Here is a 143,002-nt window from a genome sequence, read left to right as displayed (position 1 = left end):
ATACTCTGGAGATAAATTTTAAAAAATGGAACTACAAAACAGGCAGAGGAAGTAAATAATGTAAAAACAAAACAAAATAAGGCAAAACAAACAAACAAAAAGACTAAATTATCCAGATGTCTACAGATGGTAAACCAGAAATACTGATCAGAATTTCCAAAATAAAAATAGTAGAGGATTCACCTGCAAAGAAAGAAAACATCACTGTGTAATATTTAGCCAATGGCATTACTTCTGAAATTCTAATAGAGAGGTAAAATAATGGGCTATAATGCGAATGGGACTGCAAAATATTTCTCACAAGGCTTCGGAGGCATTTTCAAATAAATTTGAGCTGAATTAAGTCACTCAAGGCAGTAAGAACTCCAGTGATTTTACCAACCTTATTTTGGGTCACAGTTCAGTTTTTGTGTGTGTGTGTTTTATTTTTTTAACCAACACTAGGTTAGGTAAAAATTGTAGAAATTGTGGAAAAATTAACAATAGCAACATAAGTTGTTGTTTTTTCCTAATGAACAGGTAAGGATATGGGAAACTTTTTATTAGAGTTATGTAAGATTATAAAAAGTAGTAGATTTTGAACAATATGTGGTAGGCCATGCCCTGAATTGCAAAAAAAAAAAAAAAGGTTCAACAGTTATAAAAACTTCAGGTAGGTTTAACAGAATTTGGGAAAATACACCACCAAGAACTCAGGCTTTTGTTAATTATTATAATCTAGGTTGGTAATCCTAGGAAGAAAATTTCCTTTCCATCATTTTTTTTTTGCACATAACTGAGGACATCTTCTTAAGAGGGAGAAAATTCAAATATGTATGTTTTCCTTTGACTTTCTAATCCTATTCCTAATCAAAAATTTTACTTGAAGAAAAAGAGTCAAATCTCTTAGAAATGCATTGAACTGCTACTGTGATTTTTGTTCAAGGGCCTTCCCTGAAGTAGGATGAACAGAGTGTTCAAGTTTATAGTGTTTCTAAAAATAAAAGTTGAAAATCACAGCTCCATCTGGTTTTCATCTTTTCTTCAATAAGTTTTCCCCCAATTTAACTTTGTCATGTTGATAAAACAATGAACATGCACGTGAAATAAATCATTTGAAAACTACATTTAGCTCAGAGCAGGACATTTTTATATTATTAGACTACAGTTTAAATTGTTAGTGTTTAATTATTTTTCATGTTTTGTACTTGTCTAGAGAAAGATTCCATTTCTAACAACTACCCACACAAGGCACATGTGTAGTTACTCCTAAGGTGTTTATGGCAGACCTGGATGTCAAGATGCCATGCTCATGGAGGAAAGAAAATGGAGCCATTTTAGGATAAAAACTTCCAGGATAAACTATTTGTGACTTCTTGGGCACTTGTTAGTTTGCCTTTATGAGGCTTAGTTTTGTCCCCTGCAAAATATGTGTCGACTAGATTTTTCTTCCCTTGGTTTCCTTTCAATTAAAATAAGTGTGTAAATTTGTTGCTCAGTTTTAGGGAATTTAACTCAGAATTTTGAAATTGAGGAGCAGCATAATTTTTGGAAAATGGGATTGTGTTTCAGCTCGATGAGTCTCTTATAGTCCTGGCTATATCTTTCAGAGTGACCAAGACCAAGTTTCAGGATGAGTGAAAATATTTTATTAAAAGTCATTTTCTGGTCTTTTTCCATGACTATTGAATCAGAACATATGAAGTGGGGCCTGAAAATATGCTTTTAAATAAGATCTCTGGGTGATTATTATGCAGACAAACTTTTGAAAACCACAGATCCTTAGATTAGTATGGTAGATAAGTGGGAAAAATAAGGATGTTCTTCTTTGTGGTTAAGATAAGTATTTTATGGCATTGTTTATTTTACTGGTGGTGGGAGGAAATAACAGAGAACCAATAATAAATTGTTTTTCATTTATCAAATAAAAGTAGATGATGTAATACAGTTAGGCTAAGTATATGATAGAAATAATAAGTAATCTAGAATTGGCAATATACTACTGAATTTTTCAGAATGGAAAAAGACTCACCATTGCTGTGGTTGTAAATATTAAAAATTTAGAAGGAATCTAAACTCAAAATACACATAACAGAAAATAGGAATGATTAAGGAAACAATTTATATTTTTTCTTTTATTTTCACTGCATACACCAATTGGAACTAAGGAATGAAAGAACTAGCATCTATTATGAACCCCTGAAAGGCCCAATAAGTTAGCATCTACATATGTTAACTCATTTTATTTTATTCTTCCCAAAGTTAAACCAGGTGGCCATTATTGCTTCAGTATTATAGGCAAGTAAACTGAAGCCAAGAGATATTATATCCCACGGCTAGGATATAGCAAGATTGGATTTGAATTTTGGTCTTTTGTGCTCCAAAGTTCTTTATACATTATAAGTATTTTTCCTTCCCCTCCCCCCCTCCCCCCCACATTCCAAACAGATAACACTCCCTTAGAAACATACATCTCCTTCTGTAAGGGCATGTTGCTAAGGGCCACTGAATGGAGGTCATAACAGGTGAGAACCTCTCCACCAGCTTGGGCTGCAAATACCTTAAACTATTTTACTTTTCAAATTAATAGCTCAGTCTCCACTTACCTATGAAAAGTAAATCTGAATGATCACGTCTTGATATTGTGCTCTGGTTCCCCTTGCCCAAAGACTCCTTTCCGTGAGCTGAACTCCCTTTTGGGAATCCAGGTCCTATTTGTCTCAGCCAATCTTGATGGGACCCATACTGCTCAAGCAATTCTTCCCAATTTAACAAAATCTGCCTCAAGGTGACTTGTTTCTTAAACTATGAAGAAGGACTAAACATATATTTTTTGTTTTAAAATAAGTTGTCTCACCCAGCACTCCATCATGATAAAAGGGGATTTAGAGAGACTATGCATTTCAGATGGGATCCCAGCTGTCCTTCACCCCTTTCTCTGAGTGCTTTACACTTGGATGCTGCTTCCTTGAAAAGTCTCGAAAGCCCGGTGTAATTTATTCACCATCTCAGAACACATTGGTTAAATCGCTCTCAAAGTATATATAGAATGCTACCTCTAGCTTGAACATATACCTATTTGCTAAGAAAAATGCAATGTTCTCTCCAAGATTTCTGTGAATTCTCAAAACATGTTTCTCTTGACTTCCTCTAGAATAAATTCCCAGATCCTATGGGATATTCTCGTTCCACTTTTCATCTTGCTTCTGTCCTCAGTGTGGGTCACACCTGTTAACATGGTGATCCTAACCTCAGGGTCCCTCCAATGAGGTGTTGAATAGACATTTACTGGCGATTTGTGGATAAAGGTGAGGGATGGGGGAGACACAGAATTATAGTATGGTATCAAATTGGATTTTAGATTTTTCTGTTCTTAAAAGGGAATGAAGCATTTATGCCTAATTGGTGTCTTTAGTTTCTACCTACTGACTTTCAGCTTCTCCCATCTTCTGTCTCCTTTGCTCCATTCTATGCACATATTGGTTCTTAATTTTTATGCAACTCTTTTAATATCTCTTTCTCAGATCTTTTCCCTGACCTAGGTAGCAGTAACTAGATACAGAGCTTCTGTGAAAGGTTGCTCTTTGGTATCTTTCACTTACTCAAACCTTCCACCCTCTCAGCTCCTCTTGGTCACCAACATGTCCAGGCCCTTCCACATTGCTAGGATCTCTTCAGATTTGCAACTTGAGTTTGAACATCTTTAGCTCTGATCTGACACTTCCCTGCAGTGCTGATTCCTGACTCTATGAACCTATATTCTAGGAAATTCACCATATTCAAGATTGATGCAGTCATGGAGATCTCAGGCCCAGGGTCAACCTATACAGGAAAGGGACGAACCATTTAGGATTCTCAGTTGGTGGCTATGTGTTGAATAATAAGCTATGGTGAAGGTGACTTATGCTTTCCACTTTATCTTAGATATAGATAGTAGTCTTGGGAGAAACAGCAAAAAAGGCTGTTAATTAAAAATACACTTGACTTTCTGGAAAAATGCCCAGAAAATTTTCAGTTTCTATTGACTAGTTATGTCAGTGTTGTGCTTAGAGGATTTAAATGAAGCAGAATATATGAGTCTAAGGGTGCATATTAACTCTGAAGCCCAAAGTCATTTTTGTTTCATAAGATACCTTTTTAGGTTTATTAAAAATATTACATGTCAGATCATTTTCTTAGTAAGTGCTTTATCTCTGCAATTAATAAAAAAAAATCTAAATGGAATCTGACTCTGACTGAATGGTCCTTTTAGCTTGCATCCTATTTCTATTTATGCCTAGAGCCAGACATAACTCAGAAAGTATGCTTTGTACACTTGATAAGCTCCTGCTTTGCTGAATTGCCCTGGACAATAATGGGTTTTGGATGTTTCCTACAAAGAGAACTTCCCTTCTCTGGCAGGGCCAGCTCAGGCACAATCTCAGTGAAGGTTTTCCTGATAAACATTTCTCAGTCAGCTCTCAGGGTATGAAAGCTGATTAGGCAGTCATCTCAGGCCTTTGGCGTTGGCAGTGTCAGAACCTGTTAGCACCTTCGCCAGATTCATGGATGGGAGTTGGGTGGGCAAAGGAACAAAAGCAGATGGGTTGTCAAATCAATCTTTTATTTTTATTCCAGTCACATTCCTTACTTCCCAACTCCCTCCTCCCCGCTCTCTCTCTCACACACACATACATACACACTCATATAAGTAGGCATACTTTTGTACTTCATCACTAACAGCTTATGGCTCTAGAATATTCTAAACCTCCTTTTGAATATTTAAATACAGATCAATAAATAACGGTGAGATTATATATGTAAGCCTTTATACAGACCCAAGGTGGAGAGGTTTGAGACAACTCTGTCCAGTTAGAATGCAAATATCTGACATCAATCACTTATTCTGTACTAATAGCAGAATTGTTTTCTGATTATGATCTTGAGCTATGGAATCTAGGCTTGGCTTCAGAATCCTCCACACACAGTTCCAGGCAGCCATAATCAAAAGGTTGTAGTTTATGTTCAAGATGAAGCTTGTTATCATCCCTGCCCTAAAGTGTCACAACTTAGTCCTTTGACAACTCTTTCCTCTGTGCACTTCTTTCTACTTTCCAAGCCCATTCTCTCTGTTGTCTAAATCATTCAGCTCCCCAGTGTTCCCCTTTTCCATGAGCAAGTGGGGTCCGTTCCCTGAGCTCTGTACTTCAGGGAGCCCTGAGCTTTAGTGGAACTTCCTTCAAAATGTCTAAACTACTCTTTGGTTGCTGAATAAAATAAGTTGATAATACCATCCAAATGGGGCATTCCAAGTTTGGACAATGAACTTTATGTGCCCTGTTTATCCCATTTAAAGTACCTTGACCTTCTATCTTTTGCTTGAATCAAACGGGTACACTAAGATGCTCAGAGATTGTGCCTAGAAGGTTGTCCAATGGTCCTGTGGCTAGACTCCAGTTATAGGAGAGTGGTCTGGTGATTGGATTACTCAGGAATATAATGCATGCCCTATGTATTATTTTTTTCACAGAAACATGCAAGACTGGACCTCTACATTGTGCTGACATGCTGATTTTTTGCTGATTCAAATAGCTTATAAAGACAGAGGCTTCACAAAACATAGTCTGTCTGCAATATATTAACATGATTTGTGTTCTCTGCATTTTTTCTTCCTACCTGCTTCTTAAAAACCCTACTTTTTTAACTGCAGAAAAAATACTCTTCTTCTAATCTTTTGCTTCCAAAATGCAAATGTACTTGTCCTGGTTCCTAGTATCCTATTGCTTCAGATGGCTTAAAAAGGGGCATAGACCTATTCTGGTCAATGAGATTTAAAGAAGTCTACTTGGTATATTCTAGTAAGGATTCCTTAGCTCTTAAAAAGACACACAATAGGAGAGAGAAGTCAGCAAAATTGTGGAATAGAAAGCCTCATTCCCTCTTACTCCCATGGAGATTCAATTAAACAGCAATACATGGACCCGTATCCCTTTGAGAGAAATCAGAAGCTAGTTAAGATTCTCCTGTACTCTGGGTAAGCATGACAAAAGCTGCATCAAAACTGGTAGAAAATTCATGACACCTCTGAACATTGTCCCTCTTCCTGGTATAGTGGGCATACTCTGGAGGAAACACTCAGCTCCTGGGTTCTACCTGGGGAGGGAAAGAGAAGACTGGACCTTATATCCAACATTCTGAATTTTGGGGGGCTGCTCAAAGAATTGGTTTATTGTTTACTTGTCTCAGAACATGCGTGGGAACTCACATAATCTAAATGCCCGTGGGCTACTGAGAACAAAAAGGATCTGGGTGGTGTGCTGCTACTTCATGATACAATCCACAGACACCAGAGGGAGCAAGAGATTATGAGCTCCAGAAAAGAAGAAACCAGCAAATCCTTCAAATTAGGAATTTACAGACAAATCCAGGGAAGGCACACCCACAGAAAACGTTGGAGAGGTCTCTGAAATCTTTAGCTAGAGTAATTGTTCTGTATGAAGGCAGTTAATAAAGAATGGGAGAGGTGGTGTTTTTTAAAATATGGGGATACCAACACAAAGTCATAAGAAACATGAGGAACAGAAAAAAAAAGGACCAAATAAAGGAACAAAGTAAATCTCCAGAAACTAACCTTAAATAATTGGAGGTATTTGAACAATCTGAGAAAAAACTCACAATAACCATTAAAAATATGCCAATTAGCTCAGGAGTACAATGCATGAACAAAATGAGAATTTCAACAAAGAAAGAATACAAAAAAGAGACAAGCAGAAATTCTGGAGCTGAATAAAGCCATAACTGAAATGGAAAATTAAATAGAGGGGTTCAACCCAGATTTTATCAAGCAGAAAAAAGAATCAGTGAACTCAAAGACAACCATTTGAAATTACCTGATAAGAGGGGCAAAAACAAAAAGAATAAAAAAGAGTGAAGGGTCCAAGGGACTTATGGGATCTCATGTTATGTGCTTTTATCACAATTTTAATGAAAAGTTTCTGTTTATGACTTTTTACATTGATAGGAGAAGACACCCTGAGGCATTGCAGTCATTTTGCAATATTAAGGAGTAATGACATAGTAGAATGTAGAGAGAACTTTGATTATTGATAATGCCTTTGAGTAGCTCAATTAAACAACCCTAGAGACAGCATAACTTTTATTAGTAAAGCCATTTTATGTTGGGTTTATATTACTTACCACCAAACTCAGTTTTATAAATATACCATTTGTGAAGATTTGTCCTTAGCAAATGGGAGTGACCTTACAGGGAAATGCTTAAATGAATTGGAGAAAATAACCTAAAAATAAAAATAAGTGAAGACAAAATATTAAGCATAGAGCTAATATATGACTCACAATTCCACTCCTAGGTATAGATCCCCTCCCCCCCCAAAAAGACAAAACATATGTCAACAAAAAGCTTGTACATGAATGTTAATAGTAGCATTTTTCAGAATAGCCCCCAAATGAAAACAACCTAAATGTCATCAACTGATGAATATGTAAACAAAATATAGAAAGGAATAAAGTACTGATATGTGCTAAAGCACTAATGAACCATGAAAATATTGTTAAATGAAAAAGTCATAAAATGCTGATATTGTATGATTCCATTTATATAAAATGTACACAATAGATAAATCTATAGAGACATTAGTTATTGCCAGAGGCTGGGCAGAGTGGAGTGCTAATGGGTATGAAGTTTTTTGAGGGATGATGAAAATATCCAAAAATTAGGTAGTTATGATGGTTGTGCAACTTGGTGGATATACTAAAAACTCACAGAATCATTCACTTTAGGGGTAAATTTTACTTTATGTGAATTATATTTTACTAGAGCTATAATGAGAAAAAAAAAGAAATGAAGAAAGAAATAAAAATAATTCAAGGGAAAAAATGCTCACCAAAATTTTCTTTTGCTTTTTTAGGGAAGTACATGCCTTATAAGAAAAAGAAATTTATATTATTATCTGAGTTTTGGATACTAATGTTGAAAATTCCAGAATTAAAAAAAAAGTTGGAATATCTTAAATATGGCTATTTAAGATATTCATGAAAATGTGATCAATAATTTTATATTCAGTAAAATGTCCTTCAAGTCTTAATGACACTGGCCAACTGGCCAACATGAAAGAACTCAGGGGACATTGCTGCTCGGAGCCTCGTTAAAAAAGAAATGTACTAGTGAATGAGCTTTATACAACCAGAAATAACTAGAGAGACATGGGATTAAAGACATAGAAGTAAGGGGTAAGTAGTAGATACATAGCTACTTGAACAGTTAAGGCCAGCTAAAGCTAAAAGTGAAAGAATACAGTATATATATCTATATTTTTGATAGTGTAGCTATAGTAAGTAATTTTAAAAAATGACAGGAGAATGGGTAATGTATGCGTGATATTGTGATTTATAATAAGAAATATATATTTGGTCTTTATCCTGGCTAACACCTTCCAAAACTCTTGAAATTTCTGGTGTTGGGAGTGTTAAAAATGTTTTTTGTTCTGTTAATAAGGTGATTTTTGGAAAGAATCTAAAGATGGATATAGGTAAAAATGAAAATGTGACTTGAAAAAGTGAGAGTCAAAAGAAGGTAATGCATGAAGGGAAAGAGTGATGAGAGAGACTAATCTGAAATCCTTCTAGCCTTGCAGCCCCTGGTTCCATTGATTCCCAAGGGCCACCTGCCTCCCTGCCTACAAACGCTGTCCATGAATTCTCCCAATGAATGCATCTGTTTTTGCTTAATCTAGTTCTAGTTAAATTCTGTTATTTTTAACCAACAGAAGTTGAACTGACTGACACTGATATTAAAACTCATATCCTGCTAGTCTGGGTAGCCACTACAGCACTTTGAGACAAATGAAACTTTTCCAAAGATTTTATTGCACAGATATAGCCAGCAGCATTCTTTACTCCTAATAAGTATTTCAATGTTCAGATGATGTTCAGATACAGGTGTTCCAATGCACTTTTAGCTTAACTTAGACTTTTAAAGGATTGTGGGTCATTAGGTTTATTAGGTTCATTAGAGTGAGTTGGAATATTTTGTGGAAACTTCTGGTAAAGTGTACCTTAAGAAGAATCTGGGTTTAAAACAAAGTACTCTAAATAGGGTTTATGTACTATATCCTTAGGATCTATTTAAGCAACTTCAGTGTGTAAAAACCATAATGCTTTCATCATGTTAAAGAACTAGTTAGTATGTACACAGTTTCACAGTAATAACCAAAAAATCACAGATATGCAGAAGGAAACCAGTGTTGTTCCACAGTAAAGGCATGAATTCTAGACTAAGTTGTCATAAGTTGATTTACAATTTTGCCACTTAGCAACTGTGACTTTGGACAACTTACTTAAACTCACTCTAAATGGGAACATTTACATTAGTAATATTCTAAGATGCTGTGAAGTAGTATATGTAAACATTCTTAAGTAGTCTGGCTAAGAGTAATAGCTCAAAACATGCTAGCTATTATTTTTATTACAGCTATATAGCCTCAGCCATGTTTAGAAATTCTTATGTGCCTCAATCCCTAATTAGAATCACTACCTGGAAGTTATTTATAATTCAAAGTCTAATTGATTTACTTATATATTTCTGTATGCTATTAACATTGTTTTTAAAACTGTATCAGGTAATCTAAAAAAATTACCCTTTTAGACAGCATGGAGGGACCTGGAGAGTATCATGCTAAGTGAAATAAGCTAGTCAGAGAAAGACAAGTATCACATGATCTCACTCAAATGTGAAATCTAATGAACAAAATAAACTGCTGAACAAAATAGATCCAGAGACATGGAACAGGTTGTAGAATCTCAGAGGGAAGGCTGAGGAACGTGGGTGGGTGGGTTGAAAGAGATCAACCAAAGAACTTGTATGCATATATGCATAAGCCATGGACACAGACAATAGGGTAGTAAAGGCCTGGAACAGGGGATGGGGACAGACTAGAAGGGGTCAATGAGGGGCGGGGGGAAGAGGACATATGTAATACTTTAAATAATATTTAATTAAAATAAATAAAGAAAAATAAATAAATCATACTAATTTAAATTTTTATTTTTAGGAGTTTAAAGTCTGGTACAATAGTTGAAGATGAAAAAAATAATAAACATAAAAAATAAGAACATGGCATATATACCACAAGTGCAAGTTAATGCTAAAAATCACAGTATATTTTCTGTAGGTACAAGAGTCTAGCCTATTTTTCTGGCCCTACATACTAAAATATGTGAATTACTGGTGAAAATGAAGGATACTAGTATTCCAGAGAATGAATTTCAGCTGAAATTTAAAGAGAGTAGAGGCAAGAGTTTAAAGAGATAAGCAGATGGGGCCTGTCAGGATAGAAGCAGCATCATAGTACTGGTAGATCTCAAGTAGGAGGTAAAGATACCCTGTCTTCCAACAAAAAAAAAATGTTGGATCACCTGCCATGTGCTATGCACTATATTTGTCACTGAATTTGCAAAGACGAAAAGAAATTCTTACTACTGACAGGAAACTTACACTCTGAAGTGGCAGGTTCGTGAATAAATGTCATGGGGGACAATTCTTTGCAAATATGAAAGCCACACATTTTCATATCCTTCTTAAATGTGTTTCCTTGCAGCTCTCTCTCAACTCAAGCTGAGCCACCAGCTTCTGGCTCCAGGCAAGGAGAAGAAAGACATTGCTTAGAAAAGAGGCCACTTATTAGTCTTAAATGTTAAAGCTGACTTTCTGGACATTTCTAGGAGGTTAGTAGCTCTGAAGGAGGTGAGCGAGAAAATCATTTTCTTACTTGTTTTTTTCCTTCTTCAGCATATCAAAAGATAAGTGAAAGACTGAGGTGTAGACTATACCAGAAAGATCTCAGGATATTGGGGAAGGTGTAGAATGCCAGCTGTTGCCTTGAGGTTGGTGAGTAAAGAAGGACGGATGTAGCATGGTGGAAGCTGAAGATCCCTGGAAGAATCCTAGCCTTCAGCTTATTGCTACATCAAATGGTACGTAAGTGATTGGGTGGATGTGCAGAGGTTCCCAGATCAACAGGAGGTTCTATTAACTCCAGACATATAGTAAGGGCTATGTTCAGAATAATAAAACAAACAAAAACAACAACACTGTATTCTGGGTTTTGACCCAGGGTGAAATAATTGGGATCACACATTTTTGTTTGTTTTTTAAATATGTTTTTATTTATTTCAGAAAGAGGTATGGAAAAGGAGAGATAGAAATATCAATGATGTGAGAGAATCATCAATCAGCTGGCTGCCTCCTGCACGCCCCCTCCTGAGTATCCAGCCCACAATCCTGGCATGTGCCCTGATTGGGAATAGAACTATGACCTTTAGGTTTATGGGTCGACACTCAACCACTGAGCAACACTGGCTGGGTGAGACCACATGTTTTTATGATAGGTCCCTCTTGTCACCCCAAATATATTTTCATTGCAATTCCGAGAGTACTCATGCCGCACTTTGCAGGGGATTGTAATGCAGTTGGATAATAAGATTACATTGCTCTGAGTCTGGTAAATTTTGCAGGAGGGAGGATCTATTTGGAGTACCTGTTGCAGACTTGATGAGAGGGCTTCTTTATAGATTTGCTGTTCTTTGTTAACATGATGAGCTGTTCAAGTCCCTAAGGATAACTAAGAATTGCTCAGGCAAAATTAGGGAGGTGGAATTGCAATCCAGGCCGCAGACACCATCTGAGTAAAGGTCTAGATTGAAGAAAGGACATATTTGGAGTGCTGGGAGTGTTTCAAATCCCTGCAGCATGGAGTTTGAGGACTGTTACAGAATCCCCAGGAAACAGACTCTAGGATACAGGTGTCAGTGTAGGAGGTTATGGAGCTGTAACAACATCTGTCAGGGCATGACTGTGCTGCACATCCCAGGCTGACTGTGCTGGAACTGGGATGTTGTTTACATTGGTCACAAATTGAAACAAGGAGAGGGTTTTTGTGTTCCCTCCTGACCTTGGATAAATGTGGCCCCAGGGGTGAAAGACTAACCATGGCTGAGGCAGCTTCCTTTGGTTGGAGGTGATTCCTGGAAAAGGGTTTCAGCTGTGAGCTATCAGCTGTCAGCAGTTCGCTGGCCAGACAAACAAGTGCCTCAGATGTGAAGGAGGATCCGGGTGGCACAATACAGCTTCCACTACAAGGCGCATGTTGGAAAGATGAAGTTAGAGAAGTAAGCACATACCAGCTAATACAGGGTCTTATAAATCATATTTACAGGTTTGGGCATTTAAAACAAAACAGCCATGGGGAGCTACTGAAGGGTTTTAAACTGGAGGTTAAATCAATACAATCGTGTTTGTATTTTAGAAACATCACTATGGCTGCCGTGCAGAGCATTGATTTGAGAGGATCGTGGCAACAGGGAGACCTGTGAGAAAATCATTGCTGTCAGTGAAGACATCTGATGGAGTTTGCATTTAAGTGGAGGTGGGAATAAAAAGTGAATTGATTATACAGAAGAGAGAGAAAGCAGGATTAACGGTATCTCCTTATTAACTGATGATATGTGGGGTGTCAGAGAAAGATGGGTGAAGCCACAGTTTTGGCCTGAGAATCTGAAAAATAGGAAATTGGGACAAAGAGAAAGTTATGTAGTTTTCACTTCCTAGCTCTTCTTTCTGGCACTTGGACAGTCACTCTTGCCCAGGGGAGAGCATGTAACTATTTCACCCAGCTTTCCAAGCCCCTCCCACCAGGCAACTCTCAGTTTGTTCTCTGTATCTACGAGTCTGTTTCGGTTTCGTTTGTTCGATTTGTTCTTTGGATTCCACATATGAGTAAAGCGGTACGGTTTTCGTCTTTGTGTGACTGGCTTATTTCACTTAGGTGACGTCCTCTAGGTCCATCCATGTTGTTGCAAATGGTAGGATTTCATTCTTTTTTACAGCTGCATAGTATTTCATCGTATATGAATATACCACTGTTCCTTTAAACAACAACAACAACAAATGTAAATGAAAGTCACATGAGTTACTTCTGGGACAAAGCCATGGAAACCTCAGTGCCTTCTCTAGTCCAGTGGTTCTCAACCTTGGCTGCACATTAGAATCACCTGGGAATCTTTTTAAAATCCTGATTTCTGGGCCTCATCCTCCGGAAATTCTGTTTCTTTGTTATGGGGTGGGGCCACAACATTAGTAACAAAGAAACAGAATTTCCGGAGGATGAGGCCCAGAAATCAGGATTTTAAAAAGATTCCCAGGTGATTCTAATGTGCAGCCAAGGTTGAGAACCACTGCTCTACTAGTGGTCGGCAAACTCATTAGTCAACAGAGCCAAATATCAACAGTACTTCTTCAAAATAGACTCGCCCAGGCCAAAAACCGACTTCTGCGCATGGGCCACGAAGTTTCAATCGCACTGTACGTGCACCCACACGTGGTATTTTGTGGAAGAGCCACACTCAAGGGGCCAAAAAGCCACATGTGGCTCGCGAGCCGAAGTTTGCCGACCACGGCACTAGTCTTTTTTTTCCTCTTTGGCAAGTAGCAGGGTGGCCACACGTTGAGATGATAGAGCCGCAGAATGAAAACAGCTGAGCGCCACGTGTCACGCCAGAGCACAGGTGCTTTAGATCATTGCCCAGTCAAGAGGAGGACTGTGTGTGAGCTGATCCTAAACTTTATATTTTATGCTTTGAGATTTGGGGGCTGTTTGTTCTCACAGAATAAGGCTAGCCTATCCTGACAAATACTAGCACATAGAAAAAAATTGTGGTGTGTATGTGTGGCTGGAGGCAAAAAGAGAGGGGAGCGGAAAGGCAGAATGTGAACTTGGTTTTAGAAATGTTTAGTTCAAGATGACTGAGAGAGATGTAAGTGGAGATGTTCAGTACACAGTTAAAATGTGGGTGAGGAATTTGAAGCAGACTCCAGATTGAGGATATAGATTTTGAAAGGCATCGTAGCCAATAAATGAAGCCATGTGAGGGATGAGATTTCTAGACACACTGATCTAAAATGACCTGAGCATATTATTTTCCTGGTAATGGTCTTTTTGGGTACACTTTAGAAAGCAGTAGAATTCCAGAAAGCTTTGCTCTTTTCTTTTAAAATTGGCATTTACAAATAGGTTAATCTCAATATCACTGTAGATTAGAAACCTATTCTCCCCTTTCCCTACTTCACGAAACTGTGGGCACAGGGTGCTCTGCTTGAATGCAAGTAGAAGTGCCAACCTCAACCTCAGAGAAGAGCAGGTAAGTCAAACAATTATTACAAAAACTCTGCAACCAGTTTCTATATTCCTTGAAGTAAAGTCTCAGACTTAAACTAGGAGCTGTTTTGAAACCTTAAAGGGAACCTTTGGTTACAAAAATGTAAAATAAATACCAAAACATTATTGTTGACAGTTATAAAGTATTCTGGATGTTGGCACTTTGACACAGAAACTCTGACAGCTATTTGGTAATGTAAATTTTATATCATTGATGTAAATGCTGCAGATTGTGTTGCTTTGGGGGACAGGAATAGCACCAAACACGGGGGCTGATATGAATTCAGCCTGCACTGTGTTTGAACTGCACTGTTGCCTATTTCTCCTTCAGATGTGTGTTTGTGGTCATTAATGCCTAAACTGACCCTGAGTTTAGCAGCCAAAATATACAGGCATGAGATTTACCCCATGTCACAAGAGGGGCAGAAGCAAGGTCTAAGCTGTTGACATCCTTCACACAGAAACCCACATGTAAGAAAATAGGCCAAACTGGTTTATTTATTACCATTTCACTTATAAACTAAGTCACAGAAAGTTTGCGACCTCTACTAGTAAAAGGAATACACCAAAAACAAAAGGACCAAAGCCAGAGCCCGTTTGGTTCTCTCTGATCCCCACTCCCATACAGGCATACCTCGTGTTTTTGCCCTTTGCTTTATTAAACTTCACAGGTGTTGTGTTTTCTACAAATTGAAAGCAAGACCTTTCACCAGCAAAAAGATTATGGCTCGCTTTATTATAATAATGGTTTCATTAGGTGGTTTGGAACCGAGCCCATGATATCTCTGTGGTATGCCGTACTTTCTTTTATTGACATCACTGTTTTAAGTGACATAATTTCAGTTGTGTTTTATATCTCTCTATATTGTATAAGCAGGGATGTGTACCTCTCTTTTACTTCCTTCTTCCCTCCCTCCCTCCTTCCCTCCCTCCTTTCCTCCCTTCCTTCCTTCTTTCCTTCCTTCCTTCCTTCCTTCCTTCCTTCCTACCTTCCTTCCTTCTTTTCTTCACCTTAGAGCTTTGAAACATTTTAGAAAGAGTTGTTAGTCTTCATTTCCCTTTTCTTTGTTTGTGATAATGGGAACATTTCCACTGTCTGTCTTCTGGAAAATCACTCAGCTTTTCCAGTCAGCTGCAGTTCCTGCCTCATGGTGGGGAGGAAAGGACCCGCCACATACCACCTTGTAATAATGCATCAGAAAGTGCCTATTTGTGATGAGAAGCAAGGAAGCCTGTCCTTGTCTGTAACCACCATCCCTCCCTCAAAACACATGCATCCATCTCACCTGGTGTTTATCTCATTTCCTCATTTTATTCTGATTCAACAGCATCTTTTTTGAATGGGTTATTATCACCATCTCTGTTAGTAAATGGGATCTGACTACCCTGAGGATCCCCATGAATGAATACAAATTCTCTCCTATTCTACAAAGGGAAGAAATATGATTGCTGAATATTAATAGTCCACTAGAGATTAGAATTTAAGGTTAGACAAGATCTTAATAATGCATTTATTATCCAAAGGTGAGGTAGGAAAGGGAGGAACAACTCAAGGAAAGAAATTAGAGAGGAAACTAATATATATTTAGTGCTTATTATATCAGAGACAGAAGTTTTTCTACTTTTAAATTTTCAGTTTATGGGCTGTAACTATGTGAACAAGGTTATACTTTAATTAAAAGAGCCCACCACCAAAAGATGGAGTAAAATTAGGTCATTTTAGTCATTATGTTTCTTGAGTCATAGACAGGAAGACATCCATCCATGTGTTACTTTTGAGCTAATTTATGGTCATCATTAACTCCATCATAGTAGGTAAGTGCAAAAAATGTGCTAAAAAGGAAATACATAATGAGATGGAAAGTAGAGATAATTTTTATAATTTAAGAGTGATAAAGAAATGAATGAGTATTACATAAGTAGAAGGTATGACTCATTTTTTTGGTACGAATAATCCAAAGGACCTATCACAAATCATGAAATACTTGAAAGCCCTGTGTCTGTATCATTGAAATTAATGGGCAAGAGGTGAGAAAAAGTGATTATAAAAAATGAAATAGTTTTTGAGTGTGTGGTTCCAGCAGTTGTATTTAGCCCGACTCTCTCGCATACAGTACCAATGAAATAATTTTGACGGGTAAGACCTGCAAACTTGCTTGCTTTTATTTATTTTTTATAATTTTTAATTCCCAGGTTTTCTGATCTATAGCGAGTATATGAACCACTGGGTTAGGAGTTCTGAAGTGAGACTGTGGGTTTGTAACTGAAAGAACTTTTAAACATTGAGTGTGCTGGTGCTGTGGATTTAGGATGGTTGCCCCACTCTTGTGGAGATTCCACAGGCTCAAAACCCCTTGGAATTTTTGCACATTAAAAACAGTGATAAGATAGTAAATGCTATTGTCATGTGCTGAGTTCCCTTTCCCCTTTTGAAGAGATCATTAAGAAAGTGGCTGAATCATTCACACATTTTCATATAGATAAAACAATGATATTTTGGAAAAGACTACTACTTGAATATAAATCAGCAGAGAGGATAAGATTCTCTTTAGGTTTAAGTCATGTAAGGGAAAATGTATCTAGGACCACAAGCTAAGACCTTGGAGTCCCTTTGGATTTTAAACACATTGACATTGATAATCCTTTTGCAAACGAATCCTTTGCAAGTAAAGAAACTTCTTCGTGGTTCCAGTACTTTCTCATAGATTATTTTATTCAATCCTCAAAGCAACTCTATAAAGTTGGTGTTATATTTTCTATTTTGATATTTGAGTTAACTAAGCCTATAAGAAGATAAGCTGACCAATACCACAGTAAGGAATTTCAATCTGATTTTGATTTGAATCTAAAGCTAAGAATAATTATCATGTATCATGACATCTCTCATAAAACAAATACACGAGGGACACATGTACTTTATAGAAAAAAAATAATAAACTTTCAGTTAATAAACCTCAGCGTCTATGAGGATCTAAAATAACATTCTTTTTTAATTTTTTTATATTTGTATTAATTTCAGAGAGGAAGGAAGAGGGAGAGAGAGATCGAAACATCCATGATGAGAGAGAATCATGGATTGGCTGCCTCCCGAAAGTCCCCCACTGGAGTTTAAGCCCACAACCGGGCATGTGCCCTTGACCGGAATCGAACCTGGGACCTTTCAGTTCAAAGGCCGACGCTCTATCCACTGAGCCAAACCGGCTAGGGCTAAAATAACATTCTTTGCAAACACATTTAGACTATTCAAATATCTTAAAGAGTCATGCTTCAGCCCTGGATGGTGATGGGTAGTATCATTCACTCCCATGGTTTTTACTATTAACTATGTGTTGACATCCAGACCCACACTCTATCAAAGATGGAAACCAATTTCTCATTAGTCATTTCCAACTGGATTCCCACCAGAAAACCAAACAAGAGATTATAGATTGAGCTAAACTTTTTCCTAAACTGCTCCTCCTATGTAGCTAAGTCTACTATTTAGTCACTCATAAGTAATCTGGAACTCACCCTAGGCAACCCCTATTCCCAACATGATGGGAGAAGAGCAGATCCCCAAAGGAAAGTTTATGCTGTTACTTAAAAAAAATTGTTGGGTGAGCAACCAACAACTGACTCATATTTCTTTTAGAATTTATAGTCTGTATTTAAATGTCCTTGTCACTCAAGTTCCAAAAATAATATGGCCCCTATCTGTCCTCAGTCTAGAAATTCTGTTTACTTTACATGGCAAATACCTAAGTATTCTTTAAGATCCAATGGAAATGTCATTTCTTAACATTGCCTTCCCTAATTCCACCAGGAAAGATTGCCCACTACCTCCTTTATGCCCTCATTAAATCCCCTACCTGTCCCTGTAATAACACTCATGAAGGCTGGTTGCACTGATTTCCTTACAAGTTGGCTTCCCTGGTTAAACTGGGTTGTTTTTTAAGCACTAATATAGGTTTATTAACCTGTGCATCCACCGAATATGGTAGCAGTGCCTAGAATACGTTTGAAGTTCAACATATATTTACTTTGAGTAAAAAACTGTTAGAAACTCACAAAGAGAATGAGATGTCAGGCCTATTTCTTATTTTCAAGCACCTCTTGTGAAATAAAGTATTAATTAAAATTTTTATTACCTCTAGAGGTAGCTTTTTGCATTTCTCATTGTCTCCTGTTTAAATATATTGAAATCAGAAGTTTGATGTGAAGGAAACTATATTCTAACTCAGAAGCACAACTTTTTCTTATAAAAACTATTTCTGTTAGCTTTGTCTCCAATGTAATATTTTTTTTAGATACATTTTATTAATTTTTTACAGAGAGGAAGGGAGAAGAATAGAGAGTTAGAAACATCGATGAGAGAGAAACGTCGATCAGCTGCCTCCTGCACACCTCCTACAGGGGATGTTCCCACAACCAAGGTACATGCCCTTGACCGGAATCAAACCTGGGACCCTTCAGTCTGCAGGCGGATGCTCTATCCACTGAGCCAAAGCAGCCAGGGCTCCAATGTACTCTTTTACTCTGTGTACCCTTGGCCTTCACTTATGTTCCTTTATATTTTCTTTTCTTTTTTTCTGGGGATGGGAGAGTTTCTTTTTGGGTCTTATCATTATGAGGCTTGAAAGCCCTTCTCCTGTCTACAACAAGGCAAATAATTGGAAACATAGCTTCTGTAGGAGGCCTTTGAACCAAAATAGAGACCCAATGGGAAGGAAAATGAGACCTTTGTCAGGGTTTCTCTCTCTGTGTCTCTCATCCTTTCAGGTTTAAATGCATACACTCTCTTGGGCCATTAAATGTTTTCTTTGGTGTTTGGTGGTTTAAACCAAATATTCCCTCTGGGCATTTTAATCTGCAAATGCACAGTGCATAAATCACTGTACCACACAATTCTATACTGGAGAAAAAAATGGAAAAAGTTGTTAACACTGCCATTGCAAAAAAATGAAGAACAAGGGGAAAGTAAATCCAAAGTACTTGTTTAATTACCGTGCAAAGTTGCTAAAAGCCTGGACCTGAGCCCAGCATCCTGAGCTATTGTCAGTTGAGGAGCTATTGCAAGGTCCTCTTTATCATTTTATGGATTGGCTACATTTTTAATTTTTTTTCCAATTTTCTCAGCAATGACTAATTAGAGGCCAAATATGCATAAACTGGTAAGCGTCTACAGAAAAGTGGAGTTTCACTTGAATGTTTAAAAAATGCACAGACAGCCCTAACCAGTTTGGCTCAGTGGATAGAGCGTCAGCCTGCGGACTGAAGGGTCCCAGGTTCAATTCCGGTCAAGGACATGTACCTTGGTTGCAGGCATATCCCCAGTAGGGAGTGTGCAGGAGGCAGCTGATAGATGTTTCTCTCTCATCGATGTTTCTAACTCTCTATCCTTTTCCCTTCCTCTCTGTAAAAAATCAATAAAATATATATTTTTAAAAAGTAACCAAAAAAATGCACAGATAATCCATGTAAAACCCTGTGATCCTGACCTAAATCTCCACCTCCTTCTAATTTCTCCCCACCTTGGAATCACTGGGTTGGAAAGGGATCTGGAAAGATTATTCACATCTTGGCTAAATCCAGGCTTTAGTCAATAGAACCAGGCGAACATTTATACAGAAAGCAGGATGGGGCAGGGGAATGTGCACCACGCCTGGAATCGCACATTCAGTCACTGGCTGTGTGACCTTGCATAGTCATTTGAGTCTCAGCCCTTCATCTGTAAGAACTAAAACAGGGACAATAATAATTTTGTCATAAACTATTGCAAGGATCAAAAGAGATTACTACACATAGTAACACACAATATGTATTGTGTATTGTATTGAAATGTATATATGTATATATACATTAATTATAATGTGCAAAATCCTCCAGTCTCCCTCAGCAGCTTAATCCAAAGACAACTGCAACTTGTAGTCAGAAGTTTTCTTTATGTCTTATTGAAATCCTTTATTCTAAGATTTGAATTAATCCCGTCAAGTAGTAATAAGGTAGCTTTGTATAATTTCTTGATGCCCCAATGTGTGAAGAAAGAGCATTTCATTTTTGGCAAGTCTCCCTGTGCTTTGCTTACCATCCTTACCAGTCTTCACCAGTCCTCACCACTCATGGGGCATCCTAGACTTCCTGTCAAAGTAAAGATATCAAGCCCTGAACCCGGAAAGGCGAGATAATATTACTTCAGTTCACCAAATACCACTTACTACCATAACAAATTCCATAATTATGGAATAAACTCCATAATTCAGAGGAATAAATCTCTAAGGACAGAATTTAAGCCAATAAGATACAATGTTTATTAAGCCCACATTTTTGTTATGTCTCTCTATAGTCCCTCTTCCTTTTCAAGTTTATATTTTGCCTATTTAAACTTACAATTATAAACATGATTAAAATTTCTAGTGTGCAGTAATTTTTATAGCATCTAGCTAAATAGTGTAAGGAAATTATTTGATTGACTTCACTCTCCCCACCCCTGCAAAGCCCAGAAAGCTGCTGATTGCCTGCACTGTTTTGTTGTTGTTGTTGTGTATGTGTTGTTGTTTCTTTGTGAGATAGAGGTTGTAAAAATCCCAAGAAGAAGGAATGTGAAACTTTTCTTCTCATCTAAAATGCACCTCATCCAAAGAGAATCAAGTTGGAAGAGGGTGTGGCATGGTGGACTCTAACCTTTGAGTCATACATACACTGCACCCCAAATTTTTAAAAGATAACCCCTAGTTTATATGTACTATTGTCATTAGTTGACATCTCAAAGCAACCATTTAATGAAGTCCATGTGATCAAACTTTGTTTAAATCCAATTGCAAGTAAATGCGTTATTTTCATTTGTTTCTGATTTTTTTCTTCTTTAAAAATGTTTATAACAAGTGTAAATAAGAGTTTATTAACAGTGTCATTAACACTTTTGGTCAGATAATTCTTTTTTGTGGGTTATGAGTTGCACATACTGAGATGTTTAACAGCATCCCTAGCCTCTATGTACCAGAAGCTCATGGAACCTCTGTAGTTAGCACAGTAAAAACTATCTCCAGACATTGCTAAACTTCTCCTGGGATGCAAAAATCTCTGCTGTTGAAAAGCACTGGTCTAAAGGAATACGTTAGTAGAAATACTTGTGTCAATATGTCACTTTCAATGTGAAGTTCCTTTGCAGGAGTATTTTAAAGCTTTTGTCAATTTAGAGAAGAGATATTAGTTAAAGTGGGATATTATAATCAGTAGATAACACTTAGCAGACAATGATAAATTGCAGTATTTAACTGTGGGCTGTAAACAAATAAATTAGGGCACCACTAGCAATTCCTCTGCCTATGGAACTCCTACTCTTACCTCAGAATGAGGGCTACCTATGTGAGGATATCAGAGATAACTCATCTCAGGGTCTGAAGAGTGGGGGTACTTATACACCTCTTCCTCCAGGCATCTTATAAAGGCTGCTTCTGGCCTACAGGGAGGGTGTTAATGCTTTAGCACTTCCGGTTTGTTATGTAGTGGGGTGGGGCGAGAACTGGGCTCTGCTCAATCACTCATAAAGTTGGAATTTTAGCTAGCTTTGTTCTAAAATAGTAAGGATGGTGGGAATATGGGCAGGGTGACAATGGTGTCTGCTATCATCCTACTATCAGACTAAAGGACTTGCATGAGAGAGTTTGAAGATGAATAAGAACCAAGAGACAAGCAAAAGAATAGCATAAATGGTCACAGACTAAAAATCCTAAGTGGAAGAATTGCTTAAAAGCAGGATGACACCTCATCTTCTGAGCCTAGAAGGATGGCTGCAAATATAGATAGGTTTATGGCTTCTTTGTTTTCTTGGAAACCTCTGAGAGAAGGTCATCCCTAGAAAGTGATGATCTCTAGTTAGTTAGGAAAGCAAAGTCTGTAACAGTCATAAGGAAAATGGGAGACAAGTAGCATTTAAGAGCTTAACTGAGATAAAAATCCAAAAATGTGTGGTGGCACCAATGCTGTGGGCTGGTGGGTCATCAACAGTACTCAGTAGATGTAATACCGGGGCAGGAAGTGAAAACTGCAAATTCATCCATTGATTGGATTAATGTGTACTGAATGACAAATATGCCTCAGGCTCTGCGTGCTGCAGAAACAAAAGAGACAAACTTTAAATAGACATAATTCTATGATTTGTAGATCTTACATTCTGGAGGAAAAATATAAATAAGATCAATGAATAAAATCTATAATAATAAAAGGGTGATATGCTAATTAGACCAGACATCCTTCCTTCCGGACAAAGCCTCAGCAGGCAGGGGCCACAGCAGAGGCAGCAGAGGCTCTTGGCCTCAGTGGTGCTGGGTGGGGGTCGGGGCCAGGGCCCTTGCATGAATTTCATGCATTGAGCCTCTAGTTATAGTATATTAGTCATAAGCACAGAGAATGGGAATAGGGAGTGCTGGAGCTGGAGAGGGGTGTCATTGTAGATAGGGAATATAGGCACGACCTCTCTGAAAAGGTGTAGTTTAAAATAACACTTGAAAAAGTGAGATATTGAACCATGTGGATATCTGGGATGCATGTTCCAGGCATAGGGCACAGCAAGCACAAAGGTCTTAAGACAGGCGTGTGCCTGACGTGTTGAGGAATGGAAAGAAGACTAGTGGCAATATGGGTAAGGGCTAAAGTGGTTTAAATTAAGGTCAGGGAGATAACAAAGTTGGAGGTCCACTTTGTATAAGGTCTTGTGGCCCATAGCTTTTAGGTTGATTCAGTGCTAGGTAAATTTGAGGGAAGATGAGGTGTGAGTAGTAGGGAGGGAACGAACTGAGAATGTTGGTGAAAACATATTTTAAATGACCATTGAGATGGGAAGAAAAAGGCTCCAAGAATAAACAGATATTTGGGAGCCTTATCAAGAAAGGGAAGAGAATCAGGAATGAATGAAAGCATAGAAGGCAAAGGAGGAAAACGTTTCTAGGTGGAAAATGTACTTACTAATGATAACTAACAGTTATCTAGTATGCGGGATATGCTGTAAGTGCTGTGTAAATTATTTCATTTTAACTTCATTCACCTGATGTGGTAATAAATGTTATTCTCCAAATTTTATAAATGAGAAAATTGAGGCCTAGAGTGACTGAGCCACTTTCCAGTGGTAAAATGAGGATTTGAACTCCATTAGTCTAATTTAGGCTCCTGTTCTTAACCAGTTGTTATGCAGACTAAGTGCTGCACAAGATCCATGTGTGATAAAGATGGACACATGCTCATGGGAACTGGGTGTTGTGAGGTCATTGGCAAATGTAGGTGGGAATGTAAACAGCACTTTGTTGTAGTTTAGTGATTCCCAGTGCATGACAAGGAAGTGGAGGCAACAGCTTTTGGAGAGACAGGGTGACTATGGAAAGCGACACCAAGATGATGTAAAATTAAAACAAAAAAAGATAAAAAAGGAAAGTGCCAGAAGAAAGTACAGCAATTAAGATAAAAGTGTGAGTCCAATAATTTATGAAACAAAGTCAGGGAACAAGTTTGAAGGGTTGGAATTATGAATTAGCCTTGAAGGGGAAAACCCTGGTTTTATAGGAAAATAACTGAGGACAGGGAAGCAAATTGTGAATCCCAAGTCATAAAGCCAATTAAACAGTGGCTCGGGGACCAGAGTCCAAGTTTTCTGATTGTCAAGACAAGCCCTTTCCACTAGACCATCCAACCACTCTTGCTGAATCATCGTCTGCTGGTTACTTATCCCCAATCCAAAGGGAGTTATTGTAGTTAATGAATAAATTCAGAGTAGCAAAACCCACTGTACATGTGCAGCTCTACAGAAGCACTAAGGACATCTTGACCTTTGAGTTTTCTTCACAATTCCCTCCCCCTGCAGCTCCTTAGCACAGAGTACTGACTTTCCGTAACTATAACTGCCTTCCAGATACTGCAGGTTCCCATATTGATGCCAAGTAGGGACTCCGGTGGAGAGAACTGTCACCCTCAGGGAATTTCTAGCTGAATTAGGCTCCACTAAGCCTTGAAATCAAAATGTTTCTGGTAGGTAAATGGAGCACAGATGGGAAATCAAACCAGTGTGTGACTGGGCATGATTTAGAGCAACTATTATTGATATGACGGATCCTAGCGGGAAACCTCATGAGAGCCTGAATTTTCATTGCAATGTAAGTAGGTAAAATGAATAATTGTGTTTTTGACTTTTGAAATTCTCTACATCTTGACAGTTGTTATTGCAGCCATAATTTGGGCCATGCATATTCTAGAGAGGTCTTTAATTTAGGAATTTAGCTTTTTTGGAAAACAAGCAATAGTCAATATTTCATCTATGTATTTATTTTTTTTGGTGATGAACATTTTTTACATGATATGAAATATAAATTTTTAACTTTAGAGGAATTACAATGGTCTGTTTCTAACACATTATCTTGGGTAAACATTTAAATTCTTGATTAATGTTTAACTACAAGAAGTATACTCAGTTCAAGTGAAGGATCAGTATCAGGATTCAGGCTGAGTTGTCTTTATTAGAATTCAGGCTCCAAGGAGAAACCCCACGAAGTTATATACTGGATATAACAGAAAGTGGGAGCCATACCTGACCTGTGGAGAATGTGGACCGGGTATAGGATCTTAATCTTCTCTTCTCTTCTTACAGAAATTTGGATGGAGAAACAGTACGTATCTCAAAGACAAGTGGACCCAGGAGCAGATTTCACAAGGAATCACACCGTTTTGGAAGGTACTCGATTCAAAAGAGCCATTTTCAAAGGGCAGTACTGTAGAAGTTTTGGTTGTTGTGAAGACAGAGATGACGACTGTGTCACTCAGTTCTATGAGGCGAATGCACTGTGTTACTGTGATAAATTCTGTGAAAGGGACACTTCTGATTGCTGTCCTGATTACAAGTCATTTTGCCATGAAGAGAAAGAATGGCCTCCTCACACAAAGCCTTGGTATCCAGAAGGTAGGCTTTGGTAATATGTTTAAGTATTCTACTAGTTCATAACAAGATCTGTCAAACTGTCTCTTTCTCTTCTCCTCCCTCCTTCCTTCCCTCCCTTCTTTCCTTCTTTAAGATAAAATAGAAATAAATATTGTGATCACCAGAATAAATTTCTTTGGATTGTTAAAATGTTTTGGTTTATATGTGGGGTATATGAACCATACTAACACCTTCAAGAAAGTTCTGGTGTGCTGGTCATGAATGCTGGTCTGAATCCTGTTTGAACACACATTCAACTTATATAAGAGTTATTGCAAACTCTTTTTTCTTTCTTTGTAAAATGTATTTTCAACAGGACTCTCAAGATTTCTTGAAGGTAACCTCTTAGAGAATCTCATAAAAGTCACATAATCATCTGCAGATTCATGTACTATTTTACTTACTATTTCATGGGATTAATGGACCTCCTTCCATTAGAATCTGTGGTATTTCAATGCCATTAAAATCAGTACAAAAGCAAAATAAAGTTAGCCACCCACCCTGCTTAATACCAAGTAGATTTTTCATGTATGTTTTTGTTTTGTTTTGTCAATCTGTGACTTTTAAACTATTAAAAACAAATGAGGGCTTCATCTAGGGTAATTGTAAAAGTCTAAGATTGAATGGATATAAATAATTCATAATGAGAATGATGGTATTTACTCTATTGGTCTAATTATAAGAGAATGCCTATGGATTTTGAACAACCAATATATTCAAAGTTTGCAACAAAACACAAAATACTCTACTGTGAGACATATATTAGGTGCTCTTTCTCTGTCACTCATCTTGTCAGATCTCAGCAGGAATGCAGGTTTAATCAGAGTTCTGTCCTATTACTGTGAATGGTTATGGTGGCCAGAAATTAGTTAGAAGAAAATGTAGTAGAAACTAGAATTTGGTATCTTTTAAAATCAAGATGCTGTGGGCTTCACTCTCCATGTCATGTTGTTTCTAAAAATTGAGGAAATACTCCTTAAAAACATCTGCATTATGTTAAAATTTCCACAGAATTGTCATTTATCCCAAGCCTTTGCCTTTATCAGCAAACAGTTCAGCAAACATTTATTTAACCCTAAAAAGTGGCAGATACTCTACTAGGAATAGAAGACTTAGTTATACATCAACAATTATTCATTGAATGTCCCCACTGTGCCAGCAATGGTGCTTAGTTCTGGGGCAACAATGGGGAAGAAAAAAGGCAAGATCTTATTCTCGTTGAAGTATCAGTCAAGTTGGGGTGTGTGTGTATAAACTATTTAACAAAGTCACTGCCCAATTGCAAATGGTGATAATGTCTCTGAAGGAAACATTTAGAGTGCTGTGAGAAAGTATATCAGAATATAATATATAAAATTATATGTACATTTAGCCTGTGGGAGGGGGCAACAAAGGAAGACATTTAAGTTGAGACTCGAGGAGTGAGGAGAAGGGATCTGACCCGAAGATTTGAGGGCTGTTTCAGATCTGAGACTGAAGAGCTTTGTTAAGGAACTGAAAGGAGACCATAATTTCTGGGAAGTAATGATTATTGAAGGGTTGAGAGTGACATGAAATGGGGTTAGAGAGGTGAGTTGAGGTCAGATTATGACAGCATTTATAGGTCATATTAAGGATTTAAGAATGTATTCTGTTCTGAGAGAACTCAGGGAAAGATGTTAAGTAGGAATAGGGTTGGCTTCATGGGGGCTGTGCGTAAATATTATATATATTTGCTACAGTACTTTTGAGCTTTTCTTATTTGGGACATAGAGACTCTTTAGAAAAGTAATTGCAACTTCTTCGATGTTCATTTTTGCTTGAGAGCTAGAATTTTGCTAAGACTTTAATTTAAGATCATGTTTTAGGTAGAATTTATGTAGGTATAGTTTTTATTGCATTCATTATGGAGGGAAGCAATTAATCACTTTATTTAGTAGCAAAAAGTTCACATTAGACTATAATTGCTCTCATGAAGGTAATTTTTTTCTTTTGTTTTATCTTGCTTATGGAAGTAACTGGTTGAAAGAAAATACTCCTACACAATATTAAAAAAATGTGCAAAATTAACTAAAATGAAAAGACAATGGTACATTATTTATATTATTTTGCATGTATACAGTCACTTCCCTCTGAGATGTGCTGTTAATTCGCTGATCTATAAAATATTGTTTTTCAGTTGTCTAGTAAAATGGCATTGTCTAGTTCTTTGTACCATATCTATCCCAGGAGCTCTTTTTAAACCAGTGACTTAAAACTATGAACATTGTCTTGAGAATTTTTTTAAAAAATCACATCGCTTTTGTATAAACTGGAAGTAGGGCATATCCATAAATATGTGTTTTTTTCCTCATCTCTGATGGTAACTTCCAGTAATTGGAGGATTTCAAATGTCAACTACAGAAAAGAAGTGATAGAGTTTGGAATAGAACCAGAGTGGATTTTGCAGACAGAATCTTTTGGTGTAGCAGGTCTTCAGGAAAGAGTCTAGTATACCATCTGTTGTGAACAGACCGAAGCTAATTTGATTACGCCCAACTCATGTTCACGTTGGTAAAAAAACGTGTGTAAGTCACTGACACATTTGAATTGGATGAGGGTTATTTACTCCTTCACAACCTCCTTAACCACATTACAATGAAGAAAAGTCACAGATGAAATGCTGTCTGTAAATATCATACTGATATTTACAAAAATATATGTTTTTTTGTTGTTAATGCTCATTGGAGAATATTTTTTCTCCATGGATTTTTAGAGAGAGTGGAAGGAAGGGTGAGAGAGACACACACACACATTGATGTGAGAGATATGGATTGGTTGCCTCCTGCACTCACCCTGACCAACCACCAATGACACTCTAACACTGAGACTAACTGGTTAGGGCACAGAAATAGATGTTGGTAAGGAGACATAAATCAATTGATACAACCTCTGTAAGCTACATGAGTTGCTGTCCTTTAAGATGTTCTGACATCTACCTTGCGTGAAAATTGGCTGGACATGTGATAATATTACAGAGGTAGGACTCTGTTACCCTTACAATGGGTGTCAGGGAATGAGAAATCCTCCTACCAGTAGCTGGAAACAACCTTTTAGAGATCAATTCTAGGGAACCAGGTCCAAGAGTACAGGCTTTTGACCTTATGAGATACATATAAATTATGCGGTATAAGAGTAGAATGTAACTTTAATATATTTTATGTAATCTGCATACATTGAATGCTATTAATTTAACCAGTAAGAGCTGATTATTTATATCCATTATGCTGATTAACGAGCCACTAGTTTTACCAATGAAAGCCCATTTCTGACATTCATTATACTGACGCTCTAGTATTCATCAAAAGATGGTTAATGGAGGCACTTGTAGCAGCTGCCCTGGAATCGGGCTTTCAGAATGACCACTGCTGGGGTGTGGAATCCTGATTAGAGCAGTAACTGCCTTCCCTAATGTGAAGTTTAGACCTGCGCAGACATTATAACACATTATGATGAAGTATTTTAAAATAAATTATAGACATCTTATTATCATCTTTTCTCACATTAATACACCAACTGTCTCACTCTCTAAATGTTGTATATTAGTGGCTGTTAAAGTTGCAAAACTCCCTTAATTTCAGTAGTCATTATTTTTTTGTGTGTCAAGTTGCTATATGTGTAACCAATTCAATTAACTCACTATGTGGTGTTTCATACATATTTCACTGTGAAAATAATGCCACCAGGCATTGTCTTATCTTTCCATCATCATAATTTCCAACATACTTCCATCTGGGTTACTGCTCACCTTGAGTTGATTTCTCCTCTTGACCTCTAAATCCCATACTCTAGTGTTTTCAAGATCTTTACCCTTGCAATTGTCTCTCCCCCTTGCTCCCCCCCTTCTCTATATCTCTCCCTTCTGTCCCTCTCTCTCTAATAAAGCATTGTTTTCCCCTTCCATCCTGATCAACTATCAACTTAAAAAATATGTCTTGCCCTAAAATATGGCTCAGTGGATAGAGTGTTGGCCTGCAGACTGAAGGGTCCCAGGTTCGATTCCGGTCAAGGGCATGTACCTTGGTTGCAGGCACATCCCCAATAGGGAGTGTGCAGGAGGCAGCTGATCAATGTTTCTCTCTCATCGATGTTTCTAACTCTCTATCCCTCTCCATTCCTCTCTGTAAAAAATCAATAAAATATATTAAAAAAATATGTCTTTGTATCTCCCAACTTTGTAAAAAAACAAACAAAAAACCCTTTCATTCCATTTCCTTAATCAGCTACTCTCCCATTTCCTTTTTTCTTTAATGGCACAATAAATAAAAAGCAACAACAACAACAACAACAAACAAAACATTTTGCTTCCTGACTTCTAAGTCTCTTATCAAGCCTTTCCTACAAGATTTCATTTCCTGCTACTTCAATTAAATCTCTCTTGGCAAGGTTGTTGACCCCTTTCAAATTACTAAATGCAATATTCAGATGTCTAGTATCATTTTCTTGACCTCCTTACACTATGCTACACAGTTGACCACTTAGGCTTGTATGAAATACTTCCTTCTCTTGCTTTCCAAGTCTCAACTCCTTCCTGAATTTGCTACCTCCTCATAGGCCACTCCTTCCCAGTTTCCTTTTCTGAATATTTGTTGGCTGGAGTGTTTAATCGGTTCTGGACCTCTTTCTCTTACCTATATACAATCTTTCAAATGGGCTCTTATTTAATCTTAAGGCTTTAAAAATATGTATGTTGTTGTATCTCATGCTTCAGTCTTGACTGTACTCTGCATTTTCATGAACTACTCAACATTCTCCAATAGGATGTCTAACTTTGATTTAATTCAAACATAAAACCGGCAAAGCAGAACTCTTATTTCTTGCCACAAGCCTGTTCCTTACTTCAGTAACAGCTTCACTGTCCCTGTCTTGCTAAAGCCAAAATCCTAGTGGAATATCCTTGATTCCTCTTTTTCATCATTCCCCAGACGCAATCCATGTCCCATTTGCTTTACCTCCAAATTATGCCCCTTTACTTCTCTCCATTCTACTATCATGCAATCCTTCCATTTCTGGGAACCCAACCCCAGCCAGCGCAAGGGCAGAGCCATTTTGGGTAGGGTCTTAGAAGTCACTGTAAAAATGTGGCTTTATTCTAAATTGATGGAGTACAGGTCAGAGAAGGGGCAGTCTTTTCCCCTTAGGACCTTTATGAGTTCTGTTCCCTTTTTCTACGTAACTGGTATGAGAGACAAGCAAGATTCCTGGGGGATGGTTAAAAATCAGCTTTAATTTAACCACCCTCTAACCCTATAAAACTTATCAGAGAAGTACTTCCCTTGGCTTTGAATTAATGTGAATCACTGCATGAATTTTCTGTTGCTCCTAGATAATAGAAAGTTTTAGGATCCTTTTAAGTTACAAACATCGTGTATATTCATTTGTTAAAAGTGTGTGATCATGGGTAACAATTAAAACTTTGAATTTGATTTAAACTTGAATATTTCTCCTCTTCTTTGCTATATCAAGAAACCAGGACAGAAGTGATTTCCTCCCCTTTCCCTATATTATGAAATGTCAAAAATCCATGGGAAAGAAGTGAATAGATGTCTTTACATAGAGATTTTAGATTCATTCCTTAAGCAAAATATTGGGCTGTGAAAACACAATATATGCTGACAAGGAGCAGTTGTATAATTTTTCCTACAAAACAATTTTTTGAAAAAAAATTAGGGGATAGTTAATTCCACAAGTGGCTTTGGTGATATTGTGGTTGGTAGTTACACCAGACCTTAAAATGTTTTCTAAACATGTATTTTCCCCTAAGGTTGAATGACTAAAAAGTTAAAATTTATTTTGTTTAATTAGGGGCCATTGATGTGATCTATTAATTACATGTTTCTGTCAAAAAAGTTTTCATGTGACGAAGTAGTTGATTTTGCTGCTTTGCTAAGAAAGCATGAATTTTAAATTTGTATAAATTACTAGAGGCCCGGTGCACAAAATTCATGCACAGGTAAGGTCCCTAGGCCTGGCCAGCGATCAGGGCTGATCTGTGGGGCAACCAGTGGGGCTATTGGGGGGCCCCCACTGGCACCTGCCTTGGCCAGCCTGGTGCCACCCACTCGCCGGCCCCGCCCCCTGATCGTCTTGCTGCCGCCAGTTGCCTCCCTCTGCAGGGTGACTGGTGGGGCAACAGGGGGGCCCCTGCTGGCACCTGCCTTGGTTGGCCTGGGGCCTGTGGGCTGGGGGCAGCTCCTGTGTTAAGTGTCTGCCCCTGGTGGTCAGTGCACATCATAGCGACCAGTCGTTCCACTGGTCATTCCTCCGTTCAGTCGATTTGCATATTAGGCTTTTATTATATGGGATTTTCTCAAAAGGGATTTAATATATAACCAGGGTACTATTTTCGTAATATCTTACTGGTGGTTTTTATATGATTATATTTCACCATTGATCTCTTTTGAGTATTTTATATATTCTAGTAAACTAGCTAACAACTAGTGAATAGTTGAAAAAAATTGGATTTCAAACATAAATAGTAGCACTGTTATTGGTTTCATGAATTTTTCTCCTCATCTAAATCCTAAAGAAAAAGAAAAAAATTTTTTGGTCAGGTGAATTCAATGAGATAGTTTTACATTTTGTCCAAAACGTTGAGCTCCTTACTCTAGTCACATATAATTAGTCCTATTCAAATGAGACTTAGATCTTTAAAAATAAGAAATGACATAAGTTTATTTAAGCACTTTTATTGCTTACCTATTAAGACACAAGTTTTTTTTTTGTTGTTTTTTTTTTTTAGTGTGGTTAGTGATTAGTTCCTTGATAATCTAGTTTTCAAGCTTCACAAATCCCCTCTGTTGGAATATAATAGGCTGTGTAAAGATGAAAGCTCCTAGAGTAAGCCCAGAAGAATTTGATACAAAAAACTTGACACAAACCAGATGTGAATTTCCATCAAGTTGGCACCACATATTTTTGCATAATTGAAAAACTAAACACAATTGTAGATTACCTGTTGTGTGGAGACACCTTATTGCTCAATTTAGAATTTTCATTTGTTTACATTATATTGACAGGTTGCCTCAGAGATGGTCAACATTATGAAGAAGGATCAGTAATTAAAGAAAACTGCAACTCCTGGTAATGGATTTAAGTGGCACTGAACTGAATTCTACTGTGCATTTTCTTCAAATAAAAGGAACATCTGTGAAACAAAGCATACATTCTATCTAAAAAGAATCATAAGTAATAAGATACCACATATATACCATAGTTTGTATAAGCATATTTAATTTTAATGAATGTTAAAAAATTTAATCATGAATATATTTTATATTGCTTGAGTTTGATGTACATGACAGTGGGCCATCATAATACAGCAGGCCTGCATTACATATACCGCTTAATTATAAACATTCTTATATACTATGGATAAACTGTGCTTCTTTGAACACAGTAACTGTATATAAAAACAGGTTTCCTTGACAGGATTATCCTGTAGAAAGCTTCCAATTACAAATATATTGAATCTACTGTCTAATTGGATTTGTGTTTTTAAACTTCAGTGACTGTGTGGTCACTTTATTTACCAGTTGTTTGGAATAGAAGATGAGAACATATTGAGTGGTAGCTAATGCATATGATATATGTATACATATATATATGTATACATATATGATATGCATATACATACATATATATATATATATATTTGCAAAATTCAAATAGGCATATGACTAACTAATCAAAATATGTTTTATGCCATAAGAATGGACAACTCTGCTTACTAATTTTATAAATGGATTCCATTAAGGTCAGACCACCTTTGTAATTTTTATATCTTTGCAGCACATGTTCAGGACAGCAATGGAAATGTTCCCAGCATGTATGCCTCATTGAACCAGAATTAATTGAACATGTCAATCATGGAGACTATGGGTGAGTGAAATCTTGCTTTATAGGCTTTTGGCACTCCCAGTTACCTTTCAGGTTGCAGACAATGTATTTCCTATTATTTACTTCTAAAAATAGTCATTTCATGAGAAAGAAATGGGAAGAGAGGTAGAAAGGCATGTAAAATTGGGATGCACAGAGGTGAATATTAAGTAATTAAAAATAAAAATGCACAAAAAAAGAAGTATAGAGCATGGTTTTAAACTGTGTAGAAAGGAGCAGTGTCAGGGTATGAGCGAGAAGTATAGGGAGAGCTTTAGTTTGGATAAGTATTTAGGCAAAATCAGGAAGTAGGCATAATTTATTCATGATATCATCTTTCCCTAGGCTGCTGCCCTGTCCCATCTATCACATGCTCAGCTCTCCTGGGAAGTCTAGCCTTATGAAGGCAGCATTATATCTTTTTTGTTTTTAATCCTCACCCGAGTATATATTTTTTTCCCATTGCTTTTAGAGAGTGGAGGGAGAAGAGAGGAGGAGAGGGGGAAAGGGAGAGAGAAAAAAATCAATGTGTGAGAGACACATCTATTGGTTGCCTTCTGCACGATCCCTAACCGGGCCTGGGGATCAAACATGCAACCCAGGTACATGCCTTTGACCAGGAATTGAACCTGAGAACACTTTGTGTGGGGGTTTTTTCCACTAAACCACACAGGCCAGGGTTATATCTTGATGATCCCCAAATAATCAATCCAAATAGACAATTTCACTGACATGGCTGATATCTAGTTATTTCACTTACAGTAGAGTCAAAAGATAGATTGAGCCTTTTTACTAAAATGAAAGGTAGGGCTGACTGACACTTAAACATAGGAAATAACTGATGCTCTTTGAAAGATTAATAAATTAGGTGGCTTCTCCACTTACAAAGAGGAAATTAAGAAGTAGGTGCTAACATCGGCTTTCTCTACTGAACTGAAAGGAAGAGGGATAGGCTGGTCGGTGTCTGTCTCAGGATTTCTCCACTGCCACTGATCAAATCTTTCTATTCCCCTGATAACGTTTTAGATGTTTTGGAAAAGATTTCACATAAGATGATTTATTATCAAGCAACCTTGAAAGTGAAGTAACCCTGAAATGTATTTTTTAAAATTAGCAATATCATTTTCTTCCACGCACAAGACTTGTTTGTCAGCACAATAGGAATGTTGTTTCAATGTACCCAAAATATTTTCTTGGAAGACATGAACTATACAAAGCACATTTGTTGACATTAATAATCTTAAATCATTCTCAGTTCCTCTGTGTATGTGTGTGTGTGCCTGTGTTTAATCAATACTTTTGGTGGTAATATATTTTAAATATTTCTAGGGAAGACTCAGAATTTTCTGTGGCTGAATTACATTCAATCATTAAAAGAACATAAGAGTATTTGCCATCATGAAACATGATCTGAATTGGGTTTCTAAAAGGACTCATATGCTTAGCCTACAAGCACACACTTCCAAGAAGCATAATTAGCAGCCCATCTTTCAATAGACCCATGAGAAACTGCAGTCTCACGCACTGCAGAAAGTACACACAGCAGTACAGATGGTGTTGGGAACGCTGCCTTCTTTAGAAGGAACAATTTTCTTTTCATCATTTGTTTATTAACAGAGTACTCCAGGACTGTTTAAGTGACATGAATTTTGCCTTTTAGTAGTAAACATAGATGACTTTAAAAGAATAAAAAATGAAGTGATTAGAGCAAAAGGAAATATACACCGACCAAAGATGGGAAGGGAAATTAAGCAAAAGACAAAATACTCAGAAAACTACAGGACATTGAAAAAAGAGATAGAGGAAGACATAAACAAATGGAAGAATATACTGTGTTCATGGATTGGTAGACTCAACATCATTAAAATGTCCATAGGACCCAAAGCAATTTGTAGATTCAATGCAATCCCCATTAAAATACCAATGGCATATTTCACAGACCTAGAAAAAACTCTCCAAAAATTTACCTTATATAAAAAAAGACCTCGAATAGCCACAGCAATCCTGAGAAAGAAGAACAAAGTTGGAGGGATCACAATACCAGATATCAAGCTATATTACAAAGCCACTGTCCTCAAAACTGCCTGGTACTGGCACAAGAACAGACATATTCACAATGGAACAGAACAGAACCCAGAAATCAACCCAAAAGTATACAATGGAGTCAAGACAGTCTCTTCAATAAATGGTGCTGGAAAATTGGTCAGATGCATGCAAAAAAATGAAACTAGATCACCAACTTACACCATACTTAAAAATAAACTAAAAATGGTTAAAGGACTTAAATATAACATGTGAAACCATAAAAATCTTAGAAGACTCCATAGGCACCAAAATAGCAGGCATTTGTTATAGCAATATCTTTACCAATATAGCTCCTAGGGCTATGGAAACTAAGGAGAAAATAAACAAATGAGACTACATCAAAATAAAAAGCTTCTTCACAGCAAAAAAAACCATCAACAAAACAGCATGAAAGCCCACTGCATGGGAGAACATATTTGCCAATGCTATCTCAGATAAGGGTTTAATCTCCAAAATGTACAGGGAACTCATACAACTTAACAAAAGGAAGTAAACAATCCAATCAAAAAATGGGCAAAGGACCTAAATAGACACTTTTCAAAAGAAGACATACAGAAGGCCAAGAGACTTACGAAAACATGCTCAAAATCACTAATCATCTGAGAGATGCAAAACAAAACAACAATGAGGTACCATCTCACACCTGTCAGAATGGCTATCATCAACAAATCAATAAACAACAAGTGCTGGCGAGGATGTGGAGAAAAAGGAACCCTCGTGCACTGCTGGTGGGAATGCAGACTGGTGCAGCCACTGTGGAGAACAGTATGGAGATTCCTCAAAAATATTAAAAATGGAACTCCCATTTGACCCAGTGATCCCACTTCTAGGAATATATCCCAAGAAACCAGAAACACAAATCAGAAAGGATATATGCACCCCTATGTTCATAGCAGCACAATTTATAATAGCTATGATTTGGAAACAGCCTAAGTGCCTATCAGCTGATGAGTGGATTAAAAAACTGTGGTACATCTACACAATGGAATACTATGCTGCTAATAAAAAAAAGTAGGAACTTTTACCATTTGCAACAGCATGGATGGGCCTGGAGAGCATTATGCTAAGTGAAATAAACCAGTCAGAGAAAGATAAATAGCACATGAGCTCAGTCATATAATGGGAGATAATGAACAACATAAACTGATAAACAAAAATAGATCCAGAGACAAGGTAACACTGAACAGACCGTCCTACCTCAGAGAGAAGGTTGGGGAGGGGGAAGGGGGTAAGAGATCAACCAAAGGACTTGTATGCATGCATATAAGCATATCCAATGGACACGGACACTGGAGGGGTGGGGGCTTGCCCTGGGGGGCAGGAGTGGCAGGGGGTAGCGTCAATTGGGGGGAAAAGGAGACATATATAATATTTTAAACAATTTAAAAAACACAAGCTATGAAGAAAAGGAGTAAAACTAATTACTGGGGGGAATTGGGAGGCGGGGGGAAAGGAAGTCTCTGAATTTAAAGGAAAGTTCTAATTTTCTGTTCCTTATGTCCAAATTATTTCAAGTGTGAAAGTTACATTATATGTCATTAATAATTTATTAAATGCTTTACATACAAATATACACAACCTTTTCCTTAAAATACTTATTTCTTGCATCATAGTAGTATATTGGATCCAAGTCTTTATTCATTCTACATAACCTACTTCAGTGCTTATGTATTCCCTGTATTGTTTTTAATGCAATCAATTAATATTAACATAATATATTTCTTTTGTGGCACTGCTAAGGATACAAATAAATAATTTCTGTCTTAAAGGAATTTACAAGCCAGCTGAGGAGTCAACATGTCATATTTTGCAGAAGGATTTCTAGTGGTAGGGCAGTATATAAGTGCCAGTTTAGTGGCACAAGTAATAATTAGCATGTTAGAGGAACAAATGGATATTGATAACTGTTCCAGTTGCCTGATGCTACACACACACACACACACATGCATACACACACAAAACAAACAAACAAACAAACAAACAAAAACCCTCCAGAATTTAGCAGCTGAAAACCACAAGCTTTTCATTAGTCCACATCAGCAATTTGGGTGGACTTAGCTGAGGCTCTTTGCTGGTCTCTCCTGGGTTTACTCATATATCTACAGACATCTGGGGCCTCATCTGAGACTGAATTGGCTAAGATGGCCTCACTCCTCCATCTGGGAGTGGGTAGTGGTTGGTGGCGGACCCACATGTCTAAAGCCGGGTAGCTTTAGCTTTTTTGCTTAATGACAGTCTTCTACTAAGACATGAGTGGGAGAAGCCAAGGGTCTCTTTTGAGTCGTAAGCTTGAATTTTGAAGAGAATCAATTCTGCTTTCTAGTGGACAAAGCAAGCACTAAACCAGCCCACATTCAAAGGTTGGGAGAATAGACTCCACCTCTTAATGGAAAGAGCTGCAAAAACTTTGTGGCCATGTTAAATTTATCAGGTCTCTAAACTTGATCTTTTTATGAATTCAAAGTCTAGTCCAGTGATGACGAACCTATGACACACGTGTCAGAGGTGACACGCGAACTCATTTTTTTGGTTGATTTTTATTTGTTAAATGGAATTTAAATATATAAAATAAATATAAAAAATATAAGTCTTTGTTTTACTATGGTTGCAAATATCAAAAAATTTCTATATGTGACATGGCACCAGAGTTAAGTTAGGGTTTTTCAAAATGCTGACACGCCGAGCTCAAAAGGTTAGCCATCACTGGTCTAGTCTGTTGGATAAGTTGGCCTTGATTTTTCACCTTTTTTTTCAAAACCAGCTTACCCCAAATTTAAAAGATTAGCCTCTTTGGTCTCTCCTCGATTATTGGGATCCTCCTGTACCTTGTTAAACCAACCCAGAAAATTTGAAGTTAGTTTGATTCTTCTTTCCTCTTCACTCTCAGTCACCAGGCTCTTATAATTCCCACATATCTATTAATATTTATTTTCTCTATTCCTTTGCTATATTCTAGTGCATTTGTTTATGAAACCTAGTTTGAAATGACCCTAGTTTTAGGCTGACCAAACACCAACCAATCCCTGATACTTTCCTGGTTATCCTTCTAAAACAAATGTTTGCTGCTCACATTCTAAAAATCCTCAATGACACTCCATTGCTTATAAAATAGAATTATATTCCTTAGTACAAATAACTGTATGAGCCAAATGCTTCTTTACTGCATCACCTTTTATACTTTTTCCAGCCTCTGTCTCCCTAGTCTCTCTCATAATTTAAGCATTTAATTTATCTGCTGTTCCATAAATGTCCCACCCAATTTCAAACCCACATGCTGTGTTCCGGAGTTCTTCTATCAGAATAAATGCTCTCTTCTTTCACATCCGGCCACCAAACTTATTCGCAGGCTTGCAGACTGAGCACTAGATTCACTTCCTGTAAAAAAACTGTACCTACTCCTTCAGGCTGAGCTATGTCATGAATCCTCTACTCTGGTCACACTTTCACCTACTGCTATTAAAATGACAAATACTGAAGTCATTTCTGTCTTTGTTGTCTTTTTAGGTATGCACTCCTTAAGGGTACATGCATTTACTTATTTTAATATTGCCAGTGTTTACGGGGGAATCCGATAGATAAATTAAGAATGCTCAGTAAATGCTAAAGTGAATGAGAAGGAATGGAGGAGTCAAGGTCAAAAGAGGATCGTATAGGACAGTCGTGTTTCACATATTTTTTGAGCTTAAGTCACATCAAAACATACATTTAACTCAGTGACCTAGTACACACACACACACATACACACACACACACACATGCACACACACCTAGATGTTTATAAACAGTACTTAACCGGTAGACTCATTGTGTGCAGTAAATTCTAATGCTTCCTATTATTTCTCCTTTGTTCTATTTTATTTTTTAAAATACTGACCCCTGCTCACTAAACTTAGGGATTAAATAAATGGCCCACAATGTCTCTGAATGTATAGAAACTACTAGTGTAGGGCACCAAAAACACACTTTACTGATGTTGTGATTTTGCCTAAGGCTTGTTCTGTTAGTCTCTTAAATAATGCTGCAATACCTAATATAGTCAGAGGGTTTCTTATTGAAATTCCTTGGGTGATGGAGATTGCACTTCACTATTACGGTTTAAACTTGTTTAAGGTTTTATGAACTAGCAGATCTTATAAAAGAAAAGCATTAAGTTGCTAAGCATATTATTGAAAATTGAGTTTTATCTTCAATCATTCATAATAGCCTATCACATTATAAACAATTTGGTAATAAACACAACAGAAAAGGTTTAGATTTAAGTACTGAAAATATATTGCCCTCAATTTTCAGATTATTCAAACAAGCAATGATTAAATTACTTTAATATCTCTCATTTTTCATCTCCTAACATTCAGGAATTTTTGTTGTCTTCAAATATCAATATTAGAACTTAAAAACAAAGCTTCTTTTTCTATGTAAGGTCACCAAATATGTCTCTAGAAAGAGATTCACTTTTCTTGTTATTTAATTTCACACCAATTGAATTTATATTATAAATATTAATTACTAATAGTAACTAATATTGAGCACTTAACACAAATTAACTCAACATGATAGAGTGTCTTAATATTTAAATAAAATATTTCCATAAAACTAGCATTGATGTAATCTTTTAAAGAATACCTATTTTCTCAATTTTTATGGGTACTACTTTTTATGTGTTCAACTTCTTTTCAAGTCTAAATTATAAATAAAATAGATTGCTGCATTTAATCTATACTTTTTACACATTCAAACTTCTATTTAAAATACACTTAAAGACATTTTTTCAAAACTGCACATATTGGCCTTATTACCACTTAATCCCTATACAGTTTATAAATATTTTATATTCTTAAATTTAGTCTATATTATTATAGCCTTAGATTTCTCATATTGAAATAGGCCTAATTTAGCAAGAGTGTAGCAAATACTTCACTACTAGAGTAAGCAATATTGCATCACTTATATAAAAATAAATCTAGCTTGCAATCATAGTTGCAATTTTGTGAGCTTTGCATTTGTATAATTTCTGAAATATAAATGAACATGCACTTATAAAAGTGTTATTGTATAACCTATACATATTATTCTCTTTCATTCGTAAGGCAGATGGACAGCCCAGAACTATAGTCAATTCTGGGGAATGACTTTAGAAGAAGGTTTCAAATATCGTCTTGGCACCTTCCCACCCAGCCCCAAGCTCCTGAGCATGAATGAAGTGACAGTAAGTGTTTACTCTCTTGGAGTGTGTGTGTGTGTGTGTGTGTGTGTGTGTGCGCTCGTGCGCAGGTGCATTTGTATGTGCATTTAAAGCTATTTTAAATAATAAAAATAGTGAGTTCTGAGCTTTCAGTTATAATTTGGTCAAAAAAACCTTTCCCAAAATGGAATGGTTGTAATATTCCTCAAAATCTCATTTAAAGTTTACTAATATCAATTAGATATAGTCTCCTATCTTCAAGAGCAACTGTGCATTCATTTGCATTGCTAATGATTTCACAGAAAGTCATGTTTCTGATTATTGGCTGTTCAGTGATCCAGTGCTTAAGAAAGGCACTAGTTGTCCTTATTTCCTTTTTAAAAACAAACATAGTTATTTTGTGGATTTGTCTCTTGAACTATCCATTATCACATGCGGATAAATAAGTGCCAATAACAGCAGACATGTATGCTATGATGATTAATAAAGGTTTAGCCTCAAAAATCCTCAACATTTCCCTTGAAAACACATCTTCAAATTTTGCCTGATGCCTGGCAAACTTCTTGAGATTTCTGCTTTTCCTAACACTCTTATGTTTTGTACTATTGTATTGATCTTCCCTTACATCTTTAAGAGGTGTTATCATCTGATAATGGGTATCTTGCATAAATATGCTTCCACCTCTATAGTTGTCACAGGTTTCTAACTCCCAGAGCTATAGTTTTACCACCCCGAGATATGGGATGTCTTTCAGGCACATACACTTTGCAGCTGAGATGTTGATTGTATTAAAGGCCCCTGGACAACTGCCCAGGACAGCGCTGGGCTCCCAGGCTGCTGGACTGCAGCCTCCTCACTCAGCAGTAAAGGTACCAGGCCCTGGTTGCCTGGAAACTCTCAGCATCTCGGAGACTGCTGTTTGCTGTGGGATCAATTGTAAATCCACAGGTTTCTCATTAAACACTTAATGTGCTTTGCTTTTGAGAGATGTAATCCCCTGAGTTGTTATTTCGATTCAAATTCCACTAGCAGGGCCTTCTAAATTATAACTAGTATCAGAAAAGATAGTAATAGCTGCCATTTATTGAATAGTTGTGTGTTAAGCACTCTTATAAGCACTTTCACACACCATCTCATCTAATTCCCTCAGCAGCTTGATGTAGTGGGTACTATAATTACCCGCATTGTAAAGACAAGAAAACTGAGATCGAGAGCGGTTAAGTCGCACTGAGATTGAGAGAAGTGAAAAGCCACCGAAAAATTACTTAAATTACAGAACCAAGGCATCTTAAAAGGTCTGCCCTCAAAATTGTTCGTAGAGTTCCAGTAGAATCTGTAAGCTTTGGCCAATTGAAGTTCAAAATAGCAAAAAGCCTTTTAATCTTTGATCCAGCACTAACTTTATGAAATGATCAGCTTAGGTGTATTTTTGGATTTTTCCTGTAATTGGTAAGGTATCAAATCTTTAGAGATGTGTCTCAGATTCATTAATTTTAGTGACCTAACAGTGTCATGGATTGTAAGAGGTGTTCTTCCCCCACCTGGCCCCCACCCCCGGCTCTTTTATTTCTTTTCATTTTTATCCTCATCTGGAAAAAAAAAGCAGAATCATTTAGGAAAATAATAAATTTCTATGTTTATAAGGATTGCTCTTTCCCCTGCTTTTATTGAGGTCCCCAGGCAGCCACACACTGGGTATCTATATACATTTCTCTGTGTTATTTCTAATATTTCCTTTTTAAGTGTTAATTTTTGCAACTTGGAATATTTTATATTCTAGAGAAAATGAGGTACCTTTCTTTCCTAAGTTGCTTCTCACCATAGCATAGAAAAAGAAATTTAACTCTAAATCATTATTAGCTACAGAGATTTGTTTGCATAAAAGTCACTGTGGTGATACATACATTTTTTAATTTATCTTTATTGTTGACTCCCTCTACCCCACACCCTACGCCCCCACCAGGCCTTCACCACACTGTTGTCTGTGTCCCTGGGTTATGCATATAACTGTGGTGATATTTAAATGCAAAACCTTAATGATTAGTAGTTTGGGAGACTATAACTTACCTAATGCTATGAATTAATGTAATACAGTGGCCTAGTAATTCCAGGAAAGCAATAAGGAAAATTTGAATGGTCTGTAAGATTTCCATTACCCGCTTATGATGTAAGGTAAGGAAGTAGCTTTTCATTTCTAGGGCACAGTAGTTTGGAGACTGGGGGCCTTTCAAAAGTTTTAAGGGTTGGCAGTGTCCTAATATCTGGTCAGATATAAGATGATTAGAAATATAATAAGAACTCCTAGGAAGAACATGAGGTTAATATGAACTGAAGAACACTGGTAACTACAGGAAGAGCTAAAAAATTTGGTTAATTCTTAGCTTGGTGACTGAATGGAAAATATCCTCAATATATCAAATTGCCTCCAAGTAAATTGAATTATTTTTTGTATGGTTTTGGATAATTCCCCTCCACTCCCAACTTTTCTCCAAATTTTTATACCACTTTCAACATAAGATGGTCTATATGTATAGTTAGGGTAAGCGGTTGATAACAGTGGTAATGATTTTGCCAAGAAACTCCTTTGCATCCTCACCCCAAAACATCTCCCTTTCCTTGACCATATTATATAGATGCAAGTTGTGTTTCATATAATTCTCTTTTTATGCTGAGTGGGAAAGATAAGCCATGAGTCAGCCCTGGTTCCTGTGAAAGCTCTTCTGTTTCCTGCCTGGTTTCCTGGATTCATTCCTTGGCTTATGTCACTATTCCCAGAATGTGTTTGCTGAGGATGAGTAAGAGGAATACCAATAGGTATACAAAGAGTCCCACAATCATATACATATGGAAAGTCTGTTTAATCTATAGGAATTAGTTGAATTGAAATGAGTTTTTATAGAGTGTGATTAGTACTAATGAGGAATAGAAATATATTAATTGTAGTGGATTGGAAACAGGTAATTTAAGGATTTGGGGAAGCCTTTCCTGGGTGGTGTTCCTAAATGAGGGCAGATAAAAGGCAACATAGACTTCCTGTTTTCTCTGGATGGAAGCAGAGTGGATGAAAGAAAGTAGGAAAAGGGAAAGAAAGAAGCCCTAGAGCAGCGGTTCTCAACCTGTGGATCCTGATCCCTTTGGGGGTTGAATGACCCTTTCACAGGAGTCGCCTAAGACCATCGGAAAACACATATATAATTACATATTGTTTTTGTGATTAATCACTATGCTTTAATTATGTTCAATTTGTAACAATGAAAATACATCCTGCATATCAGATATTTACATTACGATTCATAACAGTAGCAAAATTACAGTTATGAAGTAGCAACGAAAATAATTTTATGGTTGGGGGTCACCACAACATGAAGAACTGTATTAAAGGGTCGTGGCATTAGGAAGGTTGAGAACCACTGCCTTAGAGGGACCCGACCTAGACCACATAGCTTCTTGCTGTGTACAGAGGATCCCTTCACCCACTTTAGGATTATGTCTTGTGTCAGGTCAACAAATCCTGGCTGATCAATTCCTACTTAAATTTTTCCTAAAAGCGTTATCTTGAGATTATTCAAAGTCATGGCTTGATTGTGCAGCTCTGTTTGACATTGTCTACACTATGAATGTTAAGAACAATGGAACAAACCAGCATTCTATGCCAGTCCATTGAAACTTTGATTGTTGAATGGATAGACTCACATAGGGATTGACTGGGAGCAGGCCTTCAGAAGAAGGATAGCTCCTCACAAGAACTTGAAATTCTGCTCACTGAGCCTTTTGTCTCCTTATGGTGCAAAGCAGGTTTACCACTATATCTTTCTTCTGAAGATTCACACTATTCATTAGTATGTTGAACGTACTGAGAACCCTTATTCCAACATTTTTTTTACCTAGTGTTTCCTAAATTCATGAAATCAGGGAACCTTTTTGTTTTTCTGTTTGTTTGGTTCATAATAATTGTTAATATTCCCCAAGGTTTAGGTTCCATAGCACACACTTTAGGAAACGCTCATTTAAACTAAAATATTGAAATCAGAATGCTCAAGGGAGCAGAAGTGTATTCATATAAAATAGGATTCCCTCTGTGTTTCAGAAAGAAAAGAATGGAGTCAACTAATTATTATAACTATATGCAAAACTGGCATTGATGGACATCTTCTTGAGCCAGCAGACATATCATAATTGAAGTAGGTTAATAGGCAGGCATAGGCCAGTGCGTATACCCATATGGAACCATTCCATATACTGTACAGCCAATGTGCTTGGGTCTCAGTCTGGCTCCTCCACTTAAGCCTCAGTTTCCTCCTCTGTGAAATGGTGATAGCAGTAGTTTCTAACTCTTATGATAGTAAGAATTCCATGAAACACTGAATGAGAAGTGCTCAACACAGTACTTAATAGAAAAGCACTAAGGAAATATTATTATATAATATATAAATAGTTCTTTCTCTCTTGGATTAACCTGAGAAGAATACAGGGTTCCGAAATAGGTCAATTCTCTAAGAACTAAATGATCCACAGTTTCATCATTTGGAACATTTTATATCATAAAGAAAGGTGTAGTTCTGGATTTATTGGCCCTGATGGAGTCTACATATTTCTGGTAAACCTGAAGTTCTATGCCTCCAAATCAAATCAAATCAAATCATATTAAAGAAAACCTAGTCATGCCAAAACCGGTTTGGCTCAGTGGATAGAGTGTCAGCCTGCGGACTGAAGGGTCCCGGGTTCGATTCCGGTCAAGGGCATGTACCTGGGTTGCGGGCACATCCCCGGTGGGAGATGTGCAGGAGGCAGCTGATCGATGTTTCTCTCTGATCAATGTTTCTGACTCTCTATCTCTCCCCCTTCCTATCTGTAAAAAATCAATAAAATATATTTAAAAAAAAAAAAAGAAAATCTAGTCAATCTGTGTTTAATTGTTTTTGCAGACAATATTCAAGTGCTTTTTTAATTATTAAATTTTAGAGACAGGAAGGGAGAGAGAGACGGGGGGGAGGGAGAGAGACAGAGGGGAAAGGAGAGAGAGAGAGAGAGAGAGAAGCATTGATATGAGAGTGAAACATCCATCAGCTGCCTCCTGTATGCCCCCTACTGGGAATTGAACTAGCAACCTTTTGGTGCATGGGATGATGCCCAACCAACTGAGCCACACCAGCCAGGGCTCAAGTGCTTTTGAATTTGGGAAATAACTTTAAAAAGCTTCACTGTGTTATATTCTATTATAAATATTATGAATATTTGAATGAAAAATACTATTTTCCAACAGAAATGGGAAAATTATGGGTTTATTTTTATACTTGGCTGTTAAAAAACTTTTAAAATAGTTTTATCATTGCTGATTCCCCAGGGAGAACAATAAAAATTAACAAACCTATTACAGATAAGTGATTTTGACACTATTAAAACATTAAGAAGCTATCTGGATACTATTAAAACCTGTAGCTGTATTATATTATATGGTATGAGGTTGATCTATGTAAAAATGTTCTACAATCATTTGTTAACCTTATAGCTTACTGGTATATCTTTTCTCCCTCACTCAATATAAAGGACTTTAGTGTGTGTTAGTTGACATAGTACTAACAAAGGAAAAATAATATATTTTTAAATAGTTTATTGTAAGTTAAAGTAAAATCATATTTTATGTATTATATAATAACTTTTGAAGCCATTGAGCATTGAAGTTAGAAATAAAAATTTATTCAATAAGCTGAATACATTATCATTGTCTAGATAGCATGTCGTATTTGATTGACTGTATTTATTTCTCTAGTCTTTAGTTTTAACAGGAAAATCTGTTTTTACCTCTCTCAAATACATTTCAATGACAGCAAAAACTGAGGGATAAGAAGCACCTTTGGAAAAAGTCAAAGTAAATTATTACCAAGTTTAGTTTTCACCCTTCATTGGATATTGAAATTTTAATTTGATTAGGAATAACCCTGCCTGAACAAACATCTTCCACTTGATACTAATAATGTTTGTCACCTATGTAAACAAAAGCCTGTGTAGAAACTAGAACACTGAAAGAAAAGTGAGAAAACACAGTTATATTGTTACATTTTTTATATAATATTGAACACAAATATTGAATAAAATTGATGTTTAGTTCCTACATACATAAGGCAAATGACATAATGCTTTTATAATAGTTTTATAAAGTACAGTAGGTGCCCATAATGCTGCAGTTCAAAGGCATGACCAGAAGTCATGATGGAGCCTCTTAGAGTATGTATTTCTGTCAGCTCATCTCAGAATCATCTCACCTGTGTAGGCAAAGGGTGAGAGACACAGTAGGATGTCAGTTCTTGTCATAATTCAAAGAGCATCAAAGGATTACTTATGTCTTCTCAAATCTCTGTCTTCTCTTTCTTTCCTTCCTTCTCAGAATGGAATCCCAAATCCTTCAGTGAATTTTACAAAATATATACCCAGCCTCACTTGTTATTCAGCTGAACATGTGGCAGAATGAATGTCTTATCTCTCAAATCAGTTTCTGAGTTTTCAGTTTTACTTTTCTATATTAGTCACAGTCTGATGCATAACACTGTGGTATAATTGAACATGACATGAGCAACACCAAGGACTGAATTGGTCACCACAAGATACATTTTAAAAAAGGGTGAAAATTATATTTTCCCTCTCTAGCAACAAATATTTGGAGCTATTAAAAAGTAGACTCCAGAGCTGATTTGTTGTGTGATATTACAGGGGCCTACTCTCTGGCCTCCCCAAACCTTGGTCTCTCTAGTCCATACTATAGTTCTTCTCAAAGTTTATTCCATAAAATACTAGTCCTTTGATCTGCTTCACAATAAGAATGGTGTGAAATAAAATACTTTGCATTGGATCACAAACATTTACAATCATAAACATTATTTCATTTCTTTTAGCCTCACAAATATAAGTTTATAAAACATATTACAGCCCTAGCTGGTTTGACTCAGTGGATAGAGTGTCAGCCTGCGGACTAAAAGGTCCCAGGTTCGATTCCTGGTCAGAGGCACATGCATAGGTTGTGGGCTCAATTTTCAGTGGGAGGCAGGCAGGAGGGAGCTGATCCACAATTCTCTCTCATCATGGATATTTCTATGTCTCCTTCTCCTTTCCTCTCTGAAATCAATAAAAATATATATTTTTTAAAAAAACATATTACAGTGAAGAAAAAATTTATTTAATTTTCAAAATCAGTGTTTCTCAGAACTGTTGGCTTAATTAACTCCTTATTTTGGAATTATTGGTTATAGTAACTCAACACTAGTATTCTAAGAAACAAATTTTAGGGAATATTATTGTTCATCAATTTCTAAATGAATATTTTCTTTACTTTTACCCTCTGAAATTGGGATTTGTCTTACATTTGAGGATGTCCTGAATTCAGTGAATACAGCATTGCCCTGGCAGCTTTCACATAAGTTATTTATCAGTTAAGATAAATAAAAAGTTGTACAAGTAAAGTGCCAGATGTCTGTTAAGGAAAGTTCTCACTGGAGAAACCAAGTTGACTGCATAGGTAAACACCGGAAATTGCTGACTCACACAACCACTTCAAAAATACAACTAAAAGACAAAACAGATGTCATCCAGAACCACAGAAAGGCTGGCTGAGTGGAAATTCTACATCTAGAAAGAAAGAGAAAGGCACACTGAGACTCTGAGGAGGTGTGGAAGTAAAGTGCAGAGGTACAGAGGCGCACTGGGAAAGGGCTGGCAGCTGAGGACGCTGTTGTCTTTTTCAATCGGGAGGGAGTCTCAAGCTCCCAACTGCTCTGAACTCCAGTTCCGAGCGAGTCTCTGGGGACCCAGACTCATACAGGGAGAAACTGGACTGTCTGGCATCAGTCAGAACTTGAGGGCGGCTTTCTCTCAGAGGTGCTTGCAGCGATTACCGGTTCACTGAGAAGCGGGGCCTCTTAGAGCAGGACTGAGGAGCAGCCATAGCTGTTTGCTCCGCCCTGTTGATCGCCTGAGACCCCACCCCACCCAAGTTGTGCGCAGAGGCTTTTGCATATGAAAGGCCTGGCCCTTTGCAATCTAAAAATTACCTGACAAACTGCAGCTGGATCAGAGAAACCCAGAACATCCAAAAGAAGGCCCAAGGCCCCACAGCAGCTTGCATTGCTTCATAGCTGGGCTACTGCTGGGTAGCCTCAGGCAGAGGCTAAATTAGCGCCTACTTAGAGATCCAAGAGCCAGTGTACCCAGTGGTCAGAGTGGGACCATCCAGATTACAACTCCTCAGATCCATAAGGGACACACTCAGGGGACAGACTCAGTGAGCACCAAAGCCCCACTGAAGCAAGTCTTGCCCCAGAAGGGTGTCTCCAGCACAGAAGTTCTCCCACTGTAGACACAGCTGATTCTCACAGCCAATTGGCCTGGAGGTCAATTCCTCCCAGTGATACCTACAACAATCAAGGCTTAACTACAACAAGACTGTGCACACAGTTCACAAAGAGGTGCACCAAGAGTGTCCACCTCCAGTAATTGGGGAGGCTCACTCACTGGGCCCTATAGGACACCTAGCACAGAAAGCCACTCTATCAACACAGGGAAGCATAAAAAATGCGGAGACAAAGAAACAGGTCACAAATGACAGAAATGGAGGAAAGAAAACTACTGGATATAGAGTTCAAAACCACAATTTTAAGGTTTTTCAAGAATTTTCTAGAAACTGCTGATAAATTTAGTAAGACCCTCAATAAGTCTAGTGATACCACCGATAAATTTAGTGAGACCCTCAAGAAATCTAGTGAGACCATCGAGGATATGAAAAAGGACCAGCTAGAAATTAAGCATACACTGACTGAAATAAAGAATATTATACAGAATTCCAACAGCAGACTAGAGGATCGCAAGAATCAAGTCAAAGATTTGAAATACGAAGAAGCAAAAAACACCCAACCAGAAAAGCAAAATGAAAAAAGAATCCAAAAATATAAAGATAGTGTAAGGAGCCTCTGGGACAACTTCAAGCGTACCAACATCCAAATTATAGGGGTGCCAGAAGAAGAGAGAGAGCAAGATATTGAAAACCTATTTGAAGAAATAATGACAGAAAACTTCCCCTACCTGGTGAAAGAAATAGACTTACAAGTCCAGGAAGCACAGAGAACCCCAAACAAAAGGAATCCAAAGAGGACCACACCAAGACACATCATAATTAAAATGCCAAGAGCAAAAGACAAAGAGAGAATCTTAAAAGCAGCAAGAGAAATATAGTCAGTTACCTACAAGGGAGTACCCATATGACTGTCAGCTGATTTCTCAACAGAAACTTTGCAGACCAGAAGGGAGTGGCAAGAAATATTCAAAGTGCTGAATACCAAGAACCTACAACCAAGATTACTTTACCCAGCAAAGCTATCATTTAGAATTGAAGGTCAGATAAAGAGCTTCACAGACAAGAAAAAGCTAAAGGAGTTCATCACCACCAAACTAGTATTATGTGAAATGCTGAAAGGTATCCTTTAAGAAGAGGAAGAAGAAAAAGGTAAAGATACAAATTATGAACAACAAATACATATCTATCAACAAGTGAATCTAAAAGTCAAGTGAATAAATAATCTGAACAGAATAAACTGGTGAATATAATAGAATCAGGGGCATAGAAAGGAAGTGGACTGACTGTTCTCGGGGGGAAAGGCATGTGGGTGGTACGGGAAGAGACTGGACAAAAATCATACACCTATGGATGAGGACAGTGGGGGGATAAGGGCAAAGGGTAGGGTGGGAACTGGGTGGAGGGGAGCTATGGGGGGAAAAAAGAGGAACAACTAATAATCCGAACAATAAAGATTTAATTAAAAAAATTAAAAAAAAGAAAAGTTCTCAGACACTTCCAATGGCACTTGGTGTTATAGCCCTTAGGCCAGAAGTTAGTAATGTGGCCACACCTAGTAGCCAACGGGGACTAGAGAATGGAGTAATTTTTCTAAGCTTTCATGCGTGGAGCTAAAATTGTTATTGCTCTGAATGAAAGGAAAACCTATGAAGGGGGGAGGACTGGGGAACTAGCACTACCTGCTGTAGTGTGATCCCTGAATATTGATATTTATAAGAAGTAGATCATTTAAAAACCACTCTATAAATAGAAACTAGAGAAATATCAAAGCACAACTCTTTCAGAAGGCAACTATTGTTAAAGATGAAAACTTCATTTTGCCATTAGCAACCAGAAAATTAGCCCTTTCCTCTCCAACATCAAATAGTTTAGAAGAAATGTCTTGGTGTGCATGGCTTTGGATTGTGAAGGTCAGAACAGAATGATATTCCCTGTTGCCTTCTTTTGATTCTCGGGCCACTCTGATTATCCAAATTTCAGTGGGGGAAAGTGCAACTAGAGCTACAGGGAATGATTCACATAGTCAATACTATGTAGATATGGGCTCATAATAAGAGCTTCTGGAATGTCCTATATTTGATTAGTTTGTTCTCAGGCTGCTCTGTGACTGTTTCCATTACTCTTTCAGAGATTTTGATTGAATTAAATGTAGGAATTACTGTAAAAAAGTTCTCCAGTGTTAACCATTGAATTTACCTTTTATATTTGTTCACAATATCTTTAATCACTAATTTCTAAATGGAAATATTGAAGTAGGGAGACTGTTCAGATTTAGACTTAAATTTGACTACTGTTCAATTGGAAATATAATTAGATTCACTCCCAGATGAATCTCTTGATTTTATCCTTTGACAAAAAACAAACATATCATTCATTGAAGCTAGACTTCTATTACCAATGCCTGAAAGCTGTTATTCTGTAACACTTACCTTTATTTATAAGGTCTTAAAATGATTCACTTTGCAGGGAAATTATGTAATAATTTAATGTAAACATAGCAATTATATAATGAGATATAAAATTTTCTCTGTGTTCATTATATCAGACTATAGACCAATTGCATGGATTCATGCACATTGAAAGGAAATGAATTAGAAGGTGGCTGGCAGGGTGGGACTGGGTGAGATGGGCTGGCCATAACCTAGAGCCAACCTCCTGCAGTCTCTCCCCAGCCAGCTGCACCTGGGGTGGTGCCATGGCTTGAAGGGCATCTGTGGATTAAACAGGGTCCCTCTGGCAGGTGGGGTCCCTTGACCTGGCCTGCAGGGATCGGGCTGAAACCGGTTCTTCAACATCCCTCGAGGGGTTCCCAGAGTGCAAGAGGGCACTCAGCAAAGTTGCTGTTGTACAGGATGTGGAACACAAATGCAAGTGTGCAATAAACCAGATTTGGGGCCCACAGTGCCCCAGCAACAACATAACCCACGGCTGAAGGTGGAATTCTGCGGCCCCACAAGGAACTGGGCTCCCTTATCTCTGGTTTCAGGGTGTATCACCTGAGAACCACAGCTGCCAAGTCAATGCAGCTTAGGCAGCTCCTGTGTTGAGCATCTGCCCCCTGGTGGTCACTGCATGTCATAGCTACCAATTGGAAGGACTGGTGGGGGGGGGCGGGGAGAGGGTCCCCTCAGCCCGGCCTGTGCCCTCTCACAGTCTGGGACCCCTCGGGGGACTACCAACTGCTGGCTTAGGCCTGCTCCTCGGGGGGATTGGGCCTAAGATGGCAATCAGATATCCCTCTGGCAGCCCGGCAGCCCTTGGGGGATGTCCACTTGCCAGTGGGGAGCAGACCTAAGCTTCAGTCAGACATCCTTAGCGCTGCTGAGGAGGCAGGAGAGACTCCCACCACTACCGCTGTACTGGCAGCCATCAGCCTGGCTTGTGGCTGAGCAGAACTCCCCCATGTGGGAGTGCACTGACCACCAGAGGGCAGCTCCTGCATTGAGCGTCTGCCCCCTGGTGGTCAGTGTGTGTCATAGTGACCAGTCATTCCCAGTCTTTCTGCTGTTAGGGTCAGTTTGCTTATTACCCTTTTGCTATATAGAATAGAGGCCTGGTGCACAGGTGGGGGTCAGCTGGTTTGCCCTGAAGGGTGTCCTGGATCAGGGTGGGGTTCCCGCTTGGGTGCCTGGCCAGCCTGGGTGAGGGGCTGATGGCTGTTTGCAGCTGGTCACACCCCCTTCAGGGTGGGGGTCCCCACTGGGGTGCCTGGCCAGCCTGGATGAGGGGCTGATGGCTGATTTCAGGCTGGTCACACCCCCTTCAGGGTGGGGATCCCCACTGGGGTGCCTGGCCAGTTTGGGTGAGGGGCTGAGGGCCGTTTTCAGGCTGGCCTGTGACTGAAGCTTCCAGCCTCTCCTTTTTTACTTTTTTTTTTTTTTAATTCTGGGATTTATTTACCTTCTATAATTGAAACTCTGTTGCAGTCACTGGTGCTCCCAGCTCTGAGGCCGTGGCTGGCTGAAAGCAGGTATCTGGGGTTTGTTTAGCTTCTATAATTGAAACTTTGTTGCTTTTGGAGCTCAGAGCAGGCCGTGGCAGGCAGGTAACCTTGGCTTCCTCCATCACTGGAGCAAGCAAGCCTCCCGCTCACTTCAGCTGAGTGGCTGCCGGCCGCCATCTTTGTTGGCAGTTAATTTGCATATCTCGCTGATTAGCCAATGGGAAGCATACCGGGGGTATGGTTAATTACCCTTTTTGTCTTTTATTAGATAGGATTATCTGATATCATAAGGCAAATAACATTGTAAGGTAATATATGTCTATTGGGCCTCAAATTGTATGGGCTTATTTTTTACGAAAAGAAATATTAAATAAGTAGTAAAAAATCTTCAAAGATCTAATAGGTGATCCTCATAAGTTGATCTGGCTTAGTGGGTTGGTAAAAATGTTTTAAATAAAAATGTTATTTTGCTTATTGTTTCCCTATTGCCTTAGTGTATTGAGAAGGATTAGTCATTTAGATTTTTTTAATTTTTGAACAATAATTAATAAAAGCAAAAAAAATGCATCTGGTTTATTATTATTATTATTATTATTAATGTGCCCACAGAAGAAAACTGATTTTTTTTAAAGTGATAAAATCTACTAGATAGGTAGGTATCTTCTTATTATTACCAGGTATGTATTGAATACTTCCCATACACAAAGCTTTCTGATAGGCTTTAGAATGTGGAAGTCAAATTCTAAATGACTCAATCCTGCTGAAGTATGTTTGAAGTAATGTTTATATTTTTATTGCTTCAACAGAGAAGGGAAATATCCTAGCTGTTATTAAGTAGGGATTATGAAGTGATAAATCAAAATAACTGACATCTATTTTTTTGAAACTTGAGGCTACATAGTATTAGACTAGTAAATGCTTAAAAGCCTACTATAAGCCAATAATAACATTGGAAGGTATGAGGATTGCATAAGAAATGTGTACAGTAGTCCCCCTTTATCCATGGGGAATATGTTCTGCGACCCCCAGTGGATGCCTGAAACTATGACTATACCAACAGTAATTTATAAATTAGACACAGCAAGAGATTAACAAAAATAACTAACAATAAAATAGAACAATTTATGACAATATACCCTAATAAAAGTTATGTGAATGTGGTCTCTCTCTCTATCACTAATAACTGATCTGATTACCAAGATGGCTACTCAGTGACTAATGGGAGGGGGCGAGTATACAGCATGGATATACTAGATAAACGGGTGATACACAGCACAGTTAGAATGGAGCAGGACAATGCAGGATTTCATGGCTTTACTCAGAACAGCATGTAATTTAAAACTTATGAGTTGTTTACTTCTGGAATTTTCCATGTAATATTTTCCCACCATGGTTGACCTTGGGTGACCGGAATTGCAGAAAGCAAAACAACTGATAAGGATGGAATACTGTATTTCTGTCCATAAAAAGACTCCCTTGGAGAGTGGTTCAATATCTCTGAAACTATCTACTCAGAGCAATAAATTTATTCTCCAACTATAAGTTTTTGCAGTGTGGTTAATCTACTGGCTTAGTATTCTAAAATCAGCTGGATATCTGTGATACTGCTCTTCTAGTCACTATGCAGGCACTCCACTGTGATCTGTTCAATGTTTTCTGCCCTTTTCTTCCATCATCTAAACAGCAGTGTTTTTAGTAATGGAAATCAAGATTTAATAACTTTTTTTATCAGGTAATAACAATTCTTTAAATAAAAACTGAAATTTCTCATTAAATTTTACATTTATAAATATTTTGGGGGATACGTTTTCAAGCAGATGTGCACATTTTCAATTTTACTGTAGTCTTTTTTAAAAATATATTATTGATTTCAGAGAGGAAGGGAGAGAGATAGAGAGATAGAAACATCAGTGATGAGAGAGAATCATCAATTGCTGCCTGCACGCCCCCTACTGAGGATTCAGCCAGCAACCCTGGCATGTGCCCTTGACCAGGAATCAAACATGGGACTTTTCAGTTTGCAGGCCAGCACTCTATCCATTGAGCCAAACCGGCTAGGGCTAATGTAGTCTGTAAAGGTATTATATACTTATCAGAAGTAATTTTGTTTGCAAGATGTTGGATCAATGCACAATTACAAAACTTTTAAATATAGACATTTTACTTCTTTGCAAAGTTTCTGTGTATTCCTGATATAGTAGGGAAATGCTAGATGGAGCATAGTGTTAAGAATTCTAGAACCTGGGTCTAGTTTCAGGGTTATCTCTTTTTTTAAAAAAATATATTTTATTGGTTTTTTACAGAGAGGAAGGGAGAGGGATAGAGAGTTAGAAACATCGATGAGAGAGAAACATCGATCAGCTGCCTCCTGCACACCCCCACACCTCCTACTGGGAATGTGCCAACAACCAAGGTACATGCCCTTGACCGGAATCGAACCTGGGACTCTTCAATCCGCAGGCTGACACTCTATCCACTGAGCCAAACCAGTTAGAGCAGGGTTATCTCTTATTTAACTGAGAGGCCTTAGCATGGCATTTGACTTTTAAAAATATATTTCCTCATTCATGAAATAGAATGAATAATATTTGCTCTGCTGTTAGAGCTAACAAGAAGACAAAAGAAAACATTGAGTATTAAAATACTTTAAAAAATTTAAAGCAGTCTCAAAAATGATGCATGGGTCTGAATCATTGACTCTGGATCTTGGGACAGTACTTATGTATGTGTGCATAACTGATGAAAAATAATAGACAAATCCTTATTTGGTTTGAGTTCTGATTATTTATATATAGAAGCGAAACATCACTCTTCAGAGAAGTTTGGCGAAGAACAGGGCATCGTGTTTTAGATTTTCTTTGAATGACATGAACAGAGCAAGGTCTATAACATTTAATTTGCTTTCTTGGAAAGGTAGCAGCTGAAAATTGACTCTGTCAGGACTTTAACATGTGCTCTCAAGACATAATGGTATTGTATATTTGGCATTACACACTTCCCGAAGTCCTTTTAATCTTCAAAGGTTTTATAAATGTCAACCAATTTGTCCCACTTTTGTTTCTTAATAACTGTTATAAAAATCGTGTTCTTTAGGGTTCCAAGCGTGTTAATGAATAGTTGCCACAAATTCATTGTTTCAAAATTAATTTCATGTAGAATCATACACATTCTCCAACATAGGAGAGACATAAAAGTAAACATAATTTCTGAGGCCAAATTTAAATAGCACCATGCGATCTTTCACAAGGATGACCAAAGCTCCGATTTAAGATGACAAACATAATTATTGTACTGTGTGGGAACCCAGAAAAAGCATTCTGTGTATTATTGTTAGAATTTTGTACTGTTATGATTCCCCACATGGAATTTCCATTTTAAACATATGTGGATTAGAAATTGTACATAACTAATGCTTTTCAGGGATGTCATTGAGAAAACTTGAATGTACAAAATAAATACAATAACAAATGTTATAAAAAGACATGGAATTTTATTAAAATGGTTATCAGGGTACATTTGAAACAGCCTGACACGTCTGCCTCTTCTTCTTCTCTAGGCTCCCTTACCGGCAATAACGGATCTTCCAGAGTTTTTTGTTGCTTCTTACAAATGGCCTGGATGGACTCATGGCCCATTGGATCAAAAAAATTGTGCTGCATCATGGGCTTTTTCCACTGCAAGTAATGAAGTCATTTTAATTAATTCCTTATAAATTCTCCCTTTGACTCTAGATCCTGGGACAGTAATTAAAAGGTTTTAAAATTTAGAATATTTAAATATTAATATTTGGTGAATTAAAATAAAATCTTATTCTTCAGAGAAAGCAACCTGAACATTATATAAAAATCCATTTTACTCTGAAAATTGGTCTGTAGGGTTTATCTTAAATAGAGAGTAAATCAAAAGAGCAATGAAAAAAAGTTGCCTATTTGTCCTTTGATTTAAGGACAGATAGTAAGAGGAGTGTAAGGTTCCTTTTCATTCATAGTATAATACTAATATATATATATATGCATATCCTTATCATTTTAAAATTCTTTTAAAAATACTTTCAAAAATATATTAAATTGGTAAACTAATTTGATATAAAGCAAGAACAGAATGAACTGATAGTGGATTGAATGAGTTTGATTTCATTTTAGGTAAAAACAAATATATAGGTTCTGAGTCCAAAGTAATATAACTGGTCTTTTAATAAGAATAACTCTCAAATTAGTGTTGCTGATCATTCAAAAGTGTAACAATACATCTTTTGTAGCGAGTTTCCTATAAGCTCAGAAGTCCAGTAAATCAACACTCGAGTTAATGCCAAGATTTGGTGTCCAAATTATCCTCAAAGGAGTGTTTGCTGTACTCCAGCAATTAAATACACTAACATAATACTTATTGGCTGCTATCAAGAAACTATGTTCTAAGCTTTAAAGGTAATTCCAAAAGAGTACTCGACGGCAGGCTAAGCACCGAGAGCATTGTGAAATAAGTACCTAGGCTCTTAGAGGAGCCAGCTCTGAAGAGGGGCATTCCTTAGGACAGGAAAGTGCTGATATTTTTGTGTGAATAACATTGCTTCATTGTGTAGGTATCAGCTAGTTTGTTCTAGAAATAATGCCAGTAGCCAAGGGCACCTCTGGAGCGGCTCCCTTTGTTTATGCTACTGCTTACTAGCTCCCTGACTATCTGATGTTGGTCCTCACTGCAGTAGGGAGGCACATGGGGATCTCTTTAAGCCCTGTTCCAGATGGATGGGAGAGATTTAATCAGATAAATCATTTGTCATTTTGTGTTCATGTACTTAATGTAGTACACCTCCTAGGTGATATCTAAGCATTCTGCTTTAACTTTAGGTTAGATCGGTATTTCTGAAGATGTCTTAGGACAGATGTTGGTGTTGAAATGCTGAGAGTAAACTTGCTCAGCTGATTCGGACAGTGTGTTTTGGGGTCCGTAGGTCACAAACCCATAGAAGGCCTCTCAGTACAAGACTAAGTCTGCATTTGTCCCCAAAACAATGGAGAGAGGGTTTTCAACACATTCTGGATTTTAGAGGACACAGTTTTGTGTCCTGTGTGTTCCGCATGGAAAACCAGGCTGATGATATAATTTTTTTAATGTGTTAAGAAAAGAAAAGAAGAAAGTAGGTTCTTGTGAAGATCTAGAAAATTCTATCAGAAAGTAGTAGTTAAAATGACAAAAATTGTGTTTAAAAGAAGCTGTACAATGGAATAAATAAGACATTAAAATATTTACATATATAAATCAGTAGTTATTCAGCCAAATAAAATTCCAGCAAGATGTCAGAGGCTGAAGATGTGAAGGAGTTGGAAACGGTGGGGATGACACAAGTCACAGAGCAAATTTGGAGACAGAATAAAATAAGTAGAGAAAATAATAGTGTGTGTCTCAAAGGTAAAGCCCAATAAAAGTCTTCAAACAGAGTGAAAAACAATTTGCTGAACTGAGTCATTCTTTAATCTTCTGACCTTTTCTAAGTATTTCTGGTGAATTTGGATTAAACCTTCACTGAGATTCAGAAATGTCTACATAAGAGCAACATATTGCATACCATCTGAATTTAAAATATTTGTCCTTTAGTTGAAATCTCCAGATTCATGGGGCTAGAAGGAATCTTATAGGTAAACTTTTTTAAGTCTTTGGTTTTATAAGAGGCACATATAGATAAAGTGATTCACCCAGAGCCGAAAGCCAAGCAAAAATTACCATTGAAGTCAAGTTTCTGACTCCTTGAATATTCTTTTCTCTACATTGTAAAGTATATTCTGAGCCAAAGATTTCAAAAAATTATATTGGATTCAGAACCCTTGTACTGAAAGTCAAAGCATCAAAGGATTTCTATTTTCTTTTACGAAGTAGGGAACTATTTTCTTGAGGATAGCAGAGAAGGTAGTATAATGTCATTTGTTCCTATGAAATATATCCTAACACAATAATAGTTGGGAACACATATTGAGCAACTGAAATGTGCCAGCAATTTTACTATGGAGATGTACATATGCTGTAGTTACATAAAAGCCATGTATGTACAGAAATGCATATGTAAATGAATCATTTCAAAATAAATTATTTTAGAATAATTCTAAGTTGGCATTTTGAAGGGTTCCAGTTCCCAGACAGTTTTAATGAGCAGAAATGATAACTTTTTCTGAGAAAATTAGATGGTTAGAAGAAAGGCTATGGCTCTGCTGCCTTCTATTAAAAGTAAGAGATTAAACATCTAGACTGAGACTATACCAGGCAACAACAAACAATGTGCACCAAAATGGCATCCTCCTCAATTATTTTCATGATCTCATTACTCATATTAGTTTATCATGGTAGCATGATCAAAATGAAAACATGTATAGTTTTCTGGTACTGGTTGATTAGTTATGACTTTCTGTGTCTTATCATATATTACACCTGTCATTTAGCAGGTGGGCAAAAAATATGTGTTGGGAAAAGGGATAAATTGATTAATGATGGCCAAGCTAGGAAATTATTTAAACAGAAGACTGTAAGTTTCTATAATAAAAGGCACATATATATGAATTCCACGTCTACTGAAATAAGATTAGGATCATGATTTTTAAGAATAAGCATAAAAGTGTGCTGTGTAACTTTTAGATATTTTATCAGATAGAGTCATATTAGTCTGGATTAATTTAAGAATGATCTTATAGGCAGTTAAACTAGATACCAGTTAAAAAACCCAGAAATTTGATTTATTCCACTATATCAGATTAACATAGATGAATTTCCAATTAATATTTCTATAATCAGTTTTTCTGATTCCCTTAGTTTAGTTACATTCATTTCAAAAAATATATAATTATCCATGACTATATTTAAGATACTGTTCTAGGTGCAGGGTATACAAATGTCAGTAACATACAGCCTTGGTCCACAAGGAGTTTCATTTGACAGATTTCTTAATGAAGAATTCAGAAGTATATAGAACATGCAAGAAACAAGAAACTAGAAAAGTCTTTGAAGTTGATAAGACAATGGGGCAATACCAAAATCACATAAAACTTATGGCTGAAATTATGACACAGTGAACTTATTGGAATACATAAATATATTAATACAATCTTGCCTTAGTTTTAAATTACATAAATTTTAGAAGACTAGTTTAGTCTTCAAATTAAAAAGGGTATGTAAATTATTAGAAATTCCATGTGCCATTTGAATATTAATCAATATTTTATTTGAAACAGGTGTGGCTGCTGACCGAATAGCAATTCAGTCTAAGGGTCGATACACAGCCAATCTGTCTCCTCAGAATTTGATTTCTTGCTGTCCCAAGAATCGCCATGGATGCAACAGTGGAAGCATCGATAGGGCTTGGTGGTACCTGAGAAAACGTGGGTAAATAGCTGCCCAACATATATTTCTAGGATTCTGATGAGGGCTACTTAAGGTTAGAATAAGAAAAAACAATTATAGTTCAAAAATTTTACCCAAAATTTACAAATATATATGCTACATCTATATAAATGTATGCTATATTTGGTATCTGCTGAGTTTATAAACTATTAGAAACAATTATTTGAAGAATGTATGCTTTCTAGCTAAATTAGTAGAAAGACTCAAATAAGCATTGCCTTCTTTGTTGCTCTGAGCCAAATGGAGAGAGTAATTGATATCACTGATACATCTGTTGAGCCTTTCAGTTACCCAGGTAGATGAATAGATGTCAGATAAATCAGGTTTGGAATCAGATGATTAAAATAAAGATGTAATTTACAATTGCCTCTATTCATCAATATCATTAATTATCTCCATTACATTTGATGAAGAAAGATAGTTTGCATTTTTACTCTCATGTGCCCTGATAACCTACTTTGAGAGCTCATCTACTTAAGAGCTGAATTATTTGGCTATGTAAACTGCAGGTGATATCAAGTAGTAGACATATGTACTGCTCACCTTTTTTTCCCTCATTCACTGAGTACTCTGGACCTGCTATACAACATATACAATATATGCTCTGAAAGAGTGGGGGTCAGATATTGATGAGTGGCAATAAATTTCTTTTAAAAATTTCTTTTCACATGTTTTGCCTAATAAGATAGTGCTTAGAATGGACTAATGGACTACTTGGGCTGATACCCTTCTGATGTATGAGTGCTTGTTTGGCTTCTGTTTTTATTATAATAAAAATTACAGTCTTTAGGGGGTTAAAAATATAAATGATCATTGAGACCCAATTAAATCTCATTGTGTTAGTCTGCTTAGGTTAACATAACAAAATACCATAGACTGGGTATCTTAGACAATAAGCGTTAATTTCTCAGAGTTCTGGAGACTGAGAAGCCCAAGATCAAAGTCTAGCCAATTCAGTTTTTGGAGAGAGCCCTCCTCCTGGCTTACCTTCTCATTATGTTTTCAAAGGGCAGAGAGAGAGAGAGAGATAGAGAGAGATAGAGAGAGAGAGAGAGAGAGAGAGAGAGAGAGTTCTCCTGTCTGCTCCTCTTCTTATATAATACTAATCCCATTATGAACCCCACTCTGTTTACCTCTTTTATAGCTGATTATATCTGGAAGGTCCCATCTCCAAATACCATCAAATTGGGGATTAGGGCTTTAATAGGTGAATTTGGGGGAACACAATTCAGTGGATTGCACTCTTTATCCCATTTAATACAAGTTGTCTTTTTGAAGTGGTTAGGTTTTTAATGGCTTTGCTTTCATTACTCTCTTTGCCCATATTTCCTTAATCTATTGAACACTATTGAATTTTCTTGAACTAAACCGATTTATACTTATATGGCCAACTCAACATTGAATATCTATAAAAACCAATTGTTTTATTTTTCTTACCATCTGCTTCTCTACTCAATGAATTATGTTAGATTTGGAGCCAAATAATTTGTACTTTTTTATGTTCAGTTTCAAAATTAGAGATGATTAAAATTGTTTTCTTTATCTTTTGTGTAATTCAGATAACTTTCTACTTTGTTAACTTTAAAAATTATATTAGCATATACTATTTCTTCAAAGTATCATGAACCACAAATAATAGTTGAAGTCTTATGAGAAGTTATCTATAACTTAGTAAAAATACCCTTACATAAACATATACTTTATCAGACTACCCCATCTAAATATAATAAAATTTATTGTCTTTTTTACATTAAACTTGGTTCTTCTGCATTATAATTATAGGTGCAGAATGAAGTAATTCCCCTATTAATATCACCACAAATTTTATTGACAGTCACTTTTCATCCTTGGGAAATTCTATAATGTAGATAGAGTTATTTATTAAAGTGGATTGAAGCAAGATTTTAAAAAGTATAATGAAGAAAAAAGGGGGGCAGGGGAGAGTATAATGTCAGTGAACTGCTCTTTTAGAATCAGTCAACATTTTGAAAGCTATACATGTAAGCATCAGAATGTTTAATTCAGTAAAGTTGCACTTAGATAGGGTGTTATGGCATTTTCCTAAGTATTACGTTTACTTCTTTGCTTGTTCCTAATAGACTGGTATCCCATGCATGCTATCCGCTTTTCAAGGACCAAAATGCTACCAATAATGCCTGTGCCATGGCAAGTAGGTCTGATGGGCGGGGAAAACGGCATGCCACAAAGCCATGTCCCAACAACATTGAGAAATCTAATAGGATCTACCAATGTTCTCCTCCATACCGAGTCTCTTCTAATGTAAGTCTGAATGTCAAGAATTAACAGTGGTTTACTTGCTCAAAAAATATATCTAGCTCTACTGTTATTAAAGCTATTTAAAAACTATTAAAACCTATACATTTTAAGATAATGTTATGTTTTTAGGTATAATTTCTGATATTCTTAAGGTGACCATTAAAAATTTCCAGTTTGGGTATGATTTCTGATCTTTATAATGTGAGCAGTGTAGATGATTGACTTACATTTAAAAATGCCCATGGAAGTAGAGTTTTTAAATTATGTTTTAATTACTTAATATACCTGACAAGCAAAAACTAAATTGAACCTTCATTACTGACTTTTTATTTATGGTCGTAGCTCATTTTATCAATCCTTTGCCTTACTCCACAAAATAATTAAAGTAGACATAGCTGTAATGGGCAAAAGATGCCCTTGGATTCTAGTTATCATGATAAAAGCACTGGCAAATTTTATTCTATTGTATCAGTGTTCTCCAGACCTTCTCACTTGCAGAATATCTCACCTTCACTGTCTTTCAGTTACCTGTGAAATACAGTCCACTATTCTTACCACGACATACAGGCTTTCGTGTTTTGGTTCTAACCTGCTGTTTTTACAGCCTTTTGTCTGCCCAGCATCTACCCCTCCACCCACTCATACTGCTCCTGATATAAGGTCTACTGTCTGCTTCCTAGATACACCATGCTCTTTTATGCTTCTCTACTTAGCCAAGTGGTTATTCCTCTTACTCAAATGGTTTTCCCACCTATTTCCATTTGGTAAAATCCCACATACTAGGTACGTGTCAAGGTCCAGGTCAAAACTTTACCTTCTCTGTGCAGTTTTCTTGACTCCTAGGTAGGATTAATGTCCCTTTCTTGTTTGCATCTATAGCACTTTGAGCTTGTCTCTGTAACAGAACTTACCATTTATGTTGCTGTCTGTCTCATCTACCAAAATGTAAATGCACTGAGGATAGATTCAGGGTCAATATTTGTTTCTATTCTGGGTTTCGGTGCTATGTGCTCTGTGATATTTGTGAATAGATCAACGGATGAATGAATAACCTGGCTCTTTACTGAGAGCTGCATTACACAGTGGGTAGCAAGATTTGTATGTTAAATCTGCACTGAGGAACTCCACTGAACATGCATCTGGAATCGCTCCTGTGATCAAAAGAATGGAAATAGTATTAAAAGCCAATGATTAAACATGGTTTTAACTTAATTTTTGTGACCATAAAAAATAATTATTTTCTCTCTATTCCAACATTATTGTCAGTGTTACAGTCAATGAAATAAATGGGTGCATGTTGTTTTTAGCAACTTTATCAATGGAGCATCTCACATGTGAGTATTTCAAAGCCTGATTAATGGCAGGTGGTCAAGGCACATTGGATTGTATAACTCCTAGATTGGTTGTACAACACCTGACATTATATACCAGACAATGGGGTTAGAATGCTCTGATAACAATAACAATGCTCATTGATAATTTTCCTTCTAGGAAACTGAAATAATGAAAGAAATCATACACAATGGACCAGTTCAAGGTATGCTTGGATGAAATATGGCTGTGTGTTATTTATTCCTTTAATAAAGAACATTACAGTTTAGCTCATGCAAAAAGAGCTTAATAAAAGGAAGAAAATTTTTACTTTTAGTGTGTTCATAATGGTTCATCAGTACCAAGGTCAGGGCAATCATGGGAAATATGCTCATATTATAACTTCATTAGTTGTCATTTTATTTAAAAAATAGATTCATCCATAAATTTAATTCTTAAATATTAATGACACATTTGATGAAAGTCTGATAAATCTTTCCAACATGATTATGAACCAAGCAGACAGTCAAACATAAAATGCTAAGTGATGGGGCTCATTTAATTGTTCAGTCCTATTTAAAATTCATACATAGTGTTAGAAATGTTCTCACCTTCAGCTTAAATGGGTCAGGAAATGGATTAAAAAAATCAAGGTTTAGCAGTAGAAATAAAGTAGATGCACTTATTTTTCTATAAACTCAAAACAAATCAAATAAGCCAGTAGGATTTTGTGTTTTATAAAAGGCTTTCTATTTTGATCAATTTGTGTTACAGATAGTAAGCAGTAAATAAAATTATTGTACATTGACTTTGGTTTTAAGATATCATCTCTGATACATAGTTTCTCTGCTTACCTATTGAGTTTTATTTTTCGCCAATGGCATAGCTAAAGATACATTCACAGTGTATATTCTCTGTAATAAATTGCTTTGAAAGGCATGAAGAACATATCTAGTGAGATCTGAAGTGGAAATATAGGTTGTGAACAATAAAAGGCCCAAAATATATTATCAATGTACTGGGATGAACCAAATACATTAAACCAAAGCTTAAATTTAAAATATTTGATATACACCTAAGGAACTGTTGGCCAGTTCTTGTTTTTGTTAATGGTGACCTGATTAGTATTGATTCAATATCTAGCAGGCACCATGGAATTTAAAGTTATGTTGGAATAATTTGTATTGATTGTTATCACCACTTACTACTTATTGAGAAACTGAAGCTTACACTAAACATATCCTGGGACATGTTTTAGTTTTTAAAATCCTTGGGTCTTAAGCAAAACCTGAAAAAAATAAATAGAAAATTTTTTTTTTTTACAATTGTGTCATTTTTGTTGGCTCTTCTAAGAGAAGGGCAATACATGTATAATTTAAATATATTAAGTAATGGAGTTTGTGTGACAAATTTGAAGAGCAGAGGCATTTGAAATCAAGGATGAATTTAAAAATAAAACTTTGACATTGGCTACTTAAATGACCTTAGGCAAGTTACTTAACCGTCTCTAAATCTTCAGATCTAGTTACCGTTATAAGTTCTCTATGTAAAAAAAAAAAAATTGGGATCATAATTATTTAAAACAGAACACCTTAGGTTTCTTGTATGGTCATACAGTTAAATGTTCATGAATATTTTATTCATGATGGTTAACAGAGTTTGGAAAAGCTACAGAAGATAATCCTATATCCTATATAATAAAAGCCTAATATGCTAAGTGTCCAACTGTTCAACCAGTTGCTATAACGTGCACTGACCACCAGGGGGCAGATGCTCTGACTGGTAGGTTAGCTTGCTGCTGGGGTCTGGCCGATTGAGACTAGGCAAGATGAGCCTGACACGCCCTGGAGCCCTCCCACAGTCCCTTCCCAGCTGGCCAATCTCCCACGGTTCCTTCCCGGCCTCTAAAATATTTCTTCTAATTAATTTCCTGCCAATGTGCACAAATTCGTGCACTGGGCCTCTAGTGGTTCTATAAAAAAGGAAAAAAGTTTACAATATCTTCCCATTTTTATAAATGCTGATTGACTCATCTTGCTATAGATGCAAAGTGATGTCTACCCATTGTTGCATTCCCCTCAGTCTCAATACAAAAGGATATAAAAGGCAACAGAATGCTGACTAAATAATACTGTGTGCATTTTTCTACAATATGTAGAATGAAAAATAAGTTTAGGTTATGGAAATAGAATAAAAGCAAAGATCTGCATAGAGCACAGTTATATAAATTCTTAAAAAGTTATGGGAATGTTTTTTAAAGTCGATAAAGAAAATTTAGTATCTTTTGAGAATATTTGAATGGCATCAGAAAAGGCATGGAACATTAAAAATAAAATAAAAATGGAACATTAAAAATATTTGACCTTGGAATAGAAGCTTCATGTTAGTAGCTATCAAATGCCTATGTTATGTAAAATGCATGTCAAACTAAGATAGACATGCAGGGTACATAGTTATGAAGGGGCTTACCAATCTTCCCCAACTAAAAATATTTTCAGTTCACATCTTCTAGAAGTTTAAAGTCTTCATTCTGAATTTCCCAAGCCCTTCAACAAAGCCCACAATACAGAAAAGAAGTAATCTAGGTGAAGAAATGAAGGAGAGCTTTATAAAGCATAAGCTCCCACTTTCTAAAGAATACAACATTGGCTCAGCTCTCCAGAGCTGGGAGGCTGGGATCTTGTCAGAATATTCTTTTGCCAAGGGTTTGCTTTCTATTCAAGCTCACCACGGAAAGATTTGTATTTATTTCTAAGGATTAAGGGCAATTACTTTAAGCCCAGTTTGCTAGGCTCACCCTGTGCTGCTAGCTTAATTAGAGTTGTAAGAGGCTTGTGGTGAAGCATAAGGTTAATGGAGAAATCGCAAATCACTAGCCAAGTGCCGAGGTCCTTCACTGCAAAGACTCAATTCCTGGTAATATTGCCTCTGTCAATTAAGAATACCTGGTGTTTTAAAGGTATAATGTGAATTTAAGTAACACTCAAACAGCTAAAAGTTGTTCTTAGAAGAAGAAAATATTGCAGCCACATGTAAGTGAAATCCTAGGGCACTTGTCTTTCGCTGACTGGCTTATTTCACTTTGCATAATATTCTCCAGATAAACTAACAAACAAAATAGAAACAGACTCATAGATACAGAGAACAGACTGACTACTGTCAGAGGGGAGGCGGGGAGGGTTGCCTCGTGAAAAAGATGAAGGGATTAAGCAAAAAAACAAAACAAGCAAACAAACAAAAAAACCAAACTCATGAACAGTCCACAGAATGGTGATACCAGAAGGAAAGGGGATTGGGGGAAGGCAAATTAGGATAAAAGGAGGATAAATGGTGATGGAGGGAGACTTGAATTGGGTTGGTGAACACACAGTACAATATACAGATGATATATTATGGAATTGTGCACCTGAAACCTGTATAATTTTATTAACCAATGTCATCCCAATAAGTTCAACAATAACAAAAAAATATATTGCAACCAATTAAATTAAGCAGGAATCAAAATTAGCCTGTATTACAAGATTGCTTCTTAAATTCTATTCCTGGCAATTTACTTATTGGTTGTTTTGTGAGAATTTCTGGAGGTTTATAAAGTTAATGTTTTTAACTGTGTCATTTTTTCCTATTGGGTTTTATTTTAGCCATAATGCAAGTCCATGAGGATTTCTTCCATTATAAGTCGGGGATATATAGACATGTGACCAGTACAAATGAAGAATCAGAAAAATATCGAAAGTTTCGGACACATGCAGTCAAACTCACTGGGTAAGGCAATTCTTAAAAATCTTTATTTAACGCTTTTAAAAAATGAAACTAAAAGAAAGTGTTTGTAGTGCATTTTGGTACCAAAATTCTGCTTTGTATTGAGAGAGTCTGATATAAATTAAAAATTATCTAAGCATTAATAATCCTTAGTTATTATTTTAAAATTCAGTGAAAAGGTAACTTAAAATTCTGTTAAAAAATAAAATGGCCATTTCCTGTCTCTAACCTATTAAATGTGTCTTAAGAATCTGTTCCAAGGGCAAGGGAGATATATTATTGCAAGTCTGGTCTCATAATGTCTCATTCTAATTCAGATGAAATGCTACTGATAAGATTTTGGGAATTATTTTGTTTTGTTTCCATCCCAAACCCTCACTTTTCTCATCTGATTGAACCCACACACAAGCAACCTCTGCTACAACCAAATCATTACTTTCTCCTTACTGATCTTTGAAACTCTCTGAGTCAATTCCAAGGTGTGTAGAACAGTTATCCTCTATGATGTCTCTTTAAACATCATACCTCCCTTATTTGAAATACTCTGGTATTTCCACTATAAAATTACATTTTATTGAATGTAAGAAACTACTGATTATGGCTTTTCTTAATTTCATGGATGTGAAAATATGTGCATCTTAGAATTGAAATACATTTCAAGTTAATGTAGAATAGGTAATTTCACTATTCAGTGATAACGTGGCTCAAGAATTTGGAGTAATTTTATATGTCTCCTAATTATATAGCTATAGAGAAAGATGGCTAGATAAATCACTAGATGTATTTAACAGGAAAATGAGATACTGAAGTATTTAAAATTTATGACAACAAAAAGTTTGCTAAATTTTTCATCAGCAGTATATAAGAATACCAATTTTTCAATATTCTTTTAATCACTGGGTATATTACTTTTACTTTAAGTCATATTAAATTCCCCCAAAATCATTATTAACAGGTGGTGAAATCATATCATCTAAGTCAGTCTCTCTCTCTCTCTCTCTCTCTCCTCCTGAAAAGTTAGAGAGACAAACAAAAAATAGAAAGATAATATGGGATAGTGGCATTTTAAAATACTAATATTCAGATTTATTTTACTTGAATTTAAGACAAGAGATGCTAGTTTCTAAAAGAACATTTTATTCTAAGAGAAAATTATAGTAAAAAATAGTGGTTGGAGTAATAATCCATTTTTAAGTTCATATTTCAATTTCAGATTATATTGATTTATTAACAGACAAGATGAAGAAATTCCTCATTCTTCCACTTTTTCTACCTCACCTCCTCTCATATACCTTATATGTGTTAGTAATATTATTTTTACATATCAAAGTATTACAAAATTTGCATTATTCTCTTAAACCATAATATACATAGTTTATAATTTCTTATATATTAATAAAGTAAATGATAAGCAAATACTGATGCTGGCTTTTCTGTTCTTGAATTTAATTTTTATTATTTATTTTATTTTTAATCAAGACAGGCTCTTATGCCTGTGGTACCTAATTTCTTTCGCATTTGTGAAAGTATTTGTTTTATTTTTATTCAGGAATAACTTTAATAAGTATAGAATCCTGGGATTTTAGAACCTTTAAAACTTTATAAATAGTGCTCCAGAGTTTCTGGCATTGAGTTTTCCTGCAGAAAAATCTCTGGCCATCCAGATGTTTTGTCTCCTTATAAATGACATAATCTTTTCTACTCAAATACATATATTAATCTTTCTTTTTTCTTGAATTAGCTTTATTCACTTTTTTTAAAAAAAGTACATATTATACATATGCTGGATCTTCTATATCTGCTTTAATATTTTAATAATACTTATAATTCTTTATTATTTCATTGTATATGATTTTCTCTACTCGGTCCCAACTATCTCTGAATATTTATTGTAGTATTTGGCATTCATTCTCCAAAGGGCTTTTGCCTCTGAAATGTTTTTTCATTTTTTCTCTTCTCTTTCTTTTGGTTGTCTTTTAAGGTCTTCTTTGAGTCTATGTCTGACTTCTCCAGTTTCCCTGAATAGTTCCTTTTGAGCTGTATAGTATTCATGTGTTTTTTGCCTGACTTTAAAAAACAAAACAAAACACTTTTACCCTAGTGCAGTGGTTCTCAACCTTCCTAATGCCACGACCCTTTAATACAGTTCCTCATGTTGTGGTGACCCCCAACCATAAAATTATTTTCGTTGCTACTTCATAACTGTAATTTTGCTACTGTTATGAATTATAATGTAAATATCTGATATGCAGGATGTATTTTCATTGTTACAAATTGAACATAATTAAAGCATAGTGATTAATCACAAAAACAATATGTAATTATATATGTGTTTTCCAATGGTCTTAGGTGACCCCTGTGAAAGGGTCGTTCGACCCCAAAGGGGTCTCGACCCACAGGTTGGTGACCCACAGGTTGAGAACCGCTGCCCTAGTGGATTTTGCTCAGTGGATAGAGCATTGGCCTGGGGACCTAAGGGCCCCAGGTTCGATTTTGGTCAAGGGCATGTACCTAGGTTGCAGGCTCCTGGTCTGGGCATGTGCAGGAGGCAATCAATTGAAGTGTTTCTCTCACATCGATATTTCTCTCTGTCTTTCCCTTTCTCTTCCATTCTCTCTAAAAATCAATGGAAAAATATCCTCCAATGAGGATTAAAAAACATAAAAAGAAATTTAATCTCTAATCTATGCATTTTACTCTCTATCACTTCCTCCTTCCAGTCCACTCCCTCTACTACTTTGACCTCAGCTGTCCTTCAGTCACACACTTACTTTCAATAAATTATTCCATTTAATCTGACCAACACTTAACTGTCTCTCTTCTGCTTGATGCCCACTCCCTTTGTTATTTAGTTAAAATTCTGTGGTGATTCATTATAATCACTTACACAAGCCCTGGACTCCTCTGCCCTTGCTTGATTCATCATATTGGTTTAGCAAAATCTCAAATCTGGTTAAATTAAAATAAGCCTGTTTCGTACCTATAGTTGTGCATCTGAACACAGCCAGAAAAAGTAATATGTGCTGGTTTCACTTTTATTTATAACCACAAATTTCAAGTAGTTACTTAATACTGCTAGGCAATTATATTCTGGATTTTTATTCTGTTTACTGTCCCATTCCAGGTGATTATCTCAAAACCTTTTCTTTTGTCTTGAATCCCCAATACCTCTACCCCCATGCTCTTAGTTGATAATCTTGAATCCTATTTCACCAAATTAAAGCCATCAGAAATAACTCCAAGTATCATTCATACCACCTCTCAGCATGCACTCTCTCATATTCTTCCTTCTACTTGTTACATATGTGAAGCACCATGCTCTTACCTAAATCTCTCTTTCTGTAGTGTGGACACCAACCTTCTTCACTATGTAAGAATGTGCAGAAGCAATTTCCCTTTCTCTACTTTATAATCAACCTTTCCTACCAACATAAATGCATGCCATTACATATCAGATATTATGATGATAAAAACTTTCCCTTGACTCTGCTTCTCCACACTCCATTCATGGTCTTTTCTTACAGCAAACTCCTCGCATGATTTGTCTGTCCTTACTTTCTTCAATGTTTTTCCACCCATTTTTTCTTAAATCTCTCCAAACACTTTTATTTCCCTGCTCCTGTTCATAAAACTATTTATTTAAAGGTTATTAATGACCTCCACATTGAGATAGTCATCGGTCAGAATGCACACCTGCCCACCATTTCCTGCTGGTTTTTCTTTTCTGGCTGTGACTTTTCAGTGTTCTTTGCTAGTTTTTTCCCCTCCCTGTACTTGTATACTTCTTTTTTTAAATATATTTTATTGATTTTTTACAGAGAGAAAGGGGAAGGGATAGAGAGTTAGAAACATCGATGAGAGAGAAACATTGATCAGCTGCCTCCTGCACACTCCCCACTGGTGATGGGCCCGCAACCAAGGTACATGCCCTTGACCGGAATTGAACCTGGGACCCTTGAGCCCACAGGCTGACGCTCTATCTGCTAAGCCAAACTGGTTAGGGCCTTGTATACTTCTTAATATTAGAGTGTCCATACTCAGTTTTAGGTCTTTTATCCCTCCTATTCTCACTCATTCTCTGATGAACTCATCAGTCTCTGAGCTCATCTCGGCTTTGAGAACCACCTAAACCTGACACAAACTGGATTTACTAGAATATCTCCCGCCTAGATCTCTCCCTGAACTCTAGACTTATGCATTCCATGGCCTTCTTGACATCCCCATGTAGGTACCTAATAAATGAATCAAATTCAGCACTTCCAAACTCAACTACTGATTCCTGCCTTTATACCTGCTAAACAACACCAACTTTCTCCATCTTAGTTGATGACAACATCCTTCCATATGCTCTGGCTGAAAACCTGAAAATTATCCTTAAAATTCCTTTCCTTGAAACTCACTTTCAATGTGTGAGAAACTGTTATTTCAACTTATATCCAGAATCTAATCATTTTTTACTGTTCAAACTATCACAACTCTTGCCTGACCTACCATTACCCAATATTTTGTACATGGACTACTTAAGTAGCTTCTAACTGGTCCTCCTTCATTTATATTTGCCCTCAAAAGTCTATTCCCAACAGAGAAACGAGAGTGTTCCTTTTATAACACTAGTCAGATCTTGTTACTTCTTTACTCAGAACCATGCCCTACTTCCCCAGTTCCATGGGAGCAAAACCCAAAGTCTTTACAATGGCCTACAAAGGCCTGCATGGTCTGAGGACTCCCCCACCTGCCTGCCTGCACCCTCAGCAATTTTCTGATCTCAATTTCTGTTCATCTGTGCCTGTTCTTCCTGCTTTAGTTCCTTTAATGTTTCAGGAACCCACACATCTGGGTCTCTCTCTGTGGTTAAAATGGTCTTTCAGACATCTGATTTCTTAGTTTCTGTGCTTTCATTGAGTATTTATTCAGATCTAATCTGTTCAGTGTAGCTACCCTGACTGACTTATTTAATACTGCTAACTATCCTCTCTTCCAGCACCTCTGATCCCTCTTACATGATCTATTAATTTTTATAACAATTATTACTTTCTAACACATGCTTAATTTATTAGCTTTGTAGTATGTTAATAGTATATTGTCTTTTCTCCCTACTAGATTGAAGCTCCGTGAGAGCAGGCGTCTGTAATATTCACTGATGTAGCCACACCACCTAATACAATGCTGATCTATAAAAATACTTACCGCTTTCTCTAGTCAAAGAATAAACTTTTTAGCACATGTTCTATGCTAGTTCTCATTTGATACTCTTCTTTAAATGGGTCAGCTTTTTGGTGAAAAATAGAGTAAGCAGAAGTTGGAGGAGAGAGCTGAAGCACTCCTCAGCTTTGATTGAAGTGTGCAATTCTTGGACCCATTGTGGCCAAATCAACTCTTCCCTTCGTGCATAGCCTGGAGCATTTGGTGGGACTCATAATACAGCCCTTGCAGGTATCTTTGCTGTCATGTGCGATTCTTTGCCTTTCTTCTCTGCTTCACCTTGGTTTATCTTTCGACCATTGCCCCTGGATGGTTGGCCAGGATTCTGGCAGTCTAGTGGACTTCCAGTGTGATTTCTTCCTCAGCAGAACTCCGATGGGTTGTATGGGAACAGACCGACATAGTTTGATTGCTGTGTGCCTGCTATTGGCCCTCATTAGGGGATATTCCTGGACTGTCTTATATACTTTTAAGCGCAAACTTCTCCTATTCAGGTTGGAGATAGAGGGGAAGGATTTTACTGTTGTTTCTCAGCATCTACTCTTGCTTTGGTAGAGAACAAACTGTATTTTTCTGTTATTCCTTAGTTGTTATTTGGGATTACAGCTTTTTGCTTGGTTCACTAATGATAGAAAGTATTGAGGTTTTACATTTGGTTTTTTATTTTTGAAATTCTTTTTTTAATATATTTTATTGTTTTTTTACAGAGAGAAAGGGAGATGGATAGAGAGTTAGAAACATCAATGAGAGAGAAACATCGATCAGCTGCCTCCTGTACATGTCCTACTGGGGATGTGCCTGCAACCAAGGTACATGCCCTTGACCAGAATCGAACCTGGGACCTTTCAGTCTGCAGGCTGATGCTCTATCCACTGAGCCAAACCGGTTAGGGCTATTTCTTAAATTTTTAATTGTTTAGTTACTTTTCAGGAAGATGAATGGAATAAATATGCTTTTATGCTGCCACTGTAACTGGAAATTCATCTCTTTTTTATTTTCGTTCACTTTGAAAGTCCAATTCCTTCTAAACCTCTCCTTCTTATGTATATTTCATGATCAGTTTTTGTCTTCTCTAGTGATGTCCTTGATTGGAAATTTTTTTCCACCACATTCTTGATGATTGAAATAATTTTTGCTATCATTCAGAGAACACTGAAAATGCCAACAATGATGTGGAGTCTTTCTTTCTTCATTTATTAGAACTGATCATTTATCATCTCTATCACCTACTTAGCCATGCTGGTTGTGTTACCTTCAGTCTACTCCTAAATTTGTTCATGCTGGCGTTGTACAAGATACGGATGTGTTTACATTTAATCACTCTGACACCATCTGTTTTCCATGTTCAATGTGTCAGTTGCAGTAGTGTGTTCATTTTTATAAACATTTAGAAAATTGAGACCTTTATAAATATATATCACATGTGTGACAATTAACAAGGCTAATTCTGACAAATTACTCTTGGAGCACATGTTTATTTTTCAGAAATATTTTAGGTCCCCTGGGCATTGTCAGGTGCCCTGGAGAAGTAGATTTTAATTCATTTCTTCATTAGTAATTCCTGATTTGGTAATTACTACATGCAGAAAATTAATGCATCAGTGAATTAGAGAGTAATCAAATAGCCCAAGTAAGTTAATGTTTCTTATCAGAGAACTGAATGTACTCCTGTCAAGCACCTTACAAATTTATTACAATACATACATTCTATTTGCTGCTCTTTCTGTAGAAAACAACGCTGTTAGACTGCACTTACTTGAACAAATGAATTTAAAGTTCTATCACATGCCAAGCACTGGGAAATAGAAGGAGGATAACTACATAGTCCTACTCTTAAGGACTTTAGGGAATGAGGCAGACACATTCACAACTGACACCAGCATAAGGTAATACATGCTATATATTCCCATATATATAAAGGACAGGATTGTGATAGGTAGCTAACAACTTATAAAAACAAAGATTTCTTTGCTCCTAGTAAATATTTTATTTTAGTCCTCCCTCTTCTCCTTCTAAAACCTCTGTTTATCCCCATTATGGATACTAGACTTATAAAAGCATTTAATTGAATAAAAAATGTCATATTATGAGACTAGCATTATTTTACACAACAATAATAAGGAAATATTACCCATTAAACTAAGAAACTTCATTGATTTTTAGATGGTTCTTAATTTTAGAGATATTAAAATATGCAAAAAAAAGTATATTGAAATAAAAACAATATGGTTGGTATTTGAGATATTTATCCGGGTCAGTGTTCTCTATACTATGGTTCTATTCCATAAGTATCTCTCTCCATATCTACTACAGTTTATCCAGTGTCCCTGTTCAGAAAGGGTTCTGAGCTTTTTAAAATCCTTAAGTCAGAAGTTGAGAATGTAGTGCATTAATGCCATTTACTTTTTGCATATTATTTTAATATGCAAATCATATGAATAAAAAGTCTTGAATAAAAAAATCTATCAGGTATAAATTTTGGAAACTTGCCCAGTCAGTGTGACTCTGTGGTTGAGTGTTGACATTTGAACCAGGACTGTTCGATTCCTGGTCAGGGTACATGTGGACTTGATCCCCAGTGTGGGGCATGCAGGAGGCAGCTAATCAATAATTCTGTCTCATCATTAATGTTGCTATCTCTCTATCCCTCTCCCTCCCTCTCTGAAATCAATAAAAATATGTATTTTTAAAAATTTAGACAATTAAAATAAATAATTGGGGTAAATATTGAATTTTCTTCATATTGTTACCCCTGCTTATGGGACAGAATTTTACTGATGATATAGTCAAAAGAGAATAACAAAATAATTTCAGGACATATTTTTCCATTGTTTAATAATATTTTATGTGAAAGTGTATTTATTTAACAAGTTTTCATAGAGTACCTATAAGTGCCAGGTGCTGTTTTAGGTACCGGAGATGTATCAGTGAACAAAATAGACACAGATCCTGGTCCTCATTAAACTTATATTCTACTAATTGATGCATAGCTGCACAATTAAAATTGTGTTATATAAAGGACCCGAGCTTGGGTGCTAATTTTTGTGTCTGTGCCCCATGTCAACAATATCAACTTTTTCCCATTATATAAATATTGTGTAGTGACTCAGACAAAAGACAGACCATTGTGAAATGGAAGCTGAAAGGAAAGCAAACATGAAAAGAATCCAGGAAGAACCAATTACAAAATAACAAAGATGTTTTTCAAATACATAATGAATGATAGAGAATGCCAGTTTTTAAAATTAAATTGAACACCCCAAAATACATTTTAAAATGCTGCAAAATTATAGAAATTAAGCAAGTTTCTAATAAGTGACTGTGAAGACATCTGCTTTAGTGAATCATCCAAAAATCAAGGAAGAGATTTCTGTAAACCTTGGTGCATATCTATCATGATGACTTAAATTTGGGCACAGATAGAATGATTTCTAAGTTTGTTTTTTTCTGTGTTTTCAACAAAAATAGAACTCATGTTGTTCCTAGAGCTGTGGTAATAGGCAATGTGTGAAAAATAAAACAATAGTCCTTGACTTCACAATGCAACTAGATATCAAACAAAAACACATTAAAAATGTAAAGTTATTATACATTTTACAAAAGCAGGGTTGAAAGTGGTAAGAGGGTATACAATACTTGATCTAGACTTTAGAATCTGAGAAATGTCCCTGAGGAAGAAAGTCTGAGCTGAGATTTATGGGTTGTTTAAGAACAGGAAAAGGGAACAACTTGTGTAAAAAAAACCTATGGTCAGAAGGATACAAAACATTGTTTGAACACAGTGCTATGATTGCTGAACCTCAGATGGCAGGGACTTGTAGGCCATTTTACAGAATTCAGTGAAGCATGTTACGCATTTAGTTAAGCATTTTAAGAGCAAAGGGAAGTCACTGAAGTTATTTATTTATTTTTCTTTTTTCAATATATCTTTATTGATTTCAGAGAGGAAGGGAGGAGAGAGAAATAGAAACATCAGTGATGAGAGAGAATCAGTGATCAGTTGCCTTCTGTCTGATTGAGTTGGGGATTGAGCACGCAACCTAGGCATATGCCCTGACTAGGAATCTAACTGTGACCTCCTAGGTCAATGCTCAACCACTGAGCCACCACAGCCAGGCTCACTGAAGTTTTTTTTAAATAGAAAGGTGGCATGATCTTTCTTTGTATTATTTTGAAAGATTGTTTTACTATAAAAATGTTATGTAAAAAGGCAAATTGTAGTACCTAAGTAAAAGATAACAGTCTAGACTTGGTAAGATGGTGGGAAAGTTGGGGAGACATGAATGGATCAAAATTATTGAAGGAGAAAAGCTGGCAGACATGATTGATGTGGATTTGGAATAGAGCATGGACAATGAGACGGGAAAGTTCAATATTGGGCGTGATGATTTTTGAGGTGTCTTAAGACATAAGATTGCAGATAAGTGTCAGAGAAGACAGATATACTGACCTCAACGTCATAAGAGATAAGTGTTGAAGATGGATAGGACTGAGCAGAGTGAGAAAAACAGAAAGATTGATTGAGACTAAGCCATGAAAAAAAATCCAATATTTAAAGACTGGTTAAAAAAATGATGAGCCTACAAAAAGAGAGAAGAGGCCAGGAGATTTTACTTTAAAAGTTGCTATTGTAAGATTTTTCAGAAAGCCGGAAGGATTGGGGATTGGTCTTAGAGAGAGACTGTCAACTCTATTCTATCAGGAGAAAAGGCAGAGAGGACAAGTTTCAATGAATCTGTTTTAACATTTAAGATAGTGGTAAGTTGAGGAAAAGTCCCACCAGCTACCTTCATTTTTTATCTCCAGATAGTAGAAGGTAAGGTTATCTGTAGAGGGAAAAGATGGTAGGAGGGATGCATTATCAGAAATTAGAGGAGAATAGAGATGGTTTGCAATGGCTCTCTAGATGTTTAGGAGAGAGAGCTGCCCAGAGGAACCTAAAGAGATTGCCATGCATTGCTAATGCTACCCTTCCGCCCTCTTGTGTGTTGTAGTCAGTTGCTTGTGTGCACACAAAGAGCATTGGGTAGTTGAATTTACCCAATTGAGTTTTCCAGATGGGTGCAATGAAGAGTCAGAAAAACAAAAGGTTTAGAATATGAATATTAATGTAAGTATTACTGAACAACAGAAAGCTTTAATAAGAGTGATGAAAAGAGGATTGATGGATTTGGAGAAAAATCATTGGAGTAGAGGCTGTGCTAATTCTAATCTCAGTGATTTTATGATTCTCTAATTTATTTTTACCTTTCAGATTTTTTTTATTGAGAAAATATTAATCATGTAATAATGATATTATGTGAACTGATATTTTAAATATTATAAATACAGTGTTATAGAACCATAATTTTCTATATTAATGCCTAATTATATTAAAAACTAATTTTCTACTTTATAGTCATAAATCTTTGATATTCATCTACCTAACTATACCTATATAAAGGTACTTGTCCTCTAGGAGAATATAAAAATAATGCTTCAGAGTTAAATTTCTAATACATTTTTCCTATATTTTCTATACATTACCATAAGTATCAAGGATTCCAGGAGCACAAATTCTTATGTAGTGCTATTGACAATGCTTTATTGGGGTCACCACTTGTATTTTCTCGTTCATCTTTATTCCCCCCTCTTTCTTTCTGAATAACCACTGAATGTTAAGCCTGAGTTTTCATGCTATGTTAAGTTTAACCCCTGGCAAATTGCTCAATTCCAAGCAGATATTTTAATTAGAGGTTTTGAATGCACGACAAGGTCTAAGACAGTTTAATAAACATTTCAACTACACTTATTTAGAAAATGAAAATAAATGTGTGATAATTGGTATAAGTAATACAAAAACATTTAATTTGGGTCTTGGGAGATGTTTCAACTGTACAATGTTTAGCTTTTTCTTTTTTGGGGGTGATGTGGGTGCCCTGGTTTGAGTAGCTGCTATAACAGATAGATTCAAAATAATTAATATTTCAAATATATTAATAGAAGTTTATTTCTTGTTTACATAATAGCTCAAGGTGGGTGATTCTAATTTTAGGGTAGTTCTTCATATGGTTTCAAGGACCGCAAACTCTTTCTACTTTGTTGATCTGCCACCTCTTAGGATTACATATTGTGACCTCATTCAGCCTATTGAAAATGAAGAGGATCATGAGGAGGGTTTCTTTAAATGTAGTGCTTTTATTTTTATTTTTTAAAATATATTTTTTATTGATTCAGAGAGGAAGGCAGAGGCAGAGAGAGATAGAAACATCAATGATGGGAGAGAATCACTGGCTGGCTGTCTCCTGCATGCCCCCCACTGGGGATTGAGGTTGTAACCCAGGCATGTGTCCTTGACTCCAATTGAAGCCAGGACCCTTGCTCTATTCATTGAGCCAAACCAGCTAGGGCAAGGAAGAGGGTTTCTTATACTCACTTCTTTTAAAGCCTTTACTCAGAAATGGTTCTTCTCACTCCATTCACATTCCTTTGGCTAGAACCCATTCACATGGCTCTGGCCCAGTTGCAAAGGTGACAGGGAAATGTAAATGATTTGGCAAGAACATTTTAATTTAATATCAGAACAAACAGAGCTAAATAGTGGGGTAGAATTTCAAATTTGCATATATTTTAAAGGAAAAGAACCAAAGACTCAAATTTGTAAAGTGCTGGCTTGGTTGACATCTCCCAGGCCCTCTGTGATTGTGTGTTCCACTTTTAGAGAAATTTTAAGAATTACTGCTCTATGAGATTGATTAAATTAATAAATATATTTTGTAATAACTAACATCCATAGACACTGAGGTAGCACTACAGTCCTCATATTTACCAGGTAAAATCCTATCTACTAAAAGAAAAACATGGTAATTAGCCATACAGCCGCTACCCTTCCCATTGGCTAATCAGCATATCCTTATGCAAATTAACTGCCAGCCAAGATGGCGGCCAGCAACCAGGCAACTGACGCGAACAGGGAGGCTTGCTTGCTTCAGTGACGGAGGAAGCCAGGTTCCCCGTCTGCCTTGCCGGCCTCTCAGCTGCAACTCTAAGAAACATTGTAACAAATATAGAAGCTAAACAAACCCCCAGAAACCTGCTTTAGTCAGCCAGTCTTCAGCCAGCCGGACCGCAACATTGTTTCAAATACAGAAGGTAAACAAAGGCCAGAAACCTGCTTTCATCAGCGGAGGTCTCATAGCTGGAGCCGAGCCTCAGAGCTAAACCTGGCCCAGAAAAAAAAAAAAAGGAGCCAAACCAGTGTGGCTCAGTGGATAGAGCATCGGCCTGTGGACTGAAAGGTCCCAGGTTCGATTCCGGTCAAGGTCATGTACCTTGGTTGTGAGCACATCCCCAGTGGGAGGTGTGCAGGAGGCAGTTGGTTGATGTTTCTCTCTCATCAATGTTTCTAACTCTCTATCCCTCTCCCTTCTTCTCTGTAAAAAATCAATAAAATATATTTTTTTTTAAAAAAAGGGAAAAAAAACAAGTTGGGAGCTTCAGTCACCTGCCAGCCTGAAAACGGCCCTCAGCCCCTCACCCAGACTGGCCAGGCACCCCAGTGGGGACCCCCACCCTGAAGGGGGTGTGACCAGCTGCAAACAGCCATCATCCCCTCACCCAGGCTGGCCAGGTACCCCGGGGGGGACCCCCACCCTGAAGGGGGTGTGACCAGATGCAAACAGCCATCATCCCCTCACCCAGGCTGGCCAGGAACCCCAGTGGGGACCCCCACCCTGATCCAGGACACCCTTTAGGGCAAACCAGCTGGCCCCCACCCATGCACCAGTCTTCTATCCTATATAGTAAAAGGGTAATATGCCTCCCAGCACCGGGATCAGCAGAGCCGCGAGGCCTCCTGGCACCGGGATCAGCGTGACAGGGGGCAGCGACCAAATCCCCTGATCGCCCTGCGGCTCTGTGTGTGACAGGGGGCGGGGCCACAACCTCTCTATCTGCCTTGCTCTGTTTATGACAAGGGAAGGCGCCCCAACCCTCTGATCAGCCCTGCTCTGTGCCTGATAGAGGGGAGCTCCCCAAACCCCTGATCACCCTGCAGCTCTGTGTGTGACAGGGTGTGGCACCCCAACCCCCCTCCCCCCCCACGGGCCCTGCTCTGTGTGTGACGAGGTAGAGCCATAACCTCCCCATTGGCCCTGCCCTGAGTGTGACAGTGGCGGCGCCCCAACCCCCTAATCGGCCCTACCCTGAGCATGACTGAGGGTGGCATCGCAACCTCCTGATCCGCCCTGCTCTGTGCATGACAGGGGGCGGCGCCCCAACTCCCCAATCGGCCCTGCTCTGAGCCTGACCAGGGGCTGCACCTAGGGATTGGGCCTGCCCTCTGCCACCCGGGAGCAGGCCTAAGCCAGCAGGTCATTATCTCCCAAGGGGTCCCAGACTGCGAGAGGGCACAGGCCGGGCTGAGGGACCCCCTCTGCCCCCCGAGTGCACAAATTTTTGTGCACCGGGCCTCTAGTCCTTATATAATGGAAATTATTCTATTTTACCAGATATAAGAAACTGAGAGTGTTTTAGAAAACTTTTCAAATCCTTCTGACTTCAAAATTGATATTCTTCCAGTGCTGCATTCACATATATGTGAAAAAGGAAAATCAGTGTCACAGTCCACTCAGTGTCTGTTTACTACATAGATTTTCTCAAGCAATTGCTATATTTTTTCTTTTTATAAAGATTTTCTTAGGGAAGAAATAAACATTCTTGTATTCTATCTAAAATTCTATTCTCACTTGCTTTGGCCATACATCTTTAATCTTTATATAAAGACTTTTGCTCCCGACTGCTGTGGCTCAATGGTTGATTGTCAAGCCAGGAATCAAAAGGTCTCTGTTTCAATTCCTGGCCAGGACAGATGCCTGAGTTGTGGGCTTGATCAGTAGGGGGTGAGAAGGAGGCCAAATATTTATAATGTTTTTCTCTTCTCCAAGTTTCTCTATATATTCCTCTCCCTTCCTCTCTTAAATTCAATAAACACGTATTTTAAAAAAGACTTTTGCTTAATTTTTCAAAAAGAAACTTTAAATACATAATAGGTATGAAGTGTTGTGCTAAACGTTAAGAATACAAATGCCGATAATATAATAATATACTTATCCTGTACTCAAGCAAGGAGGGCAGGGAGGAGGCTGGAAAGAGAAAGAAGCAGATGCCAATACACAGTGTCTTAAATGTGGAGATGGAAATAGGACAGGAATTTATACTGACTAGTGAGGATGTACTTCATATAGGAAGGCACATGACCCCAATTCTGGGGCCAGAGAAGACTGGAAAGAGGTGCCACTTTTTGTGGATGTTGGTTTAGCAAGTAGAAATTATAGAAGGTCTCTGGAAAGAGAAAAGTATACTGCAGGAAGAATGGGCAGCAAATGCAAAATCTCACAGTGAGAGAGAATATGGCATCCTTAAGGAATTGGAAGGAACTTAATATGGATTGAGTATAGGAGGAGGAATTTAATAAAAAATGAATCTAAGAAGTAGGCCAAGTCAGAGGGGCATTCTTCTATTGAATGACTTATCCTGGAGCTTAGCCTAACTCTGACTATTTCACTGTCTCTGAGTTGCTTAACATCCCTCTGTTATCTCTATATTAATTTGTGTGTCTTTTCCTCAACATAATTTGCTTTACAGTGAGAGTACCAGGAAGTGTCTGTGTGACACCCCTCTACCTCTCATCCTGTGAAGTGATGTTCCCAATAAAGAGACCAAATAATCTTTCACATTTGCACACAGTTCAGTTCAGCATCCTAGTTCTGAATCCTTCTATTTTCAGATGAGACATATCTGAAATCAGAAATTGTCATAAAAAAAGAAATGGGATTTCAATAAACTGAAATTCAGTTTCTGCTACAAGGCAAGTAGCAGAAACTAAATAACTTTCAAAATGGAAAAAGAATCTTTCTTCCCCTGACACATTGGCAGATCTGAGCTCTGAGAAATACATACAAATACTTGCCTTCACTTGAAGGGTTTAAAATGTAGTAGTAGTAGAGACATCCTCTTAAACATATAATGTAAGTCAGTGGTTTTGAAATGAATAAGGTGAAACTGTATAGAAGCAGAACCTCACCTAAGAGTGTATTGGTGCATTAAAGATTAAAGTGGGGAGTAGAGAAGGAAATGACCCTAGAAAAAAGGTGAATTTTCAATTATTTCTTTGCATTTTTTTCTACTGTAAACTCTTTATTCTTTTCTTTTATTCATTCTCCTAATAGAGTCTTAGTTTTTAAATTTTGGATGTCTATGAGCTCATAATGCATTGAAAGCATTAATCCTTTTATAATATTGACTAAATCCCAGTTTGTGGTTGGCTTTTATAAATTTATCTTTAATGATTTTGATCTGAACAATACTTTAACTTTTAATTGAGGTTTTAATGTTCTATTTTTAAAATAATTAAGTCAACAATCTACCTGAAAGATATTTGGGTGAATGATGTGTAGTGACTATCTAATTTTTTCTCCAAACTCTGAACCTAAGAGCACCAGGGTCACATAATGGGATAATCCACCCTTTCCTTACTCTTTATAATACATTTTTGTGGTTTATTAAATTCTTAATTTCTTGATTCTGGTGTGTATTTTCAAAATAGTCTCAATCTATTATTCAATTTCTACCACTTTATCTTAATGCTAGATGGTGTTTACATTGCTTCATTGCTTTCATTTTTTCACTGTTTATCCAATTATTTTTACTATTTATTTTCCCAGTAACACTAAAAAAAGTCAGAAAATAACTTAAATTGGAGTCAGTATGTTTTGTTTATAAAAGATAAAATAACCTTTTTAGCCTTTTGAAGACTATTATTTAGTAGCCTGTACTTATTTTTTAAGGATTCTACTTTTGTAATCCTTTTCCCCCTCTTCTCTATACCCTCAGATCTTTATATCTTTCTGAAATGCAACTTTCAAAGTTGAAGCTATTTGAACGCTAAACTATTTTATTTCACTTTTGTTACCAGTTTTAAGTATTTTGATAGTAAATAATATTAAATATAAAAGAAGCATTAAAATAATAATTTGATTCAATGTCTAAAAATTTACCATTTTCCAAACTTGAAATATTTTGTTATCTAAGATCTAAAAAGGACCATGGATTTTATCAACCCAGTAACCTACTGTAAAAGATAACACAGACATAGAGTTTTTCCAGAGATTAAGATTACATACTGGTTAGTTATAGAATCAATACTCAGCTCAAGGCATTTCACCACTAATCTTTTTTGTAAAACCACTGGAATACAACACAGCATTAAGAATATGTGTACTGAAGTCAGACACATCTATATCAAAAACCTATTGCTACCATTTAGTTAGCTGTGTTTAGCCTTTTGTAAGCTGGACATGGAAGGGTGTTTGTAAGAAATAAGTGAGGTCTCCTGGCTGGTGTCACTCAGTGGTTGAGCACTGACCCATGAACCAGGATAATAACGGTAAAAGTAGTAGCAATTGTTGCTAACTCCTCTGTATAGTGTTTAAATTGCTTGGCGCTATTTTAAATGCTTCACATCCATGAACTCAACACCATACTCCTATTCCTGATAGGATATTCTTTAAAGTGTATAAATTTTAAAAAGCATTTTAACAAAAGGCTTCTGATGTTTTAAATAAAAAACTGAAGATGATATCCATTTATATTTATATACATATTTAATTATATAATACATATGTGGATATTTTTCTATGTTTGTGTGGTGTTGTGGCAGAATACACGGGAGCACGATCAGCCAGCACTCTGAGGAAGGAAAGTTTAACCTTTATTTCGCAGATCTGCTAGTCCAGGGGAATTCTGGATCCAAAGCCTGAACTGAATTCGTGGGGAGGCTCTGACCTATATATCTCCGCCTGTGGCTGGCCCCTGAGGGACCCCACAGCTCCACCAAAGTCAGTTTTGGTGGGACTTTGGGGGCATGCTCCTCAGCTCTGCCCAAGTCAGCTGGCAGGACCCTGGGGTTAGGCTCCGCAACTCCGCCCAAATCAGTCATAGTGGGGAAGTAAGACTACAGTTTTAACCAGATACTAAACTAGGTTGCAAGCCCCCCCCTCCTTCCCCGCCACTTTCCTTTTCATGTGTATTGTTTTTTACAAAGTTGTATGTGGGAATGTAGAAGGGATAAAAATACAGTATGTAAAAGTGCTCATCTTGCATTGCAAGATAATAATATTTTTGTATTTCCGCTTTTACTTTGAGAATATTAAATTAGGTAATATTAAAATACTTGGCATATTTACTATTATTATAATAACAGATGTAATGGTTTTCTGATGCATAAATATTCTTACCAAAAAACAAATTAAAAAGTGGTTCCCTCTTTTATCTCCTCCATGAATAGAAAGAAATCTATCCAGATTTTGTAATTGTCAAGAGACAGCGTTGTAGATTGTTCTTAGCATCACCTATTATCTCCTTGGTCTCTGGTACAACCCCCAGCCTACATTTTGAATTCAAGTTCACAATGATGTGTACAGTTGCTAGCTCCATTACCATGATATATTGATTGTTTCACTCAAGCTCTGCTGCACCGAGATAGGCCCGTGATGCCAAGTGCCAATCAGCATTCGTCATTACTGGACAAATATTCCTATTCCACAGTAAATTATTACACTCTTCTTAGAACAGTTATGTTGCCCCAAATATTATGCTTCACTCTCTCATCTCAGGTACTGTTTTGGTGTTTTCTGTGAGTTATTGGAAAGCTGAGAAATAGAGGTATGAATAATGTGGTTGAAAACCAAGAAATGAAGTAGGCATAGGACAAAGCTTGCAGGGACTTCTTAGTTACAGTTAGGGTTTTGAACCTCATCCCAAGTGTTAGAGAAGTTATTTTCAAGGAATTTCAGCAGAAAAAATGCCTATTTTACATTTTTTAAAAAGATCACTTTATGTGATCCTTAGAGAATGAAATTATGGAGATGGAAGTGGAAGGGGAAGAACAATTAAGAAAGTAATGTGGGAGGTCCTAATAAAAAAAATAATAGCAGCTGGGACTAGGTTGGACCTTTTGAATATGAATAAACAACTGTGAGGTATACTTTTTGGTAGAATTGACAGGACTTGGTAATTTGTTGGAAGGGATAGTGATTGGAGAGGAAGGTGTCAAGGGTAGGTTCCACATATCTTTTCTGAGTAACACATCACACAGATGCTCTGAGTAACACTTTGTACAGTTGGAGAACAATGGAAGAGATGCAGATGGAGGTAGAAGGGAAAGCAAGAGTTTAATCTAGATATATTGAGTTTGAGATTTCTGGAGACTTCCCAATGGAAATGTAAAAAATATATATATTTACACATATACATACATACATATACATGCATACATACATTTATGGAGTGAAACCATAGAATTTTGTAAGTCCAAAGAGAAGCCACTGAAAATGATATCACTTAGATGGGCTAAAGCCATTGGAGTAGACAGGAAGATTACAGACTGAAACTTGAAGAACCCCAACATTTAAAGATCAAATATGAAGGAGAGGATAGTAAAGGGAACAAAAATTGGTGAAAGAGGGAGAACCAGCCTTGGTGTCACACAGACCTGGAAGAGAGAGGGTTCCGAGAAGTGGTAGTGGTTAGTGTGAAATGTTGCTTAGAGGTCACATAAAACACATATCCCAGTCTGTAGAAAAAGAAAGACTAATAGGAAGTTCTTTCTTCTTGCTCAGTCTTTGTGTTTGTATCAGTTATTATAATTGTAGATGCAATTACTTTAGAATATTCTTTTATCTTCATCTTAAGTCCTGTTGAATTTTATTTCTTTCTTTTTTTTTTTTTTTTAATATATTTTATTGATTTTTTACAGAGAGGAAGGGAGAGAGATAGAGAGTTAGAAACATCGATGAGAGAGAAACATCGACCAGCCGCCTCCTGCACATCTCCTACTGGGGATGTGCCCGCAACCCAGGTACATGCCCTTGACCGGAATCGAACCCGGGACCTTTCAGTCCGCAGGCCGACGCTCTATCCACTGAGCCAAACCGGTTTCGGCGAATTTTATTTCTCTTATGTGAGTTTACTTGCCATTCATATATTTTCATATTGTGTATGTATTAAATTTGATGAAAAATTTTCCAAAAGTCATTATGATTATATGAAGGCTAAGAAAATCCTTTGGCTATTATATTGAACTAGTGGCCCAGTGCACAGGATTTGTGCCTGGTGGCGGGTGTGGCCTGCGAGGATCTGCCTGCTGCGGGAGCAGCCACTCAACCCAGTCAGCCAAGCAGCTGTGGACCTGCCCTCTGAGCAGCTGCTCCCACTGCTTATCCCAGTCAACTGAGTGGTGCTCCCACTGTGGGAGCACACTGACCACCATGGGGGAGCTCCTGCATTGAGCGTCTGAGCCCTGGTGGTCAGTGCACATCATAGTGACTGGTCAACCGGTCATTCTGGTCATTCTGCCATTCGATCGCTGGGCTTTTATTATATAGGATGACTTCCAAAAATATTTGAACCTTAATTAGAAAGTGAACAGTGCAATTATTCAGTTGACATAGATGCTCCCCAAATTTACTCTCAACTCAAACTTTCAAACAAATTTTATTGAGCAATGATTATATACTAGGCACCTTGCTAGGTGCTGGAGTTACTGAGATGAATAACATGGAGAGTCTTTACAAATAAAATAAAATAAGAGTCACTGGTTTGACATAATGATGGAAAGCTATTAATCAGTCATCCAGTAAGCCACTGGGAGGTTCTACAGACTTTTGGGATCCTTTGACCTGAACTCATTGACAGAGAGTGGAGGTGGAGAGGGACCTGGGGACAGTGAAACTGATAAATGGCTTTTATTTTTCTTGTATTCTCAGTGCTGATTGAATTGTGTTGCCTTCTCTGTCAGCACTGAATCATATTGACAGGACACTTTGTGCTCCATTTGTCTTCTCTTGTTTGACATTGGTCTTTCATTGATTTGTCATCTCAAACACTGACCAGATCCGTTCTACCCTGTAATTGCCATTCATACAAAACAGAGCAACAATGGCAAAAGAGAAAAGCTTTATTTTTCTTTAAGTGAAGGCATGGTGCACATGTTCTTTTAAAAATAATTCTTAGAAAGTCTTGACATTCATAAAAACATGGCTTATGAACATGCTTATAACATGTATAAAACATGTACATATGTGTACACACACAAAGGTCTCTAAGATTGTTTTGCTTCCAGACAGTGCGGGACTCACCTTGGTTGGGAGGTCATGCTGTGGAGCATGAAGAACATGAGTTTTGGAGTCAAACTCAAGTTCAGTTGCTAGTTCTGCCCTTCTCCCTGTGTGATCTCAGGAAGGCTATTTAATCCTTCTCTATCTCAGTTTTCTCATTTATTACATAGTTGGGATAATAAATAGTTTCCTCACTGATTTGTGAGGATAAAATGAAACAGTGTATCTGCCACCTAGTAGGCTACTTGCTTTACACTTCCTTTAATTTTATAAAAATTCATACTTAACGTTTTTTTCTTTATCACTCTAAATCTGCTTTCAGAATTATTTTTGTAAGTATAACTTTGAGCTGATTCTAATTTTGGCATTAATGAGTACTATCTATGATATAATATATGTATTATTCCAATTTATTGTTATTTAATTTTTTTTCATCCAACTTACTGTGAGAACACAAGTAGATGAATTAGGATGAAAAGGAAAGGAGAAATGTGACTGTAGGAGGAAATGATTAATTTCTTTGGTAAATGTGACAAAATGTTCATGAAATTAGATAATGATTCTACTTTTACTAAGAAAGCTACGTAAGTCATAGAAGTTTGGTCTTTTACTCTAGCCCATTGTGTGAAATCAGTGGGGTTGGAAATAACAATTTCCTAGTTGATAAACATCAAGGAAGGATGTGGTACATCAACAAATGGTCCAATTGAAGACAGCGAGTATAGGCAAATCCCTTAGATTTATATATAGAGAGAGCAATAGGTTCTAGTAAGGCTGAGAACTGAGAAAGTATATTTTTATTGAGAAAGTATACTTTTACTGAGAAAGTATACTTTACCTCTTGCTGAGATGAATTGTAATGTCTGTGCATATTTCATATTTTGGGGACCTGTGTGATGAAGTTTTATTAGCTCCCGATACAGTGCTATCTTCCAAATTAGTTGAATAAATTCTTTCTGGAGGTTTTATTTTGTAATCTAATAGCTTCTATGGTAGATGTTGCTCTCAAAATGCCAAATATAATAGAATTGACATGGCGATCAGATAAAATGTATGTTTGTGACTTTCCAGAGATGTTGATTGGGGGAGGGGCCCTCGGGAGTAGGAAGTACCATATAGTAGCTTCTGACTTCATTCTGTCAGATGGAGTGTCACAAGACAGTGTGCTTTCGGGGTAATCACTGTACATTTTTAAAAGCATATGATACAAGCTTACCATTTCAGAATCTTATATTGGGATATTATCCTGTACTCCAGGAATGTGATATATATGACAATTCTGATGAATGAACGAACTGGGAAATTTTAAAAGGCATGTCTTCTCTGAACAAAAAACATGTAGAATATTACTGACTACTTCAATAAGATCAAAGAGAAGGTCAGGTCAAGTTTATGTTGCAATAAAAAGGGAAAGGTTGCAGGAAAACAAATTTTGCAGATGATGGATCAATACTATTTGTGATATTGATGCACTTAATATTAGTCTTGCTAATCCCATCACTGTAATAATTATGTTCATTATTTTACAAATGAGATGGTCAGATGAATGCAACCCTAATTGGAATATTGCTATAATGACCAAACTGTTCTTCCTGCCTCGAACCTCACACTGTTCCATTTTAGTTCCTCTTGTTTACCATTACCAGATTAATTTTTCTATGGCTGCCTACAGTTCTACTCCTTCCAAACCTTTCATGATTTCTCTATGAATGCACAAAGGCTGACTCCTGGCAATAGGTCATGCTCTTCTCTCAGGTATATCCTCATTTCCTCTTGGGATGATTACAAATCATTCAAGGCCCACCATGCCTCCCCATTTCTGCCTCCTCTTCGTCTCACTTTTTATCACTTTTGTTATTAATTGCTCCTTAGACACTAGTGACAAATTATCCACTTACCATATAATTTTGAAACGTTACTTAGCCTCTTTTAGCCTCAGTTGTCTTATTTATGAAGCAAATAAGTTGGATAAGAGTTAAGATTAATTTTGGGAAACATATGGTCTTGGCTGTTTGACTCTGACATTAGAAGACATAGGTGATGCAGAAATGAATGAGCCTGACTATTCCATAAAACCTCATTTACAAAAACAGGCAGTGGGCCAAATTTCACCTGTGAGTCATAGTTGGCCAACCCCAGGAGTATACTATAATCTCTGAGTTTCCTTCCAATGCTAAGATTTTATGAGACTATAAAAAGCCATTTCTATTTCTAACATCGAAGGACTGAAGGGTTTCCTCAAAGTATAGCCTCATAGATAATACCCCATTAATTGTCATTGATGATAATGACTGGTTTTAGCCTTGCCCTCTTTCCCCTGTACATTTCCCATGGTTGTGGAATGTATATTCTGTCAATATAGTAAATGCAGTTCAACAGCAGATCATATTTTTTATTTTTTTATTTTTTTTATTTATTTTTTTATTTTTCGCTTAAAGTATTACAAAGGGTATTACATAAGTGTCCTTTTTTCCCCCCCCGCCCTTGACAAGCCCCTGCCCTCCCTTACCCCCCAGTGTCTTATGTCCATTAGTTATGGTTATATGGGTGCATACAAGTCCTTCGGTTGATCTCTTACTCCCCTCCCTCCTGTCCCCCAACCCTCCCTGCCTTCCCACTGCAGTCCGACAATCAGTTTGAGGCAGCTCTGCCACTGTATTTATTATTGTTCAAAAGTTTGTAATGGTCTTAATTATCTATGAAAGAGTGAGATCATGTGGTATTTTTCCTTCATTGACTGGCTTGTTTCACTTAGCATAATGCTCTCCAGTTCCATCCATGAACAGCAGATCATTTTGACTGGAGCATAAACTGGGTACAACCTTGTTGTCAATTTCCTCCATACTTTATTTATTGGTCAAATTCCATGGGATATTATACTTATAATATATTTGCTTCCTGAATTTTAGGATACAGTAGGAATAGTGATATGTCAGCAACTCAATAAGTATCATTGATTGGGTGGTTAATTTATATTAGGAGTACACAATTACCTCTGACATTGTCATACAAAAATTATCTTTTGGAAATCTCCCTCTGCTTCTCCAATCTTTGATAAAATTTGTAGTTCCTATGCAGAACATATCAATAAAAGTACCTGATCTTAGCCCTGGGCGGTGTGGCCCAGTTGGTTGGGTGTCGTCCCTTGCACATGTTTCTCTTTCTCTCTTCCTCTCCCTTCCTCTCTCTCAAAATCAATTTGAAAATCTTTTTAAAAAAAATAAAATGGGAGGGGAGAATGTTCTCATTTTATGATGCTTTCCTAGGCAGTCTATTTTCATTCACCTTTGATCTATTAATTCACACATTCTGGTAGCTCTCAATTATATTCAGTATCACCACACTCACTAGGTGTGAGTATCTATTTTTTTTATGAAGTTACTAAGTGTCCCTGGTAGAACTTTCATAAAGCAGCCACAACCTGCATATCTTTGCCTCACTGTTACTGCAGTTATTTTTCAAATTTTTGGGTGAAGGGAGCTGAGAATGTATCTGCCGTCACCTTTGAACACAAAATCCTATACCCAGAGTAGTCATATCATTATTATTGACTGGAGGCTTATCTGGTGATTTCTTTATTCTTGTATCCTATCTGACTTTCATTTCCTTCATAAGAAAGTTAGGAGTTCTGTATCAGACTTTCTTATGCATTTGTACTTTGTTTTCCTTTGAAATTTCCTGTTCTAGTCGGCTGTACTACATACATTTTTTTTTTTTAGAAACTTTGTTTTTATCTGTCTGGATCTATATTCACTAACAGAGAATTGGCCTGCCCAGAAAATAGGAGTTAGAATTCCTATTGTCAAGTCTATGGGGCACATGCAGGGACGTGAGAAGCAGTAAATCATCAGAAGCATCACAGCTTTTGAGTCCAGTCGATTCTGCTACAGTGCAATACACTGACCATCAGTATAAACTAAACATGATATTGTTCTTGTAACTCCAGATTCTTAGATGGATGTGAGACCTGCTTTAAGGAATTTGATTCCTAAGCCCCTGGGACCTTGACACATGAGTTAGGAAATAATTATTCTCATCACAGAAGACTTCCTAGCTGTGCAGATAGGCTCTTCCACAATTTCTTTTAATAATCAGCTTTCCTTGGTTCTTACAGTGTTTTAACTGTCAGAAACCCTGAAAAGCCATGAATTTAAAGGTCAATATGCAGAACCACTATCACTAGAGAGAACTCAAGGAAGATGAAGCCCCTCTGTTATTACTGTCTTTGGTAATGATAAATCAACTTGATCGTCAGGATCACATCTCTGTGCAGTGTGCAGTGCACCTCAAGTAATGACACATTTTATATGCCTACTCATTCAACCTTGAAATCCTGGAGTTAACCATGACTCTGTCTTCTCCCTTTCTGTCGGTATAAATTGGCCCAGAAATTCCATTACCTTTATCTCCAAAGTAGATCTCAAATCTGTGCCCTCCTGTCCATGCCCACTGCAAGTGTACTTCAATGCCCTTGCTCAGCAAATATCTAATTAGGGTTGACTATGCAGTAGTCTCAGTTCTAGGTGTTGGAGATCCAGCTGTTAAAAGAATAAACAATATTTGCTTTGTGGGTCTTACATTCTTACTCAGGATTTCATTATTTCTTGCTTTAACTCTAGCATTCATCTCATGTCTTCAGTCTCCTGCCCCTGGAATCTATCCGTCACAGGAAAACCAGAGTTGTCTCTCTGAAGGAAAAACTGGATTATGCCACCTCCTGTATTCAAATGTCTCTCACCAGCTTTGTGAATGCCAAGCTTGCTAGGCTTGTACACTCTTAACAGCCAAATCTGCTTTCCCCACTTGATTTCCTGTCTCCCATCACTGTCCTCCAGTCACACTGGACCAAGGGCTGCTCTTAGATGAGGCAGAGATAAGCTTTTCATGGCTCTCTTTTGACTTTACACTAATTGATTGGGCCTAACATTCCATACTCCTGTTTCTAGCTGAAGAATTTCAGCTCAGTTACGTGAAGGAAGTTGTCTTTGCCTTCCACAGACAGTTAATTTCTTCATCTGTAACCCATAGACATATTTAAAACATGCTTTTATAAAAGTAGCAACTAAAGAATTCAATTTATTTTATGCTTTGTTTTTCATTTCCCAACATCACTCCTATTAGATTGTCAGCCTCTGAAGACAAAAGATATATCTTCTTTATACTAAACAGTAGTTTGCTGAATAAAATCAGAAATAAATGGAGTACAAAAGAGATTCTGTGCTCTCCTTTAAAAAAGAGATATTGCCAAACCAGTTTGGCTCAGTGGATAGAGCGTCGGCCTGCAGACTGAAAGGTCCCAGGTTCGATTCCGGTCAAGGGCATGTACCTTGGTTGTGGGCACATCCCCAGTAGGACATGTGCAGGAGGCAGCTGGTCGATGTTTCTCTCTCATTGATGTTTCTAATTCTCTATCCCTCTCCCTTCCTCTCTGTAAAAAATCAATAAAATATATTTTTAAAAAATAATAAAAAAAATATTAATGGAAGTATGAATATTACTTTAAGAAAGGCTTACCTTAATTTTCTTTTTTTACCATGTCAAATATGATAATCACTGGATATACTGAACTCATTGGAAACATCAAAACCAAGTGAGGAAAAATTATCACTTAAAATCTTATGCAAAGTAGTTATTTGGTTCCAATAATTTTACTATCTAGACATAGTTTAAAATAGGGTTTTAAGAAATATAGTATTGTTTATCATGGTGATCTGAAAAGAACAACATTCTTTTAAAATGGAACATGTACAAAGATATTTATAACCTGTTTGTTGATTATCAGAAGGAAAGAAGGATAGGGGGAGGAAAAAGAGGGTTAAAGGGGGATAAATGGTAATGGAAGGAGATTTGAATTGGGATGATGAACACACAATACAATATACAGATTATGTATTATAGAATTATACACCTGAAATCTATATAACTTCATTAACTGTCATCCCAATAAATTCAATAAAATTTTTTAAAAATATTCATAACCTTAGCAATATAAAATCTTACTTATTTTTTAATGAGTTTTCAGGCTTTATTTTACAGAATTTATGGTTTCTCCACTAAGACCTTTGATATTATGCAAAAAAGTGTTTTCAGAACTATCTAAAAGTGAGCATATAAAATGAATACAGAAGGAAGAGATTAAATGATCATGTGCTTGAAGTGAGAGTAAACTCAATGTAGGGAACCGCCAGTTCTCAGGCATCCTTAGGAAATATGTTACATGAGCTAAGACTTGCCCAGATTTTTTAAAAAATTATTGGCATTTACCTGGATGTCACTAAATTTTAAGAGAAAATAAGCATTAAAGGATCTTAACAAATAATTGAAACAATTTAATGAGGTAGAAAAATGTTCAAAAGAGCAGTATAAACTTCACATGAAGTACAGTCACTTGAAGCTAAAAAAGCCACTATTAAGATCTCTCAAGCTCATGAATCTATTGTACAACTTGCTTTAGAGCAGCAAGTTTAAAGACGCAATCTGTGAAGAGTAAGATTAAGGTTTTGGTCTGTCTAAATCAGTGGTTCTCCACCTTGGCTGCACATTAGAATCACCTGGGAATCTTGTTAAAATCCTGACTTCTGGGCCTCATCATTAGTAACAAAGAAACAGGATTTCTGGAGGATGAGGCCCAGAAATCAGGATTTTAACAAGATTCCCAGGTGATTCTAATGTGCAGCCAAGGTGGAGAACCACTGGTTTAAATAAATGCTAGTCTTATAAGGAAGAGATGTAAGTGGAAGAAAGAAGAGCATAAATAGTGATGTTTAGAGAAAATATGAATGTATTTTATGTTAGGTAACTAGTAGCCAAAGCATCTAGAAGCAAGTTTGATTGAGTGGTAAAACTTCTGAAATTGTTTTGATAGCATGATAAATAAGAGAGTAGAAATGAGTGACTTGAAGTTTCAGATATGATCTACTCCTTGAAGTACATAATGTCCTTTAAAGATTTGGACACACATATAGGACTGGTCATTTTTATCAATGATGACAGCATTTTAGAAAAATGAAAAGGATGTAAATGCAATTGCAAAAGTACAAAAATGATTTTGGAAATTGAACTAGTTTAAACTTACCCATTACACTGCCCAGATATTTGAAACCTTAAAGTGTCCCCTTTTGTGCAGCAGAGAACTAAAAGAGAGATGACAATCAGTGTAATTGCACTCTTAGCCTCTGTCAGGAACAAGAGAAAGAAACATTGTTCTTTAGTGTTTTTCTATCCCAAATCACCTTTATCCTTTCATTCTCATGTCGAAGGAACCAAATGCATTAATGTATTTTCTTAAATGGCTCAATATCTCTACCATAAGACTGTCATATTTAACGTGCCATGGCCCCATTATTGTGTACCCTACAAAAACTAACTTTCTGCAAACTGACATGTTGAAAATATTTGAACAACAAATGTGTGTCTCTTCCAGGAATGTTTGTTATGTTATAGCATGCCACGATTTAGCTCGAAGGGGCTCTGATGTTGAGATGTGGGTTATTAGGGATGGGTTGATGGGGTGATATGTGGGCAGAACTGTGTTCTCACAATCTATTAAGTCCCATGAAAGTCATAGTCAGTATGGTTTCTCAACAGGAAACTGATGCTGTTCAGGACACATTGCAGTTGGGGAATCTATAAGAAAAGCAGCTTATTAAAAAGAGCACGGGATTAGAGGTCCTGGTTCAACATTTCTCACTCTAGGATCTTGGACAAGTCTTGTTATGTTATTAGTAAATAGAACATATTAGTAACATTTGCCTCACTGGTTTTAGTCAAGAGAAAAAAAATGAGATATTGTAGGTTTGAGTTCTTTATGAACTGTTACACTGAAAATGGGCCAGTACTGGGAATATAGGATTTTATTTCCATATATACACATGTATAGAGAAACTCCACATTAGATGTATAAAATACTATATACATATGAATACTTTTACATAAATTCTTTTATGTATAACAATGATCCATATTTACATTGTTTTTTTATCATTAGTCTTGGAGATTTATAATTTATGCTATTATGTAGAGTTTCAGAGGGCTAGATATAAAGAAAGGAGGAATCTTTAAATACATTAAAACCTCTGTGAAATAAAGAGCATTTGTCTTTCTCTGTATGATTTATTTCACTAGCATAATACTGTTTAGATTTATCCATGTTGTCACAAATGGTGAGCTTTTTCTATGGCTGAATAATATTTATTGTATATATGCACCACATATTCTTTATCCATTTATCTACCAAATCCATCCCTGTTTTAAATCTGAAATTAACATACTATCTTATGCCAACTGTATTTAATAAAAAATAATAAATAAAATAGAAACAAAAAATAAACCTTCATAACCCAGTTGTCCTAAAACTTATCTCCTTTAATCAGTAAGTTTGATTTCAAACCTTTGGATATAGATGAACATATTCTGAGCAAGTAAATAATGATATAGTAAAAAAGAAAACTATACAAGCATATTTCTGTGTACCAATAGTTTATTATTATCATTATTATTATTATTATTACTACCATTATCATTATTTGTAGATGGGGCACATTGAGAGGAGCCCAGGGGCGAAAAGAAAAATTTTGGGTATGTAACTCTACTTGAATTTCTACTGTGAAGTGAACATTTTAGAATCATCTGTGTCTCTATCCCCTGCTTTGTATTATTTTATCACATCTTAAGTCACCAAACTATTGTTTGTAATACTAGTATTTTCTCCAATGCAAAACTCATTGCAATAATTAATGTTATAGTGATAGTTTTTCTAAATGACTATTATTTCAAATTATAAAAAATATTTTTTTCAAAATGAGAATCAGAATTTTTTTCTATTATCATCTATATTAAACTGAAAGTAATAGTTAGACTTCTCTCATATATGTCAATCAATATTGTCTTCTTACAGAATTTTTGCTATGGATTATGCTTTTGTAACATTTGCATCAATTATTTATATATAGGGGTGAAGTGCTTTGATTTTGTTTTTGCCAATTATAATATATACAGGTTTCTTTATGGAAAAAGAGAAAATGTCTAGTCTGAAAAATAATAGAAAGTTACATATAAGAAACAGTTTAAAATATTGAAATATATTACCTAAAATATTCAGTTGATTCCAATAAACTATGATGAATTGTCTCAAGTCCTTATACACTTTTTGTTTTTTAGAAATAGTATAAAAGGTGATAATATTTATTTGAATTTGAATGCATACAGTAGAGGGCTTATTATAACTTATAAAACACTATGTATTAGGAATTGTACTTACCAGAGTGACATGTTTTTAGGTTTCTTTACAAATTACTCACAAAAATCAACCACCCAAGTATGTGTCTGTATCTGTCTTGATATATGGGAGCTTAAAGTAGAATGATGCATCTTTGTACATAAACTCAGCTTTCTTAGATATTATTTTTCTCATTAAAATAAAGCTTGAAGTAGCCAATAATATTAATGTTAAAGAGTTAAAATTAATACGTGAAAGATATGTTATTTGAATACCTACAATTAAGTTTCTGAATGAAATTTTTATTAAGTGAATTTGAATAGTTATTCAATCATATAATAATATAGTATTTAAAGACAAAAACAAGTTTTTTGATTAATATATTTATCTCACAACAGTTCTTAGCACATAGCCCTTGATAGCAATTTGTCGAGTAAACATGTGTTGAGTAAATATGAATATGAATGTTAAGTACAAAGGAAAACTGTGATTCTCTTATCTTTAACCTCATCATTTCCATCCTAGAGCCCCACGGGTAGCGCACACACACACACACACACACACACACAATGAATACACACTCACTCACACTCATATATTCAAAACATGCATACTATCCTTTTAAACTACTTTGTTGTTGTTACTATCAATTCTGAACTTACTACTTATCAAAAAATTTTAAAGAAAAGTTTATTTCATGGGGATAGGGGCAGGATTTCCTTTTAATATGATTCTTTGGGATAAATTGTTTAACACAAGTTGTAAAGATACAAGAATCAGACTGAAAATTTATATATTTTGTTTTATTAAAAATGCTCTGACTTTTTCTCTACTAAACTGTATATATATTTATTTTGGGCCAGAATCATATCTGCTTTATTTACCAGTGTATCCAAAAAACAAAGCAAAGTTACTGGTACATAGTAGGAACATAAACAATATTTGTTTCATGAGTGATTGAATAACATTAATCTATGCATTCAATCAAGTCACTGAAATTATTTACTTTTGTATAAAATTTAACATTGCTTTAATTAAGCTATAAAATATTTAAGTACTGTTGAACTGTTTTGTCAAGAATTGTGAAGAGCCTGAGATGTTGTCCCACTAGTATTAAGGCACTTGGGTCAGAAGAAAAGAGTTCCTATTGGTACCACAAAATCAGCAGCAAGATGTCACAGCATTGGTTCCCCAACCTTGAGTCTTCCAGGTGCTGTGATAGAGCTTAAGAGCCAATGGAATTTTTCTATAGAGGTAGCAGTTTATACTCCATAAATGAACGACAGAAAACAATGGATTTTCTCCATTTATACAGAGGAGAGAGACAGGCAACCTCCTCCTTTCTTAAAAGGAGAGGAAACACACACACACACACACACACACACATCCTTTTATTCCATTAAGATGAGCTGAAAAAAGTACCTTGTTCTTACCCTTGCCCTTAGGAATACAAATATGTCTTTTCAAGGGCCAGATAAATGCCAGATAATTTCTTCAAAAGATGGGTTTCATCATTTTTGACAGGTAAACACCAAGGGAGATAATATTCCAGTACTCTCGGCACCCTGGCTCTTAATTTAGGACCTTGTCTAGTCTCTAACATGTTGGCCCTCTTGGGGAGATAAGAGAAATTTTATTATCCTTTGGGATCAGATCACTTAACTAGACAAATGGCTACAGATCTATTTCTCATGGTATATGAAGACAAAGTATTTCTGGGAGAAGTGAAAGTAAACATCACCCATCTTTATGTCATATGTATAATTTGTGTGTCAGGAGACTAAGTTTGAAGTAAGTTTAATGTGCATAAAGTGATGATTTTATATACATTAAGTATTGGAAAAGCTTACCAAAATAAGGTTTGTTAACACATCCATTACCTTATATAGTTATCATTTTTTTGTGTGTATGGTGAGATGATTTAAGATAAATTCTCTTGCCATCTTTCAAGGTTTTAATTCATTACTTTTACCTATAATCATGCTGTATATTAAATCCTCAGAATCTGTTCATCTTATAACTAGAAGTTTGTACCTTTTGACCAACATTTGCCCAACAAATTGGATAACCTAGATGAAATAGATAAGCTCCTAGAAACATACAATATACCAAGACTGAATCATGAATAAATAGGAAATCTTAACAGAACAGTGAATAAGAACTTGAGTCAGTATTCAAAAGCTTCCTAATAAAGAAAAGCCCAAGTTGAAATGGTTTCACTGGTAAATTCTACCACAAACATTAAATGAATAATTAATTCCAACTCTTCTCAAATTCTTTCCCCAAAAATTGAAGAGCAGGGCACACTCCAAAATTTCTTTTATGAGGCCGGTAGTAACCTGATACAAGGCTAGATAAGAATACTATAAAAAAAAGAAAACTATAGACCATCATCCCTGATGAACATAGATGTAAAAATTATCAGCAAAATACTAGCAAATTGACTTCAACTGTACATTAAAAGGAGCATATATCATGATCAAGTTAGATTTATCTCTGAAATACAAAGATAGTTCAAATGCAAATCAATGAATGTAATACACCATACTAATAAAACAAAAGATAAAATTCATATGATCATTTCATTTGGTACAACAAAGCATTCAACAAAATTCAACAAACATCCTTTATGATAAAAATACTCAGAAAATTGGGTCTAGAAAAAACATACCTTCACATAATAAAGGCCATATGTGACAAACCCACAGTAAACAATGGATTCAATGATGAAAGGTTGAAAGCTTTCATGCTAAGATCAGGAACAAAGCAAGGATGTCTACTCTTACTTCTAGTCAATATAGTGCTGGAAGTCCTAACAGAACATTCAGGCAAGGAGAAGAAATTAAAAGCATCCAAATTGGAAAGGAAAAAGTGAAGCTGTCTCTGTTTGCAAATAATATGATCTTATATATAGGAAACCCTAAAGACTTCATTGAAATCTATTAGAACTAATAAATAAGTTCAGTAAAGTTGCAGGATACAAAATAAACACAAAAATCAGTTGCATTTCTACACATTAAGAACAAACTATCTAAAAAAGAGACACTAAAAAGTCCTATTACAATAGTATAAAAAGATACTTAGGCTCTGTGGATACTTAGATATTTTCCACAGAAATTGATAAAACAATCCTAAAATTCATACAAAAGAGTTCAGGCAAAAGAGTCCAATCTTAAAAGAAATTACGAAAATCAGATTTTTTTTAAAGCCAACAATTTTGATGCTGAGTGAACCTGCCCTCTCTTACGTGGTAGTAAACAGTAAAAAACTCACTGCAACAATATATGCCTTGAGAATATCACTGTAGATCACATCCAAGAAAATTCTCCATCTTAGGCTCAGTGTAGGGTGAATGTGAGGCAAATGTAGAGGCTCTTGTTGTGAAATCTCTAATTTACCAGCCCATGAACAATTGCAGCTATTATCCGACTGGGCTTTTCTGTTGCATTTAGTTGTGGTCAGCTGACTCCCTTCTGTGTGCCCTTTTGGCCTTCATGTTGTTCTTTATACACTGCATTGATCTGTTTTGCTTTCCTATGCACGTACTCCCTCAAGCTCTAAACCTAAGAGTCATTCTGGACCTATCCCAACTCCCTTGCTAACATCCTCATATTTTAAAAATAAAATAAAAAAATGAAAGAAAATTTCTAATTCCTAATGGCTTCACTTTCTGAACATCTCTCTTTCTCTTCCTATTTTCCCTGCCCCTGCTAAGCCTTCCAACTTAATTATGACAAGTTTATAGCTAGTTTCCCTTCCTCTTATGTCTACTTTCTTAAATCCATCTATCTCATTTCCTACAAAATATTGCAAGGAAAATTTTAATCCAGCTTGCTCTCATGCTGGAAGCAACTAAAATACTTGACATTATCTTCACTATTATTTTCTCAGTATGGAATTCTTTACCTCACATGCCAGCCTCATAACCTACCACCTGCTTGTGTTTTATGATCTAATTTTATAACAGTTTCATTGCTTAATTTCAGTTTCATGCTGCTTCATGCTTAGGTGTTTCTGCTCTTCCTTTTTCCTTTTACCTGAATCTCCCTCCTTCTCTTTTTATCTGGCTAATTTATGCTCAAGCTCTAACATGCATCTCATGTGGCATGTTCCGCATGACAACTTCCCTGAACCATCCAGATAGGCGAGATGCCCCTCTGCTGACTTCCAGAGCACATCTGCACGTTTCTACCTCAGCACTTTCCTTCTGTCGATTGCATTTCATTAGAATATAAGCTCCCTAAACACAGCATAATTCATAATTTATCTTTGCTCACATGCCCAGCCTGGGCCAGTCACATAGTAGATAACTGTAGCTTGTATGTCCCCTGAGGCCACCAATTCTGGCTGTTGCCAACATAAATGTGCATGCATAGTCATCTAACTGATGAATGGTATAACCATTTTATTATTATTTAGAAAATATTTAGGTTTTTAATAATTACAATTTATAATAAGTCTAAAGATATGTAAAGCTATCTATGATTTCCCTTTGTTTTTACAGGCAGGATTTAAAAATATCAAAGTGTGATACTCAACTTTTTCATTTTTTTGTTGTTGTTGTTTTTGTGCAGATTGCTGCCAATTCCTGGGGAAAGTCATGGGGAGAGAACGGCTATTTCAGGATTCTTCGAGGAGTAAATGAGTCTGACATTGAAAAGTTGATTATTGCAGCATGGGGCCAGCTGACAAGTTCAGATGAACCATAACGTATCATTAAATTTCCATAGGCCATGCATTGCAGTAACCCCTTAAATTGAAATTAAGTGGCGCGAGGTTCTCTGTGACAGCGCACTCTTCACCTTGTTATTGTAATCTGCCTGTTTTCTTGTTTTATCCCAGGCTCTCTGCTCCTGCTTTCTTTACATTACCAAGCATATGAAAACAGAGGGATCAGCAGAGTGGCCACATGCCTTTCAAGTTCCCAGCTTATCTTTACTTTTATCTCATGACCACATTCTTTTTTACTTTGATAGTTCACAGTGTGATGGCACTTGTCTGAAAAGTCCATTGCATTTATTTGTAAACAAAATGGTTTCTCTCTTTGACCAATGAGGACTTTAGACAACAAAAGCAATGGAAATGCCAATTTAGCATCTTTCCAATTTTTTTTTCAACCAAATAATGCCTTCTTAATTCAGAGCTTGTTTATGTTGAGTCAAAAGCAATGGAAATAGATTATTGTTTCTCTCAATAAGCTAACATTTTGTTTCTTTTCATTTGTCTAAAACTAATTTTCAATCTGGACACAAAAGTAAAGTAACTCTCCACAGCAAATAACTACTCTTTGTGGTTCTATTTAATAGCACATAATGTGGAAAAGATGGTGAGTAATGGAAAACCTTCGAGGCCAACAATAGAAGTACAGTCTTGACACATAGACACCCCTATTTTTGGAAGCCAGTGCACTTTGTGTAGAGGCAATAAAAATCAGCTGCAAGACTGTGTTTGGAAAGATAACATATTTGCCGCCCCCGCCCCCCCACAAACAACAACATGATGCTATGAGTCAGATGGAATAAAGACACTTTATCATAATCCTTTCATAATTCACTTCTTGAGATTCTAAAGTCAGCTAAGTTGGCACTAATTTGCATCTAACTTTTAGTTTTCTATAGACAGAAAGCCAAAAATAATGGTTGGGAAAGGATATTATGTTTTCATAATTCATCGGCATCTTAAATGGCAAACTAATAGATGAAGAAGCAAAGCTGATCAGTAAGTGAGCGTGGCCGGTTATAACCACAATGGTGGGATATGCATGGTCTTTGTTTCTGGGTACTTTTTCGTCTTCGTTTCCAGCATGGGGTTTTCTATGTCATTGTGCCCAAAGGTGCCCTGATTAAAAAGCCAGGTGTGCTGAACGTGGGAGGAAGCGGAGCACAGAAAGGTGGAGTGTTGCCATAACTCTTGTTTTCTCCATCAATCACTGCAGCTTTATTCACATGGTTCCTTCCTGGAAAATATACACAAGGCTGATTCACTTTATTGAGACTGACTGATGACCCCCCCAGAGAGATGAGAAATGGTTTGGTTTGGTTTCAGTTTGGGTTTCTTTAGATTCAGCCCCTGAGAAAAGATTTTGAATGCAAATTGTGGGTGAAGGGAACACTGAGAAGGGAGGGGGCAGTGATGCAGGGTAGGGAAGATGGACAGTAAATGTGCATTAACAACAAAGCACCACCAGAGGTGACTAGTTCTAATCCCTCTGTTGGGGGATTGGACTGTTGATACATTCCTCAGGTATATGCCACAGGACAAAGAAGTTCATTGGTTGAGAGCTGTTCCTGGGGTCCATGAATTCCCTGGCTGTTCTGATCTGGCGTACTGTTGGGAAAAGCAGGTTCCAGTGTCAAGAAAAAGAGCCACAGCCAAAGAAAAGCAGGTTCTGGGATTTGGATATCAGGTTGGTGTCCACTGAAATGGCACAGGTGAGGTGACATGGGCAGGAGGACACCAGCAGTGTCTCTGCTAAAGGTGTTAAAACACTTTCAGAACATGCCTTAGATGCTGGAGACTGAAGAAGTAATAAATAATAATGTACTAAAATGTCAGATGACTAACATTTTATTTAAAAACACTTAATGAGATTAGGTTGACCCAACCTGCCCTTATTATGTAAATGGACAAGAGTTGTTGGACTTCATTTTCACATTGTGGTGTGAGATTCTAGATTGTAGACTTAGATTCTACTGTTTTAAAATTCCCTACCCTTCTAACTCTCCCAACTGGTGAAGAAACTGACCCCAATGATTTGAGGAAAAAAGAAAAAAAATATAATAATAGTAAGCCCCCTGGGAAGGTACAAGATATGTTAATTCAGCAATTATGGACTAAGAGCTAAAAGAGAGACAGAGATTAGTTGGGACAGAAGTATAAGGGAATAAGAAAATTATGTGAGTCAGTGTCTTCTTTTGAATGATGTTGCCTTTTATTTTTACAGCTTTAAAGAGCATTTTTGGTTCTATTTACTATCCAAAGGCCCTGAGTTGTCAACCTTCAAAAATACTAATTGGCCTATTCCTTTGCCCACTCTAGGGACTAAGTCACTATTTGTAGAATTGATTTGACTGATGACTAGATAGTCTCTTCCTACTGTGGCTTTTCTTAGTTACATCTTTTGTGTATATCTTTAGAGTTCCTGTCTCTGTTTGCATGTATGTAGTTTTAGTATTTTGTGTTAAGAATATACAATTGAAAGGAATTCTAGTGACAAAATAGGCTGGTTTAGGGAGTAAAGAGGGTCCATGGGGAAGGAATGCATATGTGAAGGACAGAGCTATCTCTGGCCTGAGCAATTAAAGCAATTATAACATAGATCAAAAGCAGCCCTGCCTTGAGCAGCTTGGAGACACCAAAATGCTTATCTTATTTGTACAAAGGATAGAAAAAGTCCATAGGATAAGGGGGTAGGGGGGGAGGAAGACATACATTAACAGGATAAAGAAAAGTCACAGGATAATGGAAAGAAGGAAACGTATTTTGACAGAGAATAGAGGAATGTTATAAGGGGAGATGGGGCGGCATCACATAGATTTTGGCTTTTGAAACTGATATTATGTAACAAAATAATCAATGAGGAGAGCATGGGGGTCCTAAATTAATGAAAGGTCCAATTAGAAAGGGTCAGGTTCAAACAAAGAATAGCATATATAAACCAAGACAAAGGGACACGAGGCAGGATTTTTAAAATTTTTCCCATTAGAGAGAGACCAGGCCTTTCCCATTTGGGGACTTCTCCCCAGGGGGTCCCCTTTGGGGTAACCCCTGCAAAGATGGAGTTTGTATATGCTTCCAATAAACTTCTGCATTTTTATTAAAGAAATCTGTTAGTCTACAAATTTATTCTTCATCTTCGTTGGACAAGAACCCACAAGAAGTCTGTACCATAAACCCATGTTTCACTACTGTGGCTTTTCTTAGTTGCATCTGGTGCGTATGTTTTTAGAGTTCCTGTCTCTGTTTGCATGTATATAGTTTTAGTATTTTGTGTTAAGAATATACAAGAAAAAAATGTCCATAAAGATCATCTAGCTCACCCAGGAACATGTATCTGAAATTGGGTAATACTGTAAGCACTGAGATCTGGTTTTCTTCCTTTTCAATCAGAAGTATGTGCCTTTTATGTGCTTTTGATGGGTTCCAGTTTAAACTGGTTATTGTATGTAGTTTTTTTCTGGAGAAAGAGAAAATAATCCCAATGTAGCTCATTGAATCACAGCTTGGCCCCTCCACTCCCTTGAAAAATGCTTCTTTCTTTGGGTGTCTTTAGGGAATGTACACATAAGGAAGGAACAGGAAAGACCTTGAAGATAGGGCTGGTACCCTTTCCTGCTTCTCAATGTTTGTCTTTCTCATTCTATTCTAACCAATGAAAAGGCTTCCCCAGGTTTTACAATGCATAGTTACAAAGTCTCTTCAAAATGCATACTATAGAATTAAGTCAGTTGGTATTCAGTAAATAAAAAAAAAGAATACTGTTTTATGTGTTTTCAAAAGAAAGACTCTAGTGAAAGGAATTGGTTACTTGGGTGATGGAGGAGCAGATAAGGCAATGGAGGGTAGTCAGTCGATCCAGAGATAAGCAATAGTAGGAAGCTGTCCTCATCTGGAGACTGAAGGGACAGAGTGAAAATGTGGGTCACTGGAATGTCCCAGTTGGTGTTTGCCTGGTGGTAGCTGGAAGCATGACTGGCCTGTGAGGTAGAAGATATTATTACAAAAAGACATGGTGCTGCCAAATTTGCCAACTGAGTCACAGAGGGAAGGGAAGAGACATTGAGGCTTCCCCTTTCCTCATGCCTTACAAACTCTCATCAATACCTCTCTTTGGCTGATCTGCTGAATGACCCGGATTCAGGAGGTTATGAAATTAAGCTGTTGCAGTCAGCTTCCACCCTTTGTCTGATAGAAAGGAGAATAGGATAGGGACAAGGAATAAATAAGAGGGAACACATTGAAAATAAATTTTTTATTCATCCCATATAGGTATTGGAAATTAAGCTTATGTAAATGAATAGTTTCTCAATGATTGATTAGCTCATGAACTCAGTCCATGGGTTAGTAAACTGCAATGTTTACTATTACATGTCTTTTTGGGGGAGGGTGTTAAAATCTTTTGTAATGGAGAATACATTATACTTTACATAGAAATAACATTTTTACATTTTATTCACAATCATTTCTAGAGACTCTGATGTTTTACCACCATTGTCTATCAAAAAGATTGTGATGATCTGATCTCAGGACTTTTATGTTGTTTTTTGGTGGGGGGGGGGATGAAAGTTGATTCTATTTAAAAAGGGAAAAGGATGAAAAAGAGGGCAGTATGTCACAAACAACTGTTTTATAGAATGTTTTAAGAGAGAAAAAAACATCAATTCATCAGATACTATTGTATGTGAAAACACTCCTCTAAAAACCTCACAACCTCTTTCAGAGAAGTCAATGAAGGAGGGAAGAATCTAACACTGTCAAAAATGGGGTGCTTGAATGAAGGGAAAAGCTCCATCCTCAGCCTTGAACACGATTGCACGTCATTTTGCGACCATATCTGATAGACATGCTTAAAAATTATTGACAGCCATATCCAGTACAGTGGATATACTTTCTCCTCAGAGACACCATCACTAAGAATCTCATTAGTTAGAAAAAGAATTGGCAAAGAACTGTCACTTCTATGACCTGTGAGGCAAGCTGCTAATTCTGTTTCTTCTGAAGTTATAAGTGAAAAAGGTGTCTAGTTAAATAGAATTTAAGATCTATCTGGTATGACAACCACCATTTAAAATATCCACAATTCACAGGCTGCTGAGAAGTCCTACAATAAAGTTTGGCAAAGCACTTCCTGGATCTCAGCCCTCACTCATCTTGAGCAGGTATTATTTTGCAGTGATCAACAGGTACAATTATATACAACTAGAGTCCCGGTGCATGAAATTCGTGCACTTGGAGGGGGTCCCTCAGCCTGGCCTGCTCCCTCTCACAGCCCAAGAGCCCTTGGGGGTTATACAACTGCCACAGAGGCGGGAGAGGCTCCCACCACAGCCACTGTGCTTGCAAGCCGTGAGCCTGGCTCAGGGCTTCTGGCTGAGTGGCGCTCTCTCTGTGAGAGTGCACTGACCACCAGGGGGCAGCTCCTGCATTGAGCATCTGCCCCCTGGTGGTCAGTGCACATCATAGTGACTGGTCATTTGGCCACTCAGTCAATTTGCATATTAGCCTTTTATTATATCGGATGGGTCCACATATGACCAAAGACCATTTTCTCTTAAAAAATCCCATTAAGGCACATATTATCTATTTAGTATTTATTATGTACACTTAGCCACTGTGCTAGGTACTAGGTAAATAGCAAGGGGACCCATAGGAGAGACAGTGCTTGCCTTGTCTTATCTCACAAATTGTTCTTCTGTAAAACACACTTTGGAAGATACTGACCTAGATACAGTTTTGAATAATAAGGCCCATAATAAGTTCTTAGGGAGAAATTGGCATGCCCTAACCTCTGACTTCTGATATTGCAGGGAACATTTATCTTTTTTTACAAAATTGACTTTGGTGCCACTCTCAGAATTGAGCCACAGGCTGGATGTCCCTGGAGCCAGTCTGAAGTGTCTTATGATGGTGCCCCGGGGTACAAAGTCTCAGACTGTTGTGTATGAGTGCCATTAAAGTATGTGAGGGTACTGTGCTTTAATGCCTCAGTGAAGTGTGTTTTAAAGAGAGCCCCAGGTTTTAGTGATTCTTATTTCAAAGACATTCTAAACTTACTCTGTGAAGGACAAATATTATCATCTGTGAGGGATACATCTCAAGAATTTTGTGAGTGTCCAACCATTCTTAATGGACTCATTTGATAGTGTAGTGCAGAGCCCCAAGACAAACTAGCTTAACCTAGAAAGGAATGACATTGACCTATAAATTAGGAGGGATCAAAAAGGGGATCTAGCTTTCAGCATAGCTGGTTCAGGGGTTAAATGATTTCATCAGTTCAATGACCTTTTCTCAAGGTCTCAGCTCTTTTTGACTCCATATGGCCTCTTTCCAGGTACATTTTCTGTATGTGGCAAGAAGGTGGCTACTGGAAGTTTCATGTCAACAAATTATAATCATGATGCTCAGTTTTGGAATCTGTAAATTAGAGTTATAAATACTTATAACCCTTACTATGATGAGTAACGATTGGGAGTATGCAAAATTTTTACATGATTCTTGGCAAGGAGTAAGCTGTCAATAGATGACAGCTATTATTATCACCAATATCATCATTGCCTTCATGATCATAATGTTGGAAAGATTCTTGTCATGTGGCTAAGCTACCAATAATTCCAATCCTTGGTTGTATAAGTTATAGACAACTTTTGATTAATGGCTAAGAGCTGTCATCTTTCTACACTGGTCCCTTTTCCTTTAGGGCAGTTATTCCTCCATCACCCCATTTTGTAGGTGAGCGTCAGTAAGTGGCTTTCTTTCAGTATAGAAGTGACAGCTGCCCCCACAGCAGGCTCACTGAATCACACAGGCCAGGGTGAGGAAGCTTTTTTTAAATTTACAAAATACCACATTAACGTTTTTCTCTTCGGAAGTGTATAGCTTTCATGTCGTGAGCCACAAATGATTTGCTGAAGTCATTAAATGTAGAGAAGCTTTGTGAAATTAGTGAAATTTAGTTCCTATTTACTCAGTTTATTGAATTAATTGCCTTGTCTGTTCACTTTCCTTATTGTGTCTTTGTGTATTGTATATATAATTTATATATTTTTCATGTTTATATTCACCTTAGTATAATATGTAAATATGTTATTATAAAATATGTAATATCTATATTTATAAAAGGATAATATGCTAAGTGTCTGACCATCCAACTGGTCGCTATGATGCGCACTGACCACCAGGAGGCAGATGCTCAATGTAGGAGCTGCTGAGCTGCAGTGACTTAGCAGGGGCGGTTCTCAGATGACCCACCCAGAAACCAGAGAGGAGGGAGCCTAATGTCTCACGGGGCTGCACGATTCCACCTTTAGCCATGGGTTATGTTGTTTCTGGGGCACTGTCGGCCCTGAATCTGGTTTACTGCACACTTGCATTTGCATTCCACACCCTGTATGACAGCAACTTTGCAGAGTGCCTTCTCGAACTCTGGGACCCCTCAGGGGATGTTGGAGAGCCGGCTTTGGCCCAATCCCCGAAGGCCAGGCTGAGGGACCCCACCTGCCGGAGGGACCCCACTCACCGTAGATGCCAGGGAGGGACCATAGGAGGTTGGCTCCAGAGCGTGCCTGGCCCATTTCATGCAGTCCCACACCGTCAGCCACCTTCTAATTAATTTCCTTTCAATGTGCACAAATCCATGCACTGGGTCACTAGTATAATATAATTATATAAATTCTATGATACATAAATATATATAAGTATATGCAAACTAGAGGCCCAGTATACGAAATTCATGCATGGGAATGGGCGGGGTCCCTCAGCCCGGCCTGCACCCTCTCCAATTTGGGACATTTCTCTCGCAATCTGAGACCACTGGCTCCTAACCACTCTGCCTGCCTGCCTGCCTGATCGCCCCTAACCACTCTCCCCTGCAGGCCTGATTGCCCCTAACCACTCTGCCGGCTTACCTGATCGCCCCTAACCGCCTCTGCCTGCCTGCCTGATCACCCTAACCCCTCTGTCTGCCTGCCTGATGCCCCTAACTGTTCCCCTGCTGGCCTGATTCCCTCTAACCACTTTCCCCTGCAGGCCTGATTGCCCTTAACCACTCTGCCTGCCTGCCTGATCGCCCCTAACCGCTTCTGCCACTGTGCTTTGTCTGGAAGGACGTCCAGAAGGATGTCCAGTAGACGTCCGGTCTACCTGGTCTAATTAGCACATTACCCTTTTATTAGTATAGATTTTATATAGGTAAAGTGACCCAAGAATAAATAGATAGTAAGACACAGAAAGCATTAACCATGAAACAAATGGTTGCTAAATTTTGCTACATGGAATTTAGAACATTGCTCATCAAAAAACACAATAAGAAAAGTGAACTTATAGGGCAAATGAGAAGAAAAGTTTTGTAGCATATATAGCAAGACATATATATATATATACATATATATATATGTATTTGCTCATTTCATTTATTTTTATGATTAAAATATATTTATATTCATTTTATTACTAATGTTTTAGTTTAATCATTCTGGATCTGCATTTACTAGTATTTATCACTTTTTCTTCTTAATATTATTTATTTTTAATTTATGCTTTTCTTTTTTACTTTCTTGAGAAAGGTGACCAGAGATTTGTCTATTTCATTTTCCTTTCAAAGAAGCAAATTTTGATTTTATCTTTATTCTCTATTATACTTTTGTTTTCTCTTTAATTAATAACTATTCTCATCTTAATTATTTACTTCCTTCTAATTTCTTTGAATTTATTCTGATATTTTTCTAACTGTTTAAATTGTACCCATAGCCCATTAATTTTGAGCTTTTCTTTTGTTCTAATTTAAGCATTTATGTAGGGTACTCTCTAAATGATGTTTCTCAGTATAATGATTGCTTCCTTTAGCTCATTATAATTGTAATTACTTAAACGTTTTAAAAGAAAACACTTCCGAAATAGTCAAAACTGAAGAAAAGTTGTGTCAATTCTAGTTATATTTTCTCATGCCCAGTAGTCCACCTTGATTCAGAGGAGGTCTATTCAAGACCCCCATGGATGCCTAGAACCTTGGATGGTTCCAAACCTCGTATATGTGTTTTTTCCCCCCTAGTTTTATTGAGATAATTGTCATATAACACTGTAATAATTTATGGTGTACAACTATTGATTTGGTATATGTATATGTTATGAAATGATTACCATAATAAGTTTAGTTAACATTCATCATGTCACATACTTATATATTTTTTTTCCTTGTGATGAGAACTTTTAAAATCTACTCTCTTAGCAGCTTCAAATACAATATGCTAATAGTATTAATGACTATAGTCAGAACTCATTGATATTATACCTGGAAGTTTGTACCTTTTGACCACCTTCATACACACACACACACACACACACACACACTCCCCACCTCTGTTTGAACTGAATAATTTACTGGTATATATTATTCAGCCATAAGAAAGAAGGAAATTCTATTTGCGACAACATGAATGGACCTTGAGAGCATTATGCTAAGTGAAATAAGTCAAGCAAAGAAAGACAAATACTATATGATCTCACTTACATATGAAATCTAAAAAACAGAGAAACTCATTGATGCAGGGGATAGATAGGTACTATATATACTATGTGTCTTCATATATATACTAGTATACACACACACACAAACACACACACACACTCATACTTTTTACTTAAAAGGAAGCAGGCACTTTATGTTATAGCTTCTCTTTGGCATATCCAAATTGCCAGCAACACTACCCTTGCCTTTTGGGTCATTATTAAGTAAAATAAGGATTACTTGATTACAAGCACTATGATACTTCTACAGTTGATGCGATAACCGAGATGGGTACTAAGCGACTAACAGGTGGGTAGTGCATACAGTATGGAGACCCTGGGCAAAGGGATGATTTATGTCCTGGGCAGGATGGAGCAGGAGGGCATGGGATTTATCACGCTACTCAGAATAGTATACAATTTAAAACCTATGAATTGTGTATTTCTGGAATTTTTCACTTAATATTTTCAGACTGTGGTTGACTGTGGGTAACTGAAACTGAGGAGAGTGAAACCAAGGATAAGCGAGAACTACTGTACTTTCTTAGATCAACTCTATTCAAGTACAATGTTTACAAGTACAATGTAGAAAGAATATAGTAGCATAATATGCCAACTATGTGACTTGATAACTGGCTGGACTGATGTCCTTTGTGTTGCAGGAAACATGTTTTAGTCACTTAGGTCTCTAATACATATTTGAAATTAGAAAATTCATAACCCATGTTTCAAGGGAGAGTTGCTCCCTGTGGCCAGGCAGTTAAATGTTAGTTCTTTAACTTCAGGTGTCAACATTCTCTTTTTCAAGAACTACAAGGTACAGTTCATTTCTTTTTTAGCCCTCTGGTTTTCTACAGAGACAAAGAAAAGAAAATAGCAAAAAATTTCACCCAAGATATAAATGATTTGGGCAGTTAAAAATCTATTTCAGATTTTGTAGTTTGTTATATATTCTCTTTAAGGTATGTTAGTATTTGGTATGTTGAATTCACAGGTACATTCCCAGTAAAGAAAAGAGATATTTTTTCAAAGGCAGTAAGCCTATTCTTATCATTGCAGTTACCATTTATAATATCTGTAGCATTTAATCAACTCTGTCTAATTTATGCTTTTGATTCGTGAATTAACATGGCATGAGTATCTTTCCTCAGAAATAAATATTAATTTAAAATTGAAACTACTCCATAGTAAAAAAGCCCCATTTTGATTATTTGTAAGAATTAGTATTTTGCATATTGACATGCATATGAACAGTGCTTAAAGGATTATAGAATGACTAAGATGGCATAATTGAAGTAACAAGAATTTCATTTTTTCTAGTTTAATATAGTGTTGAAAGAAACCTGTGAAATACAGTAAAAATAGGTCTCAGTTCTCCTTACGAATATTAAATGATCAGGTAAAGTGGCATTAAGACCTGTGGGAAGTTACTAAACCTCTATTGTTTATTCAACTAAATTAATATATTAATCGTACTTACATTTATAGAGGTTTACTAAGTATAGCGTGATATGATGGGTGCTTGTTATGCAGTCTTTCACTTAATACCTGAAGTGGAGCATGCAGCTGTAGAAGGTAGAATTTAAGGAACAGCAGTATGGCTCCTTTAATGCAAGACCAGCTTTCTCCCCATCCTGACCCGGTGCCAGGTGCAGTGAAGGCAGAGAGAAAGGAACACAGAACTTGAAACAAGTCATAGAAGCTGCCCGCTCTCCCAGCGATCCAGTTCTAAAAGTGGCTCAGAGGAAGTAGCCTGCTCTCAGAGTGGCTCTGTGTCAGGCCAGTGTCCACATTTTCTGAAGCAACATCAGAATGCCTGGCTGGAATTCTGCAAGTGCGCTTAGGAAGGCTGTGAGGCATTCTGTGTGATGTTATGATTTCTCTAGAAAACCTAGGCCCCATGGATGCTGGGTGCAGAAAGGCCTCTAAATAAAAGAAATCCTTCTCAGGTTTTCAAGTTCTTCTCAAAGGACTGCCAGGGGCAGGGGGAGAAAAAGGAGGGTTCCCACTGGCAGATCGAATCTGGAAATAAATACTTGTGATCTCATTTTAGGAGAATGGAAATGGAAGTGTCCCTCTTCCAGGATTCTCAGAGCTTGATGGGAGCAGGGTCCAATCATTCATTTGCTGCCAATGGTTTTATCTGATGGCTTCTTTGGTGAGAACACACATGCATGCACACACTTGTACACACATTTGTGCACACATTTATGCCTAGTTGCACATGCATTCTTTTTGGAACTGTGGAGGTCGGAGTCTCATGTCTAAGTTTGGAAGTTATTTAAATAGATATTTATTGAGTGCTTGCTAGGTACTGAAGCTATTTAGGGCAAAAGATCAAATTTAGGCCCTACTTTCATATAATTTTTAGTCTGGCATGTTAAATAGAGAAGCAAAGAATTAAAATAAATTATGAGGTATTATGATGGAAGATTTTACATCACTGGAAGTTGTTGCAGAAGGAATTGATATAATTCAGAGTGTTGGTGAAGGCCTCTTCAGGAGGAATGTTTAGGTTGATTCCTGAAGGAAAAGTAGGAATAGGCCAGAGAAAGTAAGGCCTAGGAGGCAGATAATGATACTTTCTGGAGGTCCAGGAGGGAGGAGTTATCTCAAAGAGGTTAGGTAGATAAAAGTGAGATAGAGTGACAGGGAGGGCACTAGAAATATAGGCAACAAGCAGATTGAAAAGACCTATAGAAACTGTTAAAGAGTTTTGCCATTCATATTGTTATGGTATATTATCAATACTACCAATCTTTTCCTAACATTCCTTTATTAAATTGCCTGTAAGTACTCAGCTCCTCAAATGTTCTTTGAACCAGACTTACCATCTTACTGGTTATCTCATTAATTAATAAATAGGACAGAATATTTGACATATTTATTTTTATCTTTGTATGACAGTCATGTTTTTGTTTTTTGCAAATAATAATTTAATAAAGTTCTTTTTTAAAAACTGGAAAAAAAAAAAAGAGTTTTGCCATTATCCCCAAAGCAATGGGGGCTAGTAAAGGATTAGGGAAGTAGCTCTGGCTGCTAGTTGGAGAGTAAATGTGAGGTGGACAAGACTGGAGACAAGAATGCTTATCAGTCTATTGTAAAGCTTGGGTGAGAGATGGCAGTGATATGGGCTAAAGAAGTGAAGAAATGTCCAGGTTTGTAAAATGTTAGATTATAAAATTATCAAGACTTGATTTAGGACTAATGGTGATGAGTGAGGGAGAGTGAGGATTCCAGAATAACTTCAGAGTTTTAGTGACTAAAAATAGTTAAGAGATTAAGAATTTCCAGAGGGACTCTCCAGGATATCATAAATTTGTACTTGAAATACTACTTTGAAGGAAAATGCTAACTTGCTGGGTATGATTTTTCTGCATTAGTTATTTAGTATCTAATTCAGTGGGTACTTTTGAGTGGCTAGTCTATTGCAGAGTATTTAGAACACTTCTAGTCATGTAACAATAACAACATGGAGATAGATTCCATTGTCAGCCTAGTGGGAACACAAAGAAACAAACAAGTATATTCAACAGTTAAGGACTATAAAGAAAACAGGCTAAAATAAGGAAAGAAATGGAAATGGAGGATCTACCCAGATAGTGTGGGCATGAATGGGAAGAATTTTGGGTTTTTTTTTTGGAGAGGGGGGAAGTAACATTAAAGTTATTAATAAAACAGCCATGTGGATGAAAGAGGTAAGATGATTTCATGAAAAGGAAATATCCACCCTAACCAGTTTGGTTCAGTGGATAGAGTGTCAGCCTGCGGACAGAAAGGCCACAGGTTTGATTCTGGTCAAGGGCATGTACCTTGGTTGCGGGCACATCCCCAGTAGGGAGTGTGCAAGAGGCAGCTGATTGATGTTTCTCTCTCATCGATGTTTCTCTCTATCCCTCTCCCTTCCTCTCTGAAAAAAATCAATAAAATATGTGTTTTTTTTAAAAAGGAAATATCCTATGCAAAGAAGAGGCAGGGATATTCTTGATTATATAGCTGGAAGAAGAATAAACTCTCCATAGGATAGTGTGGTGGGGTAAATGTGATTGGGGGATGGACTAAGGTATTTTTGTAGAAGTAGCAGAGGAGAGATCCCTGTGGATCTCTAAAGATATACACAAAAGATGTAACTAGAGGCCTGGTGCACAAAATTCGTAAACGGGGTGGGGGAGTCCCTCAGCCTGGCCTGCACCCTCTCCAATCCGGAACCCCTCGGGGATGTCTAATTGCCGGTTTAGGCCCGATCCCACAATCTGGGACTGCTGGTTTCTAACCGCTCGCCTGCCTGCCAACCTGGTCACCCTAACTGCTCTCCCCTGCCAGCCTGATCACCCCCTAACTGCCTCTGCCTGCCAGCCTTATCGCCCCTAACTGCTCTCCCCTGCCAGCCTGATCCCCCTAGCTGTTCTCCCCTGCCAGCCTGATCACCCCTAACCACCTCTGCCTTGGCCCCGCCACCATGGCTTTGTCTGGAAGGACACCTGGAAGGTTGTCCGGAAGATGTCTGGTCTAATTAGCATATTATCCTTTTATTAGTATAGATATAGATATATGAAACCAAGAGTTCACATGCTAAGTTGATATGATATATATATATATATATATATATATATATATATGATAAAAGAAAGAAAGACTGTAGGTGTATGGGTGTGTTTAGTGTATATTATCTTCCTTATTGATTGACATTTTTTGAGAGGATATGTTTGTATCCTTAATTTTGCTTAATGTAATGTTTTTTCCAAACAAATATTTAATATATGCTTGCTTATGAATAGCCAGAATTTTAAAACACAGAAAATATAAATTAACTGATTTAAAATTTTGATGAGCATTTCAGTGTTTGGCCAAGTTTTGTATCAGTAATGAGATAATTCAATTAATCAAAATATCATGAAAGCAAGAAACCAATAAAAACTGATTTTACTCACACCAAGAAGTTTGATAAAACCATATATGATGTAAACACACAGAAAATGTGTACCAAAATTTATATGGTTCCTTCCTTGGCTACACTCTCAGTTGAATGAAACTCTATGTAACCTTTTGAAATTGAGCAAGTGTAAAAATTCTAATGATAGGAATAATCAAAACTGGCCACTTCTGCTATATTAAGTCTAACAAATCATAAGTCAACTACAAAATTAGATTTTAAAAAGGAAAAAGAACAACAAACTTCTGAAACCCCATGTTTCTTCATTCATATAATCACTAAGTAAAATAACAGAACAGCACGAGTTCTGCCTTTTGACTTTATAATGCTCTGTATGAAACCCAATTTAGACTTAAAAATTATATCATCACTAGAACTAGCTTTGTACTTAAAGCATTAATGAGAAATAAAGGACTTTTTAAGGAAGCATAAAGGAAAATTCCCTTAGAAAATGGAGTGCAATAAAAGATGAAAAGACTTTGATTTTGGCTCTGTGGGGAATAGAGAACTCATGCAAAGAAGGCATTATTTATTGTGTTAATTACCTGACAGGATCATCCAAATTCTTCTCTTGTACTTCCCTACACCCACCTCTGAAGTCCTCTGACTTTTATTTTTGGAAATGAATTTAAACTTCTAAATAGATTTCTGTAGTTGGAGTCGCTCAAGCATTAGTAAAACAGATATTTCAAATATGCAAAAAATGATGAATTCTCCCCTCATTGTGGGTTTTTCCCAAGCTAGAGCACTGGAAGTATGTTTATAAGTATAATATGCTGCCCTGTAGTGTTATCATTTAAACTCTGTTGATGAACTATTTAAAAAACCAGCTGAGAATGGTGATCAGAGAAAAAATCACCATTGAAATTAAATATCATCTTTAATGGTAATTTAAAATAATGATGTATATCTGTATCTAAAAACCAGTCACCAATGTTCAGATTCTCTGTACTATCTAATAAATTCCAATGCACGACACAAAAAGTTTAACCTTCTGAAAAGCTTTGGCACTAAATATTGTTATAGGTAAAGATGCCTGAACATCTTTCTACAGAATCAAACATAGCCATAGTACCACACACTTTTCTAGGACCTTTCTTAAATAAAGCTTAGATCACTAAATGATGGTATTAAAGCTCCCTTATTTTTTTTGGAAACTCAGTGGACACATTTTTTTAAATGAAAAGCCATCTCAAATCAGGATAAATAATAGGATATTCATTGATTCATATAACTGGGAAAATTAGAGATGGAGCCAGGTTTAGGGTCAACTGCATCAAGAGCCTAAATAATGGCCTTAACGTTATCTCTATCTCATATCATCATTGCTCTCTTTTTCTAAACCTCTTTGAGCTTTGGCCTCGTCACATACCATTATAAAAAAAGAGAGCATAGTTTTTTTTTGTAGGAGTTGGTCACTGATGGTTTTAGGCTTGCAAAGTAGCAGAGTGGTTTGAAACTAGAACTCTGCAAGCAGAAAGCCATGGTTCAAATCCCAGCTCTGTTTTTCACTAGCTTTAAGACACTGAGCAAGTAATTTAATCTTTCTGTGCCCAGGTGTCCCCATCTGTAAAATGGGAGTGATATTACTAATACTTCTGTCCAGGATTATTGTGAACACTAAATGTGTTAATATGTATGGATGTGGAAACAGCATGGAGGGATCTGGAGAGTATTATGGTAAGTGAAGTAAGCCAGTCAGAGAAAGACAAGTACCTTATGATTTCACCCATATGTGAAATCTAATGAACAAAATAAACTAACAAAATAGAAACAGACTAATAAATACAGAGAACAGACTGATAGCTGTCAGTGGAGAGGGAGGTTTGAGGGCTGGATGAAAAAGATGAAGAAAATAAGCAAGAAAGAAAAATAAACCCTCATAGACACAACAGTATGGTGATTACCAGAAGAGGGTAAAGTGAATAAATGCGATAGAAGGAGACTTGACTTGGGATGGTGAATACACAATACAATGTACAGATGATGTATTATGTAATTTTATACCTGGAACCTATGCAATTTTATTAGACAATTCACTCCAATAAATTAAAACAGACAAAGTGTATGATATCAGCAAGTAATGTAAGGTATCCTTTGGTTTGAACAATGCATCCTCCACAAAACAAAAGTCTATTTCTCAAAGAAAATAGGTTGTTACATTAAGTACCAAACTGCAGGAATATACCCCATATTTTTTTTTTTACATGTAAGTAATTTTTATTAAGGTGAGGGAACATGCTCTATTTCAAATTTTTTTTAAAAAAATGAATTATTTTGCAATTCATTTGAATGTAAATGCTGGTTGAAAGCAAAATTGATTAGCCTATGAGGAAAAAAAATTCAAAAACTTGGAGAGTTTTTTACATAATTCTATTTGGTTTCAATTTTGAATTAAGTTAAAATAAAAACTGCCAATCAACAATCTTCCATTTGGCATAAGATAAAAAAATATTCAGGATTATAGTTGGCTCCTGGAAAATTCTTCTGTGTACGGATACAGTTAATCTACAAAGAAAGAGAAACCCTCAGATTAATTAAGAGCATGTGTAGATCCCCAAAATAAGCATTTTTGCACACCAAGCAGAAGAAATCTGGTGGATTTTTTGGTTTGTGGACTTTTGTGTGTGTCTACTTCTTCATAGATATAAATTTGTTGCATTTAAAAACAAATTAAAATGATTTCACCGTGAATAAATATTGGGAGTACGGACTGGATCAGGGAACGTGGGCATAGAGACAAAGAAATGTAAAGTATTCATTTCTTTATATTCCTTAAAATGTTAAGATCAAAGAGAAAATTCTCCTACATAAATAAAACTTTAGACTTTTTTAATATAAAATTTTTGAACAGTAAATTTAAAACTTGGATTTCTTATGTCTCATAAAAAATGAACAACTTTAATGAAAAATAGAAAAGAACAGAAAGAAGAAAATGAGAGGAGATAAGGAACAACAACAAAAAGATACCAGAGGAAAGGAAGAAAGGACTAAGAGTGCAGAAAGGAGAGGTGAGTGAGAGTGGAATGGAAAAGAAACACGGTGAGTGGGTGGAGAGTGCTTGCTCAGCCACAAGTTCTCCACTGCTTTTACTTCGTTCCATTTAACGATTATTTATTGAGTGACTATGCGAAGTACCAGGTGTGTAAAGACCCAGGGAAGGTCAGATGGGTATAAGCACAAATATTTGCATATAAATATTAAGTGTTCAGGACAGAACAAAATTCTGTGTTCATAAACAAAGAAATAATTTTCCTTTAGGGTGGGATGGGTTTTTTTAGGACAGACTCACAATAGAGAAAACCTGTAAACAGCATGGATTTAAAAAACAAACAAACACAACACACATAGGAACTCCTCAGATTGAGAAAGGAGTGGAGGGGGCCTAGCAAATGAAGAATGTAGCAGAGAGGAAAGTTGAAACAATAGGTAAATTATTTGCCCATTCTTGCCCCTACCCACTCCCACCTTTGCTCATTTCTGTGTCTTTGCCTCATTCAATTGACTGTATTGTGCCAGTTGAAATTCATGGGGTAACTATAGAATTAAGTGTTTGAAACCAAGCCTGTTTCAAACAAATCTCAGTCTATTCCATGAATGCATCAATGCTCTGCACTCCCTAGTCCCTAAGGACCTCATTTAAATATTTAAATACATCATTTTTACAGAGGCAGTATGGGAGTGGGGTGGATAGGAACTCTGTCAACACCAAACGAGATTTAATTTTAGCAAATATTCATACCCCAGGTGAAATTATTCTGAGCTGTCCTCAGAAAAAATAGTTATGTCTATTGATAAACCGTGGTAATATGATGTATTTTTTCATTAATAGATATAAAACTCTATTGGTAACTGAGATAACCTTATGTTAATGTGTGACCATACAGCTTCACCTGTTTTCCACTTGCCGGCTCTTGTTTGTTTGCATGAAAACATGAATACTTAGTAGAGGAGCTTGTGGAGGGAGGTGTGAACACATTACTTCTTACCCTCTTTTACTTCTCACCTGTCCACCTGCCAGGACAGAGGATCAGTTTCTTCTCATTTCAGTCGTTAGGCAAATTTCTTCCCACATTCTCTGTAGCCCAACCCTCAACTCCTGTTCTGGATCTCTCTACTCTTGAATTGGATGTGGGGACATCTGACAGGCTAGAAAAGAATCAACTTAAAGATTGTTCCAACAAAGAAAAGGAAAACATAGCAGTCCCTCCCCAGAGATGTACTATTGACAGGGAGCAGCTGACTGCCTACAGAGGTTTACATCTCCCTTCCAAATGCAGTCTTTCCCACCTTTCATCTCCTCTGCACCTCAACTCTAAAACAGAGACTTCCTGGGGACTGATACCCGTAGGCTGCATTTATTTAGGAATATGAGCTTTGCATGTTCCTGACAGGAAAGGAATTATATGTATTAGCAATTAGAAATGTCTTCTCTTTTGGTCTTTCACTTCTGCTCAGTAGTGGTACCCAGGTGGATGAATGAAAGGGGGCCTGACACACGGGCTATGTAGTGGGTTGCCCTGAAAGGATGGAGATGTGTAGGTGCCCCTGGATGGGGGAAGGGACCCAAGAGCTGGAATGTCTTGGGTGGCTAAGGAGCAACACGCAACACACATGTGTTAGGCCTTTGTGGCTCCTCAATTCCTGCAATAAAACAATCACAAGAGTTACTTAAAAAATATTGTATTTCTAGCTTTATGAAACCAGAAACAGCTCAATAAATGCTATTAACATGCATACAAAATATTCATTTTATGTAATAGGGCAAACACCATGCATTAGAGAACACAACTAAATGGACATTGATTACCCATATATGTGGGGAGAGAGAACAGCATGGGATCCTGTTTGCCCTTTGATGAAGTTCTATTTCTCACAGTTTATGTGGAGCTAAAATGTCCACACAATTGTTGATAAGGCCCTCAGTACAAAGGGAAAAATTACACCACAATCGGTCCCCCAAAAGCTAATCACCAGGCTCGGGCAATCACAAACACTAAAATAGAAAAGATGGTTGTTCCAACTTAAAATTGACACAGCAATGCTGAAAGCCAGCTCTAGTTTTTGGACAGTATCCTATTCAATGAACGCAATCCTTTTAACGAAATAGTCTCAAGAGTTTCCACATTTTTTAGGGTACAATTTTAAGATAGTTAAATGAATCTTTGAAATAACTTGTCTATACTACATTTTCCTGATGGTAGGCGATAAAAACTATCATGAACTGTATGTACCACCAGCTCTCCCTCACAATTTAGAATAAAATATGTAAAAGTATGCCATGGGTTGGATTACATTAGGGCTGATTTGACAACTTCTTTTTCCTAATAACATACTGGAATTTTTCCCCTTTCTTATGATCTCATTGAACTACAGATGTCTCATATGGCTTAATTTGTACCTCTTGAACACAGCTAAAAATAATTGGAATGGGGACAATTGCAAAATTGCATTTGACTTCAAAAATTACCAGAAGAGTTAACTAATTCTGCTGTTGAAGCTGAAGAAATCTTAGATTAGTGCCCAGCACATTCCTCAACATCAAGTGGTTTAGTTATTGTTGCTTCTTTTTTTAATAATAACAGACACGGCATTATTGTAAGTGGCTTATTATATTTACTGATTATGAAGCAAACATTATGTTTATTAAGCCAGGAGCTTTATAGATACTATCTCTCTTTCAATTCTCACAATATCTCTTACTTAATAACTATTTTACTGGTGAGAAAAATGATTGTAAGTAATTTGTCAAAGTTACCTGGCTTGGATGTGACAGGCCAGGATTTGCACCGGGGCTTGCTTTATTCTAAATCTCATGTACTTAATCACTTTGTTATACTGCATCAGAAAACAGGCAATTCTATTTAGATTTTTTGTATTATGGGGGTTTCGTATGATTTTACATCTTCATTATTTCCCCTAATAGCTCTGTGTACATATTTACTATTTAAATATAATAATTTAAAAGGCAATTTCACTGAGAAGATCATATTGACCATATGGTTGGCATATGAATTACTTGGCCCCTGCTCACCCAGAAATCTAGTGCTCATTAATCAAACATTTAAGTACACACAGAGAATATGTAATGCTGCAAAATCCTCTCTCCTCATTCATCCATTCACCCATTCATTCATTTCATCCTCAAGAAATACTATGTGTAAAGTACCTTGCTATGCATTGAGGAGCTTGTGTATTGCACAATTACTAACTCTCCTCAAGGAGCATCTTTGAGGGCAGGGCAATCAATTAACATATTCCCTTCTTATTGGCTGTGAGCGCCGCCCTATTTGAGGGCAGGGCAGTCAATTATCATATTCCTTCCTTATTGGCTGTGGGCACCTCCATCTTTGAGGGCAGGGCAGTCAGTTAGCATATTCCCTCCTTATTAGCTGTGGGTGCCGGTGCCACCATCTTTGCGATGGTGTGAGGGTCAATTAACAAATTCCCTCTTTATTAGATAGGATTGCTTTTAGAGAGGAAGGGAGAGAGAGATACATCAATGATGAGAGAGAATCATTGATTACACATAGGGAAAGAGTTCACCAAAACCAGAAATACCTGAATGAATCTTCCTTAGGAATTCCTACATACCCCCCTACTGTATATTGAGTCAAAACCCGGGCATGTAACCTGACCAGGAATTGAACCATGACCTTCTCATTCATAGGTCAATGTTCAGCCACTGAACCACACTGGCCAGGCTAGATATTGCTATTTGAGAGGTTAATAAGGAAACATTATTATACTGAATTTTTATTGTAATAATAGAATTTCAAAATAGCTCCCTTTTAATACTCTGAGTCATATTTTGTGCATAGAAAAACATTATTCTGGGAAGAGGTTCATGGACTTCATCAGAATGACTAGGGGGGTCTAATGCATAAAGAGTTGAGCTTGAGGCCTAAGTCATTTTTATTTAGACTGAGTAATTCAGGAGAGTGAAGGCTGTATGATAGTCCTCATTACCATTTTCTTCTAGTAGAGAAAGGGCTAGAGGGTAGAATGGGGGAATGTTGAGTATTGAGGTAGGGAGTCCAGCTTCATTAATTTGATGTAAAGGAGGATGAATGGGATTCAGTACTACACCCTACCAGACCCTTCAGGGTCAGAAGTTACCAAAGGAGTTGCACAAGGTTTCATACCTAAACTAGCTTATGTGCACTTGTATGCCTAGCAATGGTCCCTGATATTTTTTCCCCTATACTGTCAAATTCTAATATGAATATTTATTTTCACCATAAAAATGGCTATACAGTTTGGTTCTTTGTAATCAAGATAAATATTGGTTAGTGGATATTAAAGATAGAGTGCATCTTGATTCATATTTATTTAACCTTGATAAGATTGCCGCTTTCTCTGAAATACTTCTAATTTGAGCACATTTATAAGAAAATTGGAAGCTTTCAAAGTTTGAAAATACATTGTCAGGAGTGCAGAACTAGTAGAAAGACAGTGATTTGACACATTGATTGCTTATACACACAGCATCAATAGTGATCCGCATAATATTTTAGAAAAACTCTGGAATTAAAATTATAATTACTTTTTTTAGGTACAGAGGTAATTACCCTGCTCATAAAAATGTTGGGAAAAGGTATCAGTTTAAGTTAGTGAAACCTGCCAAAAATTTTATTATATTTTAAGGTAAATCATACATTTAATAAATTATTGCATAATGATATTATATAAAACTACATTTATTACTTCACGAAGAATGGGTCAGACTATATTATGCTGAACAGTCTTCAAAAATGCGTTATGATGTCTCATCTTCTCAGTCCATTTTTTTTTAAATGACATTCCCTGCATTCCCTTCTATTCTTGCCTAGAGAACCTGCTTATCCTATAAGACACAGTGTAAATGTCACTTCCCACAGCAAGTACTCCCTACTCACCATTGACCAAGTGACCCCTCCCTCTGCTGCAAATCATCTCTAATGATTCCAGCTTATGCTATGGTGATTGATGTATATTGGCAAATTTCTTATTCTTTTGTAAACTCTGTTGAGACCAGGATAAGTGATTATTATACATTGATTATTTCATTTCTATATAATTGTCCTCAAACATATTTAATACATAAGCAAATGGATTATTATTATTATTTTAATAATTAAATAATAACTAGTTAAATCAAGCTATTAAGTAAACCTTCAAATTATTAAATAATTTTTAACCTACCCATTAGAAAACTACTACACTATTTCATGTTTCTGGTATAGGTTGGATTTGCAAAGAAAGACTACTTTGCCCGCCTGTTTATTTCTGAAAGACTATGCTCACAAATTCTGCTGTGATAGATTCTCCCAGCTTGCTCCAGAAATATTAGAAAAACAAAACACCAGATTGAGTATCAACAAAGTTGAATTCAGCTTGCCAGCTATGGTTAAATGATTTTTTAAAAGATAGTGTCATAATCTATTGAGGACGTTTTGTAGGAGCTATTAATTTTATTAGAAGGTACTAATAATGTTTTCCCCTTATAGCAGAGATATTTCCATTTCATAGCCCCTTATACATAGAGAAAGGGTTACTTCCTTATCACCATGTGTGCTTTCAGTGTGTGTCGATGTCTTTACAAACAGCAAAATTATACATCTGTTCCTTTAGTGTTCGTGGGAATTAGAAAGTACATAAACTACTGCTCATAACTCACACTCAAAAGTTGGCTCATAAAACATAGCCTTAAAATTCAGAAGTGCAGCATTGTAGCCAGGCATTATCTTTGATCAGACATTTTCTAAACACAGGAGCAGTGACCAGAATGCTTAGATATTTGCCATAGCTGTCACTCTGTCATGGGTGCCTAGGAAAGAGTATCAATTACATGATGATCTTCTACTGATGCTTTACTTCATGTGCAGAATTTCAAATGTAAACTACAAGCCCTCTACATCTGTACCCAGATTAAATCATGTTATTTGGAAAGAAAAACTTGAGAAGCACTTATATCAATTTAAGAGACAATAAGCATACATTGTAGAATAAAAAAATGTAACATTGGAATGACTGGCTTCTGCCATATTTTTTGCTCCTTAGTTATGTGATCCTGGACAAGCATGCCATTTAATGCCTCTGGGTCTCTGCTTATTGTTCTGAAAAGTAGAGCAACTGTGACCATCCTGGAAAAGTCACAGAGCTGAGTACCAAATGACATAACGGGTATGGAAACGGTTCTAAGTTTGTACTTGTTTTGCAAATATAAGGTTTTCTTCTTCTTCTTTTCATATTTCATGTGTGTAGACCAGGTGGTAAGACACATGTTGGCATATTCAAGACCTGGGATAAATCCAGCTGTTCAGACAACTTTTACTTTTTGATTGAAACTGTGTTTTCTTATTAAAATTTCCATATCATCAGTGATTAAACAAAACTACCTACCATAAATGTTATAGCAGAACTGCCTGAAGGGATTATTGAATAGAGTGGATAAAATAATTGCTCTCTCTTTTTCTCCAACTCTGGTTTCTATTATTCTTGCCAAGTGTTGTTAAAATATTTGCATGTTTTTGCACGCAAAGCTTTGTCATCTTTCAATTCCTTTAAAAACTGATAAACAAGATAAAAGGGATGCAGTATTTATAGATGCAATGAAATATACATTTATAGTAAGGCTGTCTTTTTTTAGGGAACCCTAGGCACTTCTGTAGGTGTGTGTACGTGCCGATAAGTTGACTCCGATTCCTGGAGACCCTATGAATGAGTGATGTCCACATTATCGTGTCCTCAACAGCCCAGCTCAGTTCCTGTAGATTTATGCCTATGGTTCTTTTATGGAGTCAATCCATCTCATATTTGGCCTTCCTCTTTTCCTGCTGCCTTCTATTTTTCCCCCCAGCATTTTTGTCTTTTCCAAAGAACCCTGCTTCTCATGATGTGCCCAAAGTAGGACACTTTCAGTTCTGTCATTTTTGCCTCCAGTGATGTTTCAGGTTTAATTTGCTCTAGGACCCACTTTGTCTTTCTGGCAGTCCAGGGTAGTTGTAGATACTCCTATAGCAAATAATTATCCTTCAAAGTTTATCAAGAAACCAGATATTTGTCAAAATCATACCTTCTGTTAGAAAAAGTAGTCAACTCCTGTAGGCAGAAGAGTTTAGTAATTAAGAGTGTGGGATGCCCTAGCCGGTTTGGCTCAGTGGCTAGAGCGTCGGCCTGTGAACTGAAAGGTCCCAGGTTCAATTCCGGTCAAGGGCACATGTCCGGGTTGTGGGCTTGATCCCCAGTGGGGGACTTGCAGGAGGCAACCGATCCATGATTCTCTCTCATCATGGATGTTTCTATCTCTCTCTCCCTCATCTTTCTTCTCTGAAATCAATTATATATATATAGATATATATAGATTTTTTTTTTTTTTAAGTGCGGGCTGTCTGAGTTCTAGCCCCAACTAAGTCACTTACTAGCTATTTGATATGGACAAGTTACTCCAAGCCAAAGTTTCCCTATCAATAAAATGGGCATAATAACTGTAAAGAGAATTAATAAAGCATATTGGTATGTGATTATTTTATCTTATAAAGTCTTTGCCTGGTTTTTATATTAGGGTAATGCTGGCCTCTTAAATATATTGGAAAATATCTCCTCATGGTCTATTTTTAGGAAGTTTTTTGGATTGTTATAACTTTCTAGATTTTTAAAATAGAATTAATAGTCAGGGAGGCTATCTGGAGTAGCAGTTTTCTCTTTGAAGGGAATTTCAATTACAATCCAACATCTTCAATGACATAGGGATATTCTGGTGTTTTATTTCTTTCAGTGTCTATTTTGGAAATGTATGCCTTTGAAGGATTTGTCCATTTCACTTAAGTTGACTAGATCTAACCACAGATTCAGGCAGTCCAAGGAATTACAAACAAGGTACATACAAAGAAATCCAAATGTAGATACATCTGAGTGAGCCTGCAGAATATCACAAACAAAGAGAAGATCTTAAAGATTGCAAAAAAGAAAAGACAGAGTATCTACAAAGGAGAGGAAATTAGAGAGATGAGGATCTTTTTAATAAAATAATGGAAGCCCAAAAATGATAGGATAATAACTTCAGGACACTGAGAGAAAACTACCTTTAACCTAGAAATTCTAGAGTCCTATAACCAGTGAAATGACATTTTTAAATGGGGTAAAATAAAAAGTTTTAGACAAACAAAAATGAGTTTGTTGCCCGCACACTGTCAGGAAAGGCTAAAGAAAAATGTAAAGGATCCCAGAAATAAGGTCTACAATGGAAGAACAAATGGTGAGTAAATATAAACAAAATTTGATTGTATAAATTAATAATTGTGTCTAATTTCTGGATTTAAGGTTAAACAAGATACAACTAAAATAATAGTTATTAGAATATAAAAGAGAATATGTGATTAAAGTTAAAGCATTCTAATGCCCATATATTGTTTAGATTGTAGGAAAATATTGACTGACTTCAAACTCTGTTAACTTAAATACACATTAAAATTCTCAAATTAACATTAAAATATAGCAATATATTTTATAACTTACAAAACTGTAAAAGAAGAAAATAATACAGAAAAAGGCAAATAGCAATGAAAAATGACAGTAAAGAAAGAAAAATAGAAAGTGCAACATAAGATAGTATAACAAAACCAAATATAGTGGTTAATCTCAATAAATGTAAATGGCCTAAACTCTTCAATTAAAAAAAATCAAACTTGACAGGCTGTTATAAAGAATGTTTATTGAGCCAAAACCGGTTTGGCTCAGTGGATAGAGCGTCGGCCTGCAGACTGAAAGGTCCCAGGTTCGATTCCGGTCAAGGGCATGTACCTTGGTTGCGGGCACATCCCCAGTAGGAGGTGTGCAGGAGGCAGCTGATCGATGTTTCTCTCTCATCGATGTTTCTAACTCTCTATCTCTCTCCCTTCCTCTCTGTAAAAAATAAATAAAATATATTTTAAAAAAAAAAAGAATGTTTATTGAGGATAGTACCTACAACATGCAAGATATTATGGAAGGTAAAGCAAGCATAATTGGGTTGTAGAGAGGTATAAGATACAACCCCTCACGTAGGCATGCAAAGACCCTATGCATAATTAACCATCTCTTTATATGAGTAGGGTCCACCATGACTTTATTACATTTCAGCCAGAGTGGATTCTAAAGAATGATAATGGCGCCATTCCTATGGGTTCATGGGCCACAGCAAATCGCACTATGTGTCTCTTGTATTAAAATGAGTAGTTGTAAAATAGAGTAAAGTAAACATTAAGAAGCTAGTTTGAATCAAGAAGAAAACCTCTAAATGGCAGCCTAAAAGATGAGCACGGCTATTGCCTCAACCACACACACCTTATGGAACTCTCTAGCTTCTTACCTTCATGTGTCCTTAACCTTTCATGACCCTCCACTTGGGTACAGATGTTGGCTAAAGAGAAGTTATTTTAGCGGAGGAGAAGGGACGCCGGAAGATGTGACCATATTAACATTTATACAGACCTTCATAAAATAAGGTCTTAAATTCCATTTTTGTTAATTTATCTTTTCTTGAGGTATAATTGGCATTTAACAATCTATTTGTATATCTTGTGAAATGATCACCACAATAAGTCTAACAATTGTCACCATATATGTATAATTACATTTTTTTCTTGTGATGAGAACCTTTAAGAACTACCCTCTTAGCAACTTTCATGTATACAATATAGTATGATTAAATTTTTTTAATAAAATACCTTCTATCTAAAATCGGAGTCCAATGAAGTATAACACCAGGTGAATTTTGGCTGCTGTCTAGAGCACCGCAAGTATGACAGCCTGTTCTGGAAGTTTTTGCTTTCATTTGGTGCAAGAATTATTTCTCTCTTGCCAGAATCACCATTGCACATGTAATAGAGCAGTGCTCTAAGCCAGCATGACAAATCCTTTTTTCCTACATAGACGTGGTCTGAACGGAAAATGTGTGTCATCCTGGGCAAAAATATAGATAGGTGATTTTTAATAAGACTTGTGCTTTTTATCTTCCTTCCGTTATTTAAATGTGCACAGACTTTATCTTCCTGTAATAACTTACTAGAGCTTTCAATCACATCCAGTGAATGCATATCAATACACTGAAGTCTGCTTTAAAGAACCAATCCTGAAGTTTTACTATTATGCAACATAGCATAAATGTGTCTTTTAAATTGCCTTTATTTTCTTCGGGTTTTACAACTCTGTTTTGTATACTTTTTTTGTTCCTAAAGCTTTTCTTTACCAAAAATATTTTTAGTTCACCCAAACTCTAGTTTAATGTTTAAAGTGTAAGATTTAATCAGGTCTGAGCTAAAGTATACTTCCTCAGAATGGTTTCCCTGACAACTTTATTCATATAGGCTCTTAACTCTAGGCCTCATCCCTGTCTATACTGTTATTCACTTTTATTTCCTTCAAACACCTTATTGAAATCTAAATTTTTAAATTAATTGATTTTTTTAAGATTTTAGTTCCACAAGAATATAAATTTCTTGCGATCAAGAACATGTCTTTTTTTATTCTATATCATCAGGGCATACATATTCTGTTTTAAATTATACTTTTAAGTTATATTTAAATAACTTAAAAAATTTTTGGTGAAGCCTTCTAAGACTCAAAGGTAATATATTTCAGTTAGATCGGCTGGTCTCATTCTTCTTAGAATTTACAGGAGGATAGCTTGTGTATAAGCACATTAGTATTTGGTCTCTGAGTGCTCTAGTTTAGCAGTCCTTCTTTTACAGTATTTTCACTGGGCTAGGCTTTCATGTGAAGTGGTGGTTAGAATTTAGAAATTTCCCAGACTCTCTCCTTTTGTGTTCTCAGAAGTAAAGGCATAATTAAATACGTAACTGTCATACAGCCTATAAAACTTATTTTGCAGAGAAAATATGAAATTACTTGAGGGTCTTGCCTACAGTATTTTGAATTAGAATCCTACCTTAAATAAAGTTGTTGATTTTTTTCTGATGGAAGTAATGGCTGGATTGGGACAAGAAGGCACTGGTGCAAGGCACAGATGCAGAAATGCTGAATGACACTGAGGAAAAGAGACATGAAAAATTGAGTTATTGAGTTATACATAGTCTAGCACGAAAGTTGGAAAGTTTTTAAAATTTGTTTTTTTAATTATAGCAGAATCCTCTCTATTAGGGTCCTAGAGTAGACAGTGAAAGCTGAGGTGCTTCTAAATTCTAGAGTTTGTTATTCTAATGATGCCCAGCTGTACCATAAAAATAACTTTATTCTGTTTCAAGATGAATTCAAGAAAATAATCTTTCACAAATAATGTTACACATAATTTATTTTATATGTAAAACAATTTTCTATGTTATTTACCATCACCACAAATATTCACATCCCAAAATATATTATTTGGACCAAGAGCCATAGAGGAAGCTTTTCATGTTGTCATTTAGGGACCCCGCCTCCTTTTTGACTTTTTAGGACTTCAGCGTACCAAGGGGGTCATGTGGATTGTGAAGGTCTTCCAATATCCCAAAGGTTCCCTCTTTCATATTTTAATTTCCTGTATGTTCTCTCAAAGTTCACAAGACATTCATAAAAAATACTAGGGAGAAAGGTGAAATCTATGAGCTAGAGTATCAACCACTCTTTTACTTACATTGATAGATTGAATTGTGCCCTCTCTTCCCCCCCTCAAAAAAAAAAAATGTGTTCAAGTCCTAAAACCTGGTATCTGTGATTATGATCTTACTTGAAAATTAGGGTCTTTGTAGATAGAATCAAGTTAAATGAGGTCATCCTGGAGTAGGGTGGGCTCTCAATCCATTATGACTCATGTTCTGATAAGAAAAAGAGAGGAGACACAGACCCGTCCAGAGAGTAGGCCATGTGATGACAGAGATTGGAGTGACACGTCTACAAGCCAAGAAGTGCCAGCCACACCAGGAGTTAGAAGAGCCAGGAAGGACCCTCCTTTAGAGTCTTCAGAGAGAACCGTCCTGGTGGCTCCTTGGTTTGGGGCTTTTAGCCTGCAGAACTCTGAGAGAATACGTTTCTGTTGTTTTAAGCCAGCTTTGCAGTCATTTGTTATGGCAGTTGCAGTAAGTTAATACATTGCCCCATCATAGGATTGGGATTACCTGTTTGTTGGTCTATTTCCTGTGCAAAAGGCAGGAGCTGTGTCTCATTCGCCTCAGTAACTCCAGTACGAGGACAGGGTGGCACACGGCAGAGTGTTGTTGCTTAGTCCCCGTTCATGGAATGAACAGGAGGGAATGGGGTGATGGTGGCTCTGGGGGACCCTCTAACAATACTAGGGGAAAACTAGATTCCTTCCCCAAAGAGCAGTAAACAGTGTAGATAAGAAGTGCAGAATGTAGTGGAACCGAAAAAGGTCATTATGCACATAGTGGGTCACCCTGGTCCATTCAGCTTCCTATAGATTCCTAGTTAAACACAGAAATAGATGAGCTTTTGGGGGAACAAAGGGTCAAATCTTCTGCCTATCAGCATAAACAATTTCAAATCTCTTAGAGTATATGAACTCCATATGGTAATATTATGCTTGTATAAATTAATAATATTTAGTTTCTACTAGATAGCTGTGCGATGTTGTGCAACTTATGAAATAATGTATCCTCTATCATGCAGAATTGCTCAGAGGGTTAGATATAATGCATGTAGTAATATATACTGCAGGCATTATTGTTATAGTAATAACCTCCATAATCAACCTTACAGATTCTCCTGCTTTTATAAGTATACAACCATTTAAAATTGTTTTCATTTAGCCATTCAATCGTTCGCTTATTCGTTAGCAGTAAATCCATTATCTCCCTCTTGAGATATCTGCCTACCAACTTCCATTGTTCGAAAAAGTCCAGGAGCTCCTTCCATTCAAAAGAAGGGTTACTCCTATTTTCAGACACTAAGCAGACAGCAAAATAATTGATCCATTGTCGCCATCTGCTCCTTCCTCTCCAACAACATGGAAGCGCATGGATGACATAGTATGTGGGATGGTGCTGCTCCGTTGCAACAGAAATATTCTTGCTGGACCAGCGCCCTAACAGCACCATCATGATGTTTCACAATGAGCACCCAAATTAAAACCCTTTGTATTCCTACTCCCATGCTTGGTTATTGCTCCATAAAACAATTAAACGCAGCTACTATGCCAGGGAGGCTGGTGTGCTCATATCACCTCACCTCCTGTGCACTTTGGTCCTTAGAGATCAGACTTGCTGTCCTTCAAGTATATTCTCAGAATCCTTCTCTGCCAGTGGACTTGGCCAGGCATTGAGGGTGGGAATATCGCTTCCTGCTGGCAGAGGACTCCAAGAATGTCCTTGAAGTCCCTAGCACCTAGATCTGTGCTTGGTCCTTAATGGATGAAAGAATGAATAAATGAACACATGGATGAATTCACTCAATCAACTCTCACTGATATTGAATCTTATGAAGCATGGCTCAAGGTCTTGGGCTTTCCTCTTCGAAATGTCCTCAGCAAATTGATCTCTCTCTTCCCCCAACTCAGCTGTGCACGCTAATGGCTTTTTATGAGACCTGCTCATTTCTGAGTGTTGCACTACACCTTGTTCAGTGTTATTACTAATAGGGGCATTTTTTATTTATCTGGAAATTTGACATCTGACAAATGTCCCACATTTAATGGTGCCAGGTGACTGTTGCAGTAAAATATGGTTTCAGGAAAGAGAATGTTAGTGTCCTAAAATTTATTAGAGCTTCTAAAACACCAGCAACCCTCAAGCAGCCACATATACACCCAAAAGTTATGAGCATTTGTGGCTAAATTACATGAAAGTTGAGTGACTCATAGCAATGTGGGATTCGAACAGTCCCCTTGTCTAGATACCGCCTTTTACAAAATTCCACTCGGAACCTAGCTTTGATAGGTGCTTAAAACGGGGCTCAATGCTGACAAAATGCTATGTCAAGGCAGCTACGCCCTCCATCTTGCCCCGTATCCTCCACCTTTGGGCAGCCATGTGTTCGGCAAGGCTTCTTCCCAGAAGCCCAAGCCTCTGCTAGCCACACCCAGGACTTCTTTAAACTAACCAATGACAATCAAGGGAAGTGTGTGCCATAGAGATGACCACATCCTGTGTAACAAGACACCGACTTGCGCCTGGCCAATCGGCAGGGCCCACAGTCCCCTCTCCTCCCCTTATTCCACCCCCCTATAAAACTCCTCTTCCCACTGGGCTAGCCCTCTCTGTGCCACTCACTGCTGTGCCATTGAGGAGGGTAGGGGAGCCAAGCCCGGTTTGAATAAAAGACTCTCTGCTTTTGCATCGGACTCGGCTGGCTCCCTGATGTGGTCTCTTGGGGATCTTGAAATGTGGGCATAACAGCAGCTTTATCAGCTACAGTTTTAAAAAAAGTACACTTCTCCCCCCTGATCATTAGTCTTACTCAAACTGCCTCTTCTCCCCATAAATGTTCAACAGGAGCTGGTAAAGAGGTTTCTGCATCGGCTAAGACAGTGGTTGGCAAACTGCAGCTCACGAGCCACTTGTGGCTCTTTGGCCCCTTGAGTGTGGCTCTTCCACAAAATACTGACTAGAACTTATGACGGTTAATATCCCTCCTGAAATGAGGAGTATGTGGTTAGTATTGTGTGTTTCAGTGTAGTTAGTATCTGCTTTCTAGTGTAATCACCAATGCATGCCTCATATATTTCTGCCAAAAATTAAAAAAAATTAAAAATGTTACAAATGCATATTGATATCTTTACACAATGTTTCTTTTGATTTTGTTTTTTTATGTTTTTATTGATTTTGAGAGAGAGAGGGAGGGAGAGGGATAGAGGGTTAGAAACATCAATGAGAAAGTTGAACATCATCTATCGGCTGCCTCCTGCAGTCCCCTTCTGGGGATTGAGTCTGCAACCCAGACATATGCCCTGGCTGGGAATCAAACCCCAATCTCCAGGTTCCTGGGTCAATGACCAACCACTGAGCCACACAATGTAGGCAGATGCAATAGGACGACCACACTACCAAAAGTTTTTGTGATTGGCTATTTGTTTTTAATAAAAAAAGATACCAGGAAAATACTTTTAATTCTTAGTAAGACCCCATTCATCATCTTCCTTTTCTCTTTTTTATATTTGTTAATGTTTTTGTTCTTTTTTTTTTTTTTTTTCATTTGTAAGTGCTGGAGGACTTTTACCATAGTAGCGGGAGGCTTTTCTCTTTTTATCTTCTCTTTTATGGCCATTATGTGCTCGGGAAATAGGTATGGTTGACTTGTCAGAGGGAAGGCTTCAGTGTCTCCAGCTGAGGGGAGGCTGGGCTAAGGCAGAGGCCCATGAACTTGAGTGCAAATCAGAATCACCTGGGGGTGCTTGTTAAAACTACAGCCTGCTGAGCCCACTCCCAGGAGTTTCTGATCCGGTAGTGCAGCCCAAGCAGTTCCCAGGCAAAGCTGATGCTGCTGGGAGGGAGGTGCTCTGAGAACTCTTTGGGTAAGAACTTTTATTTCACGATTTTGTCTGAGTCTAGCCTTGACCTATATCTGTGGGGCAAGTGGACTCTCCAGGTTCTCCTGATGTAGCAACGCCTTTAAAATATTCACTTCTGCCCTTAATCTCACATATGTTTACAGTAAATATAGGTCATGTTTTTCTTTTTTTATTGTGAGGCATCAATGCTAAACCCATTCTATGTTAGCGGGGTGGGGTGGGTGGGAGGACAAGAGGCAGAGAATACAGCTGGCCTCTTGTACTTTCCTTTCAGTTGCGGGTTAGAGAGAATTACTATTTCATCAATAGGGAGTGTTTCTCTACATGAAGATATTTTTCCTTTCAAAGTAATGTCGCCTTGGGGATTTGAAGGTCTACTGAATTCTGAATATTTTACTTGACCTGGATGCATAACTGAATATTTTATCTTGTCAAGTGTACTCGTGTCTATTCAGTGCCTTTGGTAATTCCCTTTCCACCTGTGCTGACTCCAAAGGTGACCTATAAAATGTACGGCAGCTTTGTAATCCCTGTCATCAGGCATCCCTTTAAGTCTGGCCTTTTTAATACCAGTTTTAAATCTTCCTCACTGGTGTGGGAGTCGTTGTGGTCTTTAGCCTCATGATTGCACTCTGACTTACTAACTGGCCTCTGTGACTTGATGCTGAAATAGGAATTTTAGGGGGCTATAGGCAGGTTTAGGTAATTTTTAGAATTGGGGTCCATGGAAAAAACAGGGCTACAGACTGGGAGAAGTTACATTTCCATAAGACAAGAGAGCTGGGAGAAATTAAATTTCCATAAGAAAAGGAAGCAGCAACAGTTACATTTACATAAGACAAAGGAACTGGGAGTAGCCAAAAGGTCTATATTTACAAAGTAAAAAGAAGGAAGAAAGCCCTGAAGGAATAAGAGAACAATGAGGGAGGAGGGCATCACCTGTCCCAGGTCATGTTTGACCTTTGATCTCAGGAGTTACTATAGTAACCAATTCAAAAGGGAATAGTGACCAATCAGAGGTGATATCAGGGCACAGGACCTTCAGCCTTTATAAACCATGGAAACAGGAAATCAGTGGGACCCTTTCCCCCTCCTCACGTGGGAGTCTGGGCTGTAAGATTCTTTCCCCTTCCCCAAGTGGGAGTCTACTTCTTCTTCAATAAAATTTCCACCTTTGCTATACCACTTTCCTTCCGAGGATTCATTCCACTCTCTCGAACAAAGAATCCAGGGAACCATCCTGCCCAGAGTAACACCGCGTGTTCTGGTTCAAAAAATCACGTATCAATGCTTCCGTTGAACTGTCTGCTAGACTTTGACATTCAGGTTCCCCCTTGGTTCTGTGCCCTGAAGCCCATGTGAATCCACTTCTGTGCCCGGCTCAGGTCCCAGCACGCCTTCCTAAGTACAGGTCTCCATGTCTGTGTTTGGATAGAGCTTGCTAATCTGATGTTATATATGTTAATATGCAAGTCCCCATTCATGGGGAGACAGGATGTGTTGCCTGTTTAGGAGAACAAAATTCTAACATCTAGTGTTATATTATTGAATTTAGTATTCATATGTATTTCAAGATTATATGAACTCAATATACAACTGTATATCCATTACCGCATTTTTAGTTTCAAGTGAGAAAATACCCAGCCCAAACTAGCTTAAAGGAAATTAGTTTTATGGTTCACATAAAGGGAGAGACGGAGAGGAAGCCTGGCTTTAGGTGTAGCTCAAGGCAAAGTTTCCAGTGGAAACACCAACGTCTGTTTCTCACGTTCAGTTTCTCAATTCCATTTCTTCCAGTTGGTTCCTTTCTCCAAGAGGCTTTGCCTTATTCCCGAAATTCAATCACACACACTCCCACTTCCATCATTGGTGGAAAGAGAGGGCATCCTTCCTCAGCCCCCCAGGGTCCCTGAGACCTGCTTTGGCTGGTCTGACTGGGGTCATGTGTCCACATCTGAGCCAGTCATGTCGGCCTCTGTGGGCAACAAGGCTAAGGGCTCAATGCTAGCAAGTCAGGCCTGAGAGTCTGTGCTGGGAGCTGAGCTAGGAAGAGTCCCAGTGAGAACTCGATGAACTGGCTGCTGAAGAATGGATCTCACACACAAAAAAGAGGCGTCCCTTCCATGTGTACTAATCAGAGGATGGCTGAGGTTTTAGAAAACAGATCTTCTCCCGATCCTGAATGTTTACCCTTTCAGACTGTGCCACCAATATTTCTGATGCTCTTTTTTTTAGTTGAATACAGAGAAAGAACGCTCTTTGTTGCCATCAATATTTCTGAGGTATATAATATTTAGAGAGAAAGTTTTCATGAAACATAAGTTTTTGGTTATTTTGTTTTTTTCTGTGATGCTTATTTAAAATCTGATAAGGACTAGAGTCTAAATGCAAAAATTTGGGGGAATATAGAAAATAATTACATCAGTGGCAGTTTTAAAAAACACTTTAGTGTTGGTATCAATAGAATATCATAAGCTTTAAGATCCCTCATGCCAAAAATATGTATAAGGGAACATCAACAAAATTAAATAACCAGAAACAATAACTCACTCATTTGCAAAAAATAACATCCTTCAATAGGCATATTCTTTATCTTTTTATTGGATATAATTGACATAATAGCATTATGTAAGTTTAAGATGTACAATGTATGGGTTTGATACGCTTATATATTTCAGTATGATTATTACCATAGTATTAGCTAACAATTCAATCACATCACATCATTATCTCTTTCTTGTGTGTGTGTGAGAACATTTAAGATCTCATCTCTTAGCAACTTTGAAGCATATTATACAGTATTGTGGAATATAATTACCATGCTGTGCATCAGATCTTGGTAATTTATTCATCTTCAAACTTCAAGCGTATATCCTTTGACCTAAATCTCCCCAATGACCCCATTGCCTCCACCAGCAGCCCCTGGCAACCCCATTCGACTCTGTTTCTATGAGTTTGGCTTTTTTAGATTCCACATATAAGTGATAGAAAATATTTGTTATATTCTTACATCTTAAGAGATATTTTCTATCCCTGCACAGAGGCATCAGTGTGGTTTGTTTTAAAATAAAGTCCAATTGTTTATTCAACAGACACTCCCCTGACTCATTTCCCATCTCACTTGAAATAAATCCAAGTCCTTACTGGCCCTGTGACTGCTAGCTGGAGCGTCTGCCTCCATTCTGCTCATTCTCTCTCTCTGTTAAAGCTGCACCAGCCACCTAACATGAGGGTCATGCCATGCCATGCAGCTTCCCTATGCCCTCCTACTTGTCCCCTTCAATACCTACTGGGCTTGCTCCCTGACTCCCTCCTTCACTGCATGAGTCTCCACTCTAGTTTCATTTCCTGGGAGTCACCTTCCATGCCCACCCTACTTAATATGCCACACCCAACTCAAGGCTCTTCCTCCCCCCAATACACACACCTAAATATATGACATTATAATCTATTAGAGGCCCGATGCATGGATTGGTGCAGCGGTGGGGTCCCTCGGCCTGGCTTGCACCCTCTTGCAATCTGGGACCTCTTAGGGGATGTCAGAGAGCCAGTTTTGGCCCGATCCCCACAGGCCTCTGGTATGCATATAAATCTTTGATTAATCTCTTCCCACCCTCCCCCCTTCCCTCTGAGATTCATCAGTCTGTTCCATGCCTGTGCATTGAGCGTCTGCCCCCTGGTGGTCAGTGTGCATCATAGCTAATGGTTGAATGGTCAAATGGTTGAACGGTCGGACACTTAGCATATTAGCCTTTTATTAGTATAGATTACTTCATTTGTCCTTTAATAATTGCTCTCATTTGATGGTCAGCTCCAGAGAAGCAAGGACATGCTTGGGCAGGTGTTTCGGTGCCATACACTGAGCTAGCAGAACCGTTCCTAGGCTATAGCTGACTCTCTGTAATTGTTGAATAAAGCAGTGAAGTAGCTTTGCATTGTATCTGAATTTTTAGGGGTTTGGAAGCACTGTTTTACCACAAGGTGAACATCTGTGGGTCATGCAGAAACATCTTCTGCAGTGAAATAGTGCCAGGATTCTGCTTCACATTGGTTTCCTAGGAGACAGAAATTTTCTTCAGGGATGTGGTTGAATCACTGTTGGAGCCCCTGCTGTCATTTTGACATCTAGACCTGGGAAATGCTTATTTTCTCCCTTTTTTTTTTTTTGTTAATTCTCACCAGAGAATATTTTTCCATTGATTTTTAGAGAGAGTGGAAGGAAGGGGAAAGAGACAGAAAGAAACATCCATGTGAGAGAGACATGGATTGGTTACCTCCTACATGTGCCCTAACCAGGGCTGGGTATCAAGCCTGCAATGGAGATAGGTGCCCTTGACCAGAATCAAACCCGGAACCCCTCAGTCTGAGGACTGACACTCTATGCACTGAGCAAACCGGCTAGAGCTTATTATGTTCTCCTTTTTAAGGGTTTGGTAGTCAAGTTCTTCTTCACAGTAAGGAATTGAAAAATGCTAATACTAATAAACCCTTAGATCAGTTTTGATTGTTAAATGGCTTAAATCTTTGCCTTCATAAAACCTATGATTCTGAAAATCTGGAGGGAATAATCAGGAGCTTAGTAAGAGTGAGAACTTTTCGTGAAACCAGTATGGAAACAAGCAATGGTGGCATTATAAAAGACTGGCTCTTCAAAGTTCATTTGTAAATTGAATATTTTCCCCCAATAGACAAGGTAAGCATGCTGGCTAGGTGCATAGCCCAGGCTCCAGAACCACCTAATCCTTCAGCACCTGATGCATCATCGCTGTGATTTAATTTTACTTGCACCCATTCCTTATATTGCTTCTGTGGGGTAGTTTGTCGATGATTGTAGATTTCAGTATCAAGCTCTTCAACTTTCCCTATGTGGGCTACAGGGGACTGGGATTAGAAACTCTCACATAAAACATTTTAGGCGTTTATCCCTCATATTTGTGTAACGAGTACTGGGTGTTCTAAATTAGTTAATATAGCAACTGCATTTTTTCCCAACTGGGAGATTGGGTGAGAGATGACAGCAGATGGGAGCTTCTTTGATGGAAGATCTAGATTTGAACTTACATAGATAAGTATTCATTGTTTGTATAATATTTGAGGATTTTCCTGTGCATATAAAATTCGAAGGAAAAATTGTCACAGATCCAAGAGGAGTAGCCCTGACTGCTACAAATGTTTATTGTGTCATATATGTTAAACAGAAGCATGGGATCAGGGGGAATCATGGAGTTGAGGGGGTTTAGCTGGTTGAAAGTGCAGATCTGAGCCCTGGCTGGGTAGCTCAGTTGGTTAGAGCATTGTCCTGATACTCCAAGGTTGGGGGTTCAACCCCTGGGTAGCGCACATGTAAAAATCAACCAATGAAGGCATACATAAGTCTAACAGCAAATTGATGTTTCTCTCTCTCTCTCCTTTCCTTTCTCTCTAAAATATATATATATATATATATATATATATATATATATATATATATATTACAGTGCAGATCTGAGACATTAAATGGAAGGTTAGTTTCCTTTCAGACGTCATAAACTTTGAGGACATATCTATTATTAGATAGTTTTTCTAACCCTGCAGCTGACTAAATTCTAAGAAAGCATTATTTCAGAAAATCACTCAACTATTTATCTAGAGTTTGAATCTTTGAAAAACTAATTCATAACAGATTGAAAAAGAAGCTTCAGGCAAAGGCATGTGAGAAACATCCTTGCACTCTTACCCGGCAAGTCTATGAGGACGAGGGTTTTGCTTGCTTTGATCACTATTGTACCCCAGTGCCTAAAAGTATATATGTAATAAACTCAGGGTGGGGCAAAAGTAGGTTTACAGCTGTTTGTATGAAAAAAAAGATGCAATAATTAATGAATAATGATACAAGAATAAACTGTTTCACATACCCACAACTGTCAACCTACTTTTGCCCCACCCTGTATTTGTTGAATAAGTTGGTGGGACACAAGGCCTTCCCCTCAGTAGGGAAGCCAGAGAGAGGTGGTAGCCTCTGTTTCCATACCTGACATCAGGGCCAGGAGCAAGCAGGTGACTTGGGTAAACACTCCTGCGAGGGAGTTCGGGACGAGGAACAGATGTCCATGAGTTTAGGTGTGATTTACAGTCGCAGTAATAGCATCAGATTTCTGCAATGGTGGCTTCAAGTCTCTGCTTTGGTGGCTGCCAAGTCCTGCAACATCATGGTGGCAGGGCCAGAAGCTCTCTTATCTAACCTCTCCTGCGCCTTGGGTGTGGTTCTCACTGCATAACATCCCGTAGGGCCTGATACTTGTCTAAACCTGTATTTTATTTTATTAATTTATTTTATTTTATTTCATTTTATTTATTTATTTTATTTTTTAGCTTTCTATTGGGTCCTTGTGGTGGCATTACTTCTTTATGGAAGACGTTAGCCAGAATGGTTTCTGTTGTCTGTATCCAAGAATCTTAACTGATATAGGTAGGAGATAAGAGAGCCATAGAAGTGAGAAGTAGTATTAGGGGATTAATAGGTAGCATATAAATTTTAATAGACTTTGGGGATTAAAGGGAGCATCTCAAATAAAATTAATATAATTATATGAGTTGCCATTTTTTTTTTTTGCATGATAAATAATTGCTGATGTTATGCCCAGATTTCAAGATACCCAAAGAACACCACCAGGGAGCACCGAGTCCGATGCAAAAGCATAGAGCCTTTATTCAAGCTGAGCTTGGTCCCTCTGCCTCCACCGATGCAGCGGCAGAATGCGAGAGAGCCCCGAGTTTCAAAAGAACAAAGGTTTTATAGGGCTAATCATTTGGGTGGGCTTAGGTGGGTGAGGTGGGCGACAGTGATTGGTTGGTTCCGGGTCAGGGTTTTATTCCAGGGTTTTACAGCAGGGACTTGCAGCAGGAACTTAGAGCAGGGATTTACAGCACAAAAGGCAGGGAATGATTAACACATTCCTGGGCCTGAGCTATGCCCCGCTACCTCCTGCTTGGTCAAGGGTGGTGCGCTAGGAGCATTCTACGGTGTTTCCTGGAAGGGAGGTCAAGTCGGGGACACAACTTTACAAGATGGAGGATAGTCAGTCCCGCTTTGTCCTTTCACTGAAACACTTGGGATTTATTTCCCCAGTTGGAGATCCTTTTGGATATATGGCTTCTCACAGATCCCACTTGTTTCATTTAATTATAATGTCTTTTTCATTGAGGGTCAATATCTGAAAAGGTGATATGGCAGCTATTTCCTTTCAGCAGTACCTTTGAGATTTTTGAAAAGGTTCTTGCTTTTTGCTCAAGATAGTCCTGGCCTCGGAATCAGCCCTCCTTTTGCTCTCTCTTTTTCAGCAGAGCGAGGAGTGCACATAAGTCATACCACTGGTAGGCAATATGACATTGTACCCCTGCGCTCTGAAAGTTGGCCTTACTCCACTTCGCTTTTACAAAAGACCTTCATTAGCACTGTTCCAGCTTTTCCCCTAAAAGCAAGGATCCGCCTTAGCCCATTTAGCTCAGTGGATAGAGCATGGGCCTTCAGACTGAAGGGTCCTGGGTTCAATTCTGGTCAAGGGCACAGGCCCAGATTGCAGGCTCTATCCCCAGTGTGGGGTGTGCAGGAGGCAGCCGATCAATGATTCTCTCTCATCGTTGATGTTTCTAGCTTTCTCTCCCTCTCCCTTCCTCTCTGAAATCAATAAAAAAACATATTTTTTAAAAAAGTAACAAAAGGCAAGAATCCTCTTTGGATTTCTTCAGTTAGCAACACAGGTACTAATATGGGTCTTTTGTAAAAGTGACGTGATTTAAGTAGAACTTTCAGAAAGTGGGGGACACTCCTTGCTTTATGCTGTTTTAGTTTACGAAAGGTCTCAGAGAAACCCTGGTTTTCCGATAGTGGGGGAAGCCTGCACTTGAGTGACTGAGTTGCAAAAGAGTGTCTTTTAAAAATCATGAGTTCACAAGGTTTCCAATTTTATAGTAACTTTCCTATGTCCCTCTTTCTTTGTTGTAAGGTAACCACTTTCTATTTGTTTTCTTCATAAGATACCCATTTAAATTATTATTTCCTCATGCTCGCTTCAGCAGCACGTATACTAAATTGTTATTTCCTCACTCAAACTTTAATTATATTTCCTTCTTTTTGTAATCCTTATATGTTTCTTTGGCATTTTGTAGATATACACTTTATTGTATTTACTATAGTAATCTAATCTTTTATAATTTTGAGTTTTCTTTACTATGTTCCATTTTTAGATACCTTTATTTATCAAAGAATCAAGATATTTTGATAAGATGTTATAAAACATGAAATTACAATAATTGTTAATTTTCCCCAAATTGCTGTTTGCTGATGCATTGCTTTACAAAAATGTTCCCCAAATAGCTTAAATGTTAAATATTTTAAAGAGCAAAGTGTTTTCATTATCTGTATATTATTTTTTACTAAGTAACTATGCGTTTTATTAAATTGGATTTGCATGTAGTATTAGCAGTACATTCTACATCCATGAGTGAATAAATAAAACTTGTACACTCCTTACACTCCAATTTATCAGAAATTTGGAACAATTTGG

The 143,002-nt window shown here is 37.1% G+C and overlaps 1 protein-coding gene across 3 annotated transcripts; it reads left to right on the top strand.

Annotated features, from left to right (window-relative positions):
• Positions 1–24,676: 24,676 nt before the first annotated feature.
• TINAG (tubulointerstitial nephritis antigen) lies at positions 24,677–102,324 on the top strand. Of its 3 annotated transcripts, none has more exons than XM_070418375.1 (11): positions 24,677–24,885; positions 32,166–32,229; positions 32,938–33,027; positions 40,201–40,315; positions 56,132–56,255; positions 59,790–59,940; positions 62,058–62,238; positions 63,727–63,772; positions 67,188–67,311; positions 96,197–96,242; positions 101,457–102,324. In XM_070418375.1, exons 1-11 carry the CDS (start codon positions 24,756–24,758, stop codon positions 101,589–101,591), a joined length of 1,206 nt encoding a protein of 401 aa, XP_070274476.1. In that variant the 5' UTR covers positions 24,677–24,755; the 3' UTR covers positions 101,592–102,324. The 3 variants fall into 3 exon arrangements, with proteins under 3 accessions (XP_070274476.1, XP_070274474.1, XP_070274475.1); XM_070418373.1 differs by having other exon boundaries at positions 24,677–25,110; XM_070418374.1 differs by lacking the exon at positions 96,197–96,242 and having other exon boundaries at positions 24,677–25,110.
• The last annotated feature ends 40,678 nt before the right edge of the window (positions 102,325–143,002 follow it).

The sequence above is a fragment of the Myotis yumanensis genome, unplaced genomic scaffold (assembly GCF_028538775.1).
Source record: "Myotis yumanensis isolate MYYU_CA2020_CCGP unplaced genomic scaffold, mMyoYum1.0.hap1 SCAF_6, whole genome shotgun sequence".
Taxonomy (NCBI): Eukaryota; Metazoa; Chordata; class Mammalia; order Chiroptera; family Vespertilionidae; genus Myotis; species Myotis yumanensis.
The sequence above is the reverse complement of the archived record's forward strand: the minus strand, read 5'-3'. Positions and strand labels throughout refer to the sequence as shown.

Excerpts from the sequence above, each read along its gene's own strand:
- TINAG (XM_070418373.1), top strand. The coding sequence starts at position 24,756 with ATGTGGACCGGGTATAGGATCTTAATCTTCTCTTCTCTTCTTACAGAA. Across the intron at positions 40,316-56,131 it reads TGAGCATGAATGAAGTGACA|GCTCCCTTACCGGCAATAAC; the intron begins GTAAGTGTTTAC and ends CTTCTTCTCTAG. Across the intron at positions 62,239-63,726 it reads CATACCGAGTCTCTTCTAAT|GAAACTGAAATAATGAAAGA; the intron begins GTAAGTCTGAAT and ends TTTTCCTTCTAG.